At 43.1% G+C, this 144,179-nt stretch overlaps 2 protein-coding genes and 1 pseudogene across 2 annotated transcripts; all 3 read right to left on the reverse strand.

Moving 5' to 3' along the window:
* Positions 1 to 20,459: 20,459 nt before the first annotated feature.
* MTARC1 (mitochondrial amidoxime reducing component 1) lies at positions 20,460 to 63,181 on the reverse strand. The gene is made up of 7 exons (XM_007988387.3): positions 60,891 to 63,181; positions 56,461 to 56,634; positions 51,617 to 51,779; positions 50,411 to 50,551; positions 42,948 to 43,009; positions 42,787 to 42,858; positions 20,460 to 35,000 (listed from the first exon to the last, which is right to left on the reverse strand). The coding sequence occupies exons 1-7, from the start codon at positions 61,163 to 61,165 to the stop codon at positions 34,874 to 34,876; spliced, it is 1,014 nt and encodes a 337-aa protein (XP_007986578.3). The 5' UTR covers positions 61,166 to 63,181; the 3' UTR covers positions 20,460 to 34,873.
* LOC119619872 (U6atac minor spliceosomal RNA) lies at positions 22,155 to 22,269 on the reverse strand (annotated as a pseudogene).
* Positions 63,182 to 63,266: 85 nt separating the features above from the next.
* Positions 63,267 to 100,192, reverse strand: MTARC2 (mitochondrial amidoxime reducing component 2). Its single transcript, XM_007988391.3, has 8 exons — positions 99,430 to 100,192; positions 93,450 to 93,623; positions 86,710 to 86,872; positions 85,568 to 85,708; positions 67,920 to 67,981; positions 67,760 to 67,831; positions 66,084 to 66,238; positions 63,267 to 64,117 (listed from the first exon to the last, which is right to left on the reverse strand). The coding sequence occupies exons 1-7, from the start codon at positions 99,699 to 99,701 to the stop codon at positions 66,115 to 66,117; spliced, it is 1,008 nt and encodes a 335-aa protein (XP_007986582.1). The 5' UTR covers positions 99,702 to 100,192; the 3' UTR covers positions 63,267 to 64,117; positions 66,084 to 66,114.
* Positions 100,193 to 144,179: the final 43,987 nt, after the last annotated feature.

The following is a 144,179-nucleotide window of genomic DNA, read 5'->3' on the forward strand; positions in this document are numbered from 1 at the left end:
CCAAAACCACAATATGATATCATCTTACCCCAGTTAAAATGGCTTTTTTCAAAAATACAAGGAATAATGAATGCTAGCAAGAACGTGGAGAAATGGGAACTCTCACACACTGTGTTTGGGAATGTAAATTAGTACAGCTAGTATAACAATTGTATGGAGTTTCCTCACAAAACTAAAAATAGAACTACCATATGATACAGCAATTCCACTACTGGGTATATATCTAAAAGAAATGAAATCAGTATATTGAAGAGATGTTTGAACTGTTATGTCTATTGCAGCATTATTCACAATAACCAAAATATGGAATCAACCTAAGTGCCCATCAGTGAATGAATGGATAAAAAAAGTGGTATATATAAACAGTGGAATGCTATTCAGCCATAAAAAGAATGAAATTCTGTCATTTGCAGCAACATGGATGGAACTGAAGGTCATTATGTGAAGTGAAGTGAAGTAAGTCAAGCACAGAAAGACAAATATCACATGTTCTCATTCATATGTGGGAGCCAAAACAGTGAATTTCATGAAGATAGACAGTAAATTGGTGGTTACCAGAGGCTGGGAAAGGTGCTGAGTAGGAGGAGATGAAGAAAGGTTGATTAATGAGTATAAATAAGCAGTTTGATAGAGGAAATAAGACCTAGTGTTTGATAGGTGAGTAGCGTGACTACAGTTTACAGTAACCCATTGTATATTTCAAAGAGCTATAAGAGAATAATCCGAATGTTGTTAGCATAAAGAAAAGACAAATATTTGAGGTGATGGATACCCTAATTACACTGATTTGGTCTTTACAAATTGTATAAAGGTATTACATTACCACATGTACATCCATATGTATATCCATTATGTATCCACAAAAAAATAAAATATTTTAAAAAGAAGGTGGAAGACCTAGATTCCTTTCCACTTAAGTAAGGAAAGATAAACAGCTGACAATGTTTTGCCTGATAAGAGAAGTGAAAACTATGCACATGTTTAATAGCCCATTCTACTTGACCATATATTTGAAAAAATGTCCTGTATGAAAGAGAGTACACCGATTCAGGTTTTGAGATTAGGGGAGTAGAGACAAGGAGTAAGGTAACTATCAATGGAACAAATGAGAGAAAGATAATATGAAAGTAGTTTTTATTCCAGTAAACTTAAAAAAAAATTTTTAACACTAAAGTGAACTTCTGTGATTTTCCTGTCACAAAAAGATATTTAATGGTAAGAATAGCAGCTAAATAGTAATTATTCCAGTACAAGCACTGCATCAAATCCCTTACTTGTGTTGTAATTTAATCCTAGCAATATTTTATGCAAAATACACCAGAAATCATCTTTACTGATACTTTTTTTATTTTTGTTTTTTGAGATGGAGTCTCACTCTGTCGCCCAAGCTGGAGTGCGGTGGTACAATCTCAGCTCACTGCAGCCTCCAACTCCCGGGTTCCAGCGATTCTCCTGCCTCAGCCTCCAGAGTAGCTGGGATTACAGGCATGCACCACCACATCCAGCTAATTTTTGTATTTTTAGCAGAAATGGAGTTTCACCATGTTGGCCAGGCTGGTCTTGAACTCCTGACCTCAGGAGATCCACCCGCCTTGGCCTCCCAAAGTGCTGGGATTACAGGCATGAGCCACCACAACTGGCCAATACTTTATTTAAATAAATATTTGACAACATCTATCCAGTTTAATGTATTCTACAAAAGAAATCCCAAGGACACAAAATATTTTCCTTTTAAAATGGTTTAATATATGCACACATAATGTTTTATGTTTTATTTTCTTTTTTATCTTTAATTTTGTTATTGCTATTATTCCTAAGTTGAATGCTTTCATTATTTTTCAATCTTTTATTTTCTAAGAAAAATGCATTTTAAAACTGCAAAATTTCTTCTGAGTATTGCTTTGACTATGTCCCATTTGTTTTGATAAGAGTCCTCATAATTTATTTCTAAATAGTTTTGCTTTGCATTTATACCAAGAATGTAGAGGGATATTTTACACTTCCAAGTAGACAGATTTACATGTGTGTGTTTATGTGGCTAGCACTTTCGATAATTTCCATTTTTATTGCATTGCACTCGGAGAATGCAACTTGTATGACCCCATTTACTTTGGAATTTGTTGGTATTTTCTCTGTGGCTCAACATATGAACTGATTGTGTAAATTTCGGTATATTTTTTTAAATGTGTTGTCTCTGTTGAATACTAAGTTTTACATATATCTATGAGATATGTGTATGTTATTCAAATGCTATTATTATATAATACCTTCTTTTTGTGATTTAGTCTTAATTTTTATGCATCATGAAGTTCTCCTTATATTTCTATCAGTTTTGTATATTTTGAAGTTGTTAGATTCATGAAGTTAAGTGACTTCTTAGTGAACTCTACTTTTTTTTTTTTTTTGAGATAGAGTTTCACTCTTGTTGACCAGGCTAGAGTTCACTGGTGCCATCTCAGCTCACTGCAACCTCTGCCTCCTGTGTTCAAGCGATTCTCCTGCCTTGGCCTCCCCAGTAGCTGGGATTACAGGCACCCACCATGCCCGGCTAATTTTTGTATTTTTAGTAGAGATGGGGTTTCACCATTTTGGCCAGGCTAGTCTTGAACTCCTGACCTCGTGATCCGCCTGCCTTGGCCTCCCAAAGTGCTAGAATTACAGGCGTGAGCCACCACATCCGGCCATGAACTATACTTTTAATCAATATAAATATGTCTCATTTTTCCTTTTAGGCATTTGGCCTTAAATTCCATTTTATTTTATATTGATACTCTAATACCAGCTTATTTAAACTTAACTTTAAATTTTTGAATAGTGTTATATTCACAGAGTTCAACCTTGAAAATGTACAAAAGCTATCTAAAGAAGTAGACTTTTCATTCTGGTATCCCCCAGGCACAGAATTTCTCTCCCAAGACACAGTGTTATCTGTATGTTGAATATATATCTGGATTGGGGTTTGGGCAGGGAAAGCAGACATGTGCTTGAGCCACCATCTTGATTCAGACTGTGAATATTATTCCAGTGGTGTGAATGCAGCTAGAATACATTCTCTTGCATCAGCCTAGAGTTGCAAATTCACATGTTGGGCCCAAGGAGAATGTCTTGTGGTCTATCTTAGGCCCTGTGGTCTAGGGAAGCCATTCTGTATTCCGCAATGTACGCCATTTTCTAGCTTGGTGATGGGGAAGGGAAGTAGGAAGGCGGGAGTCGGGGTAGAATCAGGGAGGTGTTGACATGGATCTGGGCCCTGAAATTATCCATTTTGAAGAAATTTATTTCTTGAAATACCCACTCATGAGAGACTTTCTGATGTTTCAAGACTATTAGGCTCAACAAAAATCAACCAATCAACAGTTTTGACTGATACTATTGTCTCGATGTGGATAAGCCTTATAGACACAAGCTGGTTTCTCCTCCTGAGGAGCTTAAAATTTAGAGGAGGCTAAAAGTATTCAGAAAACAAGTAACATGAGGAAACATAAAACCAAATGTATGCCTCAGGATGATCCTTTTGGTCTTAGAAAAGCGGTAAATTCACAGAACTCCTATATACATATGTGAGTAATATATATGCCTATATATCTCTCTCGTTAAATGGAGCATCATTTCCTGCTGGCTGTTCTTTGCACATAGCATTTGAAAAACAGCCCCATGATGTTAAAGGGAATCACACCCAAAGTTTGATTTGTATTAGCTGGCCATGGACAGTACCACAGATGAAGAATTAACTCCTCTCTTTCATTTATCATTTTCTTATTTTTTCCCCATTCTTGATCTGATCCAGTCTTCCTTTTATCTCTCTCCCCATCCCTTTTCTTTCTTTCTTCACTATCCTTCTTCCACTACTTCTGATGAAATATTCTCAACAAGCATTCTGAACAAACCCTCCTCTGTGGGCCTCCCCCCTGAGAAATTAGGTGGCTGTGTCAATGCCTCTGATGCCTATTTTTACACTCGTGTTTGTCCGGAGTCTGACGTGGTTTATCACAGTCTCTCCAAAGGCCTATTGTTCAGCACTTCAAGAAGAATGTTGTTATATTGACTGTTAGTGCGTCAGCCCGGCTCTCTCTGGAGGAGCTCTTGGATGAAATTAGATAATTTCCATTAGGAGACCGTGCATTATTAGTCCCCGGTGCCAAACTGGAGAATGAGCCAAGATGACTATTTCTGGCCAGGCTCACCCCAGGAAGGAACCTTCTTGGCTTTAATGGGATTTTGCTATTGTTGGTTGCCTTCTGTTTGACACCAGGCCAGCCCAGGGTTGAAAATTGTTTAGAAAGCTGCATGAAATATAATAGAGCCCCAGCCATTTGCTGAGGCACATTCCTGCACAATGTTTATTTTGAAGAAGGGAAAAAAATATATTGTCCTTGGCAGACAACAATTAAAAAAAAAGAAAGAAAGAAAGCAGTAACTTGAATCTCTGACCATATGCTTCTTGTTGCCAGTTGTGTTTAAAAACTCCCTGCTGGTATCAGAGAATTTCACACTAAAGTGATAAATCTTTTGTAATATTTATAAGCATCTTCACTACAGACCCAGGAAGATATTTGAAGTCATCAGGACTTTCAAGTTTGAGGCTCTTTTAAATGGGTGGATGATGAGGAGGGGAGGACTGAAAGAATATTCCAGGCTCACAGTGGTCCCAGTCTGGGCCCCAGATGTCGAATTTACAAAAATCCTTCTGCCCTTCTCTCTGGTAAAAAAAAACCTTTCTCACCCAATTCTAGGATCTGAGCCTTTGTGAGCTGGTTGTGTTCTGAGCAGAGTTAATCAATAAAGTGGTGGAGGATGGTAGAAATAAAACTCCTATTCAGTATTAATGACATTCTAAGGATCGGATTTTGATCAGAGTTGTGGTGGGAATTTTAGGGCTTTTTGATTCAATAAAAGCTGGCTCATCATGAGAGTTGACTATAGGGCAAAAGTTGTCTCCATTTTGGAACTGCTATGGCAAGAAATGCCTAGGAATATTGAAATGTTGGATACCTTTGAATGAGATTGAAAACTGCTTTCCCTAAATTGCTTTCTTACAATCGTGCTTAGTGTTGCAGGTTTAGCCTTCTTTTATTGTCCAGTCCCTTCGGCGCTAAGTGTGCATGCAAGAAAATGGTAAACAGAACAAGACAAAACAAAACCTAAGGTGGGGTCTCGATAGACAATCCTTGAAAAAGCAATTAAAATGTATTTATAAGAATTCCTTCGCTGAATTAAAATGCTGTTTCCCAAGACTGTTTAAAGATACAATCTTCAAGTCAAGAAGCCAATTCCATCAATTGACATTTAGATGTCTTCTGACTTGTTTCCTCTCAATTATTAGGCTTTAGCCTTGGCCATTTCCTCTTTAGTTCTTTCAATAAATAATATGCACAACTAAGTCTTAACTGTCAACAACAATGGGGGAGAAGGGAAGCAGAGATAATTAAAAGATAATCACCAAAGCTAACCACCAAATCAACTTTAGACATAAATGTCATCCTTTTCCCATGAAATCTTTCATCAGAAATGCTGACCCATGGGCCAAAACTCACTGATGGGTGGTGTGTGACCCCTGCACAAGAGGAAAAGGAGACAGGCAATTCCAAAATGCATGTGGCTCATATATAGACTCTCCTCTGGCTCTGCCTAGATAACTAGGTCCTGTTTTAGCCTAAAGGAGGACCAAAGCATCCATGGTGCTAGGAATGAGTTTCACATGGCAGACAGAATTCTAAGATGATTCTCAAATTCTTGCCCCATGGCAGGTGGAATTCTAAGACGATCCTCAAATTCTTGCTCTATGGTGTACTTGCTATACATAATTCCCTCCCTATGAGTGTGGGTGAGTCCTATGAATAGGGTGGGATATCATTCCTGTGATTAGTCTACATCATACTGCAAAAAATGAAGAGATTTTGCAGATGTAATTGAGGTCCCAAGTCATCTGATTTTGAGTGAACCAAAAACAAGGTTATCTTGCAAGGGTTTGACTTAATCAAATCAAAGTCAAATTAAATTAAAGGAGGCATGTGTCCTTCCTCAGGAAAGAGGCACTGCCTTAGTCCCTTGGAGCTGTTATGGCAAAGTCCCACAGATAGAGTGACTTGTAAACAATAGAAACGTATTTCTCACAGTTCTGGAGGCTGGAAGTCCAAAATCAGAGTGCCAGCATGGTTAGGTTCTGGTGAGGGCTCTCTTCCTGTTTTGTAGACAGCTGCCTTCTCAAATGACAGAAAGAGAGCTAAAGAGCTCTCTGGAGTTCCTTTTATAGAGGCACTAATCCCATTAATGAGGGCTCCATCCTCATGGCCTAATAACCTCTCAAAGGCCCCATCTCCTAATACGATCACATTGCAGGTTAGGATTTCAACATACAGATCTGGGGGAGACCACAAACATTCAGTCCATAACAGATGCTCTCCTGCAGCTCTTAAAAAGCAAACAGCCATGCTGTCAACTGCCTCTGGAGGGAGGCAGGATCTAGGAGTTGAGGACCTTGGTCCTACCCTAGGGAGGAACTGAATTCTGCCAATACCCTACATGAGCTTGGAAGTGGATCCCAAGCTCTAGATGAAAATGTGCCTTGTGAGACTCTGAGCAGAGGACCTAGTTAAGCCATGCCCAGATGCTTGAATGATGAAACCATGAGATGGTAATGTATGTTGTTTTACACCACTAAACTTGCTGTAATTTGTTACACTGCTATAACAGATAACTAATAACAACCACCCTGGGGACAACGTGACCAGTTCCAAAGGTCTGAAAGCTCTGAGTCTGCTGATGCTGCAGGGCCCCAGATGGCAGTTTATCTGTGGGCTTGAACCTACAGGGGGCTGGAGGCTTTTCAGAGACCGTGCCTGAGATCTCTCAATTGCCTTCAGCTGGACATGGCTGGTTGCCTGGGGTTCCTGAGGTCTTGAGGAAGCATTGGCTATTTTCTACCTGAAGCAGCCTTGCAGAGAGTGGAAATGACACACCACGAGGCCACACCAGTCTGGGAAGGAAAGTGCCTTTTGATATTTATTAACCATGTAACTTGGTCAAGTCATTTAAGCTCTTGGAATCTCAGATGTGTCAAAGGGAGATAATATAATTTTTAGAGTTATTTATAGAAGTAAATAAATAATCTATATGAAACACCTAACCCAGAGACTGGAATATAACATGAATTTTCTTTAAACTTAGCTTAAGTGCTGTCAGACAGCCTTAGTTCAATTCTGCCTCTGCTGCTTGCCAGTATGTTACTTAACTGCTCTCTGCTTCCATATGATCGTGAATAAAATGAAAATCACATTTGTACTTATTGTATACAGTTGTAAGTATTAAATAAAATAATTCAAGTAAAGCACTTATCACCTGCATGGCACATAGTAATGTTAATCTGTGTAGTTATTATCCCTTCGCTCCCAACGCCCAAACTGGAATTCTTCACTTCCTCTTCCATAGTCTCATGAACCAAGTGAATTTCTAAGATAGCACTTCTCATATTCTCAGATACCTGTATTGTAAGAAGTTGCATGCATTTCTTTCTCTCCCACTCTACCTTTCACTTTATGAGGCAGGAGCCATAATTGATTTATTTCTGCAATCTACCCAGAGCCTTGTCTATTACCTTCCACGTAGCAGATGATCAAAAGCATTAACTTGACTGAACTTTGAATTAAATTGAACAGAGCTAATGGCAGATAGGTGCTGCTTATGCACCCCAAGAAACGCCAGTGACCTTGCAGAATCATTTGGTCTTTTCTTCTTGGTAGATCATGTTGGACCAGATCAATCTGTCCCTAGCTTTGGTTGAAATATCCCTGCATAAAGAGTTGTTCATATCATTCATCAATGGACCAAATGAGCATTTATTTTCTGGGAGATGTACATCTATAGCATCTAGTACATGCTTTGATGGTACAAACCAAGAGGCAGAGGCCAGATTCCTCTTCTCAGAAACCTCCATGATAAAGCAGGGAACAGTCTCCTAGTCCAGAACTCCTTTTGCTCTAATGTTGCCCCTGCCCCAGCTCTGTTTGTACCTTCTCCTCTGAACTCAGGAGAGACTCCCCAAAACAGCTGCTCGCCATCCTCAGCCACACGACCCTCACATAATTAAGACCCATTACTGAATCACCCTCAGCCCTTGCCTCACTTAGGGTCTGCCTGGAAAACAAGGATATTGATGATGACCTGCCTGGTAGGGTGACTGTGAGAAATAACTCATTAAAATGGCTGCACAGTGCAATGAAAAGGCCAGAGAGTAAGATCAAGCAGCTCTCCCTGGCACTCCATTCATTTTCAAGGGAAAACAATTCCGGATCAGAGCTATAAAAAGAATGCCAAAGATAAAGCGAGCCTCTCTCCCCACCTCGGGTTATTTGTTTTCAGTGAGGACCCAGGCACTTGCCTGCCTCCTTTTCAGCCTTTATCACAGCACATTTCTCATCTGTTCTTTTATTCATGCTGGGTCATTTTTATTGTCTCCTGCTCAGAAATGTTTGATAAGAATCTAGCTGAGTGGCATTAGGAAAATCCGCTGCTCAACAAAGGAACCTGCCATTGTGACCCACGCACTTCAAAGCTCTCACAATATCTTATTTTTATTGTTTCTTTATGTTTTTCAAAAGTACGAACAATGTGGTTTGCGTCCTAGACCATCTGTGAGAAAATATATTTCTCATTAGTTGGATCCTGAACTGCCAATGACTAAAGAAAATGTATAGTAATTCATGTTAAGGTTTGTAAAAGTGCTTAATAAACTTTTTTCTTCAAAGTACAGTAGCACTGATTAGGTACTTGGGTAGAAACCCAAGAGTCAAGATGTCACAACTAGATTGCTCCTGAGTTAATTTAGCATATCTTTATTAATTCAATATAACTGAGAGTGTAACAAATGCAAAGTATTATGATAGGCCTGAGGAGAGCAGGAAGAGCCTATGCTTTTCATAGGAAGGGCCTGACGTGTCTATCAAGTATTACAGAAAAGGACAGTAACAGGGACCAATGAATGGTATGGACAGGCTTCACAATTATGAGGATTACTCTAAACAGTGCACAGGGCTAGTTTAACAGATCAAGTTAGTCAAAACAAAATTGATAATACATTACAGAGAATAGGAATTAAAGGAAATTCTCCAAATAGCAAGGAGGCATAAATTGAAGGGAAATGGTAAAGTAGCTTCCTGTGATTTGTTCATAGAAGTAGAATTAATTGGGCAAACTCAGCAAAAGGTAGTTATTCTGAACTTTCCTCATCTCAAATACCATCCTTGGCCTTCTCCAGTGATATACTAACACTTACTGGGGTTAGTTTCCTGGACTATAAGGTGAGATCAGAGGATGTTCCTAGTTCCTATCTCATTCAAACTATTTTCCCAGCATCTAGCAAGGTGCCTGGTGCACAGGCAAGTATGTGTTTTATGAATGAATCAAATGAAACCCTGAGACTAAATGGCATCTTGAAAGGGACTCCATGTTATGTTTCCTTTCTTCCACCAACTCCTATTTTTGGGACACCAGTGGCAAATATTTAACTTAATCATATTTTTCTGTCCATGTCATATCGTCATCATCATTCCTTGCAAGGCTCCTTTCTTATGTTATTTTCCTTTATTATTTTCTCCTTTTATTCTTCCAGACTGACTTTCATTCATTTCTCTCCCATAAGCCCCCACTCCTGGGTATCTAATTTATGTTCTTAGTTAGATCCATACCTGTAAATATCATGATATTATTGCATATATGTGATTAATGTACACAAATAGTATTTACCTGTGGATCTCATTATATTCATTACTTTTTCATGCAAAAATATATTTTTGAGATTTAGTCATGTTGTCCTTTACAGATAGATAGATCGATTGATAAATAAGATAGATGACAGATAGATAGATAGATAGATAGATAGATACATACATACATACATACATACATACATACATACATACATAAATTTAAAAATTCTGACTCCTGCATTGTATTCCATTATTTGTGCCTGACATCTTATAACTATTCCTTCCTTGGGAAGAGACTTATGGTTGCCTTTAACTACTCACTATTTCAATTGCCTCTACTAACCAATCTTTTCCCCGTGGATTTTGTTGGTAACTTATAATTTTGATACAATTTCAAATTTAAAGAAAAGTTGAAAGAATAGTGCAAGAAATGCCCATATACTCTTTACCTAGATTTATTAATCATTTAATATTTTGCCCCATTTACTTCATTACTTCCATTTCTATCTATTTTTATGTATGCACTTTTAATCATTTGAGAGTAAACTGGATATATCAGCCCCTTTATCCCTAAATATTTCAATGTTTATTTCCTTAAAAACACAAACATTCTTTTATATGTCACAGTTCCATTATCAAAATCTGGATATTTAACACTGACATAATACAATACTATTATGTAATCTACATTGTATATTCAAATGGTAACATGTGTCCAAGTACTGGGCACAGAGCTATTCTGCTCTCCCAAACCAGTATCCAGTCCAGGATTATGCACTGTGCTGGGTTGGCTTATCTCTTTAACCTCCTTTAATTTGGAACAGTTTCTCAGCCTTTTTTCTTCACCTTGACTCTTCTGAAGAGGACAGATCAGTTATTTTGTAGAATATTCTTCAATTTGGGTTTATCTAAAGTTTCTTGATGTAAGGTGACAACTGCCATATTTCTCCACTATCAGGGTAGTATTTTCGCCTTTGTGACTAATAAGTAATATTTTGCAAGATCCTTTGAGACAATGTAAATGTTCTTTTCTTCCCTAAATTTTCACTCTTCAGTTTTAGCATCCGTTGATAATTTTCTAACTCCAACATTCCTTCTGTTGTAAGGAAGAGCTTGTTCTTTACCCATTTTTATTTATTTGTTCATTGACTGATAATATCAATATAGATTGATGGATTTTCATTTTGTTGAATGAGTTTAATTTATTACTATTCAATCATAAAATTATAATAGATTTGGTCAGTGACAGCCACTTCAGGTTAGCTCCAATATGGTTTTAACATATCCTCATTACTGGACAAGCACTTCCTGACTTTTTGGCACAAACAAGATGTTCTAGGCTCATTGTTGACCTCTGCCCCAGTCCTGGAATCAGCCTTTTCCCCAAAGAACTCTGATTTCTTTTAATGGAAGGTGGTATTTAGAAACCAAGATCTGGGCATTAGATAGAATCATTGCCACTGATGTGGCATGGCTTTTAGGTCTTTTCAAGTGATGGTGGCTAGGAAATACATATAATATATAATGTATTTTATTACACTGATGTTCAGACTGATACCACTAATCTCAATTCAACAACACAGGGTACATTCTACTCATCCTTCTTGCTGTGTTTGTAACTCCAACAATGGGAAATCTGGCTCCCATTATCCTCAATCTTTTTGCTCTTTTGCTAACCATTACTACTTCAATAAGCAAACTTCATAAGTTTAATGTTTGCTTACAGTTCTTTTTCATATACAATCTTCAGAAGTGAAACGCACAGATCTTAAGTGTGCAATTTGATGAGTAGTGGCAAATGAAATCACCCATCCAACCACACAGCTATCAAGATATAAGGCATTTCCATGATCCCAGAAAGTTCTTTTGTCAACCACCTTCCCACTAGCAGCCATTTCTTATATTTTATTTTTTTCACCATTGATTTTTGTCTGTTTTCCTGTTCTTGGTCTCATATAAATGGGATCATAAAGTATCTATTCCTTTTTGTTTTGCCTCTTGCTCAGCATGTCTGAGACATTGATCCACGTTGTTGTGTGTGCTAACAGTTCTTTCCTTTGTATTGTTCAGTAGTATACCATTGTATGACCATACCACATTGATCTATCTATTCTTCTATTCATAGACATTGGTTTCCAGTTATTGTCTATTATGAATAAAGTTGCTATAAACATTCTTGTACAGTCTTTTTGTGGACTTACATTTCACTTCATTAATCTTCCAAAATAACCAATTTTTTATTTTGTTAGTTGTCTCTATTATTTTTCTATTTTCTATGTGATTGATTTCTTCTCTTATCCCTAGCATTTCTTTCTTTATATTTACTCTGGGTTTAATTGCTCTTCTTTTTCTAGTTGCATAAGTAGAAACTTGGGTTTTATATGGCCTCCCAAAGGGCTGGGATTACAGGCATGAACCACCGCACCCGAATGACTGATTATTTTTTAGCATTCCATTTTATCTCCTCTACTGGCTACTTAGCTTTGCCTCTTTGCAAAAAAATTTGCTAAACAAATTTTTTGTTTAGCAGTTGTTCTAGGGATTGTATAGGCATCCTTAACTTATTACTTAGGGCTAATATTGCATGAAATATAAGAGCATTGCAACAGTATAATTCCATATGTCCACTTCCAGCCTTTCTGCTATTGTTACATACATATTATATCTCAATACATTATAAACCCCCAAAAAGAGTACTATAAGTTTTGCTTTAAACAGTCATATATTTTAAAGAAATGAAAGGAAGAAAAAATATTTTCATCCTGCTCAACTCTTTATTTCAACTATTATATTTTCTCTACCCTGTATTTCCATTTGGCTCCCATTCATAATTTATATCTGCTTCATGTTTCCAACATCCTTTATTAGAACTTTGAAAATATTTATTACATTTATTTATATTCCTGTTCTTCCCAGACCCTTAATTCTGCTTCCTCTGGTGTATGTCATTCAGTTTTTGGCCTTTCTTTCCTGACGCCTGTGTTCCTCAGAATTCTCTTTTTTTTTTCCTTCTGAAATCCTATCAGTTACCTTTACTGTTAGTATATACCTTGGAGGAGAGTTAAATACCTAGATTGTATAGCCTCCAAGTGAGTTGGGAAAGGGGCACGCCTGTAAGCACTTCAGGGTGATGTTGCATTCCACTGTAATTCCTGGGTATGTAGTCATGCCCAGAACCTCCACTCAGGCACTGCTCTCTTCAGAGGCTGTTTTTCTCGGTGGTAATCTCTAAGCCCAAAGCATCAGCAGGACATTGCTCTCATATGTCATACTGCTCTTATATTTCATGCAATATTAGCTCTAAGTGATAAGTTAAGGATGCATATGCAATCCCTAGAACAACTGCTAAAAAAAAAAAAATATACAAAGAGGTAAGTAAAGGAGGTAGAGGAGGTAAAATGGAATGTTAAAAAGGTTTTGGTAAGGGAATCCTCAGAGTGGCCTGTCCAGCAAACCTCTATTTACTATCCTACTCAGGATCTAGGATCTTATTCTGTTGCCTTTGAGAAGCACAGCTATTTTCCTGTCCTGTAGGGTCAATGTGGTGGGCAGTGATCCACCCAAATAAACATGAAGGAAAGATAGAAACCAACCGGCAAGCACTTTTCAGGCACAACTCTAGTGTGTTAGTCAAGGTTCTCCAGAGAAACAAAACCAACAGGAGACTAACTGGCTCACAGGATTATAGGGGCTGGCCAAGAAGTCTCAAGGTCAGTAGTCAGCAATTGAAGACCCAGGAGAGCTGAAGTGTCATTACAGTCTGAGTTCAAAGACCTGAGAACCAGGAGAGCTGATGGCATAAATTCCAGCCTGAAAACTGGCAGGCTCAAAGCCCAGGAAGAGCCGATGTTTTAGTTCAAATCCAAAGGTAGAAAAAGACTGATGTTCCTGCTCAAATAGTCTGGCAGAAGAATTTTCCCCTTTCTCAGTCTTTTTGTTTTAGCCAAGCCTTCAACTGATTAGATGAGGCCCACCATATTAGGAAAGGCAATCTGCATTACTCAGTCTACTAATTCAAATGCCAACCTTATCCAGAAACATCCTCACAGACAAACCCAGGATAATGTTTGATCAAATGTCAGGGCATCCTTGGTCCAGTCAAGCGGACATAAAATTACTCATCACATCCAAAGTGTGACATTTTGCCCTCCCCCACTCTCACCCTTACCATGTCTCCCACCCTCACCATGAAAATCTCTACAGTTTTTCTCTTTGTTTTCAGGATCTGGCAACTTCCTCTCACTTTAAGATTGGGCTTTGGGAGGAAGCCAATATCCTGTGCTAGTTCACCACCTTTTTTGAAACTAGAAGCTTTCAAAGCATTTAATTTCTACCTGATATAGGAAACTCCTAACTGTAGGATTACTCTAAGACATTTCTTTAAAAGGTACAGAAGACTCATTAGCAGTTTCCCAACCTCTCTGACCTGAAAGAAATATAAGACAAAAGCACTGACTTGTAATTAATCAAGTTGTGTCTGCCTGGTTTTCTGTGGGTGTGTTTTGTTTTTAATAAATGGCTGCTAATAGTTGAAATTCAATATACTAGCCATAAAAGAAATGTGACAGGTCATGGGCCAAAAGAAGTTAACTATAGGAAGTGGAAATTTTGAATAAGACAATGAGATTCAGTGAGTGATAAATATAGTATATCATGTGAGCTTTTAGTCCCAGAAGAAAATCATTTTATAGACTTAAAGTTATTGATGGTGCCAGATTTCCCTTCCCCTGAGGGAGCATTTCCCAGCCTTTCATCCAAACCTTCCCTTGCTCCACACCCTCCACTCCTTTTCCTAGTGGGTTTCTGATGTCCCAGTTAGAGAATGCTGCAGGGTGAACAGAGAGGCGCAGTGTGTCAGCCTAAAAAACAAATCCAGAGAAATCTGCCAAGCATCAAAGTGCTGTTAAAACCTGGAGCTGCACTCTGGTGTGGTCAGTTTGTGTTTTATGTTGCATTTCAAGATGTTTGGAGTAGCCCCTTGGTTCTTGAAGAAGAGGGAAGTAGATGAGATTTCCACTGCACTATTACTCATTCCTTTGTCCTGTGGAGAGCAGAGTTATGGCTACTGTTGCAGAAGGAGGCATGATTATGTTTACTCATATATTTCCTTGTGTTTTTCTTCCTACCAGACCAGGTGGTCTCAGAAGAAGCGACTGGTTGCCAGGATGCACAGTCTGTGAAACCCAGAAGTAACTCTGGAGATCCTCCAATTACCTCTCACTTTACAGTGGAGGAAACCGAGGCCCAGATGGAGTCAGTAGTTTACTTGAGATCTCACAGTTGCAGAAGTGAACTAGAAGCCAGGTGATCTGATTCCTAAACCAATGGATTTTTCATTACGCTGAGACTTCACTTTAAGATTTTCCTTTAAGTCCTTTAAGACTTTCACCTGTTACATGAGAGTATGTTATTCATCTTGATTTGTTTTGGGGTTTTTTTTTTGTTTTTTTTTTTTTTTTTTTTGAGATGGAGTTTTGCTCTTGTTGCCCAGGCTGGAATGTAAATGGCATGATCTCAACATACTGCAACCTCTGCCTCCCAGGTTCAAGCGATTCTCCTGCCTCAGCCTCCCGAGTAGCTGGGATTACAGGTACCCGCCACCACGCCTGACTAATTTTTTTGTATTTTTAGTAGAGACGTGGTTTCACCACGTTGGTCAGGCTGGTCTCAAACTCCTGACCTCAGGTGATCCGCCCTCCTCAGCCTCCCAAAGTGCTGGGATTACAGGCATGAGCCACCATGCCCAGGCTTTGATTTTTTTTTTTTTTTTTTAATGAATTAATGGCCTTGGCTTACAGAGGTAATGCTTTTATTCCTACTTATTTCTACAGTTTCCTCCTTTAAATTATTCCTTTATTGGTGGTGGGGAAGTTACTGGGTAGAAATAAAGTAGCCTAATTTGAAACGACTAGCCTTAGCTTTTATTTTTTGATGCAAGAGTTTATAAAGCCAGAGTTGAGGAAAAGCTAGAGATGGGGCACAGAGACCTGCCTGTGCTTTCCCAACCCTGAACGACACACAGTCAGTGGGCTGTTCACTCAGTTGTCAGCCTATGTGCTTTCCTAGAGCTACTGTGATGTGTTAAGTTGTGTACAATGCTGGGCATATAAAACTAGACTACATGATTTCATTCTTTAGGCAGCTGAGAAGACACAGTCCAAGGCATCAATTTCTTGCCAGCATGTTACATGCCATAATGGAAGTATACACAGGTGCTGTGGAAGCAAAAGAGAGACACCTAGCCCAGGAGACATTGATTATATGACACTATCGTTCTCATTTACACATGTGTTGGGTCTTAGTTATTTATTCTCCCCAGCATCCTACGTAATACCAGCTCATGGTAGTTGACAAATAATTGTTAAATGGAAAGAATGTATAGCTAAGCATTACAGATTTTGTAAATTCAGTCTAGAATCAGAAAGGACCCAGTACTTTGCTTACACCCACAGGTAGCCAACCGGCAGCCACAGGCCTGAATCTGATCCACTGTCTTCTGCTCGTGCCATGGTTTTTGTTTTTGTTTTATAATTGAGTCATCTTTACTTAAAAATGCTAATTTCCAGCTTCTCGTGTAATATCAGAATATCTGAAAACACTTTACACTTATTCCAAAATGACTTCAACTGTTGGAGTTAAGTAGAACTTAGAGCCTATGATGATTAATTTTATGTGTTGATTTGACTGGGCTAAGGGGTGCCCAGATAGCTGGGAAAACAATATTTCTGGGTGTGTCTGTGAGGGCGTTTCTGGAACAGGTGTGAATCAGTAGACTGAGTAAAGAAGATCCACCTTCACCAACGTGAATAGGCATCATCCAGCCCATTGAAGGATCAAATAAAGCAAAAAGGCAGAGGAAGGGTGAATTCTGTCTTCCAGAACTGGGACATCTTCCCTTAGATACCAGAGCTCCTGGTTCTCAAGCCTTTGGACTTTGGGACTTACATCATTGGTTCTCCTTGATCTTATGCCTTTGGATTCAGACTTAATTACGTCACTGGCTTTCCTGTTTCTCCAGCTTGCAGACAGCAGATAGTGGGTCTTCTAGGCCTCCATAATTGCATGAGCCAACTCCCATAATAAATCTTTTTACATATCTATCCAATGGGTTCCATCTCTCTGGAGAATGCTGACTAACACAGATCCCCTTCGATCAAGCACGAGCCCTGAGTTGGCCATTGTCCTACCTGTCATAATGAGATAACTCTTCTCATTTGTGTTATGGGTCCTGGAGGCATTTGATTATTGGTCTGGACATTCACAAGAAACCCATGTAGGAAATGCAAGCATACCTGTGAAAACTAGGAGAGAATTCCTGGAGTTCTAAGGTCTTGTAGAAGTGCAGTGTCAATGAATGCAGAATTGAGCCAAGCTGGAGAGAGGAAGGCTGGCCTGCAGGAGAAGAGATCCTTTACTGGTACCTGAATTGGCTCCTGCCAAGGTTATCTCTTCCAGTGAGGAAGCTATGCCTCTAGTTTCTCTCCTGAAAAGGGAGATTTTCAATCAACCCTGGCTTTTCATAAACGACTTGGGGCTGCTGGCTGAATAGCCTGTTGTTGGGGTTCACCCATGGGGATCTGCAAGGAAGCCTGAATCTTCTGATCCATCCAACCCCTCTTTTTACACTTGAAGAAACTGAGGCTGAGAGAGGGGAAGTGACTTGGCCAAGGCCACACAGCAAGGTCAAGATCCGAGACTAAAACCAATTGTTTCTCTGTTTTGCTTATTACTACAGCACAGAAATAAAGAAAAAGGGAAAGGGAGAGAAGAGGTAGGTGTGGGGAGGCGATATGAAAACATGGAACAAGTGCTCTGCTTTTAGAATAACTAGAACCTTGAGCCCAGAAGATTTATTTTCTTTTAATAAATAAATGTTTTACAGTCTTACTTCTGTGGTTGGTGGGGGGAAAAAGTCCTTCAAGTCCCCAAGGAATGTTAGGAAAACCTCCATTAAATTCTAGTCTTCAAATCTGAGTCATAATAACTATAATAAACTCGAGAGCGTTTCCTTAGAGTTTCTCTTTTAGGGTGGCGAGGAAGCAGCAAAAAGAATAGGCAAGTTTTCACAAGAAAAACTTGTAAATAGGCAAGTATAACAAGAAAATGTATAAACTGGGATGGCTTCACCATTAGGCACAGCCTAATTGTGCGTATGTGTCTAGTCAAGAAACTCTATCTCGAGTTCCAGGGGAAGAAGGTGTTGGGGATGAGGGAGTAGGATTGGGTTGGGGGTAGTAGACTATATAAGGCCTCATGCTCCTTCCCATGGAGGGGATGTATGATGGTTAATATTAGGTGTCCACTTGATTAGATTGAAGGATGCAAACTGTTGTTCCTGGGTGTGTCTGTGAGGGTGTTGCCAAAGGATATTAATTTTGAGTCAGTGGACTAGGAGAGGCAGATCCACCCTCAATTTGGGCGGGCACCATCTAATCAGCTGCCAGCACAGCCAGAATAAAAGCAGGCAGAGGAACATGGAAGGAGTAGATTTGCTGAGTTTTCCGGCTTTCATCGTTCTCTCATGCTAGATGCTTCCTGCTCTCGAACAACAGACTCCAAGTTCTTCAGGTTTTGGACTCCTGGATTTACACTAGCAGTTTGGTGGGGGCTCTGGGGCCTTCAGAAGGGTTCTCCGTCAGTTTCCCTACTTTTGAGGTTTGGGGACTCGGACTGGCTTCCCTGCTCTTCAGCTTGCAGATAGCCTATTGTGGGACTTCACCTTGTGATCATGTAAGTCAATACCACTTAATCAGCTACCCCTCATTTATAATCTGTCCTATTAGTTCTGTCCCTCTAGAGAAACCTGACTAATATAGCATGTATATGTGCTGTTCCCTTTGCTTGGAATGCTTGTCCCCACTCTGACCCTAAGCACCACCACACGCTTCCTTCCCAGAGCTCAGGCGGTTATCCTCCAGGGCTCTGCTGAAATGTTCCTGGGCACCCCGCACTCTACTTCACAGCACTCATCACATTTGTCACTTGTGTAATTTGTTGCTTATCCCAGGCTTCTGTATTATATGATAAGCTCCATTAATGACCGTGGTGTCTGCCTGGTTTTGTTCATGATGAGCACAGTGCCTGGCCCACAGTACCAGTTCACTAAGTATTTAGCAAAGCGCTTTATGAGGTCATCCCTGGCTCCAGCACCTCACAATCTTTATGGTGACTGTTTAGAGGGCAGCTAAGCAGAAAAAAAAGTTTTCAACAAGGCTGTTTCTGGCCTGTTTTCCCTCTCAGTACTACATGGCAAGTCACATCTCCAAACTGAGGAGTGTGCCTGAAGAGTCAGGTCTGACAGAGAGAGGATGTATTGCCCTAGGTTTAAACAAGCAATCTCGACACAACTTCCAAAGGCACTGGCTGCTTGGAAGAAGTGAGTCCCTTGGGTCATTCCCTTCACTATTGTGGACTCATGACTGACCAGGACAGAAATGTTACACAGGTGGACTGAGAACAAAATGATTTCAGATATGGGAGCCCCAAAGTGGCATCCCAAGGACAGGTGCTCAGAATTACATGACTTGGTTTTCTGTTGAGCTGTTTCTGTCTTGGATAATTATAGCGTGAGCTCTTGGCCAGGAGTGGGAATTAATCAATTTTAATTCTCCCATAAAGATTCTGTTAAGTAAAAGAAAACCATTCGCAAACTGGAGTTCTTTGAGTTATCGGTAACAACTTACTTTGCACACACCTCATAGCACACTGGTTAATAGCCCCCATCAAATAACTAATATTTAGGCACCGTGCAAATGTATGCAAAGTGCTTTCACTTATTATGCTATTAAATCTTCACAACATCACAGTTAGGTATTAGCACCATCTTACCTATTTTATGGATATCCAAACAGAGGTCTTCAAAAGTTAGAAAATCTGCACAGTCACAGAGCCAGTGGAGCCACAGCTGAGGCATGGACAGGCTCCTCTCCTACCACCTGCCAGGCCCCTCTTGCCCAGCTCATGAGGTCCAAAGTTTTCTCAACAAACTGCTTGATGTCGATGTTGGAACCTGGAGCATTGCCCTGCAGCAGAAAGGCAGGCCTGGACATTCGCATGTCAGCATGGGGCCAATCTGGTAATTTCCAGTTGGGATCCAAAAAAAAGAAAAGCTCTCCACATGCCAACAACATTGTTATTAAGCTCTCTTGACCCAGCTACCCAACAGTGACCCTAAACATTTGGTCTCTCCAGTGTGTGTATGGGGGTAGGGGACAGCTGGGCATGAAGCCTCGTACACTTTGCACTTGGAGAGGTAGGGACAGGGGTCTAAATTAACGGAAACCTTGCCCAGGGGCTGGCTTTGGGAAGCATGCCCTGCAGCCATGTGGAAGTTCACTGCATTAAGGTGAATTACACCAGGAGGGGTGAGTACAGGACAAGGAAGTACAAGTTGGGCCTGCTTTTCAAAATCACCCTGCAGGCTGTTGTCCCCAGAAGAAGAGATCAGCCTCAGGGGAGACCAGAGTCCTAGACACAAAACAAAAGAGTAATAAGGGAGGAAGCAAATGAAGTTGCTTATCTCATTTATTTATTTTTCTCTCCCATTTCCGCCTATGCTCCTCCAACTGAACTCCCCCTAGTCTCTGGTTTCCTGGCCGCTATCTGGCCAATAACCTCCACATTAGCATCCCCAGCCCCTCTGTGCCCCCTGTAATCTCTTCTCCAGGCTTTGCTGAGGACTGTATTTACCACCACACAGGATTTCCGTAGGTGATAACAGCAGGGCCTGGTTGGCTTTTCCCTCTGTTCAGAGCCAACCCTCGGCTTCTTGTGGTGTCTTCTTACAAGGGAAGAATTTTAATTTCTCCCAAGAATGTGACTCTCTTTAAATGTCTTACCTACGCCCAACAACTAAGCAAGCCTCTTGATGAGCAGCCCCTCACTCTCCCACTCTCAACACTGTGGATTGAGAATTTACATTTTTTTAAAAACGCAGGGCACAGTGGCTCATGCCTATAATCCCAGCACTTTGTGAAGCTGAGATTGGAGAATTGTTTGAGGCCACAAGTTTGAGACCAGCCTGGCCAACACAGGGAGACTCTATCTCCATAAAAAAATTTTAAAAATTAGCCAGGCATGGTGACACGCCCCACGTGCTACTTGGGAGGCTGAGGTGGGAGGATTGCTTAAGCCCAGGAGGTTGAGGCTGCAGTGAGCTTTGGTGACACCACTGCACTGCAGTATCCTGGGCAACAGAGCAGGACCCTGTCTCTAAAAAAATAATAATAATGAAAGATAAATGTAAAACTCTGGTCTGTTCTGCTCTGTGTGTGTATGGTGCCCCACATGGAGAGCCAAGAGACATAAGAGGTGCTGAGGTGAATTTTCCAAGGCGGGTCACTCATTCGCAAACCTCTAGTCTGAGGATCAGTTTGTGGGACAGACCTCCAGAATCGACTCCTCCAGGACTCTAACAGGCATCGTCAATCCAGGTCCCCACAGGTAGGGGACCCTTGATGGCCATTCTCACAGAACGTGTCCTCACCCTACCACATTCGCTCACCCCAGGCTGCTAGCTTTTCACTCAAAAACGTATGTGCCTTACAGGGTGATGTGTTCTGTTTTTCAACTTCCTACTAATGTGTAATGCACATTCATACAAGTACACAAGTCCCCAGCTCAATACATTTCCACAAAGTGAACAAACTTGGGTCATCAGCACCAGATCAATAACAGAGTATTTCCCATGGCCAGAAGCCCTTGTCTGAACCCTGGTCCCATCACTGCCCACCTCCTTCCCACCCAGTGTAACCACTGTCCCGACTTTGAGCACCACACATCAGGCTTGCCTTCTGGGGGTCACTTTTCAGAAACTGATTCCAGAGATGCACAGAAAAGACTTCACTTTTTCTTCATCAACAATGCCTGAGGTTGGGAAGGCTTATGGAGCCTGATCTGGGTGTTCTATGTTACTTTTAACTGTCAAGATCCCTAACTTCTTAACACCACATAAACCGGAGGAATCATAGGGACAGGATTATCTCAGAGAGAAACACAGCGGTGGGCAGCTGGCCAAGTGTGGAGGAAAGTGAGATGAGATCAACAAGGTGAAGGCATTGTCTAGAGGCAGGAGTTGCAAGAGGTCGGGGCCCCCAGGGACAGACTGCAAAGAAGGCAGGAAACTTAAATATATGCTCATATTTTTACCAAAGGGAGACAGAAAAGAATTCCAACCCCTTCCTGCAGTCTTCATCCCATCATTGTCTCTTTCCATTTCTTCCCTATTCTAGAGACACTAGTGTAAGCAAAGCCACACCCATTGCAAAATAGAAATATAATGTGAGACACATGTAATTTTTTATTGCAGTAAAAGATACATAACATAAAATTTACTATTAGTGGCATGTAGTGCATTCACAATATTGTGTAACTGACACCACTATCTAGTTCCAGAACGTTTTAATCATCACAAAGGAAACCCCATACCAATTACACTATCATTTTCCATTCTGAAAACCATGGTTAGATGCCATAAAGAAGGTGGCAATGCCGAAGTTATATGAGTGTACAGGCCTCCTCCATGCTTGTCAAGGGGAATGCTAACCTTCTCTTCTTTATACAACACTCGCATATGTAATTTAAAATTTTTTAGTAACCACATTAATAGGTGAAAAGAGACAGATGAAGTTAATTCTAATGCTTTCTTTAACCCAATATTATACAAGCTATTATCATTTCACATGTAATCATTATAAAAAAAATTACTAAAATAGGTAACGTTTTCACTTGTACTGAGTCTTTGAAATTGGGTGTGTATTTTCCATACACAGTGCATCTTAATTTGTACTGGCCATGTGCCAAACACTCAATGACCACACATGGTTAATAGCTAGCATGTCAGACAGTGCAGCTCTAAACAATTCATAAGATGCTATCAACATCCTAAATCATCTTTTTAAAAAGAGATTCTTACATATGCAAAGATTCTAGGCTACGGTTTCAATATAAATTTTACCAATTTTAATTAATGACATTTTAAATGGAAAAATTAATATTAATTTTAACATAGGCTGGGCACAGTGGTTCAAACCTGTAATCCCACAGCATTTTGGGAGGCCGAGGCAGGTGGATCACTTGAGCCCAGGAGTTCACGAACAGCCTGGGCAACATAAAAAATCCTCATCTCCACAAAAAATACAAAATTTAGCCAGGCAGGGCTGGGTCCTAGCTACTCATGAGGCTGAGGTGGGAGGATGGCTTAAGTTCTGGAGGCGGAGGTTGCAGTGAGCTGATATTGCACCATGGCACTCCAGCCTGGGTGACAGAGTGAGACCCTGTCTCAGAAAAGAAATTTAATATAAATTTAGTTTCTAACTATAAAAAATAAAATATTTGGAAGCTACAGAAATAAAAAGTAGCTGTAAGTCCTAAAACAAGGGCTAATCACTTTTTAGCACCAGGTGTGTTAGGACTTCTTTGTGGTTCTTTGTTCATCATATAGCAAATAAAAACTAAATCCCAACACAGCCACTCACCCAGAGACAAACATGCAGATGTCCAAAGGGTCATGACTGTCAGCACACAAGGCCAGGCAGGGTGACACCTGAGGACAGTGGCAGGTTTGTCCCATGGCCTGACAACCCTCCTATTTCATCAGCAATTTTCTAGCAAACCAGGAGCTTGCACTGGCCAAATCTAGAAACCTGGACTCAGTCCAGCATCATGGGAAGCTGCCCTGGAAGTTTTAGGGGATGTAATTGGTCCCTTCCACCAGGGCCTTGTGGAAGATACATCTAGAATGGTCACACCTTTGCGCCTCTGCAACCATGTGCCTGAGTGTCCCAAATCTGCCACCACCAAAGCTCCCTCCCTTGTGCTGCCTGGTGCTTATCGGGGTGTCCACGAAGACTCCTTTTATCAGGAAGTCTTTAAAAGAAGGGGAAATGTCCCTTTTATTGAGGACTCAGGTGGGAAGAGGAGTGAAGGCAGTGGATGAATTCACTGCCCTTTCAAAACTCCTTCCAACCTCCAGATCTTTCCAGCATCCTCTCTCACACACATTTGGACCTAAGCTTAAAAATATGACCTGGGTAATGAGGAGGTGAGTTAACTAGTTTGTATCTAACAGCCTTTCCAACCCAAACATTCCAGGGTGCTAGGATGCCATTCATTCCTCTACCTAACAGACATACACACATACACACGGAAATCCATACACTTTGCCTGAGTCTCCAGTTCTACCCCATAGAGAAGCACACAAACGAAAGAGAATACGTCTCCTCAGCCCTGCTAACTCACAGGAAACACACAGATGGCTAAAAAGAAGCACTGTTATTTAGCATCCATGCTCAGAAAGAAGGAAATCTAGCAGAAACCAGAGCTGATATCCAAGAATGCAAAAACATTTTTTGGGGGATGCTTCATGCCACAATGCCCCAAGTCGGAAAAAAAAACCGCACCATTTCATGTGTTTATAACAACATCTGATTTAATATTATACAGTTTTGCTTCATCACAAACCAGAACAAATACTGTCAGATTTATTACATCCTTCTATTCTGAGACTTAAGTAATCATAGTTAGTAATGGAGCCATTCCACAGCTTAAGGAAAAGCTTTACAATTCTTTAGGACCTAGGATTCCTGAGAGGCGGGTTATTTTCTAGAAGAATTTACGGTTTTAAAGCTCTCAATGGAGCTTGAAATTCATCCTTTCCATTTCACATGAAAAGAGTTTCCTCTGAAGTTTGGCTGGGAGGGAGGAAAAGAGGAAAATGAGTTGGCACAGACTCCCACTGAGCTCTTAGAGAATGGGGCCATCATTCGTCAACATTCTCAGTCTTTACCTTGCCTTTCTTTAAAAAGAAAGAAAGAAGAGGAAAAGAGGAAGAGAGAAAGAAAGAAGAAAGAAAAGAAGAAGGAAGGAAGGAAGGAGAAAGAGAAAGAAAGAAAGAAAGAAAGAAAGAAAGAAAGAAAGAAAGAAAGAAAGAAAGAAAGAAAGAAAGAAAGAAAGAGAGAGAGAGAAAGAAAGGAAGGAAGGAAGGAAGGAAGGAAGGAAGGAAGGAAGGAAGGAAGGAAGGAAGGAGGAAGGAAGGAAGGAGAAAAAGAAAATACCATTGGTACTCATGCTTTTAAAATTGTTAATGCTGTATTTGGGACCCCCTTATTTGTTGATTCACTAAAAGAAACTAATTGATTTTTATAAGGAGATTAAATTTTCTTACAAAAGATGCTTTCTCATTTACTCCCCCACACATGCATGCACACAAGGTCATTTGTTACATGATTTGTGCACAATTGTTAGGCCCCAAGCATTGCCTCTGCTTGATTGACAAATTCAGGATTTGTTAATGATGTGGTCATTGACTCTGTTGCATGGAGGCTCAGATTGTAGGTTTGGTGCCTTCAGAGATGTGTTCCCTTTCAGGGTATACACCGTCCTCTGCTGTATCCAAAAGTGGGGCTGTGGTCCCCTGAGGGCTGGGAGAGGTGTGTTTGGATCAGTATGACCCTATCACCCAAAATGAGCACATCTATGCTTAGCCATGAAGTATTCTAATGGGTTCCATTTTTCTCAGAAAGCCAGAATTTGTTACTCCAGTATTCCTTTACATACCACTAAGAAGAACGTTAACATTAATGTGGGGTGAGTAGGGGTGATGGAAACTTGGTCTACAGAAAATCAAGTAAAAGTTTAGAACAGCTTAGAGTCTTTATAAAAATGAAAATTTCTAGGTTCCATTGCAGAACTACTAAATCAGGATATCTGAGAATCTACCCATGGTAGATTCTACCCATGGTTCACAGGTGATTTCAAATACACACACCAGTCTTAAAGGTCCTTTCAGTATCTGGGACCCCTTATTTGTTTCAAATGACGCCCCTTGTTTCAAAATAAGATTGTAGGATCAAACTAGTTTCCGGATGAAGGTACTATCACTCTTTGAATTCATTCTTGCCAACTTATTTTGTAGCATTGCCAGAAGGCATGAGCCTTGAGTTCTAATTCAAGCCCATCACCTGTAATGTGGACAAGTTACTTAACCTCCCCAAAGCTCAGTGACATGCGTTATGCATTCAGAAGGAGAGTGATGATACGTAAGGAGCTTACAAAAGACTTTCACATCCATCCTACCTCACTGGGTCATCAGTAAGATCTAATCATGTAGAGTGGATGAAGGTGCACTGCAGGTCATGGCACTTTACAAATGCAAGGTACACTTAGAATATGGTCCTATTGGGTTTTGTTTGTGGGTTTTAGTTTTATTTTGTTTTGTTTTGAGATCAAAATATCTGCTTTATTTCTGATAAAAATTCCATTGCTTTTGTATTCCTAAACTGCATCCTCCAGCCTACGTTTTATCAATAATACTGAATCCCAATACTGAATTTATCTCCCCAGCCTTAGGCAAAACTGGAGAACTACAGGCATCTCCCAACTAGGGAAGGGTCTTTTCTACCAAAATCACCACTTGGACTAAAGAGTCCAGGGTCCTAGCACCTTGAAGGCAGCAAGAGCCCAAGTAGAAAAGAGAAGGAGAAAGAGCAGAGCTCAAACTCACTACTTCCAAATTTACCAATCAGATCTCCCCAAAACAAGAGAGTTTGAGGGGGCAGAGAGGGGCCAAGACTAAGGAATGTCTCTTCATTTGGACATATTAGGGATAAGTGTGATTATAACACATTTGTTATAGCTAAGTTATCTGTATCCCCAGATTCCTCAACTTTTTGTTCTTTGAGCCCATTGTGCTTACACATTATGCCCAGTCATATATATATATATGGATAGCATCTTCAGAGAGGGAATCAACTCCTACCCCCATCTCCAGTGTCACTTTCATGTAGATCTTTCTAGAAAGGTACTGTTTTTGCCCCATAAGGTTCTGAGATGGGCCAGTACAGTACATTATGTTCTTCAAGGCCTTTCTGTAGTCAAGATAAAAATTGTCGATCCTTTTCTATTTTCCATCACAAACTATGTCTAGACATCATACTGACCAACAGAACCTATCAGACTGTGCAGCAAAGTCAAGCTATATCACAAAGGTACCTCAACAATAAAATGACAATAAGATGCTCTAGATCTGAACATAAACCCCCTCAACACCAAATTACCAAGGAGTCTGTAGTACAAAATTAAATTCCAAGTTAAGAGCCAAAGAAGGTAAAATGAGAAATTAAAAATCTGGAGTTAAATTATCTCTCAAGTTCAAAAACATTACATTGCAATTTCTTATTCTTTTTGGTGTCAGCAAGAAGAGTTCTGAATGGGCTACGTGGGGTTGGTGTTCCTTCAGCAGCAGTAGCCTAGTATGACTTTCCAGGAAGGGACTTTAGAGTTGGGATTAATGCAACTCCATGTCTCTGAAGTGTTGCACTCTTTTAAATTATTTTTTAATTGTGGTAAAATATACATAACATAAAATGTACCACCATAACTTCTTTTTTTATTCTTTTCAAGAAAGGGCCTCACACTACCACCCAGGCTGGAGTGCAGTGGTGTGATCATAGCTCACTGTAACCCGTGAACTCCTTGGCTCAAGCTATTCACCCACCTCAGCCTTCCAAGTAGCTAGGGCTAAAGGCATGCACCACCATGCCTGGCTAATACTTTCATTTTTTGTAGACATAGGGTCTCCCTATGTTGCCCAGGCTGGTCTTGAACTCCTGACCTCAAGTGATCCTCTTGCCTTGGCCACCATAACCATTTTTTTTAAGTGTACAGTTCAGGAGTATTAAGCACATTCACTTTGTTTTGCAACCAATCTCTGGAACTCTTTTCATCTTGCAAAACTGAATCTCTATATCCATGAAACAACTACTCCTTATTCTCCATTCCCCCATCCACTGGCAACTAGCATTCTACTTTTTGTTTCTATTTTATATCTAGAACAGTGTGACTGCTCTAGGTACCTTATATTAGTGGAATCATATAGTATTTGTCTTTATATGACTAGCTTATTTCACTTAGCGTAATGTCCTCAGGGTTCATCCATGTTATAGCAGGTGTCAGAATTTTGCTCCTTTTCAAGGCTGAATAATATTCCATTGCATGTATAGGCTACACTTTGTTTATCCATTCATCTGTCAGTGGACCTGGGCTGTTTCTTCTTCTTTTTTTTTTTTTTTTTTTTTTTTTTGCTATTGTAAATAATGCTGCTATGAACATGGGTGCATGTACCTCACTTTTTAAACTGCTCAAGAAGTTCAAACAACACAGGAGATGATCACAGCACAAATTTAGAAAATAATCCAGTCCCCAGTCCCAGATAATTTATTCAGGCAAAACTCATTCCTAAAGCCCAATATTTGGTGTTGTCAAAAACGACAGCAGATTCAGAAGGGAAAATTGCTTTACGAGATTCTTCAAAGGGAAAAAGGGTAAATGGTTTTAATTGAAGTGCTTTTCATTCATTGCCAAGTGACCATAATCCTTGGAGAGGCTAATTATGGCACCATTTTTTTGTTTTATTTGTTTTTTTACCATATCTGGGGGAAATGAACTCATTCCTATAAACAATCTGCTCTGACAGTAGCATTTGAGACATTGCTGCTTTAAATGCATTTTCATGGTTCAAAATAAAAGCACTATTAAAAAGTATTTCTTCGATAAGGATTTATTTTCTCCCTAAGAAGCTTAAAATGTGGACACCACGAATAATGACCAAAGCTGCTGAGTATGGCATAACAAAGAGAAAACAAAGCACTCATCCTGTCCTCCAGATCATGCCCAGAACACTGTCTGCCGACATGTGGCTTGCCAACTGGAATGATGCAAATGTCAGACCCACATCTGTGGAAAGGGGGCTTGTCCCACAGGAAGCAAGCTATTGGGGAATGGGGAGAATGATATAATTAGAAATTTAAGACACAGTATAACTCAGAAAAATGTTGGCTGGGCAACACATTGCTAAGACTTGAAATCTTTATTTTGTTCTCTTTTCAAAAGCCCTGTGAGCATAATGAGAAGAATATGGCTTTAAGAACTGAGATTCACCCCATCAGGCATTAATGGTGTCCAGAAACTATGTGAACAATCTTACTTGACATCCCCAAGACGTTTATATCTGTCCAGTGCAAAATCAGAGGGGGGAACATGTTAATTTTCTCAGCCTTTTGATAGCACATGTACAAGATCTCTTAGCCCCACAAAAAGCTCCAAATATATTCTCTAAGACTTCAACTGCCTTAAAATATAGACTTGCATTTATCTTGGCCACATTAACGAGATCTGTTTGACCAATACATTTATATTTATGATGACTAAGGGCAGATTATGGTTGTTAAAATTTGTCCTTGGGACATGAAAACACTCCTCTGTCATTAATACATTTTGTAATATAAACTATGATGTCAGGTCAACATAAAGGGTAAAAACGTTCCTAAAGTATGCACACATCATTTTTTAAAGCAATTGAGCCTAATGGAATAACAAAGGTCATCATAACAAACCATTACAGCCTTGGTCTTGGCAACTCTGGCCACAGAAGAACCTCCAAGAAACGATCATCATTTCTCCAATGTTATGGCATCCAGACGACAGGAATGGCTCGCAAATGAGTCATACGGGCTCAGATCCGCGGTAGCTATGTGAGCGCTGGACGATCAATTATTCATGTGTTTACAAAGAGCTTTCCTGGTTGATGTTAACCAGAGCTGCCTGCAACGAAGAGCTCTCCAGCTGTCCTCGGCCGTCCTGGGCCTCGGACTAACAAGCAGCTTTAATTGCTGGGCAGGTCATGTGGAAGGTACTCCTCCCCTAGACCCAGTAAATTCAATCTCTCTGAGACTTTATTAGGTGTAAAAATGTTAATCAGAAACAATTATGACAATAATACTTTATTTACAGTACTCCCAGTAAATTCTAAAGAGGGAGACAGAAGTTAGACTTAACTTATTCCCACAGGGATCCACCAGGATTGGAGACTGACCAATACCAGGTCAGGGATTGGTAGAGGGCATAACAAATGCCAGGGAAGAGGAGGGACTAGGGGTTGTGGGTTTCACAAGGAAGGTAAGAGGAAGAGCAGTCTAGAATGCTCTCTGAAGGTAAAGGAGATGACTGAGGACCAGCAAGGGTGAATGCACTAGATTGGCCAACAAATAGTCAAATGTGAGTGAACTTGACCTGCCCATCAAAACTGGCCTTGGAAGAGGTTGAATGGGAAGTCACTTCTCAGTCCTTTTTGTTACTTTACACAACCTACAGCCTGTCCAGGAAGAATAACAATATAATTAAGGCAATTCTTCTCTCTGAGCCAGACTGTAGAGCAGGGGAGCAGGTGCCCCACCGTCCAATTCCTCAGCTGTGTTTGGAGGGACAGCAGGGTTATTGTCAGAGCTGTGGCCCAAGCCTCTTCCTTAGAAGAGAGTGTGGTCAGAGCAGACTAAGGGATGCCTAAGGGACTTTTTTATTATCCCAATTCCAAGAACATTTGTGGTACGGAGCCAGATTCTTCCTCTTGTTTGAAATTAGGTAACTTTAGATATCATCATAATTCATTTATCCATTCAGAGAAAGTGGTTGAAGCAAACAATCTCTGTTCTTGCAGATAGCAAAGCACAGTAGTGCTTTGTGCAGACACAGGTAGAGTCAAGGCCATAGGACCCCTGAGGTAATTCTGCTTTATATGGTGGAAGGCAACACTAGTCGAGAGGAGTTGCAATACAAAGGAAAAGCTAGGGCCAAGTGTGGTGGCTCACACCTGTAATCCCAGCACTTTGGGAGGCCGAGGCAGGCAGATCACAAGATCAAGAGATTGAGACCATCCTGAACAACATGGTGAAACCCTGTCTCTACTAAAAATACAAAAATTAGCTAGGTGTGGTGGTGTGCACCTGTAGTCCCAGTGAGAGGTGAAGCCAGCTGGACTTCCTGGGTCGAGTGGGGACTTGGAAAACTTTTCCGTCTAGCTAGAGGATTGTAAATGCACCAATCAGCACTCTGTAAAATGGACCAATCAGTGCTCTGTAAAATGGACCAATCAGCACTCTGTAAAATGGAACACTCAGCACTCTGTAAAATGGACCAATCAGCGCTCTGTAAAATGGAGCAATCAGCAGGACAAATAAGGGAATAAAAGGTGGCCACCCCAGCCAGCAGCGGCAACCCATTTGGGTCCCCTTCCATGCTGTGGAAACTTTGTTCTTTCGCTCTTCACAATAAATCTTGGTGCTGCTCATTTTGGGTCCATGCCACCTTTAAGAGTTGTAACACTCACTGCGAAGGTCCACAGCTTCATTCTTGAAGTCAGCGAGACCAAGAACCCACCAGAAGGAACCAACTCTGGACACACCAGCTACTTGGGAGGCTGAGGCAGGAGAATTGCTTGAACCTGGGAGGCGGAGGCTGCAGTGAGCTGAGATCACACCACTGCACTCCAGCCTGGCAACAGAGTGAGACACTGTGAAGAGAAGAGAAGAGAAGAGAAGAGAAGAGAAGAGAAGAGAAGAGAAGAGAAGAGAAGAGAAGAGAAGAGAAGAGAAGAGAGAAGGAAGGAAGGAAGGAAGGAAGGAAGGAAGGAAGGAAGGAAGGAAGGAAGGAAGGAAGGAGCTAGCAGAAGAGAAACAGGGCACCCCTCCCTGTGAATGAAGCATCCTGGAGCACTTTCATCACAGGTATTGTTGTAATTTACATCACGGGTATTGCTGTAAGAGCAAGATTAGAGAGAGTCTGTGCTCCCTTCCTTCACCCTGATCCACCCTATCCATCCAAAAATGCACGTTTAGAAAATGAACCCAAAGAAAGAGAGTACTTCCCCCAAGGCCTACAACAGAAGAGCTGGTCTAAGACACTTCTCCACACCTCCTTTAACCTATCAAGTCCCAGTTCCATCCTTTTACCCCAACAAGAGGGACAAGGGAGAGGACAAGGGGCAGTGTCCCAAGAGAGAACTCCTTCACATGGCAGGAACTTTTAACTCCTTCAGTCTTCCCATGAGTGCACCCCTCCTGCTAATTGGGATTCCTTGGCTTGCTGGCATTCTGCCTAGAGATCAGAGGATCATTTCTCAAAAGACAGTCAAAACCACACTTTTGGGAAGGGCAGCATTAAACACAGATGCCTTCACGAAGGTCTCTCCAGAGCCTTCTGCCTCTGAAGAGAAGGGAGGCACAAAGGACTTTCCAAACTTATTGACCCATGGAATTGTTTTTAGGAGCATCCCTAAAGGCAAACTTTCAGAATTCCATGGACCAATAAAACACTGGGAAATGAAGTGTTAGGGTGTGGTAGCAACACTCCGATTATACCCACAAACAAGGTCTGGTCTGAGAGCCACTCTGTCACTTTCAAGGAACTTTAATGTATCTGTTCTCCACCATCATGGGTTGGTTTAATTTGATACACTCTCAGAATGCTGGGAGCACTTGCCTGGAGTTTCAGTCCGCCATCACTGTTGGTGACAGCCTCACAAATGGTTTCCCAAAGTCTCATTTGGCTAATCTAATTTACCTAACCTCCCCCATGCACTCTTACCAAATTGGCAGACCTCCACAAGCTCATCTCCTCACCCTGCCCTGTTATCAGTAACGGGAGAAGGAGAGGATGAGTATTTCTCCCTGTAGGACAACTGCCTAAATTCCATAAGCCCCCCACCAATTTCTTTCTGTCTTCGTGTGTATCAGTTGCTGCTCTGGTCTTTTGGTTGCAAGTTTCTAACATTTTGTGCAGAAGAGTCACAAAAGCAAGCCTTTAGGTAGCCCCTCTCGAGCCTGGCCCACATTGTCCTTTTCAAGACCTCCAGCTCCGAGTCTGTGATTCTCTATTGCGGCTGCAGCATAAGTTGCCACACAGAGAAGACGCCTACCGAGGGTGAATATTTTGGCCTGACCCCAAACGTCTGTCATTCACTATTGTAAGATGTGAAAGTCTGGGATGGCCTACATTCCTGATCCTACATTTCAAGTGGAATAGTGTGCAAATGCTCAGTATCCAAAATAAATGGGACATCAGCTTTGTCTCTGGCATTAACCAACTCATTAAATATAAAATAAACACAAGTAAATGGCCTTTAAATCTCACTGACAGAAAGCTTGGCAACTACTCTGAGATTCTAGAGGTCACTGGAACTTCTCTCTTCAAACACGAATCTTCCTCACACTGTGAGGCACAGAAGGACAGGTCTGCCTCCTGTGGGTTTTGGGGTGCTCCCTTCCATGTGGGAGCTGCCCTGCAGAGCTAGCTACCCCAAGAGCCTGTCCATGGAGAATGATGGTTACTGCCTGAAGTATGGCCTTTGGCGCTGATCGGCCGTGGAGAAATGGCTGTTAGTTCTTACAAGTGATTAGAAATTCAGGACTAAGGCTTTCACTTGCCACTAATTATAAATACCTAGGAAGAGCCACCAAACCTGACCTTGGGTTTCTGATTGCTCCCTACCTATTGGCTATTCCCAGAGAGCCAATATTCACATGGTTTCCTAAATCCTGTGTACACTCACTCTCCCACGGGTCCCCCGGTCCCATTAGTAATGCTACTTGCTGAACACTTTGCTTTGTCTCAACTATCTGTAGTATCAACTGGACTTGTTGGGGAAGGTGATGGCCCAGGTTCTCTGGATAAATGATATAATTATTCACCTCATGCCAAGCATGCACAAAACAAATTGTAATAACTCTCCAACCAGAAAACAAGCACATGCACCTCTTTGCTCAGAACTTTACTTCAGAGCTCAGCTAGATTTCAGCAATTACTGACCTCTTTTATAAAATCAAAGTGAAAAATGCACTGCTTTTGGTAAAAAGTATGTTGACTTGATAGTCCTTCAAAGGTGGGTGCTTGCCTGGGAGGCTATGGGTGAGCAGCTCCATTATGCAGAAGACGCAGCTGTGGTCAGGCATCAGAATTATTGGCTTTGCCCATTCACCTCAGTCAGCTTTCTTTTTTTTCCCCCTTTTTCTTTCTTAGAGATAGGGTCTCACTCTGTCACTCAGGCTGGAGTGTAGTGGTGCAATCATAGCTCACTGCAGCCTCAACCTCCTGCTCCTGGGCTCAACCAATCCTTCTGCCTCATCCTCCCAAGTGGCCATAGCCAGGACTGTAGGCATGCGCCACCACACCCAGTGCATTTTAAAAAATTTTTTGTAGAGACAAGATCCCATTATATTGTCTGGGCTGGTCTCAGACTCCTGGGCTCAAGCCATTCTCTCACCTTGGACTTCCAAAGTGCTGGGATTATAGGCATGAGTCCCTGTGCCCAGCCTCAGTAAGCTTTCACAGTCTAACTTTGTGCCAAGAAGTTAGTAAGATCTGAAACTAGTCAAAGTAGCTTCCATTTATTCACAGTTTTAAAAACATTTTTCAAGTTTAGTCAACTTCCCAATACAATCAAAGGACAAAATGGCAATAAAAAATATACTTCATCAGATCTTAGAGTTATGCAATCAGTTAAAAAAGTAGATATTGGGTTTTAAACAACTGACATATGCTTTCCTTTTCCCCCTTTAAAGGTTTTCAGTATCCATTTGAAATCACTGAATCACTTTTCTTCTCCTCCACAGACTTCAGAACTTTTTCACCCAGAACTGGAGAAGGAGCACTCAGTCACTAGCTGAGGGGAATGGCAAGGATCCAGGGGTCCTCTGTGACTACACAACCACCCTCCTGAGCACCTTTAGGAAATCCAATGCTGTCTGAGAAGCAGCGGGGCCAGATCCAGATCTATGGAAAATTAATATCTGAAGTGCTTCCTGAAGGTCACCTCAGTCTTTATGCCATTTCAAAAGCTAGCCCAGGGCTTAAGAAGAAAAGGGAAGTGACATTCCAGCCATATTTGGGGAGCTATTTAATTTTCATTGCATACCTCATGCACAGGGGTAATAACACATTCTGGGACATTCTTCTGGCCTACCCACTCTTCCTCTTTCTCTTCTTCTCTTTCCCTAATGAGTGGTAGTGACAGGATGGAAGTCTGCAATCTTGGTAGACAAATGGCAAAGCAGGAGAAAGAACTATTCCATCATCAGTTAAACAGGGAGTTTTCAGAATCCTGTCTTGTCACCTAAGTGTCTTACTGAAAGCCTACTAAGTTATCAAGACTATATTTCTTTGCTTTGTGCACTGGGACATTGAAGCATTGAGACACGAGAAGTCCAAAAGAGGAAAAATGTGAAAATCACAAATTTAAAGAAAATATTGAGGTCTCAGTTCTGAAACACCATGCTTCAAGTGTTGTCATTTTTGAGAACATTTTATAAAGGCATCTAATATTCCATGACATACAGTTCCCATTACTGGCCCAGCAGGTACACAGGGTCTCCCACTTTGATGGTCCCTGGATTTTCCAGCACAAAATACTGCCCAAAGAGTGGTGATTTTCCATACAACTTTCGTTCTGAAGGGTCACACTGGCGATAACTGCAATAGGAAAAGATCATGATGAGTCACAGCCAAGCGGACGCAAGAGCTCAACCAGAACGTGGCTTCCATCCCACACAGGGCCTTCACATGCACAGCTTGAGAGGCCACCATCCCGTCAAACTCAACAGAACAACGCCTCCTGGAATGGGGCAGTGAACAGCCTGCCCAGCAAACAACTACAGAAGCATAAGCAATGGCCACATCCCCACATCTTTTCTCTACATTCATGTTCCCCCTTTCAGCATCAAGACATTAGATACTTGGCCGGGCGCAGTGGCTCATGCCTGTAATCCCAGCACTTTGGGAGGCTGAGGCGGGCAGATCACAAGGTCAGGAGATCCTGGCTAACACAGTGAAACCCCGTCTCTACTAAAACTACAAAAAATTAGCCCGGTGTGGTGGCAGGCGCCTGTGATCCCAGCTACTCGGGAGGCTGAGGCAGGAGAATGCCATGAACCCAGGAGGTGGAGCTTGCAGTGAGCCGAGATTGTGCCACTGTGCTCCAACCTGGGCGACAGAGTGAAACTCCATCTCAAAAAACAAACAAACAAAAAAATTAGATACTCAATGTGTCTAGACATACTTTATCATCTTTCTTTGCCCTAGGCATCTTTCCTCCTGTCTCCTCCATGTCTGTCACCTGAACCACTATCCTAGTCATCACTTGGGCTGGGAGCCCATCCTTTACACCACTGTCCTCCCTTCCCACAGCCTGTCCACAGCTGACCAGTTCCAAGGTTCTTCCTGTACAACATTATTTGACTTGGCTTGCTTTTCCTCATTCCTACCATCAAGATCTTGCTTCCAGCATGCTCAGATTATCGTAATAACTTCTTAACCAATCTTTCTTCCTCGTTCTCTACCTGTTTTCAATTCATTGTTGACACTGCACTATATCACTGTTGTAATTGTATTCTGGTCTTATCATTCCTAGGCTCGCAAACCTTCCATGGCTCCCCAATGCCTAAAGAATAACATTCCAACTATTCAGCCTGGTGTGTAGGGTTCTACCTGGCCCCAGCCTGCTTTTTCAAACCTGTTGCCATCTGCTCCTTACTTGCACCTCTGCAGCTCTCTGCTGGATTTCACCTTGCTCTGCATTTTACTGACTCGGTGAGCCCTCTGTGATTCCTGTGGGATGCCCCTCCTCCAGGTCCCCATGCTTTACAATTATACCTGCCTCAAGGCCCAACTCAAACACCACATCTCCCGGGAAGGAAGCCCAGGTTCCCCCAGCCACGAGTAATTCCCCTCCTCAATTCTCTTTGCCCCTCCAACACTCACATGTCTTGTCCTGTAATGTCAGGGCACAAGTTTGACTCTACAAGGCAGAGTCCCTGGAGAACAGGAACTGTGATTAATGCCCTTGTACTGCTCATGCCCAATGCTGGGCCTCCTACGTCACCTGTGACCCACCATTGTTTGCTGGCTGGATTAGCACGCTCACAAGTAAAACCGTCTGTCAGAGACAGTATCAATATGAATATTTTTGTCCAGCAGAAAATGAAAGAAGCTGCAGGGAGAGGGCACATGACCAGATGTGTGCGACTCACATGGCAAGATTCCCCTACCTTCCCCGCTGGGAAGAAGTTAACCTTCAGTTTTTTATTTAATCTAACCCTAATTTTACATCATTTTTATATTTAAAACATTTTTAGATAAATCATTCATTTTATTCTGCCTTGCTTAAAAAAAAAAGTGACTGCAACAACTTGGTTCTAATGTTGTTCTTCAAATCAGAAATGGCAAAGGAGAAAACAGAGAGTCAAATCTAGAACCTCCTTCTGGAGACCCACAGCTCCTTCTCCAGACTGTAAACATCCTGTAGGCAGCATTGTGTCCACTCTGTTCTCTGTTGCATTCTCATGGCCTGGAACAGTGCCTCATACATATGCTGTAACCACTCAAAAAAAATGTTGGTTGAACAATGAATGAACAAATGAATGAATGAATGAAAATGATGAGCTGCTGATGCAGGCTTCCCTGCCTTGCCAAGAGAATTTCCTCTCTCTGTAATCAGGTTTCTGCAATGCCTTTGGACCTGACAAACCAGACATCTCTCCTAGCCTGGCTCTCCTCTGTCAGCATGCGACACCCACGACATTCTGGGATCTATCTGTCAGAGGGTGACCTCTTCAGGAACAGGCAGCACATCAGCTGCTTGTATGGCTTGGGATTTCCGTGGCTGCCAAGCTCTGTAGTCTAGAGTCCAGGCTCTCATTATCTTGGGGAGAAATTGAGAGTTGGAGTTCTGCGCACCACACATGGATAGTCTATAAGGAACTTTACACATGTTATCTCTTTTAATCCTTACAAACTGCCTGTGTGCGAATTTGTCTTTTCTCCATTTTACAGTTAAGTCTCAGGGGAGTAACAGACTTGCCTGAGATCACGGATCTAAGGGATCCAGCTGGGGCCAGAGCCCAGGCCTGGCTGACTTCAGAGTCTGGTGGACTCTTCCCACCCAGGATGTAACCCTGCCTGGTCATCAACATCCTCCTGAGTACAACTGCTGGCCTGAGAAGCACTGAGGGGCCTCACAATTTAGTGATCTACACCAATTTCTAGCCACTTACAGTTTTCACCTATCCCTTCCTGCCAACCACACACATACACACTCACTCCCTCACCAGGTAATGAGGAGCAGAGGACCATAAAGAGCGGCTGCCCCTCCCGGCACAGCCTCCCTAAACTGCACAGGTCGGGGTGAGGGAGTTGCTTTGTCAAAGTGCAGGTGTGGTCACCGGCTCACAGGTGGCGGTCCACTCCACTGTCTAGGAGTAGAAGCGGGAACAGCTATGGGAGTGGAGAAGGGGTTCTCGCCGGGCCGGCCTGCCAGGGCTTTCCTACAGCTGCCTGGTTTTGCTGCAGACTCTCATCGCCCCCTGCACCACCTCCTCCTGCTGCTGCCGCTGCTGCTGCTGCTGAAGCCGGCCTCCAGGCTGTGTGAAGACTCAACGAGGTCACTAGCGGCCCCTGCTGGCACTAAGAGGTATTGCAAGCAGTCTATGGATTCATGTGCACACCAAGTTCAACCGACTGAAAGAAAATAGTGTTGTTTCATACATGGGTCTTCTACGATTTTTTTAATATATGACTTTTCATATATGTATTCCTGTTGGTATTAATAAATTAAAACTCATTTAAAATCTTCCTTAGTGCACTTTCTCCTTAAATGAATACGAAACATAACTATTCTGATGAGCAGGAAGTCCAAGACACTTTATTTAGCTTAAACCGAGGTCTCCATTATTTACAAGGTGCAATGTAAATGGAAACAGTTTGTTACCTTTAAAGTGCTGTGCGCCACAGAGGGCTGCTCCTTGTTTACACTGCCTGATTTACTCATACACTGGTCAACGTCCAGGCCATGACTCCAGGCAGAGTCTCTGGTCACTGCCCAATACCACCACTGGTGTTCATGGGACCATAAGTCACCAGGAGCAGAAGCCATTCCCGAGGCCTCATGACTGCCTAGCTCTATGGCCAGGTTAAGAATTAAACAGCATTGTTAATCCCAACACTTTGGGAAGCCAAGGCAGACACGTCAGCTGAGGTCAGGACTTTGAGACCAGCCTGGTCAACATGGTGAAATCCTGTCTCTACTAAAAATACAAAAATTAGCCAGGCATAGTGGCGCATGCCTGTAATCCCAGCTACTTGGGAGGCCAAGGCATGAGAATTGCTTGAACCCTGGAGGCGGAGGTTGCAGGGAGCCGAGATTACTCCACTGCACTCCAGCCTGGGTGACAGAGTGAGACTCTGTCTCAAAAAATAAGTAAAATAAAATAAAATAAAATAAAATAAAATAAAATAAAAGAATTAGCATCGTGAACGTTCCCAGGAGAGGTGCCACACTGAACTTACAGAGGCTGGCTATTGGGCAAGTTCGTGTTCGGTTTCATTTAAAGCAGCCTCTGAGTATAGGAAGAAGTGTGGTCAAGCTTCTCCTCCTGTCAGAAAGTGTCAAGTTTATAAATGGAGACTCTCAATGAACGCAGCTTACATGGTCACTGTGCACAGTATTTTATCACCTATAATATCTTGCATTATTCCAGTCTACCAGAAGAGGTATTACAAGTCCAGTTTATACCAATAAAGAAACTGTGACTTGAAGAGCCTAAGCAACTTGCCAGTGTCACACAATTAGGAGGTGACAGAGCCAGACAGGTGGAGGGTCTGTCTCCTCCCTTGGAGTTACCACTGCTATATCTTCTGTGTTTTGCTCAGCAGAGCACAGCCTGACACAAGTGGCTGCCGGCAAATGTCATTGCAGTCACAGTATTCGTGCATCCAGCAAAACATTTTTTTTTTTTGAGTCCCCATGCAGTAATTGTGCTATATTCTTTCCAGTAGGGGCAAGATGTCATGGAAGCAACAATGGCAGACTCCAGCCATTCCTTCAACCATGGGGATTAGTGTGTACGTCACTTTCCCTTAAGAAAGAAAAGAAAAATTCCATTTTCCTATTTTCCTGTTAGCAGACAGGCCTCCACTGTGCCGCCCACTGTGAGTATTTTACAGACAAAGGCTCCCCTATGCCTCTGTATTTCTTTTTCTCGCACTGCTGTGCCACCCCGGGCTCTGCCTGTGGGTGACTAACATCAGGAGGCAGGGCTGGGCAGGCAGAGAGGTCTCCCAGCTGAGCGCTTGCATTCCAGAAGCAACCCCAGCCATGGGACCATGAGTGCCCAGAGGCAGAAAGCAGTGTGGCTCTGAGCAACCTGCCCAACAGCGGAGAGGCTGTGGACACCACTGTTTGCTTCCCTTCCCATGATTTATGCGATGTGGCCAGGCCTTTCTCTTCCCGATTTATGACCACCTGTCTTGGGAAGAACATAAATTAAACATCCATGGCAATTTAAATCTCAGTAAGAGATAGGAGAAGACACCTAGGCTGGCCGCACTGTCTCCTGGGGTATTAGAAGCAATTAGGGCTGGATTGTTGGGCTGCACAAAGCCTGCAGAAGATCATGGGGGTGTGCTGGCTCCTTACGCCCCCCGCCTTCCCACCCTCACTCTGTGTTTAGGGTCAATTATCCTCCTTCTATAAACACAGGCTCCCAATGGAGGAAGGGGGGCCCTGAAGATGCAGAGAACGAGCCCAAACACGTGAAGTGCTTTGCGGAGGCCGTTTCTGCAAGAGCATAAACCTTCTAAATCCAGAGGGAAGGATGCCCCACACCGAGCAACTGGGGGGAGAGAGAGAACAAGATGGACAAAAAAGGATGACAGCCAATTCCCCAAACCACTTGGCTGATTTACACAGAACCATCTATTTCTGTCTTGCCTCCCTTATTTTATAGGGAAGAGCACTCAGGGCCTGAGTGGCGGTGGGGGCAGGAGCACAGCAGTTGGTGTGCTGCAGATCCTGGTCTCCTGACTCCCAGCCCAGGATCTTCCCTCTGGCCCTCCCTGCTTTCTGCTCCTAGTAGCTCCTCTGTGGCCATGGAAAACAGGAAGACTGAGTTCTGGTTTGTTCTGATGGTGAGTGTGCACATTTCACAGAATAGTTATAACCCTGCTCTTCTCATCAATGTTCTGTCACACATAGTGACATTTCCCCCAAAATGTTACTATGAAAATTCTCAAACAGGCAATTAGTAAAACAATTTTACAGCAAATACCCATTTACTCACTGCTTGAATTCTGAGCTTAACACTTGACTATATATATATATTCTTGACTATATTTATTCTTGACTATATATATATATATATATATATATATATATAAACACACTTGACTATATATATCTGTCATCCAAACTGTAGTGCAGTGGCACAGTCTCAGCTCACTACAACCTCCACCTCTCGGGTTCAAATGATTCTCCTGCCTCAGCCTCCCGAGTAGCTGCAACTACAAGTGACCGCCACCATGACCAGCTAAGTTTTGTATTTTTAGTAGAGACAGGGTTTCACTATGTTGCCCAGGTCTCAAACTCCTGACCTCAAGTCTCAGCCTCCCAAAGTGCTGGGATTACAGGCATGAGCCATCGTGCCTGGCCTTGACTATACTTTCTTTATCACATATGTATCTATTCATCAATCCACTGTATTCTCTCAGGCTGGTCTGTAGCCCTCCTCTTTGAAAGTTGCTGTAAATCACACCCAACGCTGTTGGAGTCAGGGAGAGACCAGCCACTTGCTATCCACCTCAAAGATTCCTTGAGTCCCACAAACTCCCTTCTCCGTAGCTCCCTCCACCCATCCTGTTTAACTTCCCTGCTGACCACTGTCTCCCTGCCAGGTGGCTTAAGCCCTCAAGGCCACCTGCTAACCTTGCTGCAGCCTGGCCCACACCCTGGGACTCATCTCCTATAGGATGACAGGTGCTGGCCAGAGAAGTCAGGCCATAGCCTCATGCTCAGGAGTGAGGTGACAGCAGGAATGACACTCCTACAGCCCAGGGCTTCAGCTTGCCCAGAGAGGGGGTCAGATCTGGGACAGTAGAACTGTCAAGGAGGGATTGGGGCTGATCAAAGAAGACTGAATCATTGGCCCCCAAAAAGGCCATGAGGTTGGTGAAAGGTGGAAGGAAAGGGAGGCAGGGAGCCTCACGTTATGGGGAATGAGTCCTGCTCCACAAAGGCCAGTGCAACCTCTCTGTCACGCGCTCATTCATGATGGTTTTGATACAAGATAGTCACATCTCAACCGCGTTCCTTCTTCAAGGTTCCCAGGGCCCTCCCTTCTACAAGTTATACCTGGGGATGCCAAGTCAGGACCAAAGCCAAGGAAGGCTCTCAGGGACTGAGATGAGGCCTGATACCTGGCCTGTGACTCAGTATTCAGTGTCAAAGGAACCAGTGAAGAGAAGCACCCTTAGTTCATTTTCAGTTTCAGCAATTTCCTGGGTCCCAAATTTGGCAGATAACAGCACTGAAGTGCTTGGATACTAAACCGTTATTGGTGTTGTTTTCACAAAAGTAATGCAGAGTAATTATAGAAAGTTTAGAGACTACATATAAGAATAACCCTTTTCCATCATTCTATCACTGAACCAAAACAGCATCTCCATTTTGCTTCATCTCCTTTCAGCCTTTTATCTACTCATGTGCATTTATGTTTTTTAAAAAGTAAAATCAAATAAAAATAAAAAGTAAATAGTGCTATTTTATAATGAACTTTGTAAAATCAACATGGCATCTTGACTATATATACAATTTAAAATGATTCTCGGTACTGTGCCTTTCACTTACAATTTACCCTTAAGAAATTTTAAAGTAAACATAAAAGTAGAATAGTGCAATAAACCTCCCCATAATTATCACTCAGATTCTATTTATGAAGATTGTGATACATTTTTTAAATGTACTCATCTATCCTTTTTTTCTTTTTGCTAAAATAATGTATAGCATATAGCAAGTTCCAGATGTCACATCACTTCACTCCTACACACATACTTTAAGCAGCGTCTCTAAAATATATTGACATTTCTAATATAACCACAATGCCACTAGGACACCTAGTATATTTTTTTGTTATCATCTAATACTCAGCTCATAATAAAATTTGTCAAAATACATAAGCAATTTTTAAACATTGATTTATTTGAATTATGATTTCTAAATGAAAGATAAAAGTATTTATTTAAGTAGACATGTTGGTGCCCAAAACACCAGGGAATGTTTCCCAAATCATCTCTTTGATGGGACCCCCTTGAGCTTCAAGACTATGTGTGTGGTGTTTTCACTGCTTCTTCTTATAAACATTAAGCAACAAATATTGCTTGTGTTCCAGGCACCTAAACCCGAGCATGAGCCCCGTCTGCCCAGTCCTACCTCTTCAGTGTTTCCAGCGGCTCCTTCCTGCTCATGACGCCGGTGTCTGGGTCCACTGTGGTTAAAATGCATCTGGAGACACACACAGAACATCATAAGGGGGACAGAGCAGAGTGGCCTTATCCCCACCCTCTCCCCACAGGGACAGGAAAGCGCCTTACCTGGAACAAGCCATCAACCTTTTCAGTTCCACGTCACCAATAAGAAGCTCGTCCCAAGAATCCTAGGAAACAAAGCGCAAACTCCCATGAGCACCTCCAGGCCCTGCCCCTGACCTGTGTGTAGAGACTTCCCAGGAGCGCCCGCACCTAATGATGTCACCCACATCAGCGATGGCAGCCTTCTGTTCTCCAGCCCTGCTCTGCCAAGCCATACCCACACACCTTCGCGTTCCCTCTCTCTGGCTTTCATATGCCAGTTCATTCCCCTGAGATGAGATTTCTCTCTCCTCTCACTTGTAACTGTCGTGGAAACTCACCTCCCTCAGGGAGGCTCCCTGATGATCTCACTTGACTCCTGGTGGGGGTTGGGGTGCACAAAGTGGACGGGGTGGGTGAAAGTGGGGAGGGGGACAGAAGGGGACATTACTCATTACTTCAGCTCATATCAGATCCCTTCGTGCCTGCCTGAAGTTATATGGATTAAGAGCCTGAAGTCATTGAGTATGTGCACGTCTCCCCAGACAGATACGGACACATCAGGAGCAGGACCAGCAGCCTCATTCCTCTTTGATTTTTGCTGGAGCATTTACGAAGCACTGAAGCCAGGGGAGCTCTGCAGGCATTGCCTTTGGGCTGGGTCAGTGGAGCCTACTTTCCACGACAACCGCATTAGTGGACCAAGGCCCTCCAATCTAGCAGCCGAGATAGGCCATCCAAACATGGAATTCTAAAGATCAATATTCTGTTTTTAAATGCCAGAAATATTCACAAAAAGCACTCCAAGGCAGCATGTTGTGTGTTGGTTTCACTGCTCAGGCAATACTTACTCTGGGGATTTAGAGGCACAGCTCTCCGGGCTGGTCTGGTGAGAGGAAGTTTTATGGAATAGGTAAGATAAGTGCTGAGTCTAAAAGGGCAGAGAATTTGAGAGGCACAAAAGAAGGGTAAGGGGACTCCAGGCAGAGGGGACAGTAATAAGAAGGAAGGGCGCTGAGGAGGCAAAGTTCATTTGATTATAGTCCTGACCTTCTTACCCTCGGAGAGAATTGCCCACCACACAAGGGCGAAAGGCAAAGACCTGGAGTTAGAAAGCAAACTGCCTTGTCCTTGGTTGATGATGAGCTGAGGGACAGAGTTTCAAGCTCAGAATTTTAACTCCAATAGTGTATGTTATTCTTGATATATATGACACCAGGGTTTTGTTCTGTCATAAATCATAAAATGCGTCTCAGGTGCATATTTTCAACAGTTCGGAAAACTGGGCACAGCGGATTAGCACAGCCACAGCCTGTCCTGTGAACATTTCTCCACAAGGAGGCACTGTGGTCACAAAAAACACATAAAAAGAGTATAAAAGGAGAAAAACAAGGGTCCCACTTAGGAAATTAAGTTCTTATTAATTAAAGAAATATTTCCAGAGCCCCTTCTATGTCCAGTAAAAACTACTGGGGATTGAGTCATAAGCACTGATGAGCCCAGGAAAGTCTTCCTACAGCACCTGGAGGTGACCAGTTCAAACAGGACAAGCATGGCATGGGAGAGGCTCAGAGCACACCATAGCTTCAGAGACGGGAGGGAGCTCTTTGAGGTCCTGCAATCACAGCAGGCTTCCCAGAGGAGAGGGCTTTTAATCCAGGCTTTCAGAGAATGTCAAGAGTTTTAAGTAGGGAAGGGAGTAAGATTCTCAGTGACCAGGAGACACCAGTTTGCAGTTTGGAGCTTTCATTGGTGATATGGTTTGGCTGTGTCCCCATCCAAATCTCATCTTGAATTGTAGCTCCCATAATCTCCACATGTCATGGGAGGGATCCAGTGGGAGATAATTGAATCATGGGGGCAGGTCTTTCCAGTGCTTTTCTTGTGAGAGTGAATAAATCTCACAAGATCTGGTGGTTTTATAAAGGGCAGTTCCCCTGCACGCATTCTCTCGCCTGCCACCATGTGAGACATGCCTTTGCTTCTCCTCTGCCTTTTGCCATGATTGTGAGGCCTCCCCAGCCATGTGGAACTGAGTCCATTAAGCCTCTCTATCTTTATAAATTACCCAGTCTCGGGTATTTCTTCATAGCAGTATGAAAATGAACTAATATAGTTGGTAATAAAGGCTGGAAAAGCGGACTGTGGCAAGGTTACAGAGGAATGTAATGATTGAGTGGGAAGTGTGGACCTTTGTGACATGGAGAGCCACTAAAGGCTTCTGAGTAAGGTAGCAACACTGATGTTTTGTCACAAACTTTTAGAGAGGGAGAGATCATGCTGATCAGCTCTGGGAGGCTTGGCTGTGGCAACATTCAGGAGGGAGTACTTAGTGGTCCAAACTTAAAGTAACAAACGTTGGATCTGGCTGGTGGCTGAGAACAGAAAGGGGAGCTGATGTGGCTGGGGCTGGGAGGAACACAGCAGAGGGAGGAGCCAGGGCTGACTGTCACCCTCCCAGACTGGGTGAAAGAAAAAAACGAGCTGCCTGGATAGAAACAGTAAAGTCAACAGAAGGAGTTTGGGGACCAGGCACAGTGCCTCATGCCTGTAATCCCAGCACTTTGGGAGGCCAAGGCGGGTGGATCACCTGAGGTCAGGAGTTCGAGACCAGCCTGGCCAAAATGGCAAAACTCCTTCTATACTAAAAATACAAAAATTAGCCGGGCGTGGTGGCACATGCCTGTAATCCCAGCTACTCAGGAGGCTGAGGCAGGAGAATCGCTTGAACCCAGGAGACAGACGTTGCAGTGAGCTGAGATCACGCCACTGCACTCCGGCCTGGGTGACAGAGCAAGACTCTGTTTCCAAAAAGAAAGAAAGAATGAGTTTGGGGAGGTGGGGTGAGGGTGTAGGGGCTGGTGTGTGAGCACCTAAGTCTGAGTTTCTCTGTCAACCAACAGAGAGTTGGAACTGTGACACAGCACTCCAGAGGGGGTCCGGGTGGACATTTGAGGGACCTACATCAGGTGACAGAGGGTGATGCTGCAGAGAGTGTGATCACCAAGGAGGGGAGAGAAAAGGGTCAAGGCCAGAACTTTTGGAAGTAAGGAATGAGGACAAACAGCAGAGAAGTAAGGGCAGTGCAGCCAAAGGAGAAACGTTTCAGTAAGCAGTGCCCATGGGTCCTCAGGGCGGGGGTGGCGGCGACTGAAAAAGTCACTGACTGTGGCAGGTGGGGCGGATGTCTCCACTGTGGCTCTGGGGAGAAATGAGGGGTAAGAAATGAGTGTGGGGAGTGCCGATGATGAAGGGAGGCAGAGAAAAGCCACAGTTGCTGAGAAGGTAGGTTCTGAGATGCGGAGTGGGTCTGCTTTCCAGAAACTTCCGTGCAGGTCCTCAGCCTTCCTCCATGCTAGCCTGCTCTCTCAGTTGCACCCTGGCCCCAACTACTCTAATCCTTCTCCAGGCTCCTGGCAGAGGCAAATATGTACCATGCAAATCAGATTCAGTTACTCTCTGGCTAAAAATTCTTCCCAGACTCCCCAAAACCTGACACCAAGTACCTGTGCTCTCAGCTTCCCTCCTCTCCCGAGCCCCAGCGCTGCGAGATGACCATTCTCTCACACCTTCATAGCCCTGTGTATGCACCCCTCCCTCAGTGCTCCCCCTTCTCCTGGACAATACTTATCCGGTCATTCATTTAACAGATAAGTAGTGCACACCTACTGTGTGCCAGGGGCTCTCCTAGGGGCTGGAGATAAAGAGCTTGCATAGGGGAAACAGACAATACACTAATACCTGAGTACACACGGCTTGTTAGGTGGGGTGTGTGCTGTGGGGGGCTGGATGAGTGGGGTCAGTGAAGCCTGCAGCAGGGGACTGAAAGAGGCACTGGAGTGAGCCATGAGGCCTGTGAGGGAAGGTATGCCAGGCAGAGGACCCAGCCAGGACACAGAGAAAAGGCCAGTATGGCTGGGGCAGAATGAGACAGCAGAGGGGAGTGAGAGGAGAAGGGGCTGGGAGCTGGCGGGGTGTCATGTTGTGCCTTCAGGGCCATCCATAAGGATCCCATCTTTTATTTGAAGAAAGGTGGAGAATTTTGAGAGGGCTTTGAGCTGAAGAATCACATGATGTTACTTACATCAACAAGGTTACTTTGACAGATGTGCTGAGAACAGCCCATGGATGGTGGCAGGGCTGGGTCAAGAGTGGGGCAGGAAGACCAGTGAACCCAGGCTGTTGCAGCACCAGTGGTGACTACATCCAGGCAGGGAGGGGAGTGGAGAGAAGGGCCCAGCCATAAAGATTTGTCAACTGTAGGAACTTGGGATATGAGACAAAGAGAAGAACAAAGGGTAGTTCGCAGTTTGGGGCCTGAGCCAGCAGAAGTCAGGGCTGCTGTGTGCTGAGATGGGCGAGACTGGGCACAGCAGGCTTTAGGGTGGAAACCTGATCCTCAATTTCAGACATCCTGACATTGGATTAGACATCCACATGGAGCTATGGAGAAGCAGGGGAAAGCTCTGGCAGAAGGATATAGTTAGGAATCCTCAGGGCAGATGAGGTTTTGAAAACGAAGGAAAGAAAGAAAGAAAGAAAGAAAGAAAGAAAGAAAGAAAGAAAGAAAGAAAGAAAGAAAGAAAGAAAGAAAGAAAGAAAGAAAGAAAGAAAGAAAGAAAGAAAGAAAGAAAGAAAGAAGGAAGGAAGGAAGGAAGGAAGGAAGGAAGGAAGGAAGGAAGGAAGGAAGGAGAGAGAAAGAAAGAGAACGAACGAAAGAAAGAAAGAAAGAAAGAAAGAAAGAAAGAAAGAAAAGAAAGAAAGAAAGAAAGAGAGAAAGAGAGAGAGAGAGAGAAGAAAGAGAGAAAGAGAGAGAGAGAGAGAGAGAGAGGGAGGGAGGGAGGGAGGGAAAGAAAGGAAGGAAAGGAAGGAAAAGAAGGAAAGGAAGGAAGGAAGGAAAGAAGGAAGGAAGGAAGGAAGGAACAGATCAGAAAAGTGAGTGCAGACAAATGAGAAAGGTTCTGAGACCAGAGCCCTGGGTGCCCCACGCTTCAGCTCACCCCACAATGCAGGTGTTAGTCACGTCCCCAGGTCTGGCTGCTCGCCACCCTCCTGGCCATGTCTTACTGGACTGTGACTGCTTGTTCACTATCTGACCACCCTGAGCTCCTCAGGAGAAGCAAATGCATTTCTTCAACCCTTGTTCTCACATGTCTATTCACAGCGCACACCACACAGGGGCAGCAACCCACTAGATGATGGGTGAATTACTAGAAACAAGGCCGGCTCAGCCACCATTGTGTTACCCGCCCAACTTCACATACAGAATGTTCTCAATTAGGAAACATTCAGAGATAGAGAGAGAGATATGGGTTTTTAAAGTAAGATTCAATTGAAAGAAATCTCCGAGATCTGAAGTTCTACTCTGGGCCATCTCCTCCTCTCTTCTCATCCGAATCTTACTGTCACAGAATTTTGGAGTGGAAATGGCTTCAGTATGACCCTCGGTGCACAGATCACACCAGGGGAGAGAAAGCTTAAAGCCAATCATAGGGAGAAAGCTGGGGGTCTGAGCCAAACCCCCAGGAATGAAACTCTTCCTTACCTTTCTGTGGTACTTAATGTCCTAGAACTTTTCCACAAATTGTCATCGACCTTGATTCTCACAGCTCCCATCAGGCGAGGGAGTCATTGGAATTGCCCATGTTTTACAACTGCAAGAAGCAGAGGCCTCGGCAGGTTCGGTGACCTGTTCAGGCTTGTGTGGTCACTTGCTGAAGCAGGCGGAGTGGAATCCAGCTGTCTCAGCCCCACGGATATGCCCTAGAATTTTCAGGGTTCCTCTGGCCTTGTACAATTGGGGTTCAAAACCCAGCCCCTCCTTGCTGTGGTATAGCCTAGGGCAGGCCACCTCACCTCCCCAAGCCTCTCTCTTCTCTCCTGTAAGATAGGAATGATAGCTTTACCCTGCTGGGCTCTGTGAGGCATAAAAGAGACAACATACTTCAGTGAAACACAAGTGTTGATTCAAAACCCTCCCCACTCATTTCTCTTTTCCTGAGAAAGAATGTTCTCAGGAAAAATGACTCTCCTAGCCATAGCTAGTGGAAGATGAATCTCAAGGACACGGTCAAAGGCAACCAAACAGTGATTATTTTCCTGTTGTCTGAGTCAGGCTGGCCCATTGTGCACAGGAGCAGGACAGGCAGCGCTCCCTTGTCACAAAGAAGCCCTGAGAGACGCCCAACCCAGGACCGTGGGGGATATGCACACAGTCCACCTGCCTCACACTAGGAAGTTCTCTGCCATCTTTAGAAGAAACGCTACCCTTGGAAGGTGGGAGCCAAGAGTATTTTATATAAAGCATTAGCAGTGGATTTGGGAGTACTTTTATTATCCTCCATCGATTGATACTGCATTTATACACCTCATAAATTACATTATCCAAATTGATCCTTCAACAGACCTTTAAGGTAGCCCTAGGCAGAAATATGATCATCTCATCGTTCAGGCAAGGTAAGTGGGACATAGCAGTGCTGCTCAAAGTCATGCAGAAGCCAGCACAGAAGCTGAGACCAGCCCTCACATCCTCTTGTTTGAATGTGGGAACCAAATTCTTATATTATTTCTCTTTCAGCACAGCTTTGCCTCCGTACAGCAAAAGTGAAGAACAGAATTGGTTCCTCTGAGTATAAAAGGTTAAAACTCAATTGCTTTGACTCCATTTTTCCCTGTTATGGAGGAAATGGGCAAACGTAAGAACCACTATATTGTCCCTTTTACCTTTCCCTTCTCAACATAAACATGAGGCACAACCAGAGCTCCTGAATTCCTAGCTGGGGGTCAGGGCTTCTGTTGAGTATCGACAGCTGGTGGCCACTCCCCAAGCCTCTAGGCCACCAACCTCCGCCTTCATGGAAGCCCAGGGAGAGAATCAGGTTAAACAGCCAAAGGCTATTTATCACAAAGTAAATTTGCTGCCATAATCCTGCGGAATCCCGGAAACCAAGCCTCAGGGCTATTCAAGCTAAGTCACCACGCAGACATCTGAGGGCAGATGGAAGGTGGCACTGCAGGTGTTTTAGGGCAGTGCCATCAAGCTCAGGGGCAACAACCTCTCCCAACCCTCACCCAGCAGCCTTGCAGTAAATGCCTGTCTTCTCCGAGAGAGCCACCTACTAAACAGGAAGACCATCCTTTGACAAGACAGGAGCACACACTTTCTTTGTTCCACGGCCCACACAGATCATGTAGTCTGTGCAAGAAAATTTGACTCAACAACGAACCTGTCAACTCAGAATTCTCCTTAGAAGCCACAGATACTGAACTGCTTCCTTGATGACAGTCTCTGACCCATCAATATTTGTATCCTCCTCACGGAAGTCTGCACTTATTAGGTGCTGAATAAATCTAAAAATCAAATTGTTATGTATTATAGAGTTGATAAATAATGCACCCTTCAGAATAATCTAATCCAATGTCAAAGACTTTCATACCTTAAAAAAGAAGTCAAATCCAAGGAAAGATGCAAAGGGGCATAGCGTTACCTCTGCATAGACATCGCATCCTGAAATTACAATATTGGGCCTGAAGTTGGTTGCTTTAACTTTCTTCTCTAGCCTGGAGTTGAGATCTGCCAGCGACGCCTCAGAAAGGATCATGAATGGGCTGGTGTCTGAGTAAGCAATCTGATAAGGAAATACACATTGTTATAAAACGTGGCACACCAACTTTTCAGTGGCTAGGTGTGCCTAGCTCCTAGACATACCCTCCGTGCTCCACCCCACCCCACATACAATCTTTCAAAGTAGTTCTCTTGCTCTTTTAATAGAAGTCACAGTGACTCAGAAGCTTTAAATAGCCTTGCAGACAGCAGAAACTGCATGGTGGAATGAAGGGAACAAGGACTCAGAATCAATCCTAAGCTGCCACAGGGCATGTGCCCTTGGGGACATCACTGCACCTTTCTAAGCCTCCAATTTCTCAAATGTTTAATAAGTTGGTTGAGTTTGATGTTTGATTTAAATGCTCACTAATTCCATGAATACTTATTTTTATGTAACTTACAAATTAATATTTATGTTGACCATAATTTATGCATTTGCTTGTTTATTGATTTATATATTTTGAGACAGGGTCTCCTTGTCACCCAGGCTGTAATGCAATGGCGCCACCACAGGTCACTGCAGCCTCAACTCTCTGGGCTCAAGCAATCCTCCCACCTCAGCCTCCTTAGTAGCAAGGACTACAGCATGATTTCCTTTTTATGCGCATGGTAAAAGCAGTATCAACCCTGCTTTTATGATGCTACCAACCCTGCTTTTATGATGAATCCTTAGAGCTTTATGCCATTAAGGCTGATCATTTGAGTCTGTGTATCTCCATACCCATGCCAACTTGCATAGCTGGAATCTGACATACAACTGCAAACTAAAAATTCTGGACTCCATGTGCAATTACAGAATGGAATGAAAAAAAACACTGGTGCAGGACAGTTTTGAAACCCTACTGGCATCAGAATGCTTACACAGATAGGAAGGTAGATGCTCAAGGGCAAAAACTCAAGAGTCCCCCAAATGAAGAAACAAATGACGCTTCCAAGGGAAGGGCTTTATTTCTGCCTACTACTTGTGGTCTAAGCTACCAGAGGGCTGCCCCGAAAACAAGAGAGCCGAGGTCATCAGAGATGCCACCTGAGCCCCCCAGGCTGGGGGTGACTGCTTTCTACCAATAGAGGCAGCAGAACCTCTCACCTGGTCCTTGGGTCGGAACAAGTCTCCTATTTGGTGAGGATGTCTCGGTCGCATGTGAGGCTCGAAGTGCACCAGGCGGTAGGACTGTGACTTCAGGAAGCTGGTTATCCACTGGGCGGCGGCCTCGCCACAGTCTCTGCCCTCAATCTCCAGGCCATGCACTCTGCAGGGGTGGCAGGAACAAAGGGCAGACATGGAAAGTAAACTTAGAATTACTGCAAAATCTAGTTCACTCAGCTGAATAGCGACCAGAAATCTTTATTCACAGGCCTGGCTATACTTTGCCAGTATAGTAACAGCAACAACATGAAAATGTTCTATAAAGTCTAAAACATTACAGATAATAACTTTATATATAACAAATGTTAACAGTAATAGTCTATTTACTTTATAATAACAATAATAATCTACTAGATTTGATTGCAAGTTATAACTTTTTAGGATTTGAAGTTCCTACTCTCCAGCACATAGCCATGTGCAGGGCTGTTCGGTGTTATATGAATTTCACAGCTATAGAGAGGAAAATAAATGCTACGGTGTAGGCCAGCGTTTCACAAAGTGCAGGACCATTACCACTGCTGGCATTCAAGATAACTGTAGATGGCTCCTGGGTATAGCATTAAATAACAGTGAGTTGCACAGAAAGAAATTTCAGTTTAGTGGTAATAAATCTTTACCTTTTAGCAACACTTGATAATCACCTCCTTTAACAAAGAAAGAACACACCTTAGGTCCAGACACCTCTGTAGGCAACAGTTTCTAGCTAGAATTTAGTAATGTTTTAGCATATCGAGCGTTTGTTCATTTCTGGCAAATTATATAGGTAGCAATATAAAATTTGTATACAGGTAGCCATATAAGGTTTATAGGTAACCACATAAATTTATATATAAACCCATATATATAAATTATATAGGTAGCCATATAAAGCCATATACCTGGCAAATGATATAGGTAGCTATATAAAGTTTCTTTTTTAAATAAATGTGTTTAAGATTAGTTTTTAAGCTGAATCAGTTTAAAGAAAAACATTAAATAAATAAGAGTACAGGTGGTTTATGGTTTGGCCTACTGTCATGGTGGTGTCATGCAAATGCTAGAAGTTTGAGAAAGCTTAGTGGATCAAGTAAATCTACTTGGCTGGACATTCCATTTCCACAAATGACTAGCTCCATGACCTTGGTGATAGTTTCTTATTCTGAGACTCAGTTTCTTCATCAATAGAATGGGGTAGGAGCACAACTTTGTTGTGAGGATTAGGAACAATCTGTAAGAAGCCCCCAAACAATTCTTAGGACTGGGATGTGCTCAGTAGGCGGTAACGACCTAGGGTCCTCCAACCAAGTTATTTCAAGCTATCTTTGTATAGTTACTCCACACATCAAACATTTAATCAAACAAAAGCATCCATTCTCTAATAATAATGTACAAATGGATTTTTATATTGTGAAATAATATTGAGTACAGTATCCCATATATTTTTATATAATTTTATTTTATTGCTTTATATCTAAAATGAGAAATCATTACTAACAGTGTCTGGGTTACATAAAGCAGTGAGATTAGTGTATTCAAAGGTTTCATAAATTTTTAAAAACTTTTTATTGAAGTGTAACACTCATGTAGAAAAGTGCACTGCTGTAGTATATGACTTGATACCTTTTCTCACACTGTCACCCCACCCATTCTAAATTAACTTCCTGAGAATCAGAGGGCTGAAATATGCACCCAAGGCCTATGAAGTAATGAGAACATTTACAAAGACCAGGAGTGTTTGTGTTACTCTTTTCTGGATCAAGATAAAAAATAAATAAAATGAATAAAATAAATGTACCCAAATTTATACAGCCAAATGGATATTACCTTTCAGAGCAGTCACCTTGGGAAGTAATCATTCTAACCTATTATTAATCATATCTACTTATTACTACTTTTAAGCCTAACCTCACTTTTTAACCAAAAAAAAAAAAATAGTCCTATCATTTTCTTATTCACAGGGTTTAGCTCCAAATAATTTTTTACTTTTCCCAAAAATCAAATTCACCAGTTCTAGAACTGAGTGTATGTGAGGGGCTTAGCATCTGCGTGTGTGTGTGCAGTTTAACGTCTGAAATGCTTATTTCAGAAGCATCTTGTGAAATGCCAGCATTACCAAATATCTAGGTATGGAGACAGCCTTGAAGGTCATTGCCTTGTTAGATGCCTCTTTGCTGGTGCCTAAGACAAAAAAAAAAAAAAAAAATCACCCTCCTTTCTCCAGAGTCAAACCCTTACAGCTCACCAAGGTACCCTTTCAGTCTCAACTTGCCATTCGGCAGCCCAGGGCTTCCCTTAGTTGCTTTTACAGGAGGGTGTGAGGGCGCACAGCAGAGGATGTAAACAGGAAGACTGCTTTGACTCCTTAGGGCTTCAGTTTCCAATCATTATTTTTACAAAGTCAAAACATTTGCATCTATCTTGGGCCATTTAGACATCTGCCTTGTTAATCTGACACTGATTTCCATTGCAACCTCTATTTCTAGATCCTGGGGTTCAGTTTCATAATCACCCAGAACTTGAGGTCTTTCAGCGAGTAGAATTTGTTTGGCCTTCTTCCTACTCCTCCCATGTTTCTCCTGAGTCCTGACTGGCCTCTGCTGTATCTTGGCCCCAGCACTCCACCTGTACACTGTCCCAAAGGGTGCAAGCAAAGAATTAAAATAAAATTCCAAATGCTTCTATAACCTTTGACCCTTTGATAAAGATAATGTAGGCATGGCTTGAGATGGTTTGAGGTTTGAGGCTGTTTGCCTGAATAATCCACAGCAAAAGTCCCTAATTCTCTGTATCTTATTAGTAGCAGGCAAAGCATGTGAGAAGATCAAGTAACATCTTCAACCATGAAAACAGGTGTACTGCCTGTGATCACGACCTTCTGAAAGTGACCCCAGAGCCCCAAGAACTCATCAGAAATCTTTAAGAAACTGTGGGCTGAGGTTACAACTTCCTCATAAGAGAATAGGTTGGGCTGTCAAAAGAAACCTGAGTCCAGAAGATCCTTGGAATCTTTGGATGAAGAGTCTGTATACTACCGTAGCATGTCTAAGCCTTTTCAGTTCGCAATTTCCAAGCATGCCCTTGTTTAGTCTTTTGGGCATGGACCAAATGCCCATACGGGACTGTGAGAAAAGTTTCAACACAATTTCAAATGAATTGAAAATTAAACAAAAAATTAACTACAAGAAAATATGGGTACATATCTAATCATGGCAATAAACACAAATTAGGACATGGATAAACATGAAATACAAATTGCAATATAAATATTTAAAATCTTACCTCGTTCAGGGAAAAATGCAAATTAAAGTAACAAGAAATTATCGTTTTTGCTCATAAAAATGGCAAAATATTTTTTAATATAATGGTTAAAATGGAATTGGTAAAACCATTCTGCAAACAATTTAGCAAGATGTATCAAAAGCCTGCAGGATCCATATTCTTATTTCAAACAAAACCACTGCTACAATTTTTTCCTAAGAAAACAACAAATGATATAAACAAAGATTTATGCCAAGATATTCATCACATTCTTCTTAATATCTGGAAAAAAATGTTTAATCATGGGTCATGTTAAAATGCATTAGATGACACCCACACAATGAAATATTATGACAACATGAAAAATGGTATCCTTAAAGATTTTTTAACAATATGAAAAAATACTCAACATTATCAGTTTAAGTATATAAACAATATGAAAGGATTTTTTGTATTATTTCAATTTGTTTTCTAAGTAACAGGCATAGAGACAGAAAGAAAATATGCCACAATATTAATTACAGTTATCACAGATTTTGTTTCCTTTTTTTTTTGTATTTCCCAATTTTTCAACAATGAATATGTACCACTTTTTTAATCTGAAAAACCACCAATTTCAATAAAAGTATATTATCATATTTAAAACTAAAATGTAGAAATTATATCAGTATTGCATTTTGTGAACTTTTCTGGGTCTTTAGACATTTTTCAGATAACTACATTTTTTGAGGTGATACTATTTTTTTATGATAGGCTATAAACTACATGTAACATTCACAGTGCATTTTTATTCCAAATGCAGAAACTATAACAAGAATATAACTAGACCGACTTTAATTTTGCCGTAATGAGATAAGAAATCAACTCTAGACATGACTTCTTAGAGGCAAAGCTAGTTTTCCTGGAAGAATTGCTTCGCTGCAGCCCTTCTGATGTTGAGGGAAGGGCTTCTGTACAGAACACCCTCCTGGGCTGCATCCCCAGCCTCATTCTGACACTGACCGCTGAGCAGCCACTGGCTGGATCACTCTTCTAGCTAGAGCTGTTCTTTTCTATTTTGGAGCTTTCTTTCATTAGAACTAAATCTTATGGGTCACATAGCCATTTGCAACTCCTTTCCTAACTCCATTTGGAGGTACCCAGTTTTTTCAAGCCAAGTAGAAAAAGTTCTATGAGAATACATAGATTGAATCTCACCTCGGCTAGGACACTCGCCCCCACCACTCCTACCCCATTTTTGTGCTTGATCTTTGGGTGCTATTATTTTTCTCTTGCTGACATGTCAATATGCTTTTGTTCCCATGGGTTTCTATATAGCACTTTCAATGTGTTGTTGTCATCTCAACAACACAAGTTTCTGAAGCTGCTTCCTTCTTTCTCCTTCTTTTAGATCTTCATAATGTTGAAGACTTGGTTCTACATACGGTACACAGGCAATCAACAGTTCATTATTGATATGTTTCTCAGGATTCCCTCTAGAGTTTACGCTTTCTCAAAATTGCATGACTATTCATTCATGCAAGGGCTACGACCTGCCCTTTCCTTACCTGCACTTGCGCACTGCATTTGTGGTGGGCGTTTTGATGGGCAGTAGTAGATCCTTTGTGTAGGCTGCACTGAGAGTCAGGGTGTCACCATCACAGGTCAGGGAAATCAGGACCAGGCGAGGTTCCTGGCGAGCAGTAACCATGTTTCCCTCCTGGTTGATCACAAGCCAAAACCTGCCATTTTCAAAACACAGGATATATGTGAAGCATTATGACAGGAAGCCAGACTCTGGAGGAGCTCCAATTAGACACTGTTGTCATCTTTGACTTCTTCCCCATAAGCCTGGTGTGTGTGAGTTTGACAGTGTGTGTCTGTCTGTCCTAAACATCAGCACACAGGACTGAGTCTGTCACTTAATTTCAAAGGATTTAATAACCACTCAAGCATCCAACATATCTAAGAATAGTTTGGGCTCTTTGATGGCACAGAAATCAAAGATGTTAATTATATTTTCATCTCAATCTCTAGAAAGCCTGAACGCTTTCATTAAACATGCTCCAAGCAGATGACAAGAATCTATTTTACAGAAAGACTTACAGGGCAGGAGGAAACACAGTGCCTGGCACCCGGTAGGCAATGGGCTCTCATCGGCGGAAATAGCAGGGCTGTTGCTCACATTGTTCACAGAGCATGGAGTTTAGCTGAGCAACATGCAGTGCCACTTATACTCTGCCAGTTCCAGCCCCCCACCTTTAAAAACTTTTTATGTTCCAATGTTCAGTGCTGTCCATTCTGCAATTTGCTAAACTAGACAGTATTTTTTTCTCTGGCCCAGTATTCCTGGTCTACAGGTACTTCCTAGAAAAAAAAGATAAATGGAGAAATAAGGGCAATAGAAAGAGCCATTTCCAGAACAGGAACAATACGTTTTTGTAGGTTATCTCTCAGCTACCAAAGAAACAAAACATATTGGCATTTCAATCCTTTCAGTACATGCTAATCAAATGATTACAGTTATAGAAGTGAGCATGTGCTTTTGAGATTTCCAGACATAAGAAAAAAATATGGCCGGTACTTTAGGTCGTTCAATATATTTCTTGCATCACTTCCAGCAGATTATCATGGCTGAGCTGTTCAGCTACACTAGAAAAATATGCTCAGTATAAGCCCTTTCCCTAACTGCCCTTTTATCAGACTTTGTTTCTGCACAGACAGAGGCCTGCCCTGCCCCAAATCCTTGGGACCAGCAGGTGAATATTCTCCCTAATATTCTTCCTGGTAATGGCAGTTTAGATCTTTCTAAAATGCAAATCTAACTTTAAGACCCCCTCATTCAAAATCCCTCCACGGTTCCTGCTTTCAGGATAAAACCAACTCCTAAGCAAGGGCATGCACAGCCCTTCATGATCCAGCTGCTGCTCCAGCCACTCTTACCTCCCGAGGTCTTCACACAGGCCAGTCTTTTATACATTTTTTTTTAATTGCAGTAAAATAGATATAAAACATAAAATGCATACTCCTATGTACAGACCCAAAAGAAATGAAAACAGGAACTCAAACAGGTATTTGTGTATCAATGTTTATTGCAGCTTTATTCAAAATGCTAAAAAAGTAGTAACAGCCCAAGTGTCCATCAACAGACGATGGAATTTTTTAAATGTGATTTTAACCATTTTGAAGTATGCGATTCAGTGGCAGGAAGTACATTCACAGTGTTGTGCAACCATCAGCACTATTTGCAAAACCTTTTCATCACCCCAAACAGAAACTCTGTACCAGTTAAGCAATAACTCCTCATTTTCCCCTTCCCTCTGCCCCCAGTAACATCTAATCCACTTTGTCTCTATAAATTTATCTACTAGACATTTCATATAATCAGAATCATGCAATATTTGTCCTTTTGTGTCTAGTTTATTTCAATTAGCGTTATGTTTTCCAGGGCCATCCATGTTGTAGCACATATCAGAACTTCATTCCTTTTCATGGCTGAATAGTATTCCATTGTGTGTATATACCACATTTTGCTTATCCACTCATCCATCAATGGACACTTAGTTGTTTCCACCTTTTGACTACTGTGAATAACATCATAATGAAGGTTCAACGCTCAATGCTGCAAAGAACATTCATCCTATTTATGTCCCAGTTCCTTTTGGTAAATACCTTAGAGTAAGCTTGTCCAACCCATGGCCCATGGGCCACATGTGGCCCAAGACGCTTTGAATGCAGCCCAACACAAATTGATAAACTTTCTTAAAACATTATGAGATTTTTTTGTGATTTTTTTTTTTTTTTTTTTTAGCTCATCAGCTATTGTTAGTGTTAGTGTATTTTGTGTGTGGCCCAAGAGAATTCTTCTTCCGATGTGGCCCGGGGAAGCTTAAAGATTGGACAACCCGGCACAGACTATGCCAGCCTTTCCCCAGCATACACCATTCTCTCAAGCCGAGTGTCTTTGCCCAGCTTATTCTCTCTCTGGAAAGTTCTTCTCTCAACTTACTCGCCCAGCAAGTTCTGAATTATTTTCCAGTTTTCGCCTCAAGCTGTTCCTTCCTCTCTGAAGTTGTCCCTGATGGCCCCAGCAAGCTTCCAGCACTGCGACCTCTATGCTGGCATGCTGGCACATGTCACAACCTCTGTTTAGTTGGTTATCACCTAGGACTGTAAGCCAGTGTTGGTTTCTCTTGATCACACTTTCTGGGAGTGTGTGATGAACGAAAATAAAGAATTTATCATAGTGTCTGGTACAAAGGTCAGCTCTTCTTATCATCTATTGTAATATGAGCTCAAAAACTGCTTTTTGAATCTACGTAGTAAAATTCCAGGGCCCTTTGCCTCTCAGGCCTACAAAAACTAATTCAGTAAATTCTATCACATTTCAGAGCCTACTATACAAAACATGGATTTTTTTTTTTTTTTTTTTTTTTTTTTTTAGACGGAGTCTTTCTGTTGCCCAGGCTGGAGTGCAGTGGTGTGATCTCGACTCACTGCAAGCTCCTCCTCCCAGATTCACACCATTCTCCTGTTTCAGCCTCCCGAGTAGCTGGGACTACAGGTGCCTGCCACCAAGCCCGGCTAATTTTTTGTATTTTTTAGTAGAGATGGGGATTCACCGTGTTAGCCAGGATGGTCTCGATCTCCCGACCTCGTGATCCGCCCACCTCGGCCTCCCAAAGTGCTAGGATTACTGGCCTGAGCCACTGCGCCTGGCCCAAAACATGGAATATTTAGGATCCTTCGTTTTCTTCCTGAAGCAAAGATGCATGTATCACTAACGTTTCAACTATGTCATGAATTGCCCTCTGCCTTGGGAGCTGGTAGGAGAAAGGTTACAGCTCCCATGAGTCCTGTGTTACTTGCTGAGCTGCGAGGGCTTCTCTGGAAAGGAGTTTCAAGTGCAGCCTCACAATGAGACCCGGGGCTGGCCTGAAGCCAGACCCTAAAGAGGACAAAGCCGCCGGCTCCGGGGTTTTGCAGCCTTCGCTGAACCCCAGGAATCCACGCAACTCTCAGAACCCAGAGAGAACATTAACAAGATCACTCTTTACAAAGCCCCAGTGTGCTAAAGAAAATAAGAGTTCTGGTTCCGCTGCTGTGTGGCTCTGAACTCAGCTTCTTTATCCACAAGAGTTCTTGAGAGAATTGGGGAAAATAGCATCTGCAATGCCACTCCCTACTTTTTTTTTTTTTTTTTTTTTTTGACTTAGTCTCCCTCTGTCACCCAGGCTGGAGTGCAGTGGCATAATCTTGGCTCACTGCAACTTCTACCTCCCGGGTTCAAGCGATTCTCCTGCCTCAGCCTCCTGAGTAGCTGGAATTACAGGTGCGCGCCACCACGCCCGGCTAATTTTTTTTTTTTTTTTTTTTTTTTTTTCCTTAGTAGAGATGGGGGTTTCACCATTTTGGTCAGGCTGGTCTCGAACTCCTGACCTCAGGTGATCCACCCGCCTCGGCCTCCCAAAGTGCTGGGATTACAGGCGTGAGCCACCGCGCCTGAAGGTATTCGTTGAACTGCAGTCATTACTATTATGAGCCCCGCCTTGGTGCGCTCTTGGAGGGCTGGACTCTACAGTTCCAGCTTTCCCCAAGATCTCAAGAAAGTCACTCAAAGTAAAGCTCCTGGGAACCAATCTCTTTAAGCTAGCCGCCTCCACTAAATGGAGATTAAGAAGTTTGCTCACTGGCGGACACCTGGGAGCGATACCACACCTCAGCAGGAGCACATGACGCCAAGGAGCCAGTGGGAGGTGGAAATCCGCCCACCCCGGGAAAACGGGTCCACGCGCTCAGAGTCCCAGAGCCCCGGGATCTGATGCTGGGGGCTGAGGGTTCCTTTTACTCTTTGGCCTTGTCTCATCCAACTCCCAGTTTCTTTGTAATAGGAAGAAGGACCTGTTAGCAGACTCTGCAGACCTCCCCTGCACTCCTCCCTCCTCAGCCCCTTGCCCGAGCCGGATCAGCGCTGCCCCGCGCCCGCGCTCGGCCGTACCTGTCCCGCAGGTTGCCGCTGCGCAGCCCCATAGCCGTGCACTCAGCCTCGCTCACTGGCACCCCCTTGCAGGATTTCACAGGGTAGATCCAGAGTTGCGCCACTGTGCCCACCTGCTGCAGCAGCCGCCGGCGCCGCGTGGGCCATGCGCGGCGCCAGGCGACAGCCCCCAGCGCCACCGCGGTCAGTCCCAGCACCGCGACCCCGAGCCACCCGGGCCGGGGCTGCGCGAGGAGGACAAAGCGGGCCAGCGCGGAGGAACCGGCTGCGCCCATGGCTGGCTTCTCCGCGAGGTGGCGGAGGCAAGGCCGGAGCGCGCTGGTAGCCCGGGGCCGCTGGGGGAAGGTGCGGCCTTTGGCCCTGAGCCCAAAGGGTGGGCAGCTCCCGAACCCTTCCGGGCCAATCAGAGCAGTGCGTCCTTCTGGGGGGCGGCGCGGGGAGTGGGAGGTGGCGGCTCAGCTTCCACTTGGTCTGCGCCCCACCGCCTCTGCAACCTTACGTCGCCTGCAGCTGCAGGGCGCTGTGCCCTCCCCCACGATCGCTGCAAGAGATCAGTTTATTTACTTACGTATTTATGGGGTTATTTGACCTAAAATAAACAATATACAACATTGCAGGACAAAGCGTGATTTTGAAATTAAAAATCAGACAGCGGGCAGCAGCCTCTCCTAGGAATAGTAGAGAGCGGGTCGGCCCTGCCTGGCCTGCGCAGTGTCCAGCTCTCTGCTGCGGCTGCCCTCCCCGCAGGCTGCCCAGGGTCTAGGGAGCTTCCAAAGAGTAGGGGTCTGGTGGAGGAGGATGCTACCAGGCCCTCTGCTCCAGCGAGACCAGGCCAGAGTTCTCCCGGCGGCAGCTCTGAGCAGCAATGGGCGTCTGAGAGCGCCTTCTACGCTCCCGGCGGGGAGCCTCGAGCTGCAGCTGCTTTGGCAACGCCTTGGCTCAGAAGTTTAGCACTGCACAAGGTCCCCAGGCTGCTTCTGGCGGGAGGGAATGTCACCTGGTCCTGCAGGCACTCACCTCAGTCACTTGTCACTTCCAAATCAGGTTATATTCCAGTCAACAATATCAGCATACCCGAACAGCAGGGTTTAGGAGTCAGGCTCCTGTTTGATGTACCAAGCTATCAAAGGAAAAAATTACTCAAACGCTTATTAAAAAGGTAAGGAAGACTATTCACGGCTATTGTAACAGGGGCATCACAATAGGGGAAAGAGATTAGGCTCAGCTCTGTATTACAGCGAAGACTGCTGGGGGTTTATAGCCAAAGAGCAGAGTTCTTCAGGTCAGTGAATGGAAAATCACTAAGAGGTGACATCAGGTATAGAGGATTACTGATAAACCCACTTAACAGGATTCTACTGAACTAGGCAAGGACTTATACACTGAGGGTGACAGATGAGGAATCTGAGCAGATATCAAGGGTGATCAGATATCAAGGATGGGAAAATACTCTGGAAACTGACTAAGCAGGATTCTTGCTAAACTGGGCTCTGCAGGGAGTAGGGTGGCAAAGTCAAGGCCTCATGAAGAAAAGGGGTCAGAGGAGACCGAAGTTTGGTCGAGAGCCTGTGTCATCCCCAGCTCAGCCATGGTCCCCTGAGCCAGGAGTGTACATTTCAAGACTCAGCCAGAATTGTCCATGCAGGGCAAGGGTGCCTTGGATGAGAGAAGCGGGAGTTCGCCAAGAGAAAAGAACAACCCTCTCCTCCAGATGGCAGCTCACTGCAGAGCAGTTCCGTGCTCAGGGAGGCTCTGTCTTTACTGGCCTGAACACTTATCTGTCCTGTGTTTCTGCTCTCTTCTCTTCTCTTCCAACCCCAGGTCACACCCTGTCTGTAAAGGACACAGCTCAGCAGGATGCACCACTTGATCCTCCTCGGAAAGGCAGCTCCAGGGCACCAAATATGTGTTTCTGTTTATCTCCCTCCTGAATTCCTCTTTGAAAATTTAAGAGGAAAAAATGGCTCCCCTATTTTAATGGATGACTTTAAAGTTCTGATTTTTCCATTTCATCACTTCCAGAATTTACCCAGGGCTACAGCTCGCTTATCACTTTTACCTCACAGGGTGCGGGGGATGGTGGTGAATTTCAGTCCCAGAACCCAGCAAAGGAAAATAGAGGAGGAGGGAACAACCACTCCTCACTGACCACTAGGAAGGCCCCTTGCAGACACTGGCCATCCTGCCACAGACAGGACACCGGTGTGCCTGCAGCTCACAATGCCCTCGCCCCCTGCCAATGACAGAAGCCAGTGTTTGTGGAGTCAGATTGTGTCTCTGGAGGCAATCAGAAAGGGTAAGGAAAAATAAATTGCAGTGACTCAAATTCTAATATAAAGAGAGAAGCCCAGGAAGAAGACTCATAAATACCACAGATAAAGCAGGATTGAGATTCATGTTTATTAGTTACAAAGAAACCGTAAAATTGTAAGTAGGTGAAATCATCCATATACTATTTCAGTGAGTATTTTTGCTTAAGATCATACCAAAGTAGTTTGGTTTTTTTGTTACAAAAAAATTATTTGCATTGAAAAAAATACGTTCATGCTGTCTTCCTTGCAATCCTACTCTTAAAATTCCATCCTCTTTTAAATGTCATCCTCTTCTTTATCTTACTTGGAATTCCAGGTGGTGTATCTAGCAGTTACACACAAACAGATGACTTTTATATGGCTTAATAAAGGTGTAATAGAATATTAAAACTAAGTCTATAAGAGAATTTCCATACTCAAGTACAGCCCAGATTCCATAATGCTAGAGCACATGAGTGAAAAGTCAACAGGACTCAATGGCCACGTAAAGACCAACATTAGGCATTTGTGAGTGTGGTAACATGTGTCCTGCACATCAGGTAATCCTGATAGTTAATAAAAGGAACACATTTTAAAAACATTTTTGCAGCTTTTTAGTTGATTCATTAAACTTGCTTTATTCATCAAAAAGTCAGGAAGTAAAAGCATAATAGCCATGATAACATTCAAAATAGCATTTTTGATGATGTTAATTATTTTTAAAGCCTTCAGTACCTAAAATCTGTACATATACCTTCATATTCCCACCTCTAATACTTTCCTTGCATTAACCTGGAGCATACACAACTTTGAAAAGTCAAAAATCGAGATTGTTTTCCAGGGTAAAGATAGTTGAAGGCTGGATAATAAGGATTTGCTGAGGTATTGCTGCCGCTGTTGTTAAGATCTCAGTCAATCCCTCCTGGTTGCTGAAGCCTGAACAAATAATAAGAATCTCTGGTTATTTGGTTATTTATCCTACTGTTCATAAATAATTCAAACTCCCACAAAACAGTCACTTATTGAGGTTATACATATAAATGTATGGTGCAGTGCTGTGCAGAAAGCATGGCCTATTAGCTCTAATTCACATCAGCTCCCAGACCATACATCAGCTGACCTAGCTGAGCCTTTGTTTCTCATTCATAAAATGCCTATTATCATATCTATCTCACAGAGATCCTCTCACAGATAAAGATTACACAAGGCCTTCTGGGGAGCAGAGACAATTGGAAATTGAGGCTGAATAAACCACAGATGTTCATTGCCTCCATCCACTGCAAAACAGGATCTGGTTAGACGAGTTTGTGACCAAGTGACATGGAAAACCCTCAGTTGTTAAGGTATCTCACAGCCACTGGGCTCCCTCAGATGCAGAGAACATGTGAAAGCCCTTGGCTCACACATTGATCCAGGTCCAGCCAATCATGACTGGAACAGCAGGACACAGGATCAGTTTCACTCAAGCTAGATGGCTCAGGCTTGGGTCCACTCTCCCCACATGGGGCTTTTAGAAATGCCAGGCACTTAGGAGCTTCACAGTTTCCTCTCTAGTATTAATACTTATTATATTTCATCAAATCCAAGATATACCAATTGTAAAATGCACCATTATTTTATGCATCACTGATAATTTTATGCACCACTGATATTTTTCAAAAGGCACCCTGAATGTTATAAGAAGCTGACTGATATCAGAGATGTTAGAATAGGATCTCAGAACTGATGAAATATGGTAATGGTTATGCAAATACCTAGTCATAATAGTAGTCAATAGAGGTGTAGTTCCTTTTTGCCCACTTCAAGGGAAAAGCCGGTGTCATGTTTATATCCACTATGGAACCTAAGACTAGATCATGATGGAATGATGGCAATAAAAAACATAACTAATATTTACTGAGCACTTTATTTGTGTTGCAATGCTGAAACTTTATATGAATTAATACTCAAGATAACTTGTGTTGGTTGTTTTGGTAAGTGCTATTATTCCCACTTTGCAGATAAGGGTACTGAGACTTAAAGAGAAGTTAAACATCTCATTCAACTTAGGAAGATGCTTGGATTACCAACCCAAGTCTATCTAATGCTAGATCTAGACCTTCTAAGCTACTATGTTACCCTGTCCTTAAGGACGGTCAGGTTGTGGATGTCAGGACTGCAAGGGCAAGTAACACACGTGAGAAGCTCAGGCCAGAAACAGAGAGAAGGATGGTCAAGAGTTTTGGAGATGAGGTGACCTTAAGAACTGGGTCATGGATTTTATGAGAGAACTTGCTTAAAATCTCCAACTTGAGGTCTTCTGACCAACTTTCTCATTCCTTTAATTTGGGAGTTAGGCTTTTGCCTCCAGGAGTCAGGGCTGTATTGGACACGATGAAATCAATGTGAGAACATTATTGTCTAACTCATGATTCAGGACCCAGTCACCCTGATGCACTGATTTTTTTTTTCAAACTTCAATTATACTTTAAAAATACATTTGATAAAAAGCATCCAACTTAAACATTTTCCCAAGTTGATGTTGAATAATTTAAACATTTCCTCTTCTATCTGAGACAGAAAAAATAAATACAAAACTCTTGAAAATCAGTCACCTTTATTTCCCTATTCCTTAATGATGTTCTGTAATAAGCTGTGAACATATACCTGTCTTTCTGCTGAGCCTCTTCCATCAGCATTTTACCATTAAATGGGAAATAAGGGTGGAGAAGGTTGAGGTAGGAGTACACAGATTACTGCAGGGAACAGAAATTAAGGGCATTGTCCAACTCCAAAGATCAGAATACAAAACTGCTTATTCTCTCAAGAATTAAAGCAGCATAACATTAAAAAAACACACACACACACACATAAGAAAATGCAGCAATGGCTCCAAGACAGTGTATTCAGAAGCAAAGCTGACCTTTTACCATATTACCCTAGTGGATCCGTCACTACACCATCCGATACACGGGGTCACCAACTCTCAGGCTTCCAATTTTTTCCACTGAATAATAGATTCCAAAAAGCGGAGACGACTTGTATAATTCCCTCTCAGAAGGATCACACAGGCGGTAGCTGAAATAAGCAAAAATTCAATCATCAGACACAAGAAGGAAATAATAATCGAAATATTCTCAACAGAACTCAAGTTTGCCTTCCAACTTATTTATAAATACACAGCAAACCTTTTCTAAAATGTTGACAGAGAAGTCTGTGGACAATTAGTCAAACTGCAAATAATTCTAGCTTTTCTAGAAGTATCCTGAAAGTCTATGCAATTTCTCCATGGCTTCAGTTTCAGGCCGAAAAGAAAAAATGTATGTGTACGTATAAAATAAATACTTCGTCTATATGGGTACCTTCGACTTCACAACTCATTGAAACAAATGCCCCTGAAAACACAAAATGGAATGGCCCTGAACTCTACAAATCTTCTGTTTAGTGCATTTAAGCACCATGCGTTCAACCCCCTCCCGGTTTATAAGCCCAAAGCTGGGGTTCGCTGGTGAGCAAAAATTCAGACAGACATGCAGTTGTCAGGTGGGTCTGGACTACTGCAGAAGTTAGTCTTTTCCCACTGTCCTGTCTAAAAAAAGTAATAAATTTCACAGCATCTTAAATAATTATCACTACATCTAATAGAATTGTAAATCTGAAAGCATCATGAAATAACCTCTTCTCTAAGCTAAACCCATTGGAAACAATCCACAAAACAAAGGAAAGAGAAACAAAATAGAATATAGCTCCAAAGAATGTTAAGCCTAAATTACTATCTTCATTGGGAACTAAAGTCAGCCAAACTTCTTTAAATAACAAAACAAGAGAAATCCTTAGCATAAAAAAAGCTCCTCAATAAAAAATCTCTGACAATTCATGACATTCATTTTTTTCTAATATTTCATTATGCAGTTTCAATTATTCTCATATTCCTTGATATTGATTCTAATGAAGGAATCTGAGTTGCAATAAACATTATTAAATAAAGTGTTTGAGGCCTAAATTTGGAAAGGCACATATAAATATTATTAAAAATTGATATGAGAGATATTAAAATTTTAAAATGTAGTATTATACAATTAAAAGTTTATCAAAGCTGGGCACGGTGGTTCATGCCTGTAATCCCAGCATGTTGGGAGGCAGGCGAATCACTGAGGCAAGGAGTTTGAGACTAGCCTGGCCAACATGGTGAAACCCTGTCTCTACTAAAAATACAATAATCACCCAGGCATGGTGGCACACACCTGTCGTCCCAGCTACTCAGGAGGCTGAGGTTGGAGAATCATTTGAACCCAGAAAGCAGAGGCTGCAGTGAGCTAAAACCACGCCACTGCACTCCAGCCTGGGGGAAAGAATGAGATTCCTCTCAAAAAAAAAAAAAAAGAGTTTATCCAAAGCACTAGAGGATCCATCCAGGAAAAGAGAGAAAGCAACAGTGCTCTCATTAACCAATAGACACAAATCAGTCAGAAGGTAGAGTGGAAGGTGCTCCAGAGAGAAAGGTCATATCTTCCCTAAAGCAGACATAGCACCTAAACCCATAGGTAGTTCTGGGGTGGAGATAATTTTTAAAATACACTGGCCGTGGTGGTATTCTACCTCTTCAGGGTGTCCAGTGGCTCTTTCCTGTCTATGACTCCAGTGTCTGGGTCCACCGTGGTCAAAATACATCTGTCATGGAATAACCAAGGGTTAGGTGATGGTTAGGAACCAATGGGTGGGCCACACCACAGTCCTGGGGTCTAGCAAGGCTCATTACCTGGGGCATGCCATTATCTTTTTCACTTCTACACTGCCAATTAGGAGTTCATCCCAGGTATCCTAAAAGAGAAAGTTATCTTTTAAATGGAGGCTTCATTAGTCTCTGAGTCTGTTTATTCTTTGGCTCATATTAAGTATGAAACTATTATAGTAGAAGAAAGCAGCACAAGGTGACACCAAGAAATATCTCCCAGAAGACTCAAAGGGAGGCAGCATACTGGCAAACTCAGGTCCACCTCTTGACTCCCAGTCTCAAAATCCTGATTCCATCATCACAGGGATGACAGATCTTCTATACGGTGCAGTTTGCCATGAGAGTCATAAATTAACAGAAAAGTCAATGTGTGGATATACAATGAGAAATGTATAACTTGCAAGACACACTTTCCTTATAGCTAAGCTGCAGTGGAACCCAAGTTACAATCTGAAGGTTCTTTGAAGAGTGGGGACATCACCCAAGAGAAGGCAGTCATGATTCACACATTCAATGCTGCCACCTCCACAGACAGGCAGCCTGCTAATGGGGTCTTGATCTCACTGCCACTGACTGTGCCTTGCCTTCCCACCCTTGAACGTGGGCACCGCCAACACTTGCCTCAGGGATGAACTCAATCCTCACAACTTTGAGGGAGGCGCTATCATGAGCCCCATTTTACCCAAAGAAATGGAGAACTAGAGAGAGACAAAATTATCTCAAGGTCACACCAGAGGATGTAAAGCAGCTGGGTTTGAAATCTTTCTGATTCTGAAGGTAGGACTTTGAACCACCTAGCTTTTAACCATATATATTTTTATATGTGCACACACACATATACAGAAATATATATGAGGGATACAGAGATTGTATTATATATATAATATGATTTCTTTTTATACACACACACACACACATACATATACATATATAAGGTGGTTATGTGGATTATATTGTAGGGAGGCAAAATAGCACCTCTACCCTCTTAGGGTTTTTCGGCTGGGCCTGATAATTGAATTGGCATAAGACAGATCAACAGGAGAAATGTACACATATTTGTTGAATATAACCTTTATGTGGCACAGGAACCTTCGTGACAAAATGAAGATGCAATTAGAGTTGAACACTTATATACAGAACTGGGCAAAGATGTGGTAGGACTAGGGTACTTAACCGAGTAGAGAGGGACAGGGAAGATGAGGATTGGTTTGACAGAGTTTGTACAGATTTCCCTCGGCCTCAACTTTCTGTCCTTGATAATAAGCATGACATTTTCCTTCTGGTACTGGGAGACATCTTGTACACAGGAATTTCGTCTCCTGCTTGTAAGAAACAGAAGGAAGGGCAGAGTGATCCTCTTGCGCCTCTGTTTTTCAAGTGTCCTTAACTCAAAAAAGTCAATATGCTGGAGCGGCATGTTTGGGGGTCATGTGATCTCAACTCCTTCAATATTACATATACATATATAATATGATACATGATATGGTTTGGGTCTGTGTCCCCACCAAATCTCATGTCGGATTGTAATCCCTATTGTTGGAGGTGGGACCTGGCGGGACGGAATTCAGTCATGGGGGTGGATCTTTCATGAATGGTTTAGCACCATCGCCTTGGTGCTGTTCGTTCTTGCGAGATCCGGTTGCTTAAAAGTGTCTGGCACTTCCCCTTAGCTCTCTTGCTCCTGCTTCTGCCATGTAGGAAGCTGGACCTCCTTTGTTTTCCACCATGATTGGAAGCTTCCTGAGGCCTCCCCAGAAGCAGAAGCCTCTATGTATCCTGTACAGACTGCAGAACCATGAACCGCTTTTCTTTTCTTTTTTTTTTTTTGAGGCAGAGTCTCACTCTGTTGACCAGGCTGGAGTTCAGTGATTCAATCTCGGCTTACTGCAATCGCAACCTCCGCCTCCCAGATTCAAGCGATTCTCGTGCCTCAGTCTCCTGAGTAGCTGGGATTACAGGCACGTGCCACCACATCCGGCTAATTTTTATATTTTTAGTACAGATGGGGTTTCGTCATGTTGGCCAGGCTGGTCTCGAACTCCTAACCTCAGGTGATCTGCTCCCCTCGGCCTCCCAAACTGCTGGGATTACAGGGTGTAAACTACCGCGCCCAGCCTAAACCTCTTTTCTTCATAAATTATCCAGTCTCAGGTATTTTTTTAGAGCAATGTGAGAACAGACTAATACATATATCCAGGCAGATTACAACTTTTTGACTTTACGATGCGTTTATTGAGAGGTAACCCCATGGTAAGTCGAGAAGCATCTGCACACACGGGAGCGGGTGTATGTAGAGCTATATAAAGGTTGCAGGCCCCTCCGTGAATAGGGAGGCCATCTGTATTCTTGATCTGTAAGGCACCATGCCCGTCTCTGCTGATACCTACTGATTTAAGGTTTGAATTTCACAGGGCAATCCTCTGTCCAGGTCTCAAGGTAGGAGGCATCGGGATACGGGGCCTCACTACTGCCTCCGTAAATCAACAGCATAGACTGTGAGTCTAAGGAATTTGGAGAAAAAATCGTCTCAAGTTAGGAACCAAAGAAACCTATTCCTACTTACCTGGCTGCTTCCCTTGTGCAGGAGGCATAAGAAGTCTGAAGTCTCTGCAGGAGGCAGAGCAGGGCAGCGGGTAAGGACTAACCCCATAACTTTTCCCCCTATGCCGCTGATGACTAGGCCATGTCTGGTCCTCCTTCAGCGGTAAGCCAGCCCTTCCAACCCCTTCCCGCGCCTACAGTGGTGCTTTAGCAATGCAAATGGTTCTCCAGTACATACCGGGTCTTCAAAACTCAGAAATCTCCTACAGGGCATGACCACAGCTACAGACTGAAGTAAGGAGGTCTCCATGGATGCACTGGGTTCTAAATCGTCCTTTAGAAAACTGCTGCTTTGTGGAAATAAACGCCACGTTCCAACTAACCAGTTGAGGATAACTGTGTGTACACATCGTGGGTAAGGAATGGAATCGCCATGTCCTACTCAGGACTTATTACAAGTACTCCTAGCCAGTAACTTATTGCGCAAAACTACAAGACAACCACAGCGGGTGGCTAACCTCCTGGCAGATTGTGACCTCCGATGGAGTGTGACCCAGGAAGGCAGCTACTGTACTGGGAAGTGAGGACCGATGGGTACACTGGCCTAAAAGGCGGCCAGGAAGCCTGGACACCTTTCACCACACGAGGGCGCTGCGGACACAGGAATGGGAGCCGACCCAGCCGCCTTGTGCTGAAAGCACCCAGGCTCTCCAAGTATCTTCGGTTCACTTTTTGTTTTTTTCTTTCATGAGTGCTGATGAATTTAAGATTTCCAAGCCACATAACGGTGGCAATTCTGCGTCGTTATTATGATAGAAAGCAGGCACAAATTCAGTTAGTCATCTATTCTCACTGTTAGACAACCGCAAGGCCCCGTTTAGAAGAGCAAATTGTCTGGGTTCGTTAAGAATCGTCTGCAGCACCCACAGATGCCAGCTCTAGTTACTTCCTAAAATAGTAATCACCACATACAATCATATATATTCTAACCCTAATCTGATCATTGTCAGCATTTTGGTGTAAAGCATTATTTGCAGTTTTAAAAAAAAACCTATGCTAATTAAGTTTAAATGCAATTATTAATTCAGTTATTAAAAATGATACATTTTATACTATTAAAATAAATTTAATAACGCATGGAATTAAAATTTCCATTACATTCTACTAGACATACATAACAGTAAAATAAGCTATTTGGTAAGTTCCAGTGTCTCCTCAAAGGAAGACACACACGTGACCAACAAGCATATGAAAAAATGCTCAATATCACTGATCACTAGGGAAATGCAAATCAAAACCACAATAAGCTACCATCTCACACCAGTCAGAATGGCTATTACTAAAAAATCAAAAAATAACAGTGCTGGCGAGGCTGTGGAGAAAAGGGAAGGTTTACATACTGTTGGTGGGAATGTAAACTGCTTCAACCACCGTGGAAAGGAATCTGGGGATTTCTCAAAGAACTTAAAATAGAACCGTCATTCAACCTAGCAATCCCATTATTGGGTATACACCCAAAGCAATATAAAGCATTCTACCACAAAGACACATGCACACGTATATTCATCACAGCACTGTTCACAACAGCAAACACATGGAATCAACCTATCAACAGTGGACTGGATAAAGAAAATGTGGTATACATACACTATGGAATACTATGCAGCCATTAAAAAAACCCACGAGATTATGTCCTTTGCAGCAACATAGATAGAGCTGGAGGCCATTATTCTGAAAGAATTACTGCAGGAACAGAAAACCAAATGGAGGCTAAATATTGAATACACATGGATACAAAGAAAGGAACAACAGACACGCGGGCCTACTCGAAGGTGGAGGGTAGGAAGAGGGTGAGATTGAAACACTATCGGGTACTATGCTTATTACCTGGCTGACAAAACAGCCTGTACACCAAACCCCCAGCAACACACAATTTCCCTATATAAAAAACCTGCACCCGTACCCCTGCACCTAAAACAAATGTTGGAAAGAAAAAAATAAATAAGTAAATAGGTAAAGAAAAAGATTCCAGGGTCTTCCCTAAACACAAAATCGGCTCGAGACGCTTAGTGCGCCCCCTGCTGGTAACCAACCTTTCTGCAGTCTGCCGAAATCCAGGTCCCAATGACATTTACTTAGAGTGACGGGATAAAACCATGGAGTTTCCCAGATGAAAGAAGCAAGGAAAGGAAGAGGAAAATGCAAGGAGGAGGGGGAGTACTATACATAAGGGGCTCAGCCCTGAGGAAATAATCCTGAGAATTTGCTATGAATGAATGTGTGCACATCTTGTAAATACTAAATTAAGACTAGAGGGTTTTCCATCACAAGCAGCACCCAGAGAGAGAAGTGAAACAAGGGTGGGGCGGGTGGGTGTTGTGGAACACACAAATGAGGGTGTTTGTTTGAAACCTTCATTAGAATCCATATAGGCATTTGCCAAGCAAAAAATTAGATGTAAGAAACTTAAAAGGTGACTACTAACGGAGAGTCTCCCTTCCTCTTTTCCTGTCTCTCTCTCCATAGATGCATATGAATGTGTATACACACACACACACACACACACACACACACGGGTCTATATAGACACACAGATGCATGGCTATATCCATAGAGAGGAAGTAGATACAGATGTAGAGAATATATATCTCTACCTATATAGTCCATCTCTCTCTGTATAGCCAGAGAGAGAGAGAGTGCAGAGTCAGGTGAAAATAGACGCCAAGGCAAGTTCTCAAATACCTGGCACAGAAGGACAAGACCTCTGAGAGTGAGGTGGAAAAAGCCTGCATGGTCTGCCATGGCAGTGGGCTATGAAAGAAATCACTTGGAAGAGCACAGATCAGAGCAGCAGTTCAAATTAGATCCACGGCCACCAAGCCTCTGGGAGCCTGTTCCTGGAGCCTCCTGCCACCCCCGTCCAGGCCCCTTCATCTGCTTCATCTCAGTCGCAGGATTGGTGCCTCCCTTTCGCTGCTCTTGGTTTTCTATGCATGTGTTTATGATACTGTGTTGTACACACAATTGTTAGAAGCAACTTTAAACTATTTTGTGATAAATCGAGGGTATAATAAACAAGACTGTTCTGTTTCTAAATCCATAGCAATTTTTCTGACTTGGTATCAGTGACTCTACATGATTATAGAAAGCTTAAAGTCACCTACTGGAGAGTCGCTAAATATACATGGGACACATGTGCAATAATCATTATTCAAGTATTTCAAAAGGGTGTGCCCAGTCTAGACAACACGATATAACCTCGTCTCTACCGAAATTACAAAAACTAGCCAGGTGTGGTGGTGTGTGCCTGTGGTCCTAGCTACTCAGGAGACTTGAGGCAGGAGGATGGCTTCAGCCTGGGAGGCAGAGGTTGTAGTGAGCCGAGATCACGTCACTGCACTCCAGCGACAGGGTGAGACTGAAACTGGGCAACAGGGTGAGACCCTGTCTGGAAAAAAAAGAGGATGTGAGTCTATATCTATTAACACTGAATACTTTTCAAGGTGTCACTGAGTGAAAAAAGCACAAGGCACATTTTAGGTGTGTGTGTTTATGTGTAATAGAGAACGATTCCATTCACATAAAAAATCTGTATACATAGCTATGTGTACACATTTACAGCAATAAATCTGGAAGTCTCCTCAGCAACATTTAAACATTGTTTTTCATAACAAATCTTGAGTTTCTTCTTTTGCCTTTTTTGCTTTATTTTTTATAAGAGGTATAAACCCAACAGCACATCTTAAAAATAACTTTTGTCTAGATAGTTTATCAGATTCTCTCTGACATCAAATACATGATGTCTTTTCCAACACCAATTCTGCAATTCTCTGACACCAACTGGGTGTCCAACAATCCAACCCAATTCTGACACTCACTACTAGAAGCAAGTAGAGATCCCTTAGGTAAGTCCTACAAGACTGCCCCCCACCCCAGATGCCAGCCAAGTGCAGGCCAACCATGCTTCTCACCAACCGGCTATAAATTGAGGGTTCCCACAACCCCCTCCTAAGGTTTGACAAGTTTCTAGAATGACTCCTAGAACTCAAAAAACGCTTTACTGTTCTCAACTTATTTTAAAGGATGCAACTCAGGAACAGCCCAGTGGAAATGCTGTCTAGGGCAAGGGATGGGGCGGGGGCTCTCTTGAGTTTTCATGCCCTCTCTGGGTGCACCACCCTCCCAGAACTTCAATGTGTTTTCCAACTCGGAAGCTCTCCAAACCCCATCTTTCAGGGGTTTTTGGAAGTTTTATTTCATGTAAATGATTGGTAAAATCATTAGCCGTTGGTAACCGAACTCAACCTCCAGCCCCTCTCCCTTCGCCTGAGGTTAGGGCTGGGTAGGACTGAAAGTCCCAACCCTCTAATCATGGCTTAGTCTTTCTAAGAACCAGCTCCCATACCAAAGCTGTCTAGGGACACCCCTCTTTCCCTAAGAGTCATCTCACTAGCATAAAGTCAGGTATGATTGAAAGGGGCTTGCTATGAATGACCAAAGAAACTCCTCTCACCCCTGTCACTCAGGAAATTCCAAGGGCTTAGGAGCTCCTGCCAGGAACCAGAGACAAAGACCAAATATATACTTCCTATTACACCAGAGTTAAATGATCTCAAACCGAAAGCTATTTTTTTCTGTTCTTAAGACATACAAGCTAATGAATATTCCTTAATGTCATATTTCAAAATTTAATCACTCTTCTTACAAAGAAAGACCATGCCATGGTTCCTGCATTTGGATCCAGTTCATATCAAGCAAGTCTTCAGCATCCACTGCCCCCAAACACACACACACACACACACACACACACACACACACACACACGCCCTATCCAGAGTGCCTCTTTCTCACTGGGATCCTGCAAGTCTGATGTCCTGACCTCAGCTGCAGCCCTCTACCTACTGAAGCCTTGATCCCACTTGGCCCTGAGACCCTTGGAGGCAGACACAGTGAGGTCGTCTCTGTTATCTGAGCATCTATCTCAGAGATTAGCACTAAGGAAACAACATTTGCTGCAAATATGAATATTTCAGAATTTGGGGACTAAGACAGGATGCCATACACTAAGAATTACCAACTTAAGTAAGACATTACTTTTCACTTAACAAATTAGTAAAAATTATAGCGATGCCGGCAAGAGGCCAATGAAAAGGGCACATTTATGCTCACCTTGAGGGAATATAAATTGGTACAAGGTTTCTGGAAAGCAATTTGGCAATATATACAGAGAGCCTTTAAAATGCTGCATTAAAAGGCCGGGCGCGGTGGCTCAAGCCTGTAATCCCAGCACTTTGGGAGGCCGAGACGGGTGGATCACGAGGTCAGGAGATCGAGACCATCCTGGCTAACACGGTGAAACCCCGTCTCTACTAAAAAATACAAAAAAACTAGCCGGGCGAGGTGGCGGGTGCCTGTATTCCCAGCTACTCGGGAGGCTGAGGCAGGAGAATGGCGTAAACCCGGGAGGCGGAGCTTGCAGTGAGCTGAGATCCGGCCACTGCACTCCAGCCCGGGCAATAGAGCGAGACTCTGTCTCAAAAATAAATAAATAAATAAATAAATAAAATAAAATAAAATAAAATGCTGCATTAGCATTTCCTAAGAATACTTTTGGAAATGTAGATACCGACCATTTTACAAAGCTGCTCATTATTTGTGTAAGAGAAAATGGAAAACAACCTAAATGCTCAATCCTAAGGGAGTGGTTAAACAAGTTATTGCAGAGTCAGTCACAGAATGGACTCATATGGAACCACTGGAACCACGCGAATGAAGGGTTTCCAAAGACAGAGCTGGTTGTCATACGCCATTAAATGCAAATGGTGGAATTTAATACTATTTATACGATATCACATAAACCATACTGGAAACACAACAAAATGTTACCACAGACTACATTTTAATAGTATGATGTTGAAGAATTTTTAAATTTCACTTTAAGCTCTGGGATACGTGTGCAGAATGCACAGGTTTGTTACATAGGTGAACCCGTGCCACGGTGGTCTGCTGCACCTGTCAACCCATCATCTAGGTTTTAAGCCCCGCATGCATTCTGTATTTGTCCTAATGCTCTCCCACCCCTTACCCCCCACCCCCCGAGAGGCCCTGGTGTGTGTTGTTCCCCAGTGAGGAATTTTTATGTGTTTCTTCCATCTCTACTGTGTTTTTCAAGCTGTGCAAAGAAGATGAATTACTTTTAAAAATGTCTTTTGTAATCAGAAAAAAATTAACTATCTGAAAAGTTTCTTGAAATTCGTCATTAAAATGTTTTCCACAGCCCTGGTTCCAGACTCCCTGGGCTTTCTCATGACCCCATGTTTGAACGGCACTGTGTGGAGACCCAGTGTGCTTTATCCTTCAAGGATAAATATCCTCACATTACACAATAGCTGGTGTATGCTCCTATGGAATCGCATGAGACACATTTCTGTAAACCAATAATGTGCCTGGACTGCTTTTCAGCACGCTTAGGCATATTAAATGTGCCTGGAGGCATCTGCTGTTTGGGACACTTGGACCTGGAAAATCCTAGCAGAAGAGAAAGACAGAAGTCTAAGGCTTTTTTTTTTTTTCTTTGAGACAGAGTCTCACTCTGTCGTCCAGGCTAAAGTGCAGTGGCACGATCTTGGCTCACTGCAACCTCTGCCTCCCAGGTTCAAGCAATTCTCCTGCCTCAGCCTCCCAAGTAGCAGGGATTACAGGCATCCACCACCACGCCCAGCTAATTTTTGTATTTTTAATAGAGATGGGGTTTCACCATAGTTGTCAGGCTAGTCTCGAACTCCTGACCTCAGGTGATCTGATTGCCTTGGCCTCCCAAAGTGCTGGGATTATAGGCGTGAGCCACGGTGACTGGACTGCCTAAGGCTGTTTTAGAAGCTGGCTTCTGTTCTCTGGAAACGACCTACTCTTAAAAACACCAGCAACAGGCTACAAAAAGGGAAGCAGAGCTCTTGAGATGCGGCTGTGTTGCTCTGAAGTGTATTCACTGGTTGGGACATTCTACAGGGCTGAGGTGGGTCTGTGTGTTCCACCCACATAGCAGTTTCCTCTCAGGAGAGGTTATGGCCACGAGAATTTTAGTGGCTAATGGACATCAGATATCCTAGTCTCCCACTCCGGGCTTGACTGGGTGTCCCACATGACCAACAGCAGAGGTTGGGAGGGGCAGCTACCAATTGAATTTCCAAAGGCAGTAGCCTAGGCTGTGCTGGATTGCTTTTTAGCACACTAAGTCCATGCAGTGACTCACAGTCTTCCAGAGGACAGCGAGAGAAAGGTATGGGGGGTCATGGTCTCTGAGATCACTCCTGCCTACCTCCACTCTGCCATGTCTACTCCAACATCTGTATTTGAAGGGCTTGTCTCTGGGGTAGCATTGTAAAGTGAATGACCACTCCTTACAAGTGATTGATAAGCGTGCGTTCATGTGTCACACTCACTCGAGGGGAATACCATGAACTACCATCACTAAAGACACACTTCCTCCTTGGTCTGAAATATAACATATTTAGAGTAGATGAGACCTGATAAACACAATTCAATGGCCAAATCCTTGCGTCGAATTCAGTTCAACAAGGTCTCACACAAAGCCTTATTCACTCAGGACTAAACTAGAAAAAGCATGGTGAAGGAAATCTCGAGAAATAGACTTTAAGAGACTGTTAAGATTAAACAAGCTCACTTACAAAAAAGTTAGAACACAGCATGTGCAATATGAGTTTTTTGTTTGTTTGTTTTGTTTTTGTTTTTGTTTTTGTGAGACGAAATCTTGATCTGTCACCCAGGCTGGAGTGCAGTGGCGCGATCTCGGCTCACTGCAAGCTCTGCCTCCCGGGTTCATGCCATTCTCCTGCCTCACCTTCCCGAGTAGCTGAGACTACAGGCGCCCGCCACTATGCCCAGCTAATTTTTTTTTTTTTTTTGTATTTTTAGTAAAGATGGAGTTTCACTGTGTTGGTCAAGATGGTCTCGATCTCCTGACCTCATGATCCGCCCGCCCAAAAAAAAAAAAAAAAAAAAAAAAAAAAAAAGCCAATGCAGTGGTTCTATCAGAGAGGGGGTTCTGAGAGACATTTGTGATAAAGTGCCTTTACTGACCACACACACATACACACACACACGCACACACAGAGAGAGAGAGAGAGAGAGAGAGAGAAGAAAGTGCCCAGGGAATTAAACAACTTGAGGGCTGCAAAGAGCCTTTAAAGTCCCTTGGTAGAACCTATTAACTTTAAGATCAGAAAATCATGCTCAGGGAGGTTAAGGCCAAGCTCATGATGATTTAAGGGCCACCCTGGTCTCCAGGCACATCTGTAACTCCTGCCAGTTACGACTTTGTTCCCCAGGAAGACCCTAGCCCAGAGGTTCCCACCACTGGCTGCACACTAGAAACCCCAGGGGAGCTTCAAAAGCTCCCTCTGCCCAAGCTGCACCTGAGATGGAGCCACCAGTGCTGTTTAAGGTTGTCTGGTGGCCCGATGTGCAGCCAGAGGGAGACCCAGGGGCCCAGGCAGATCTCACTGCAGATCTGCTCTTAATCTGTCTTCCACTGACTGCCTTAGCTGCGGACTTTCCAGTGGTGTCTCGCTTACTCACTGGGTGTAGTGATGAAGAAAGCTGTGTGAGGCTGTGTGGAAGGTACCCCCAGAAGCATCTCCTCCTTCTCCTTGATGAGAAAGAGGCGAAAGCCCTGTAGTACTTGGCTGTGCCGTCTTCCACTCCCTCTTGCCCAACCCCTAAAAGCCCCTCTGGAAAATATTTCAAATGACTCAGGTGTAATCAAAAAAGCAAATGTAGAAGGAGATCTCCTTAAGTAAAGGAGTTCTGTTGGCAAATTCTTCAGAAATGTGAATGTATTCCTACTCCATCCACTCCTGATCTCTATCCTCCTGTTTTAATCATTGGTGCTGGCCGGGCGCGGTGGCTCAAGCCTGTAATCCCAGCACTTTGGGAGGCTGAGACGGGTGGATCACGAGGTCAGGAGATCGAGACCATCCTGGCTAACACGGTGAAACCCCGTCTCTACTAAAAATTACAAAAAACTAGCCGGGCGAGGTGGCGGGTGCCTGTAGTCCCAGCTACTCGGGAGGCTGAGGCAGAAGAATGGCGTGAACCCGGGAGGCGGAGCTTGCAGTGAGCCGAGATCTGGCCACTGCACTCCAGCCTGGGTGACAGAGCAAGACTCTGTCTCAAAAAAAAAAAAAAAAAAATCATTGGTGCTTTTCCTAATCAAGGCAAACCTATCCAAGACTCCTGCTGGATATGCATGTCAGAAGCTCCCCAGATGAGGACATGGAAGTTTTACCTTGAAAGGCATGCCACAAACGTCCGCAGGGAGGTGACACCTGCACTCCCCAGGCCCCTGCTTGGTTCTTTTCATTAAGAAAGAAAAATGACTTTCAGACGCTTTCAGCTTGCTTCTAACAGAGATCATGAACATGAAATTTAGGCTAATCTTCATTATGCCAAAGCTGATACCTGTTCTTCTTCTCCGTTTTTTCTACTGAGCACAATTGTCCTGCTTCTTTCAGAGGGCAGCCCATGACACCCATGACCCCAGCCCACCCACAGGGACTGGGGCCCAATACAGGTTTGCCAAATGACTTGAAAATGACTTTAAAAAGGTTGCAGAGCTGATATTCATGGACTTTTGATAGCCAGCCAGAGTGCAAGTCCTCACTTGGCCACACACTGGCTATGCGACCTCAAGAGCAAGTGACTCAACTTCTCTGAGGCTCAGTTTCCTCATCTGAAAAAGAAGGATCAAAACATGACCCGCCTCAATGGCTATCAAACATTTTCCACCATGGCCCACAGTAAAAATTACATTTCACATTGTTTCCTAATACTCTCTCATGTGTACACACGAGAGAGTTTTGCAAGACAATTCTTAACCCTTCTATATATAGTTTATGCTGATATCTTTTATTCCATTCTATTCTTCTTTTAAAAGTGTTAGTCAGGACCCACTACACTGATATTAGAACCCAATAATGGGTTGTGACCCACAGTCTGGAAAGGGAACTAGAATTAAATGCGATAATGCATGTAAAGGGTTTGGCACGGTGCCTGCGACCTAGTAAGTGTTCAATAGCAATGAGTCATGATTCTTGCTGTTATTTTTGTATATTGTTATCATTACTGCTACTTCAAGAAATCCCTGAAGCCTGGTAGAGACTGCTGTTCTTATGCCAGAAAAGAGACTTGTTATCTCAAATCCTAACCCATCCAAACTCAAGTTCTGTGGACTGAAAAGTCTAATGATCATGATTTACAGTGTTTACAAAAACTGTGTTTACAAAAACTGTGTTTACAAAAACAGCTGGAAAGGATAAGATTGGGAGGACCCAAGCCACACAGCCAGTAAGCAGTGAGGCTCAGAGTCCAACCACAGCTGTCCAGCTTCAAAATCTCCCTCTCTGGAAGTTTCCTGGAGAAGCACTTCCTGAGTGAAAGATAACACACCAAGAGTTTTCTGCAAGCTTCTCCACAATTCTTTCATAATGTGGAGTGAGGACTGATACAAACAAGACATTCCATTAAAAATATCAAGTTTAGCTCATCAGGACAGTGAGCAAAGTTCAGTAAACACAGACCCCACAATGGCCAACTACAGAGATAGGAAGCATTGGTCGATTTTATTATTTCTAAACTTCATTGTGCTGCATTCCCAGAACTCAAGCACACCACACTGACCCAAGGAAGCAGCCTTCCAAAAATTGCTTAAGATTCTCCGCTACATGGACAAAGTACAGAGTACTTTAGGCCACAAACAGTAAATGTTACACAATACATTCTCCTATTACTCTGTGTTTTTGCAGTAAATGGTGGCCTGAATTTCATGATGAGGTTTGCTAATTTTTAATGATGAATTGGCCTATGAAATATGTACAGGTTCTATCATTTTACATGAATATTTAACAGAGTCCTACTCATTGAAAGAGTTACAGTTTTGTGAGGTACCAGGTAGACAGGTTAATAATGCCTTGAGCCTTTAACTAATGGGCTTCCTAATTTAAGGAAGAATACATCAGCAACATTAGCATCATTTAATAAGAAGGATTTTTTTAATGCACATGGCCAGAGGACCGTTTCAGAAAAATCAGAGTATTCTACCTTATTTGCTATTTCTGTAAGCCCATCATAGTGCAGGAATAAAATGACAAATGGACTTGGAGGCACAAATTCATTTAAGAGTTTATTTTTCTCACTTTTAATTAATTATTTTTTTGTAAAGGTGGGGTTTCACCATGTTGCCCAGGCTGGTCTCGAACTCCTGGACTCTCACACAACCTGCCCGCCTTGGCCTCCCAAAGTTCTAGGCCACGCCTGGCCTGTTTTTGTTTGTACTTTTATTTTCAGTTTATTATTAAAAAAGAAGAAGAAGAAGAAGAAGACTCCACTCTGCCTAAGAAAGCAGGATTAGGTTTTCATTGGCCTTAGGTTAAGTTTTACAAGTTATAGGAGAACAAAAATTAGAGGTTGGCAAGGTACAGGAAAGCTAAAACGCTTCAGCCAAGGACAAGAGTGTCTTTTTTTCTTATTTCCTTGGCTCAAGATCTTAAACTAAAATTAATACCAAAATAATCTGTTCTTTAGTGGAAACAAATCAAGAAACATTTTATTCCCTAAAAGAAAGTTTCTCAGAAAATAATGGAAGAATTACAGGATTCTTGTGGAAGAACTGTTGCTTCACGGACTAATTTCTATTCCCCGAACTATTTCCATTCTAATCTTCAGTAACATACATTCTTAAAACAGAGCATGAATTTCATTTGTTGTTTACCAAGCATTTAATGAATCTGATTGTATGTACATCCTACTAGACAATGTGGGAAACTAGAACTGGGAGGGGCAGGTGAGTGTACTAGGAAACCAGTGAGGCTTGAGCCTCAGGCCCCTTATTTGCACAGAACCTCTCAAGGCCTTGAACCTAATTTTATTTTTGTTAATTTTATATATTTTTGTTAATAATTTTATTTTTTCTTAAAGGGACCCCCAAATTGTATAAACTTCAGGTCCCACCAAGTCTAGATTCATTAGTTCCTTCCATCAAGAAACCAGTCTCCTGAGTATATCAGGGGCCTCTTCCTCTCTGGCATTCTCCATTGCCCTCCCAGCCCCGATCCCATATCATCTCTGACCCCCATGGTCCCTGCACTCTCTTAACTCCGTGCTTCTCCAGACACTGTGGGCATGAGATTCACCTGGGATGAGATTCACAAGGTGCAGAGGTGCAGGCCTTGTCACAATGCTCATGTAGATTTCAGGTAATGCCTACTAATCTGCACTTTAGAAAAAAGACTCTTAGTCAGGTGAGGTGGCTTATGACTATAATCCCAGCCCTTTGGGAAGCCAAAGTAGGCAGATTGCTTGAGTCCAGGAGTTCAAGACCAGCCTGGGCAACATAGGGAGACCTTGTCTCTACAAAAAAATACAAAAATTAGCCAGGCATGATGGCATATGCCTGTAGTCCCAGCTAGCTGGGAAGCTGGAAGGCTAAGGTGGGAGGATCACCTGAGCTGGGGAGTTTGAGGCTGCAGTGAGCCGTATTCGCACCACTGTCCTCCAGTCTGGGTGACAGAGACCTTGTCTCAAAAAAGAAAAAAAAAAAAAAAGACTCTCTAGTGATTGGACCTGGCCTTGGTATTTCTGTCTCAGGTTTTCCTGCCTTTCAATGAGCATTCAAGAGAGTTGCCAGAATAATATGCGCCTGGCACACTGTACAGGCATTCAGCAGATATTTGTTGGAAGAATGCAAATCATAATTACTCCCTTGCTCAGAATCATTGCCAGCTCCTCAATATCCACAGTATAAAATCCAAACTCCTTGGTGTGGTGGCCTCCAGCCAGCTCCAGTCCAGCCGCCCTGACATTTCTCCTTTACCCCCATGCTCCTGTGATGCTAAAACGCTCCCAAGCACCCCTTTATTCATGGCCTCTCATGCTTCTAGGCCTCCCAACCACCTGTCGCCTTTACCCATAAAGACTCTCCTCTGACCCCGGCCTGCACACAGTCCACACAAGTACCAGGTGAACAGCATTGCTTCCGGGGAGCTGGACCTGACCCCTCCCCATGCCCAGGCCTCCCTTCTCCAGGCAGAGTTAGCCAGTTCTACTTCTATACATCTCTGGTAGCTTCTAAGTATGTACACAAAAGCACTTTTGACACTGGGCTGTCATTGTGTCCTGGCCATGCCCCTCATATTGGGACATTCTGAAGAGCAAGATCCATATCTTTTCATCTGTATCTGGGCTCCTACAAACCATGCCTGACCCATAATAGATTATTGAATTTTTAAAATTAACAAAGGCACAGAGGAATTCAACTAGATAACAAATGACAAGACAACATCATCAAGTAGACAACTTCTGTATACATTGCTATTGCTCTTTCCCTTTTTCTTTTTTCTTTTTTAATAGACAGGTTCTCGTTCTGTCACCCAGACTAGAGTGTAGTGGCACAATCTCCGACCCCGGGCTCAAGCCATACTCCCACCTCAGCCTCCCAAGTAGCTGGAACTACAGGCACGCACCACCATACCTGGCTAATTTTTGTATTCTTTTAGTAGAGATGGGGTTTTGCCATGTTATCCAAGCTGGTCTCAAACTCCTAGGCTCAAGTAATCCTCCTGCCTTGGCCCAAAGTGCTGGGACTATAGGCATGAGCGCCTACAGCGCCTGGCAGCTATTTTTCAAATTATCAGATAATACGGAGTGCCTACATGTATGATGATTTATACTAGGTTCAGCGCAAAGGTTTATCCTAAAGAACAATGTTTATCAACAAATTAAGGGCTGGGCACAGTGACTTATGCCTGTAATCCAAGCACTTTGGGAGGCTGAGGCGGGTGGATCACCTGAGGTCAGGAGTTCAAGACTGGCCTGGCCAACATGGAGAAATCCCATCTCTACTAAAAGTACAAAAATTAGCCAAGTGTGGTGACATGTGCCTGTAGTCTCAGCTACCCTAGAGGCTGAGGCAGGAGAATCACACAAACCTGGGAGGTGGAGGTTGCAGTAAGCCGAGATTGTGCCACTGAACACCAACCTGGGTGACACAGTGAGACTCTGTCTCAACAAAAAAAAAAAAAAAAAAAAAAGGCACATTTTACTCACACAAAAGGAAGTAAGGTCATTCAGGGGAGCAAAGAATTGAGAGGGTGTTTAAGAGCCTTTCCTCTCAGAGTTAACTACTTGGGATCTCTAAATTAGAATTGTCACCCCAGCTCTACAGATGCTGGAGTTACAAGTTTTGTGTTCTAATGCCAGCCACCATTTATCTGCTAGGCAAAGTGTATAACACCTCTGAGCTTCATTTTCCTTATAAAAAGGAGACAGTAACACAAATTTCACAGGGTTATTGTAAAGATCAAATAAAGTAATTTATCTCAGATATTTATTTAGCTTAATGCCTAGCACCCAGTAAACACCCAATAAATGGTATTTGTCACTGTTACTTCCACTACTTGGAAAGTTTAGCTTACCCCTCAGGCTTAATATGATGGCTAATGCTTCTTATTATAAAGCAACACCCAGCTATATGTATATTACATACAAAGTTCAAGGTTTCTACTGGGTTCTGATGCAGTTTTCCCTTAAGACCACAAAAGTGTGTCCTTGAAAAGGGTGGAAATTTCTGGCTCCAACCCCATAAAAGAGCATGTGCATGCCCTGGGAGAGAACTCGGGCCACAGCATGGTATGTCTCCAGGGGCAGATTGCCTGTGTCCTCTTGGTCTGCACTTTGGGGCATGGGGCTTCTAAAAGTCTCAAATCTTTGAGAGCACTGCTGAGTGATAGAGAAGTGGAAAATGGCTTTATCTTTCTCCTTTATCTTTGCTTCCCTCAGTTATCTCTGTGCTATGATTACATATTCCAACCTCAGACTTGCTACAATTTTGAGTTTTGACTGTTTGCTTTGGGGCCCAAGCATTAATGGGTGAGAGCAACGTGCCCCCCCAAGGCCGAGGCCAGCGCGTTGATGGCACAAGCAATGAGTGATGGCAGCAGCAATGAATGAACGACTCGACCTTGGCAGATCTGAGTTGGCTCTGGCTACAGCAGAGTTACCTTAGCACCACGAGCAGCAAATCTGAGCACGATGCACAAAAGCAATGGGTCACTTACCTCCTCAAAAGCATCACAGCCGGTCACCACGATATTTGGCCTGAAATTCTCCATTTTCATTTTCTTCTCTATCCTGGTATTCAGATCTACCAGGGAGGCATCTGTCATGATCAGGAGCGGGCTGCAGTCTGGGTAGGCCACCTTGCCAAGAACACAGGATAGTCAGGCCCCACCACTCCACAAAATGGCCTAGACCAACTGCAAAGCTAAGTAATGTCCAGAAGCAAAGTCACTTCAGTGCAGAAGAGGGGAGCGGTGTTCAGGAAGGAGAGAGACGTGACTTTGGGCTTGCAAGTGGCCAGGAACTGGAGCAGTCCGTGTCCATACACAGGAACAGGGCTGCAGCCAGGGCCAGCTCTGGGCCAATGTCACCCACCACGCTTCCTCTTCCTGGGTTCCCACTCCCACTCCAGCAGCAACCCCCTTCCCACATCATCCTCAAACAGCGAGGACCTACTGCCAATCAGCTATACTCCAGTAATAATTTCCTAAACAGCACCATTCACTCACTAGGCATTTACTGAGCACCTACCAGGCACTGTTCTAGTGGGGAAACAGCAGTAAAGAAAGCAGATAAAAACCCCTGTCCTCAAGGAACTTGTAGTTTAGAGGCTACTGAGAGAAACTCCCTGAGGTCCTTGTATTTTAAACCTTAGCTCATGGCAGAATCAGAGGCTTTGGTCTTTGGCTCAGGGGACAGTTTTGCTTACGGGGAGGCGCCTTGCCAGCACCTGAAATAAGCACACCTCACACATTGTGAGGGGCAAGTCAGAACAAAGCCTGCTTCTGTAATTCCAGGAAACTTGGATTTAGTCCCGAACAAACTTCTCACTTTTGTTTCTCCAGCCAGTTTTCTCTTGCATCTCCATCTACCTGGGAGTCACCCCGGCTCCCCGCTCCACACCTCCCATATTCAATCCTCCATATACCCTAGAGATCCCACTTTTGAGATATCTCTCATATCTACCTTCTTTTCCATCCCTCGGTACCTCTGCCCAGGCTGTGCCCTCATTATCACTCACCAAGGCCATTATCATATTTTCTTAACTGAGGTCCCAAGAGAGGCTCTTTGCTGACCATGAAGGAAGTCAGAAAGAGAAGGGTGACTAGTAGGAGTGAAGGTAAACTCTCTGTAAGCTCACCTGGTAATTCTGATCAAGAGTAGGGAGAAGTTTTCTTGATGTTCTTCCCTTCATGTTTGTCTCAAATTGAACCAATCTATACACTTCTGTTTTCAAGAAGTTGGTGAACCACTGAGCTGCCTCATTGCCACAGTCTCTGCCTTTAATGTCAAGGCCAAATACCCTGGAAAGGTCACAAAAAAACACCAGGTGACTTACTTATTTTCAATACACTGAGGGATGGTGTCAAAAATGAACGGCTGGACTGTTGGGACTTGACCAGCCCAGAGGGCTGTTAAGCGGTCCTGGGGTCAAAGCTGGGCAGAAGCACAGGAGAAAGGAGTAGAATGTGCTCTGGGGAAGAGCTACCCAAACCTTAATGTATGTGCAAAGCCTCCAGGATCTTGTTTGGATGCAGATTCTGGTTCAGTAAGTCTGGGTTGGAGTCTGAGATTCTACATTCCCAACAAGCTTCTGGATGCCTAAGCTGCAGTGTCCATGAACACAAGGATTTAGGACACTTTCACAAGAGGAGAGGGGCTGTCCTGTGGCAGATGCACCCTGAGCTTAGAATCCAACAGACCTGGGTCAAATTGGAACTCGGCCATTCTCTAGTTCTGTGACCATAAGCAAATCATTTAACTCTTCTGACCTGTCTCCAGTTGTAAATTGGAGATAATTATATGGTACCTACCTATGCCACTTGGTGGCAACAGATAACTTTACATAACACAGTGGCCCTCAAGGTTTTCTTGCTTAAATTCCCCAAAGGAGTTTAAAAAAGCTATGGACCCTTCACAGAACTATAAGTTGACAGGTAAACTTTTTCATCATAAGTTTAATTTGTTCTGAACGGTATCATTTCCACTGAATTTTAAACATTGACATTTAAAATAAAATGATTACAGTATGCTTTTAAAGGTATGTAATGAGATCTAAAGGCCATGTTGGTTTGATATCCACCATTGTCCATTTAAACATTTTTGTGTTATTCCTCTTTTTATTCATGAACACATATGCATATTATTTTACTTATGTAACTTTATCCTAATATATTTTTATGGCTATCGATCACTTACTGTATTTCTTTTGAACCAATTAAATTTGCTTTGTTTCTTAAGCTTACAAGTACGAAGAAATGTTTTCAGGATTGAGTTATCATTATAATTATGATTTATATATCATAACAAAATAGATATGCTATATATTTTGATAATTACTGAACATTAAAAATCAGATTTTATTGGAAATTAAATGCTTAATGAACCCTATAGAGCATCCATAAAAAACTCTGAATGAATCTCACATATTGCTAGAATAAGACAAGGTTCAGTATTAATTTTAAATCTTTCTTTTAAATAAGCCCTGAGGAATTTTTCACACAAATAAAGAGACAGAAATGGGAGTTATAGTAATTTCACTTATTCCTTGAACCTCTAGGCAATATATGTCACATAGCAATTTGTCATCAACAAGTATTTTTCATGATTTATCAGCAACAATTTGATTGGAGGCCTCTTCATTTTAAGGTAAGACAAAGAGTTGGAACCAGTGATTTGTACAACAATTTTACCCTGTCATTAACATCACCCTCTTTATCAACACCAGAATTTTTCATTGTTTGGGACCCTGTATGATTTTCCCTCCACGGGCAATGCCCCTAGTAAGATGTGGGGTGGACAGACAAAAGCCTTTCCTCTGTACAAAGAGGAAAGGTTTATGGTGAGGCAGAAGAACTTGCCGACTGTAGATATGATTCACAGGATCTGGAAATGGATTCCCCTACCCTTATCTACCATGGGAAGGGCTTGCCCCTCCCCGTGGGAAGGCTCACACCAGTGTGAGGACCCCTGAGGCAATTGCACATGAAGGAATTCAATGTGGACACCTGAGGTGCTCCCAGTTAGATGAACCCCTGTGTACCCTGCAACTCACAATCCTGGTCTGAGGGTAGAGACTTCCTACCCTCTTACCTCCTCTCCCATCTACTGTCAAATCTCAATGCTGCTCCTTTCACATTGCTTGGGCCTAGTCCTTCTCTCTAAACTCCCTTCTTGAAGCCACTGTTTCACCTCTGATTAATTCTTGGCTCTACGGACATCTCATGATCCTCTCCTGGCCTTCTGTCTTTCCCCTAAAACTGATTCCATCCCACTGTTCAGCAGTTCCCTAAGTATATGTTCCTCAATGGAGCTCTTCCCTTATCCCCTCAGAACAGCACTTGTACGTAAGTGCACACGTATTACCCACAGCATCCACCCACCTGGGGAAGCTTACGGGTGGCACTTTGAAAAGTAGAAAAGCTGCCAACAGGGCAAAGGAATATTGATCAACCAGGATCCCTTCCCCCCCATGGAAGGCATCCCTCTACCGGCCCTGTCTCCCATCCCTGCACCGGATGGTATCGCTTTCTCTGCTGTGCCATCTTCTCCAATTCTTGCAGAATTTTCTGCAGAATACATTCTCTTCTACATTTTGACACAAAATGTCTCATCAGCAACATTCCATAGAAAAAACTGACCCTTGCTCTGTGGGTTCAATAAAACTTCATGAATAAGCAATCTCTTAACTCACCAAAACTCATCAAAAGCAACTCACTAAAAATTATGTAAGAGGGCATAAAAACTTGAATAGACTCTTACAAAGAAAATCCAGGTATTTTACTGGCAGGTTCTACTAATAATTAAAGAATAAATAATACCAATCTTACACAGCAAACAAAAAATGTGTTTTTAAGACTTGCCATGTAAAAGTGGAAGAAAGGAGTATGTGTTTAGTACTAAATCTAACATGGGATTTTACTAAATGTAAAATTCCATTACAGATAAAATTATAAAACTTTATTAAAGAGATAAAATAAGACATAAAGAAGTGAAGAAAAATAATATTTCTAGATAAGGTGGATTAATACAATAAAGATAATAGCTATTTAAGAGCTAATATCTAGTTAAGTGCTTGCTACGTACCAGGTCCTCTTGCAGGTGCTTTAATACACACACACACACCCAGACACACACACATATTTTCACATCAATTTTCTCTAAATTGAGCCAAAAATTCAATATAGGGTTGAAATCATGTCTTACCTCCCCCTACTTAAAAGGAAACATTAGCCTCACCTTTTAAGACAATAATCAGGCTGGGGATGGTGGCTCACGCCTGTAATCCCAGCATTTTGGGAGGCCAAGGCAGGTGGATCCCTTGAGGTCAGGAGTTCAAGAACAGCCTGGCCAACATGGTAAAACCCCACTTCTACTAAAATACAAAAATTATCCCGGTGTGGTGGTGCCTGCCTGTAGTCCCAGCTACTCAGGAGGCTGAGGCAGGAGAATCACTTGAGCCCAGGAGTTGGAGGTTGCAGTGAGCCGAGATCGTGCCATCACACTCTAGCCTGGGCAACAAGAGTGAAACTCCATTTCAAAAAAAAAAAGACACTAATTATTCATAAATCCTTGTGATAATCAAGAAGCCATACTGGTCTATAATTAGTCTAAAAAAGCTTAACACCACACAAGGTGAACAGGGAAAGCTGATTCAAAACACTAACAGTGAAAGTTTAAAATAAAATAAGTGGTGAGGCGCAGTGGCTCACGCCTGTAATCCCAGCACTTTGGGAAGCTGAGGGTCGTGGATAACGAGGTAAGGATATCGAGACCATCATAGCCAACATGGTGAAACTCTGTCTCTGCTAAAAATACAAAAATTAGCTGGCGTGGTGGTAGGCACCTGTAGTCCCAGCTACCCAGGAGGCTGAGACAGGAGAATTGCTTGAATCTGGGAGGCAGAGGTTGCAGTGAGTTGAGATGGCACCACTTCACTCCAGCCTGGGTGACAGAGCAAGACTCCGTCTCAAAAAAAAAATAATAATAATAATAATACAATAAAATAAGTGTAGAATAATATAAAATTCATGACACTTCAGCCTTGTCCAAATGGCTGTGAAGGGACTTCCTTTTCTTTTTACTAACTTGAGGTTGTTGGTTTATGTTATTTGATTCTGAGCTCTGGTGGGCTGGCTGTGGTAATCACTCTGTCACTTACCACCTGTTAGGGGTCAAATGTTTGTGTCTCCCCAAAGTTCCTTCATTGACACCCTCAGCCCCAGTGTGGGGCCTATGGGAGGTAATTGGGTTAGATAAGGTGGAGCCCTCATGCTGGGATTTGTACCCTTATAAGAAGAGGAAGAAACACAAGAATGCTCTCTCTCTTCATGCAGGCACCAGGAAAGGTCATGTGAGGACATAACGAGAAGTGACCATCTACAACCCTGAAAAGCTACCTCACCAATCTACCAGCACCTCGACCTTGGACTTCCCATCTTCCCAAACTATGAGAAATTAATGTCTGTTGTTTAAGCCACCCAGACTATGGTATTTTGTCATAGCAGCTGGCACTAACTAAGCACACTATCTATGTTATTTCTTCAGTTTTTAGCAGTTCCCTTGGCAACCAATCCATTACAAATAGCTTATAAATACAGGCTGAACTAGTTACAGTATGTCTAACCAGCTAGAGAGAGCAGTACACTGATTACACCTCTGTGTCAATCCAAATGCACAGCTCTCAATCATTTTCACCAAACTGCCAGGGTTCCAGGCTCTCTATTCCCACCTCATCCAGATCTACAATTGATGCATGGAACAGAATGACATAAGAATAGGCTGCAGGCCGGGCATGGTGGCTCATGCCTGTAATCCCAGCAGTTTGGGAGGCCAAGGCGGGTGGAGCACCTGAGGTCAGGAGTTCGAAAGGCAGCCTGGCCAACATGGTGAAACCCCATCTCTACTAAAAAAAAAAAAAAATTAGCCAGGTGTGGTGGCATATGCCTCTCATCCCAGCTACTCAGGAGGCTGGGGCAGGAGAATCATTTGAACCTGGGAGATGGAGATTGCAGTGAGCCAAGATCGTGCCATTGCACTCCAGCCTTAGCAACAAGAGCAAAACTCCATCTCAAAAAATAAACAAATAAAAAAGAACAGGCTGCAATTGGTGTCTTTTTCAGACCAGGCAACTCACCTACAAGGTCTTGCTCTTTCCCTCTTTCCATCCAGGAAGCTGTGCGTGTCCCTAGATTTCTGCCTATATAGCTGGTAAAGAGCCTTGGGGGAAAAACTTGCTCACTGTCAGCGACATAGTGAGTCTACAGAGCAACACCCATATTACTCATGTGACACATGTCAGCCACATATTTACCCATCGCCTTCACATGTCTTCCAATTAAGTCGAGATGGCTATACTCTTCCTCTTCAATAAATTGATGGGCTCAAAACCTGTCATTTATGGAAAAGCACTTCTTCTCCCTACACATACACATTAAAGGCAAAAGCCTTAGGAGGCAAGTGGGTTCAAATCCCAGCTCTGTGTTTTCATGGCAGTGATCTAAGGCTTGGTTTCCTCATTTGTAAAGTGGAATTAAGGACCCCCCCCATCACGGGCTTGCTAAGATAATTACCTGAAGTACTGAATTCAGTGAATTATTGCTTCAGACTTTCGAAAATTGGGAACCATGGGTGGTGGATTTCAGCTTAGACACTTTGCTTGAAAAAACATAAGATGAGAGTTCAGGGAGTGATCTGAGGCTCTCCTCTGAGCCCTGGGACCTTGGACAAAACCAACTTCCATACACTTAAAAAGCTCAGTTGGTGACAAGAGATCCAGATCATCTCATGACAAGCATCTAAGTCTTCTTAATGAGGAAGGACAAGATCCCAGCAAACCACGGAACTTGACAACCCAACAGAAGTCCCACAGGCCAAAAGGAAGCCAAGGCCTAAGGTATGCCTTTGGCCAGAAGTGGAAATCCCTTACACCCAAGGAATGTGCCTTCATCTCAACCACACACTTCAGAGGCTGCAGAGTCCATTTGAAAAGCTCTGGAAACTCTAGCATCCTTCTCACCCAGCCCTGAGATACAGCTGTTAAGTCTCCACTAACTCCCTTGTCTGCCTGGTTGGAGAGTTGACAATTCTGAATGAAGATTTGAACGAAAGAAGAAAAGCCCTAAAGATGAGCACATTGTACCACCTTTATACTTGTGGGAATCTTGCTTTTAATTTTCTGCATGTTTTATGCTTTGACATCTTTGAGTCTTGTTGACACTGAAGAAACTACTTCTCCCAGGGCTGACCAATTCCTAGAAATAATAGACTGATGACCTGCAAGTGTGCCTGTAATAGGAATACCAACCCATCCAGAGTCTGCACTCCCAGTCACCTCCTTTATTTGGTGCTTACATGCCGGGCCACTAGTCCCCTGCCCTAGTCAACCCCAGAGCCAAGTACCAGACAACCTGTGTCCCAGAGCCTGCTGAAGTTATTCAAACTAGCCAACCCTAAGCCTGCCACCCCTGCCTTGCTTCTCCTTTCCTGTGGAAACCACGATAAAAGCTCTTGCCCCCATGTTCCCCCTGCTCCCTCTGCCTCCTGAACCACCCTGGTGCTTCTCCACTCGGCCTTGTGTGGTGTGGCGTGCCTCCAATTTCTAAGGAATCTGTAGGTATAAACATCTTCTTTTTTCAGGACAGTCATTTCTATGTCTGCGTGTCTAACCATACCTGATTAAAACAAATCCTAGGTACCCTTAAAACAATACCCTGCATCATCCACTCACGCCCAATCCCAACCCAAACTGCACTTCTATTAAATATTTCTTTTACTGATGTCATCCTCGACTGTAGAAACTATAGCAAGACAGAATGCAGTGAGAAGCCTGAAGGGAAATCAAGCCTGTTGCAGTTCCCCAGATGCCCCCAGGCAGAACACCTGCAGTTGTGGAGTTTGTTTGAGGAAGGCTGCTTGCTAGGCAAAACCAGCTGGCCCATATCTGGAGCCTTGAAGATCAGGCAGTTGTTCTCATAAGTGATGGAGACCAGCACCAGGCGAGGCTCCTGCCGGGCAGTGACCATGTGTCCATCTTCCTTAATCACCAGCCAAAACCTGCAGAGAAACAAACCAGGGCACACTCAGAAAATCCTCCTCCACCTCCCAACAGCTTCCCTCCAGCTTTCTACTTCCTCAAAACTCTCCACCCGCCCCGACTTGGGACCTAACATCATTTTCCAGACAATTATCCAGGTCTGGCCAAACGATTTGAGTCTAAAAGTTGGTGACCCCAAAAAGAGCTTATTTGGCAGAAACAGCTCTGGGAGAGCTTCTGGCTGATGTTTGGCAATCTCCAGTTTCAAAAACGAGAACAGGAGGCTAGCTCAGACACTTTCCCCTCACTGCTTAGGCAACCCTGCTGCCTGTGTGGGGGCTCTGCTGTGGTTAGAAGCTTCTGTAGGTCTGCTATATATGTCTCTGTGGCCCTGGGAGAAGTAAAATAGCTTTCAGGGCCTTTTGTTGTAGAACAAGATGAGGCTGGCCAAGTGAATTGGAGTCTGAGACAAAGGTCTTGCAATGTTGCTGCCTCCAAGAAGAACCAGGCCGGCCTCCGCTCTGTTTAACTTGCTGTGGCATGTGGGGGTCCTACATCAGGAAACCTCCCAAACAGCCTTTCTTTTTCATGCACACATTCTGACATAGAGAACAAAGACTCACAGAAGTACACATTAGATAAGAATCCCACTTCTTTCCTAGAGAGCCCACTGTGCTGGCCTTGGTTTTCATACTTTGTATTTCTACGGGATGAGCTGAAGAGTGACGGAAAGCTGGCCAGGCCCAGTTTGTTAGACTTTTACCTACCGCCTAGCATATAGGTTGGGCCTACACCACACAAAACACTGTGTTGCCAAAAAGAAAAAATCTTCCACTCCTAGGAAAAATAAATGTCAATATCACAGTTTGGTTCCTTTAGTTTAGTTGTTTTGTTTCATTTTCTTCATTTTGAGACAGTCTCACTCTGTCAGCCCGGCTGGAGTGCAGTGGCACAATCTTAGCTCACTGCAACCTCCGCCTCCTTGGTTCATGTGATTCTCTTGCCTTAGCCTCTCAGGTAGCTGGGATTACAGGCGTGCACCACCATGCCCAGCTATTTTTGTATTTTTAGTAGAGACGGGGTTTCGCTATGTTGACTGGGCTGGTCTCAAACTCCTGGCCTCAAGTGATCTGCCGCCTCGGCCTCCCAAAGTACTGGGATTACAGGTATGAGCCACTGTGCCCAGCCCAGTATCACTATTTTAGAAAGAAGATAGAATCTGCAAACAAGCGGGTGGGGAAAATGTGGGCACTGGTGAGTAAAAAGTGCCTGAAAGCCAGAGCCTTTCAAATGTGAGGAGGATAAAAAGCACAGCCCCTTCCAGAAGCAGGGATGGCTCCTCCCAGGAAGACATTCCAAAATATGACCAGAGTCATCAGGGAAAGCCTGAGGAGACCTCAGGAGGACATCCGATATCAGAGCACAGGGAGATCCGTCTCTGCCCTGTCCTGACCCTGACAGTCTTGTATCCGCAACTGCCTCATCAGTAGAGTCCTTTCCAGGTGCTGGCTAACCTGTCCCTTCCCTGCAACCACACCGGAAGACAATGGCTGGCAGCCTGTGCCCTGCTAGCTGGCATGATGATGGCGTGGCAGTGTAAAGGCATTCCCGTAACTGTCTTGGCTACCCCCTTCCAAAAAGCTGGCGACACTGGGTAGCAGCAAGTCCCCACCCCTTTGAGGAGACCACCTTTTCCTTTCTAAGTGTATAAATGCATATGTGTATTATTTATTCATATATATATTTATATTTAATTAATTTCGAGAGAGGAGACAGGGTCTCACTCTATCACCCAGGCTCTAGAGTGCAGAAGCATGATCTTAGCTCATGGCAGCCTTGAACTGCTGGGCTTAAGCGATCCTCCTGCCTCAGTCTCCTGAGTAGCTGGGACTACAGGCACACATCACCACGCCCAACTGATTTTTTTATTTTTTGTAGAGATGGGATCCCACTGTGGTCTGGACCTCCTGGCTGGCCTGGAACTCCTGGCTCAATTAATCCTCCCTCCTTGGCCTCCCAAAGTGCTGAGATTATAGATGCGAGCTATCCTGCCTGGTCAAAGATGTCTTTAGATCCCACAGTTCTCTGGTTCACTCAGCCTGGGGCTAGGTTCTGTAAATCAGAGGATGTCTGCCCAGAGAACGGGGCTACAATGAAATAGGCAGGCATCCTCTGATTTAGATGCCTAATAGGGCTGGGCCCTATTGCCTATCTCCAGCCTTGTCCCTTGGTGCACAGTTCTTTGGTTAACTTCACCAAAGCCTTCACCCTTAACTTCCAACATGCCCCATCCCCAGACAAGACTCACTTTGAGATCTGCACACAGCCAGAGCCATGTTCAAACAGGAGTGGCAAATCTGTTTGCACGTGATTTCTGACATTATTTCTCCATGGGCTGAATCTTCTCATCTCCCATTCATCCCTTACTAATATTGCCCTTCACCGTGGCTCACAGCCTGGCCCGTGGCTTCAGCGTATTGTATAATAACACAGGCATTAACTGCTGGGGTTAACAGTGGGAAGTAGTCGCTAGAGGTTTCCCACTCATCACTGTCACTGAAAAAGCAAGTAGCAACTTGCCGGGAGTCCAATTTTGGGTCGGGACAATGACAGTAATCATAGGTTAAAAGGTTGCCATTTGTAACATACCCCAACCATCTCATTTCCCTGTCAACCTGGGCAATATTATTTTTCACCTCTTGTGCACAAAATGATGCCCAGCGAACGAATAACTAGTTCTATTCTGCCAGATCTGAAAGAATAGTTAAGTCTGGAGTATGGATTTCATCATGACCAAGTTACTCCAACCTAGTCTGCAACATAAAAGCCGGTGCCTTGAATTTACAGGTAAAACATGAGTATGTGGTAGAGGGATCAGTGTAGAAGCCTGGAGCCCCGATTCCCCAAAAGAGCTACAGTGCCCTGACCAACAGCAACGAGTAAGTGGAGTCCAAAACAATGGGAAAAAATCTCATTTCTCAATTACAAACTGGCCTGGGGAGCAGGAAGGACTGAAAAGTGAGGGAAAGCAGGAACCCCCTACCACTGAGTATGGGATGAGAAAGACAGCAGGAATTGGGCAGGGAACAACATCCTGGATAATAACCTCAAGGGATTCCTTTCTCCAACAGTTAATCATTTGCGCAGAAGAAATAAAAAGCTGGCTTCAGTAAGGGTTTGGACAGGTAAAACTGATCAACTCACATATGGCTGCTAAGGACAGCAGAGATTTCCAAGGTCAGGGAGAACAAGCACGACCTCCCAGCGACTGCACCAGGCAGCCAATGCCAGCATTCTGCTAGGTGGACTTTAACCACTCAATGCTTAGCGTGCTCAAGCCAAGTGTTCACAAGTACACTAAGAGCTTTGAATAAAATACCTTCAGAAATTTGAGACCCAGAGCACTTCCAGAGGAAAATCCCAGCTCCTTCAAACAGTTAGTTCCAAAGACACAGTTTCAGAATGGAATTCATTAAATGAGGCCTTTCCCTGAATTCTAGGAACAGTTGTAGTAGTGTTATTAAATTGTCAGGTGGAGAGAAGAGCAGTCATTGAACAGAGTTCTCTCCAGCCAGCCTGCTTTCAAATTGTTAATTATCCTTTGATAAACAAAATGTAGTTAAAATGGGGCTTTAGAGACCATGAAGTTCAACCTCATTCTTTTGCAAATAAGAAAATTTTGTAAAAGTTCGTCTCAAGTCTCCTGATCCTCAGTGCAATCCTTATACTTTTATATCATGCACTGGTTTCATACAAACAGCGTAAGTACTGTACTCACACAGATCTGAGTTCAAATCCCCACAGCATACACTGATTTTCTGGACTTGGATGAGATACTCATTCTTTCTGATACTGTTTCCTTATTTGCATGGCGATAATAATATCCAGCCCACAAGATTGTTATGAGGCTTAAATATGCTAATCTATGCAACAGGATTTAGCTCAGTGTCTGCTGCATTTTACCACTGAATTAACATTAATTTCATTGCCTTTCCCTCCACCCCAGGCTTCACTTCACCCCACCCCATCCTAAGCGTTTATTGTTTAAAACAAGGGAAAGGTAATATAGTTGTATTTATGTTAGGATGCCAGTGGGAGCAAAAAGCACAGGCAAAGGACACATATTTTTTCTATGGTTGCAGTAGTCAGGGCAAAGCAGTGACAAAGAGAAGTGGGAAAGAAACAGTTCTTCAGGTGATCAGAGGAAACGCAGATTAGAACTGGAAACTGTCTGTGAAACCAATCCTTCAAGTGAGGAAGGAAGTAGTGCAACCTACTCTGCAACAGTAATTTTCTCTGGACATGCATCGTGAGAACTTGGTTCTCCCAGTTTTTTGGAAGGTGTCCAGTCCCACAGAGCCTGAAGTCTCTCCAGCAATAGGAAGGCTTTTCTTATCCTTCATATTTGAATAAGCTCTAAACATCCTCTTCTTCTTCATGGTCTCAGATAAAACCCTTTAATTATAGCATCAAAATCACCAGGGGGAGATTTAAACATTCTACACGAGTTGGCCCCACTCTTGGTGATTCTGCCTTAGTAGTCCTGGGATGGGAATCTCAAGAAATTATAGTTGAAAAAACTCTCCAGGATAAGAAATTTCGGGTGGTGGTGGGAGAATGAAAATCCTCCCATGATTCATATGGTCTGTGTACACAACACTTCTCTAAGACTCACTGAAGTTTTCCAATACCATGGAAGCCCACATTTCTTTAAGAAGGCAGCAGTCTTCAGAAAACAGTGCATTTGTGTGTGCTGCAGTGAACACAGGGATGCAGATGGCTCTCTGCTAGAGGAATCCTTGAATGATCAACTTGCAAACCTCCCTCCCCTTGGACACAGGGCCACAGCTAAACCATCTCAGCCAGATAAGAAGGCATCTTGGCTGGGCGCAGTGGCTCACACCTGTAATCCCAGCATTTTAGGAGGCCAAGGCAGGTGGATTACCTGAGGTCAGGAGTTTGAGACCAGCCTGGTCAACATGGTGAAACCCCGTTTCTACTAAAAATACAAAAATTAGCCAGGTGTGGTGGTGTACACCTGTAATCCCAGCTACTCGGGAGGCAGAGGCAGGAGAATTGCCTGAACCTGGGAGGTGGAGGTTGCAGTGAGCTGAGATAGCACGACTGAACTCCAGCCTGAGTCACAAAGTGAGATTCTGTCTCAAAAAAAAAAAAAAAAAAAAAAAAAAAAAAAAAAAAAAAAAGAAGGCATCTTAATCCTAAGTATGAAATGTCTATGTGTCAGACCCAAAAGTCCCAAAGTTCCAGGCTGTGAACAACTCTGCCTATGGGAGAAGGGGGGACACTATTCCCTTAATGGCAAGTAAAGGACCCCTGCCCCAGAGTCCCCATGCCACTTGCTCATCCTTAGTCAAAGTGTATCAGGCCCCCCTGGCACCCCCAGGATTGGAGAAATGTGAGGAACAAGGCCCAGCCACGCCTAAGCCAATGTCCTTGAACAACACTTGGTTTCTTTCTTGCTGCTTTCTAGTGCCAATAGCTTTATTTTTCTACTTTGGTATAATAAGATAGAATCACAAACTTTAGAGCTAAGGAGGCTTAGAGATACAGGTCAGACTCCCTCCTGTTACAGAGGAGGACTCTCTCGTCTAGGGAAGGGCAAGGGATTGCCCCTACATATTTTACCAAAAATAAATCTGACATGAACTTGGCTTTCCCAGCTAAACGACCAACGACTCAACAGTCAGCCCAGAAACTCAGGTGGCAAACCTCTATAGTCCTTCCCAGATAGGTCGGGCCCCACCTGCCTCCCCCTCCTCATCCCAGGCAGGCTCCGCGCTGCCCCGCGCCCGCGCTCGGCCGTACCTGTCCCGCAGGTTGCCACTGCGCAGCCCCATGGCCGTGCACTCCGCCTCGCTCACCGGCACCCCCTTGCAGGATTTCACAGGGTAGATCCAGAGCTTCGCCACGGTGCCCACCTGCTGCAGCCGCCGGCGCCGCCTGGGCCATGCTCGGCGCCAGGCGACAGCCCCCAGCGCCACCGCGGCCAGTCCCAGCACGGCCACCCCAAGCCACCTGGGCCGGGCCTGGGCTGGGAGGCCGAGGCGGGCCAGTGCGGAGGAACTGGAGGCGCCCATGGCAGAACCAGGGCGGGCGCGGACCTGTGCACAGACCCGGCAGCAACCGGAGCCCGGCAGGACTAGGAGGCCCTTAACGATCCGGGAGAACGAGGAGGCCCTTAAGGATCCAGGCGGGTGGGAGGAGTCAAAGCTGACCCAAACACTGGCCCTCTCACCCTTTCACCGCCGAGATGGCAGAGCGGTTCCGCGGAGAGCGGGAATGCCTTAATGCGGTGACAAAGCCTGCGCGGTAATGGGGGAAGACAGGAAGAGAATCACTGGGATACCCTGGGCGCCGTGGGAACGACGACGTCCAAAGCAAGCGAGCTCCGGGGTGGTCAGTGTCTCCTCCCTCTTCCCCGCCCCTACACCACGACAGTTACCCGTGCAGCGTGACCTTTAGCGCCAGCACTCTGCCACCCCCTTCTCTGCTAATATTGCGCGTTTTCTCGCACGACAAGATCACCGCAGAACGTGAAGGCGGGTTGCAGAACGGAGGATTTACAAACATTTGGGAACGACTTTTTCTGGCAGGTCGCTGTGAGAACTGCAGGACTTTCTGCACACAAAGACAGTCTAAAACTCTGCACTCAAAGACGAGGAACTCTAGCGTGGCTTATAGGAGTATGACTCAAGGTCCTCCACTCTTCCGCTGCCCTCTAACCTCGACCCCAGTAAAATGTCTTCCCGAGAAAACTCAAGGCAGCCAGGAGAATTTTCCGTTTATTCTAGCCAACACCCGATGGTGAGGCCTCTGACCTCCCTTTTTTAGTGTATTTTCTTAAAAGGGCTTACAACTGTGAATCCTTTCTCTGTTGTTTTGAGATGTGTATGTATCGCCTACACCGCAGAAGTGTCTTTCTCAAGGAGCTGAAAGCCATTGCTTTGAAATGCAATCATGGGGAGGATAGGCCTCTGTCCCCCAGTCTCTGTGGGATGATAGAGTCCCAGCTTCATAACTGCCAGCTCCAGGCACAGCTGTCCGGTCATTGATACTGACCACCCCTTCGTGATTTTTCACTTGAGCCCCTGCTAGCTTCCCCCGCCCTACTCTCTCCTTCACCCTTTAAAACGCCCAATCTCCTCTGCACAAATGAGAATGAGCAGCTTTTTCTCCTACTGTAAGTAGTTACTGAGTAAAATCTGTTTTCATGCTTTAACTAATGTCCGGCTTTTGTTAATCTTTAACAACTCCATTCAAGCAAGCTGTTGGGTTAACAGTGGATTTTCTTAGACAAATTAAGTTTTGAAGTCTTTCAAGTTTTTTGTGGTTGTTTTTGCTTTTCAAAAGTTTGTCCCTTAAACTGTGGCACAGTTCTAGGAAAGCTTAAGGAGGCCAACCAGTGGGCCACCTACCAAATCTGGGCTGGCCACCCCCTGGGAAAGGGGTGCCCTCTGGAGTGTGGGAAGAGACTCTGGGAGGGATGGAGAACCAGGGGAGCCAGGCTCCCTTTACTGTTCCTTGTGAAAAGTGAAAGACAAAAAGGGCCTGAATCTCTCCCCACCCAGGGAAAAGCCTCAGGCCAGCAGAATTAGTCCCTCAATCCCCATATATTTACATCACGCTTGGCAGCTGAGACTTACAGATTTGTTTTTTAAGCAAGGTGTGGTGAATGCGCTGTGTGTACACTTGGAGCTGACCCCCTTTGCCTCTCCCAGCTCCTGAGGAGGGTCAGAGCCCTCGCTGCCCACAAGCCTGCTGTCAGAGTGAGGGGCTTACAAAGCCATCGCCTCGCTGTATGTCAGCTCCCAGACAGGGCAAATGTCTTATTGATTAATCGTCTGTTTCTTTCACCACATAGGTATTGATCATTCACCAGGCTTTGTCCTAGATTGGCACTGGGGATTTAAAGTTTAGAAGAAGCTGCCCCTCCATCCAGTTCACTGACTCCCTGGAAGACTGACACGTCCCCCTGCAGGTCTAGAGGATAATGGCAGAAGAGAAGCAAGGTCAAGATACAGAGGAAGCAGAGGCAAAAGAGCAGCTGAATCTCAGCACAGTGCTGTTTTCAGAGCAGAGAGCTTTGGAGCTGAGACTTGAACATGAGGAGGGGCTTGGAGATGGGTAGAGGAGAGGATTCTGGGTAAAAGAAGCAGCATGTGCAATAGCCTAAAAAAAATAGAAAGAACAAGACAGTGTGGCATGTTTGGGCAACCACCAGCAATCCAGCTGTATTAGGATGTACCTGTACATGCAGCAGGTGGCGGAAGCTGAGGCAGGACAGGTGTGCAGAAATCAGATCAACGTGCATCTTATCTCTTCTTAATGCGGAGACACCTCAGAATTCTGAACAGCAGTCTGGCATGATAAGACTTGGGTGCTAGGAAGGCCACTCTGGCTGCTCTGAGAAAGAATAACACCACAGATGGTAAGATGAGTTGCAAATGCCCTAGTTCAGGCTGATGTAATTCCAAATCAAGGAAAAATAACAGTGGGGCTGGAGATAGACATGTGGTTAGGAGAGATGGTCAGGGGACAGAATTAACAAGAGATAGTGATGACAGAACACAGAGCCAGAGAGAGAGGAAGAGCCCACAGGGTCTCCCAGCTCTGTGGCATAAAAGTCTGGGGTGGGGTGGGGGTACCGTTCTCAGAGATTAAGAATTCAAGAGAAAAGATAGTCTGGGAAAAAAGATGGAGAGCCTGTTGTAGACAGTGAGTGGGAGGTATCTATGGGGCATCAAAGAGAAAATAGTTACCTAGATAGATGGGTAACTTGTCCTTTCCATGCTTCCACCTCCTCATGCGCAAAATGATGGGGATAGATAGCAAGTGAGGAACTTTGCCATGGTGAGTGCTGCCGAGTCTTTGCTGTCTTCACCAGCCATTACCTATCACAGCCTGCCCTGTTTGAAGATTCACCAATGCTGGGGTTGGGGGTGCCTTCAAGGAAGCAGGGAAATTCCTTATCAATAATGTGTGCATTTGCAGCCCAGCATCTTCATTTGTAGAATTAGTGAGGGGTGATGAGAGGCTGTATTAGTCCATTCTCGTACTGCTATAATGAAATACTCGAAACTGGGTCATTTATAAAGAAAAAAGGTTTAATTGGCTCATGGCTCTGCAGGCTGTATAGGAAGAATGGCGGCGTCTGCTTCTGGGAGACCTCAGGGAGCTTTTACTCACGGTGGAAGGCAAAGCAGCAGTGGATGTCTTACATGGTAGGAGCAGGACCCAGAGAGAGGGAGAGGTTCCACATGCTTTTAAATAGCCAGATCTCAGGAGAACTCACTCTCAGGATGACAGCCCCAAGGGGAATGGTATTAAACCATGAGAAACCACCCCCATGATCCAATCACCTCCCACCAGGCCTCAACTCCAACACTGAGGTTACAATTGAACATGAGATTTGGGTGGGGACACAGATCCAAACCATATCAAAGATTGAGGATTCATTAGTCTAATTGGCTATTTGCATATCTTTTTTTCCCTTCTGATTTGAATCACCTTATCTATTTTTTTGGTTAATTTATAAGATCCTTTTGTAAATTAAGAAAATTACCCTTTAGCCATGCCTTCCCGAGTCATAACTTTTTTCCCTAGTTTGTCATATTTTGGCAACTTCTGCTTAGGTAGAATCTCTCTTTCTAGTGAATAAGACATCAGTGTCTGCCTAGAGGCACTGATATAGATAAAGAAAATTCTGTCAATTAAAATATAAACCAAGAAACCAGAGAAAAAAAGAAGCCTAAAACCCAAATATTGCCTTGCCCAGCCAGGCCATCTTCAGGAAGGTGAGTACCCAGCAGCCAATGGAAGTGTTCATTAGGGTCATGCAGCAGTTTGTCTTTCCTGAGGAGATGAGCACATCAGATTATCAGGCTGTGAGGATAGTCAACCTTCAACTCATATAAAAAATCTCATGACTCAGGCTAAGCTAAAATATTGTAATAACCTCAACATCTCAATGCTCTTACAAAATAAAAGTTTATTTCTCACTTACATCCTAGTTTGATGCAGGCCAAACATTAATCAAAGGTCCCCTTAGGCCAGGCTCAGTGGTACACACCTATAATCCTAGTGCTTTAGGCAACTGAGGCAGGAAGATCACTTGAGCCCAGGAGTTCAAGACCAGCCTGGGCAACACAATGAGACCCTGTTTCTACAAAAAATTAAAACAAAACAAAAGAGAGAACGAGTCAGGCATGGTAGTGCATGCTTATAATACTAGCTACTCTGGACACTGAGGCAGAAGAGCCACTTAAACTCAGGAGTTTGAATGGATATTAAGCATATACATAGTGGAAGAAGAACCATGGCTAGGAAGTCAAAGTGCCTGAATGACTATGAAAATCCAGCCACATGACCAGGGTTCAAAGCACCAGATTACAAACTCAAGCTTGATAGTCAGTACGTTCAGCTTTGAAAGGAAGATGGCATTGGATCTCTCACCTACTGTCCCTTCAACGCATAAACCAAGTGGTAGGGACAGAGCAAGATGGCTGATTAGAGGCCTCCACTGATCATCCTCCATGCAGGGACACCAATTTAACGACTATCTATATTACAAAGTATCTTCCTAAGAACAAAAATCAGGTGAGCAATCAAAGTACCTGATTTTAACTTCATATCACTGAAAGAGGCACTGAAGAGGGTCGGAAAGATAGCCTTGAATTGCCAATACCACCCTCCCCAATCTCCCAGCAGTGGCCAAGACAGAATCTGTGCTTTGGGGGAGGGAGAGCACAGCAATTGTGGAACTTTGCACTAGGGAGCACACTAATTCTGGTAATTCTGTGCCTCTTGCAGACTTGTAGAGGTACTTCCTTGGTGGTCTTGGATAAGATTTTAAAGAATCCTCTGGTTACCAGGCAGAGATTCTTGTTCTCTTCTCTTATATTCTCCCAAACAAATGGAGTTTCTCTCTCTCTGTGCTGAGCTGCTTGGAGTTGGGGGAGGGGTGATACCATCCCCCCATAGGACTTTGCTGGGCCACACCTGAAGCCAGCGCAGCACTAGGTCTTGCCCTAGGCCTGCTGTGACCACTATCTGGCTCCTGCCTATGTTTACTCAAGGCCTCTACAATCAGCAGGTGGCAAAGCCAGCCAGTCTTACGTCCTTCCCTTCAGGGTTGCGAAAAAGCACTGGAACTCAGTGCTTTCCTATCATAGCAGAAAGCAATACAGGCAGAACTCGGCTGACACCCAGGGAAGGAGCACTTAGAACAGCCCTAACCAGAGGGGAATCACCCATCCCAGCAGTCACAACTTGAGTTTCAGCAAGCCTTGCTTCCCCAGGCTAACAGGCTCTGGGGTACTAAATAAACTCAAAAGGCAGTGAAAGTCACAAAGACTGCAACTTCTGAGCAAGTCCTGGTGCTGTGCTGGGCTCAGATCCAGTGGACTCGGGGGCCACGCAACCTAGTGAGACACCAGCCAGCGCATCTAAGGGAGTTCTTGACCCACCTTTCTCCCAACCCCAGGCAGCACAGATCACAGCTCCGAAAGAGACTTCTTACTTGAGTGGAAAAGGAGAGTAAAGAGGACTTTGTCTTGCTACTTGGATACCAGCTCAGTTACAGGAGAATAGGACACCAGGCAGAGGTATGAAGCCCCCATTCCAGGCCCTACGTCCTAGATGACATTTCCAAATGTACTCTAGGGCAGAAAGGAACCTGCTGCCTTGAAGGGAAGGATTCAGTCCTGGCAGAATTCATCACCTGCTGACTAAAGAGCCCTAGAACCCTGAATAATCAGCAGCGGTACCCAGGTAGTATATGCTGTGGATATACTACACAGCATATACCAGGTTGTAAACCTAGATTACAACACCCAAGTCCCTTTGAATACCTCGAAAGCTTTCCCAAGAAGGAAGAGTACAAACAAGCCCAGACTGTGAAGACTACAATAAATACCTAACTCTTCAATGCCCAGATGCTGACAAGCACCCAAAAGCATCAAGACCATCAAGGAAAATATGACCTCACCAAATGAACTAAATAAGGCACTAAGGACCAAGTCTCAGCTTGGGTGAGACTCTGAAACATGCTAGCTTCAGACGTGACCCAGCACATTCCCAGCAGTGGTGCCTACAAGGGGAGACTCTTTCAAGCAAAGGGAAGAGTAAATAGGATTTTGTCTTGCAGCTTAGGTACCAGCGTGGCCACAGTGGAGTAGCACACCAAGTGGGCTCTTGGGGTCCTTGGTTCCAAGACTGGGCTGTTGGATGGCAGTTCTGGACCTGTCCTGGGCCAGAAGGGAGCCAAATGCCCTGAAGGGTGAGTCCCAGGCCTGGCAGTATTCACCACAAGCTGACTGAACAGCCCTTGAGCCTTAAGCGAACATCAGCAGTAGCTTTGCAATACTCCGGTGGGCCTATGGTGATGGTGGCATGGAAAGAACCTCCTCTGCCTATGGAAAGGGGAGGTAAGAATGGGAAGAACTTTGTCTTGTGATTTGAGTGCCAGCTCAGCTGCAGCAGAATAGAATACCAGGTAGATTTCTAATGTTTCTGACTCCAGGTCCTGGCGCCCTGACGGCATCTCTGAACCCACCTGGGGCCTGGGGGAACTCGCAACCCTGAAGGGAACAACATAAGACTGGCTGGCTTTGCCACCTGCTGATTGTAGAGGCCTTGAGCAAACATAGGCAGGAGCCAGATAGTGGTCACAGCAGGCCTAGGGCAAGACCCAGTGCTGCGCTGGCTTCAAGTGTGGCCCAGCAAAGTCCTATGGAGGGATGGTATCACCCCTCCCCCAACTCCAAGCAGCTCAGCACAGAGAGAGAAACTCCATTTGTTTGGGAGAATATAAGAGAGGAGAACAAGAATCTCTGCCTGCTAACCAGAGGGTTCTTTAAAATCTTATCTGAGACCACAAAGGAAGTATCTCTACAAGTCTGCAAGAGGCACAGAATTACCAGAATTAGTGTGCCCCCTAGTGCAGATACAGCTGCAGGGACCAAAACCTAGATTACAACACCCAAGTCCCTTTGAATACCTGGAAAGCTTGCCCAAGAAGGATAGGTGCAAACAAGCTCAGACTGTGAAGACTACAATGAAAACCTAAATCTTCAATTCCCAGATACTGACAAACATCCTTGAGCATCAGGACTCTCCAGGAAAACATGACCTCACCAGATGAACTAAATAAGGCACAAGGGATCAATCCTGGAGAGAGAAAGATATGTGACTTTTCAGACGATAATTCAAAATAGCTGTTTTGAGGAAATTCAATGAAATTCAAGATTACTAAGAGAAAGAATTCAATATCCAATCAGATAAATTTAACAAAGAGATTGAAATAATTAAAAATTCAAGCGGAAATTCCAGAGTTGAAAAATGTAACTGACATACCGAAGAATGCATCAGAGTCTCTTAACAGCAGAATTGAGCAAGCAGAAGAAAGAATTAGTGACTTCAAGACAGGCTATTTGAAAATACACAGAGGAAACAAAAGAAAAGAGATTAAAAAGGAATGAAGCACACCTACGAGATTTAGAAAACAGCCTTGAAACGGCAAATATAAGTTATTGGCCTTAAAGAGGAGGTAGAGAGAAAGATAGGAATAGAAAGTTTGTTCAAAGGAATAATAACAGAATTTCCCAATCCTAGAGAAATATATCAATATTCATGTACAAGAAGGTTATAAAGAACACCAAAGAGATTTAACTGAAAGAAGATTACCTTGAGGCATTTAATAATCCAACTCCTATGAAGAAAGGATCCTAAAAGCAGCAAGAAAAAAGAAACAAATAAGGCATAGTGGTACTCCAATACATCCAGCAGCAGCCTTTCAGTGGAAACCTCACAGACCAGGACAGAGGGGCATAACATATTTAAAGTGCTGAAGGACCCTAGAATAGTACATCCAGTGAAAATATCCTTTCAACATGAAAGAGAAATAAGGACTTTCAAACAAAAGCTGAGGGATTTCATCAACACCAGACCTGTCCTACAGGAAATGCTGAAGTAAGTTCTTCAGTCTGAAAGAAAAAGACATTAATGAGTAATAATAAATTATCTCAAAGTGCAAATTCAGAGTTAATAGTAAGTACACAGAAAAACACAGACTATCATACCACTATTATTGTGGTGTATAAACTACTTATATTTTAAATTTCTACTTAAACATGACAAGACTGAAAAGTGAACTGATCAAAAATAATAACTACAACAACTTTTAGATATAATAGAAACAACAAAAAGTTAAAAAAACAAGGGTACTAAGTTAAAGTGTAGAGTTTTTTTTTTTTCTTTTGCTTGTTACTTTGTTTAATCAGTGTTGTCATCAGTTTAAAATAATGGGTTATGAAATAATACTTGCAACCCTCATGGTATCCTCAAATCAAAAAACATATAATGGATACACAAAAAATAAAAAATGAGAAATTAAAACATACAATCAGAGAAAATCTTCACTAAAAGAAAAACAGGAAGAGGAGAGCACAAAACAGTCAGAAAACAAACAACAAAATGACAGGAGTAATTCCTTGCTTATCAGTAATAACACTGAAATTAAATGGACTAAACTCTCCAATCAAAAGACACAAAGTGACTGAATGGATTTAAAAAAAAAAAAAAAAAAAAAAAAAAGACGCAACAATCTCTTGCCTACAAGAAGTACACTTTACCTATAAAGACACAAATGGACTGAAAATAAAGGGATGGGAAAAGATATTCCATGCAAATGGAAACCAACAAAGAGCAGGATTAACTATACTTACATCAGACAAAATAGATTTCAAGACAAAAACTATAAAAAGAGACAAAGAAGATCATAATGATAAAGAAGGGGTCAATTCAGCAAGAGGATATGAAAATATAAATGTGTATCCACCCAACACTGGAGTGTCAAGGTGTATAAAACAAATATTATTTGAACTAAAGGGAGGGATAGACCCCAATACAGTAATAGCTGGACTTCAACACCCTGCTTTTAGCATCGGACAGATCTCCCAGGCAGAAATATCAACAAAGAAATGTCAAACTTCATATGCACTACAGACCAAATGGATCTAATAGATACTTACAGAACATTTTATCCATTTGCTGCAGAATACACATTCTTATCGGCAGCACATGGAATTTTCTCAAGGATAGACCATATATTAGACCACAAAACAAGTCTTAAAACATTCAAAGAATTGAAATAATGTAAAATATCTTTTCTGACCACGATAGAATAAAACTAGAAACCAATAACAAGAGGAATTTTGGAAACTATACAAATACATAGAAATTGAACAATATGCTTCTGAATGGCCAGCAGGTCAATGAAGAAATTAAGGAATCTGAGTAATTTATTAAATGATAAGGGAAACACTGTATGCCAAAACCTATGGGATACAACAAAAGTAGTACTAAGAGGGAATTTTATAGCTATACGTATAAAAAAGTATAAAAGTAAGCCAGGCGCAGTGGCTCACGCCTGTAATCCCAGCACTTTGGGAGGCTGATGTGGACGGATCACGAGGTCAGGAGATTGAGACCATCCTGGCTAACACAGTGAAACCCTGTGTCTACTGAAAAATACAAAAAAATTAGCTAAGCATGGTGGTGGGCACCTGTAGTCCCAGCTACTTGGGAGGCTGAGGCAGGAGAATGGCGTGAACCTGGGAGGCGAAGCTTGCAGTAAACCAAGATCGCACCACTGCACTCCAGCCTGGGTGATAGAGCTAGACTCCATCTCACCAAAAAAAAAAAAAAAAAAAAAAAGTGTGAAAGTATAGAAGTAAAAAAAATTATAAAACTGCAAATAAACTATATAACACTACATCTTAAAGAACTAGAAACATGAGAGCAAAGCAAACCTCAAATTAGTAGAAGAAAAGAAACAATAAAGATCAGAGCAGAATAAATGAGTTTGAAATGAAGAAAACAATACAAAAGATCAACAAAATGAAAAATTGGTTTTTTGAAAAGATAACACAATTGACAAGCATTTAGTTACACTAATTAAGAAAAAAAGACAGAAGACTTGCCATGATGTGATTACTACACATTGCATGCCTGTATCACATTTCATGGATCCCATAAATATATACACCTACTATGTACCCACAAAAATTAAAAATAAGAATTATAAAAGACAAGATCCAAATGAATAAAATCAGAGAAGAAAAGGAGATATTACAACTGACACCACAGAAATTCAAAGGATAAGTAAAGCTACTATGAGTAAGTATATGCCAATAAATTGGAAAACCTAGAAGAAATAGATAAATTTCTAGACACATATAACCTACCAAGATTAAACCATGAAGAAATTCAAAATTTGAACAGACCAATAACAAGTAATGCAATCAAACCTGTAATAAAAAGTTTCTCAGCAAAGAAAAGCCTGGGATCTGATGGCTTCACCGCTAAATTTTACCAAACTTTTAATAAAGAAGTAATACTAATCCTAGTCAAACTATTTTAGAAAATAGATGAGGAGGGAATACTTCCAAATTGATTCTACAAAACCGGTATTACCCTGATACCTAAACCAGAAAGACACATCAGAAAAAGAAAACTATAGACCAATATCCCCAATGAACATTGACATAAAAATCCTCAACAAAATACTAGCAAACCAAATTCAATAACATGTTAAAAAGACCATTCATCATGACCAAGTGCAATTTATCCCAGGGATACAAGTATGGTTCAACATATGCAAATCAATCAATGTGATGCATCATATCAACAGAATGAAGGGCAAAAAGCATATGATCATTTCATTTGATGCAGAAAAGACATTTGATAAAATTCAATATCCCTTCATGATAAAAACTCTCAAAAACTGAAAATAGAAGGCACGTACCTCAAGAAAATAAAAGCCATATATGACAGACGCACAGTTAATATACTGAATGGGGGAAAACTGAAAGCCTTTCCTCCAAGATCTGGGACACAACAAGGATGACCAATACTGTGTTATTCAACACAGTATTGGAAGGCTGAGCTAAAGCAATCAGACAAGAGAAAGAAATAAAGGGCATCCAAATTGGAAAGAAGTCAAATTATCCTTGTTTGCAGATAATATAATCTTATATTTCAAAACACCTAAGGACACAACCAATAAAACTCCTTGAACTGATCAACAAATTTAGTAAAGTTGCAGGATAGCAAAAATAAAAAATCAGTAGCATATCTACATGCCAACAGCAAACAACCTTAAAAGGAAATCAAAAAAAGTAATTCCCTTTACAACAGCTACAAGTAAAATTAAATACCTAGGAATTAACCAAAGAAATGAAAGATCTCTGCAATGAAAACTATAGAACATTAATGAAAGAAACTGAAGAAGACACAAAAAAGTGGCATGATATTCCATGTTCATGGATTGGAAGAATCAATGTTGTTAAAATGTCCATACTACCCAAAGCAATCTGCAGATTCAATGCAATCTCTATCAAAATATCAATGACATTCTTCCCAGAAATAGAAGAAACAATCCTAAAATTTATATGGACCCACAAAATACCCAGAATACCCAAAGCTATCCTCAGCAAAAAAATAAAACTGAAGGAATCACTTTACCTCATCTCAAATTATACTACAAAGCTATAGTAACCAATTCAGCATGGTACTGGCATAGAAATGGACACATAGACTAATGGAACAGAATAGAGAACCCACAAATAAATTTATATATCCATGGTGAGCTTATTTTCACAAAGGCACCAAGAATATACATTGGGGAAAGAACAATCTCTTCAATAAGTGGTACTGGGAAAACTGGATATCTATATGCAGAAGAAAAAAACTAGACCCCTACCTCTCACCATATACAAAAATCAAATCAAAATGGACTAAAGACTTCAATATAAGACCTCAAACTATGAAACGACTAAACCAAAACTTTGAGGAAACTATCCAGGACATTGGTCTGGGCAAAGATTTCTTGAGTAACACCCCACAAGCACAGGCAACCAAAGCAAAAATGGACAAATGGGATCACATCCAGTTAAAAAGCTTCTGGACAGCAAAGGAAACAATCAACAACGTGAAGAGATAACCCACAAAATGGGAGAAAACATTTGCAAACTACTTGTCTGACAAGGGATTAATAACAAGAATGTATAAGGAGCTCAAACAACTCTGTAGGAAAAAAATCTAATCTGATTTTAAAATGGGTAAAAAATCTGGTCAGACATTTCTCAAAAGAAGACATACAAATGGCAAACAGGCATATGAAAAGGTAATTGACATCACTGATCATCAAAGACATGCAAATCAATACTATAATAAGATATTGCCTCACCTCAGTTAAGATGGCTTTTATCCAAAAGATAGGCAGTAACAAATGCTAGTAAGGATGTGGAGAAAAGGCAACCCTGGCACACTGTTGGTGGGAATATAAATTGGTACAGCCACAATGGAGAACAGTTTGGAGGTTCTTCAAAAAACTAAAAATAGAGCAACCATAAGATCCAGCAATCTCACTGGTGGGTACATACCCCAAAGAAAGGAAATCAGTATATGAAAGAGATATCTACACTCCCATGTTTATTACAGCACTATTCACAATAACCAAGATTTGAAAGAAACCTACTACATGTCCATCAACAGATTAATGGATAAAGAAAATGCGGCACATATACACAATGCAGTACTATTCAGCCATAGAAAAGAATGAGATCCTGTCATTTGCAACAACATAGATGGTACCAGAGGTCACTGCATTAAGTGAAATAAGTCAGGCACAGAAATACAAACTTCACAGGTTCTTACTTATTTCTGAGATCTAAAAATCAAAACAATTGAACTCATAGTTATAGAGAGTAGAAATATTGTTATTGGAGGCTAGGAAGAGTTGGGAGTTGGGGTAGTGGGGATGGTTAATGGGTACAAAAATTAGAAAGAATGAATAAGGTCAACTATTTGATAGCGCAACTGGGTGACTATAATCAATACTAATTTAATTGCACACTTCGACTAAAAGAGTATAACTGGATTTTTTTGTAACACAAAGGATAAATGCTTGATGTGATGGATACCCCATTTACCCTGATGTAATTTTTTTTTTTTTTTTTTTTTTTGAGATGGAGTCTCCCTCTGCTGCCCAGGCTGGAGTGCAATGGCGCGATCTCGGCTCACTGTAACCTCCACCTACCGGGTTGAAGCAATTCTCCCAACTCAGCTTCCCGAGTAGCTGGGACTACAGGAGCCCGCCACCACGCCTGGCTAATTTTTGTATTTTTAATAGAGGAGGAGTTTCACCGCGTTGGCCAGACTGCTCCGAACTCCTGACCCCAAGTGATCCACCCATCTCGGCCTCCCAAAGTGTTGGGATTACAGGCATGAGCCACTACACTCGGCCTTTTTTTTGAGACAGAGCGTTACTCTGTCACCAGGCTGGAGTGCAGTGGCACAATCTCGGCACACTGCAACCTCCACTTCCCGGGTTCAAGCGATTCTCCTGCCTCAGTCTCCTGAGTAGCTGGGACTACAGGCGCGTGCCACCATGCCCAGCTAATTTTTGTATTTTTAGTAGAGACGGGGTTTCACCATGTTGGCCAGGATGGTCTGGATCTCTTGACTTCGTGATCCACCCACCTCGGCCACCCAAAGTACTGGGATTACAGGTGTGAGCCACAGCACCCGGCCCCTGAAGATTATTAAGCATTGCATGCCTGTATCAAAATATCTCTTGTATCCCATAAAAATGCACACCTACTGTGTACCCACAAAAATTAAAAATTAAAATAAAAACAGGAGTTTGAGGCTTTAGTGAAGGATGATCATGCCACTGCACTCCAGCCTGGGTGACAAAGCAAGACCGTGTCTCTAAAAAAAAACCCAAAAATCCCCTTAAAAAAGTGATTGAAAACAAGAAAGGAAGGAAGGAAGGGGGAGAATGAAATGATAAGCTATGTATAGTGATCTTCAAAGTTAAAGAATATTTTTTAACTTGAAACATTAGTAAGTAAAATGTTAATTTTTAAAAATCAATATAGCCTTTTGTAGGGCCTTTAGGGCCTTGTACCAAAAATATATATATACACATACACACATATATATTTATGTACAATACTTATATTAATATATTATATATAATACATATGTATAATATCTATAAGATATATATTTATATTTATATATTATGTAAGATAAAATTTGTAGAATGTAAATATATACCATAAATTATGTATATTCTAAATATATTTTATAAATAATTAATAATTAATTAGCCATATTATATAGCAATGTAATTATATAATATATTTATATAATTTTATAGATATTTTATGAATATTTATATTGTTTATATTTATTTAATATAAATATATGATTACATAGTTATAGTTAATTAATTAGTAATTAATTATAAATGTATATTTAGAATATACATAATTTACAGTATACATTTACCTACTATAAATTATATCTTACATATTATATAAATATAAATATATATAATACATATTATACAAATATAAATATATATAATACATATTATACAAATATAAATATATATAATACATATTATACATATGTATATATATATTATATTAATTACATATACTATAAATTATATCTTACATATTATATAAATATAAATATATATCTTATACATATTATACATATGTATAATATGTATCCCTGTGCCATTTTATCCATTCATAGCAACAAACATCTCTGCATGCCCACAAGTTTCTCTTCCTCCCTGTGAGGATTTGAACGGGGAGAACAAACCAGCTCAGCTCAAGGAGTTACTTGTGTGTTAGGCACCTCCTTCAGATTGCAAGGAGACACACATTCAGATTAGGTTAGGGTTGGGGATTGTCATCAGGATACCCAAAGAAGTAATGCCTCAACGGCCAAACGTGTGTCCCAGAACATCTGAGGCTAAGAGCTCAGAAGGGTTCCAGGAGAACAAGCACAGGGCCAGTTGTTGTTCAAGTGTAAGCAACTTTCATTCACGCCCTGCTATATGCCAGATGCTAGTATGTAGTCTTAAATAATGATAGAGGAAGATAGAGGTCTGATCTCAAGAAGCCAGTAAATTGCTAAGGTCACATATCAGGAAACAGCCACTTCAGTCCTGGCTGGAAAGTAGAGAGCAAAAGCCAGGAGAGAGGAGCGTACTGGGAAGGTAAACAAGCACAGATGGTAGAAAAAAAATTATACTGCATGCAGAGGAATGTGGACTTCATTCCACGTAAGTGAGTAACATTATGTACCAATAAGAGAAACTAGGTGGCTGGAAACATGGACGTAATGGAAACTTTTCACTTGTATACTTACACTTTTTGAATTTTGAACTGTAAAAAGTATTACTTATTCAAAAAATTCAAAAATAAAATTATTTTAAAATATGATGCATTGAGTCTAGTGGTGTACTAGGCTCTGGGAGAGCAAAACAGCAAATATTCCTTATCAGCCTACAATCTACTAGATAATTTTAAAGTTTTATGGCTCATCGGTGACACAACACAGCTTTGGGTAGATTCTCAATGTCAAAACGTGTGTAAACAAATAATTATAAGAAAATAATTATAAGAAAAATAGTAATTGTTTTCCTAAAGATACGGGCTAAGAGCTTTGAAAGTGCACGTTGGGGACTGGGCAGCTTATTCTGCTTGAAGGTTAGTGGGAGGTAACATGTAAACTGGGATATGAAGAACGCATAGGAGTTTCAAAAATGGAAAAGAGAGTAAAAGCAATTAATCAACGAGAAATACACTTTTCTGAAAAAAAAAAAAATGAAATGTTCGTGCAGGAAAATAGTTTGGTATGATGATCGGAGCAGCAAAGGGAATGACAGGAGGTGAGGCTAAGAGTCGGGATGAAGCCAAATTGTGCAGGCTTTGCCTGTTGTCTTAAGAACTATGAATTTCTACCCCAGAAAGTTCAAAAAACCCTTCATGGACATTGGTATTCTGGAAGTTGGTAAATATGTACCTTTAGGAGAATGGATTTTATCTCCAAATAGTGGGGAAAAAAATTAATGGGAATTTCTTTTTCTATTTTGAGTTTTTTTCCCCATAATTTTTACTGAAACCTTCTGGTTTTATTCTAGTTAATATAGGAAGTTAAGAAAATCAGTATATAGTCAGCAAATATAGATGGGAAAACTCAGAAGCAAGTATGTTAAGTATGTTTGTTCTTTTTTTCTCCTTGTCAAATATGTTCACAGTTGTGATTTTTATATATCATATAAGATATATTCTGTTACCAGGATCGCTCCTTGTCAATGTGTTGGGATTAACTATCATCAGTGTTTCATCTTTTCCACAAGAAATCAAAGCTTCCTGACAGTTTGCAGCCCCCCACAGCCTGGCCCATAGCTTGTTTTATTTGGCTTACACAGTTGTTTTAATCGGGAAGTGTCTAGCTTGTCTTTTAAAATCAAAATATCTGGCAATATAAGGTCTATATGCAGTATAACTAGAAACAAACGGACCTGACTGGAGCATGAGCCCTGTAGGCATCGCTGCCCTGCATGAGCCCCAGTTCCCGCCCACCCAGAGTTCAACCGGACCCCCTCCTTCAGCCTTTGACTTTGGCCAGGGTTAGGCGGGGGATTTCCCGGGCAGTTGTCCGGATTTACACGAGGGGGCGCTGTGATCAGGGTTTTGGACGGAAGGGTGGGGAGGAAATGCTTGGAGCTGGTTCTACCGGGAAGTGAAAGGAAACCCTCCTTTCCTTTCTAGTGAGTAAGTCCTAAGGAACAACTTCCTGTGACCTAACTCAGTTAACAGTCGGGACTAAGAGTATTTTGAAATAGGAGGAATACTATATTTGAAATGTCAGAAGTCATAGAAAAGTGTGAGAGAAACAATGCCACACTTTTCTATTTCCCCTGCCATTTGAATAATACTTTGCAGTCAATAAAACTGTCGGAAGCAGAAAGCTGTTTGGTCCTCACAGCAATCCCATGTCTGAAGTAGGATAAGGTACCTGCTCCTGCAGTAGCCGAGCCACTCAGAGTTCCTCGTCTCACCTAGGAGCGCCTACCCAGCCAGAAAGGGGCAGGTCCCATGGCTGCTTCCTCACACTTTACTTTTTAGGTGAGGAGAAGGAGGGGGAAAGACCCTGGAGAAGGACAGGGTGCCAAGAATATGTGGCGAGAAGAAGGGACAGGCCAGAAGAAAGAAGTTGAGAGATCAGTCCCAGGAAACTTCCTAACTGGAAGATGCCCTTCCTTGGCTAGGACTTGTGCCTCTCCCTGTGTATCTCAGGCACAGTAAATCTCGGTTTATATTTGTTAAATAAATAAATTGTCCAAGGCATCTGTTGGGCTTTAACCCGTATATGGGAAGGACCCTGTTATTCCATCAATATTAGTTACAAAATTATGGGGCTTGGGCTGATGACACTGAGGGTCCAGGGACCTTCTCAACTCTGGTTAAACCCTGCCCTAGATGTCCCCTAAGCTCCATCAGTGGCCATGACTGTGTGTCTTTGTGGCTTTGATTTTGACGATGTTATCAGGCAGGATGCAGAATCCTGCTTGCTCTCCCAGTTTTCAGTTGCTCTTTTTCTGTGTTTGTTTTCTTTGGCTGCTACAGGGAGATTTGCTTTTCATCTTGGCAGCACGTGCCCCACTCAGAGTGGAAGAAGGCTATGGCAGGATACAGTGTTTTGGGAAGAGAAGAGAATCTCCTTGCTTGGGGACATCCTTTCCAAAACAAGGTCCCTGTAAAGTCAAGTCCTGCTAATGTTTCCCTCCAACTTCTCCGTTTTCTACTACTCACCCCCAAAAAAAGAAAAAAAAAAATTGTACGAAGTGTCTCCTCTCCCAGAGGAGGTCACAAAAGATCTGTTTCCCAGGCTCCCTTTCATTCTACTTATTCATCAGTTCATCAACTGATTCATTCATTAATTCTGTGACAGTCTTTACTCTTTTCTAAGTATGACCAGAAAATAATGATGTAAGTATGATCTACTCTATAGCATGTAGGTTGTAAGCATTGTTATGGTCTTTTTTTTAAATTAAGATACAACTCATAAAAGATAAAATGTACCACTTTAAAATGTATAATTGTATTTGTCCATTTTCATGCTGCTGATAAAAACATACCCTAGACTGGGTAATTTATAAAGAAGAAGAGGATTGATGGACTCACAGTTCCATGTGGCTGGAGAGGCCTCACAAACATGGTGGAAGGTGAAAGGCATGTTTTACATGGCAGCAGGCAAGAAAGAATGAGAGCCAAGCAAAAGGGAAAACCCCTTATAAAACCATCATATCTTGTGAGACTTATTCACTACCACAAGAACAGTATGGGGGAAACTGCCCCCATGATTCGATTATCTCCCACTGAGTCCCTCCCACAACAGGTGGGAATTATGGAAGCTACAATTCAAGATGAGATTTGGGTGAGGACACAACAAAACCATATCAACCATCCATTGGTTTGTAGTATATTCACCCTATTATGCAGCCATCACTTCTCATTCCAGAACATTTCTATCACCACAGAAAGAAACCTCATACCTATTAGCAGTCAGTCCCAGCTCTCCTCCCCTTATCCCCTGGCAACCACTAATTTGCTTTCTGTCTCTGAGGATTTGCCTATTCTGGACATTTCATATAAATGGAATGATACAATATGTGGCTTTCTGTGTTTGGCTTATTTTATTTAGCAAAATGTTTCCATGTTTCATCCCTGAACATACAACATATAACAGTGCATTCCTTTTTATAGCTGAATAATATTTCATTGTATGGATAGGCCACATTTTGTTTATCTAGTCATCAGTCGATGAACTTTGTTCTGGCTATTGTTAATAATATTACTATGAATACTCATGTACATATTTTCTTTTTTTTTTTTTTTTTTTTTTTTTTTTTTGAGTAGGCCTTGTTCTGTTGCCCAAGTTGGAGTGCAGTGGTGCAATCACAGTTCACTGCAGCCATGACCTCCTGGTCTAAGCATTCCTTCCACCTCAGCCTCCTGAGTAGCTGGGTCTACAGGCACACACCACCACACCTGGCTAATTCTTGTAAGATAACATATTTTCAATACTCATGGGTTTATATTGGAGTGGATTCATTGGGTCCTGTGCTGATTCTGTGTTTAACTTTTCGAAGAACTACCAAATTATTTTTTACAGTGACTGTACCATTTTAAATTCCCTCCAGCAATGTTGAAGTTCCCTTTCTTTCTTAACACAAGCAATTTAAGGGATTGCTTAAATGGTCTTAGATGAATCTGTCATCAAGGAGGGGGAGGGCATGAATTGATATTTGCACAGTGCCTGTGCAGAGACACCTGACAGTAGCCCTCAGGATGCTGGATAATTTATCCCAAGCCATGGTGAGGAAAATGGGAAGGAATAGAGCAGTCAGTAACATGGAGCAGATTTGCCAATCTCTTACCCTTGTCAATTTAGGGATTGTGTTGGTCTTTAACAGATGAAGAAGAGGTCTGAGAATGTTTAATACATGTCTACTGTTGAAGGGGCAAAAGACTGTAGGCCTGCATTTTGCCTCTCTCCTGTAAGATTTCTGAGGTGCCTTTGAACCCAAGCCTCAGAGAATGAACAGCAGTGGCAAAGACAATGCCTTTTATAAGTGTATAGTGGGGGTTGAGGAAATGGTTGGAGGGGAGGCTTTTCTGTAGAACTGCTCTCTTTTCATGTTCCCTTCAAAGGGTACAGTGAAACAGAATACTGTATTGTCAACTAATTTATAAAAAAGTGGCCTCAATACATCCTGCTATAGAAATTCCATCAATGTACTAGAAAACTTACATTTACCAGAGTTCATCTATTGAACAGCAGCTGGAGTTGTGTGTGTTCATGGATGTGGAATGAGAATACAGAAGTTCAATCTTTATAAGCACAGAGCAGAAACACTGTAGGTAGAGGGGTCAATTTGAGACCATCCCAGCCCATCTTTGATTGGCCTGTGAAACACAACAGGAAACTAATTCATCTGAAAGATGTGCTAAAAACACTTGTTGGCTTTAACAAAAGGAAACTTGGCTGATTTTACATTAAAACTTCTAACAAAGGAAAATAAATGCTCTTGGGTGGAGAACATGTCTTTATAACCAAACTCCACAACTGTTACCATATAAATAATTTTTCTTTATAAAAGAATAAAAATATATATGTACCCACATATATGTGTGTGTATATGTAAAAGACAAATACAAAACTTCAAATAAATTATTTTGTTTTGGATACGTCACTTGAGCCTTTGACAGTGTGAGAATGTTTTTTTTGGCCGGGCGTGGTGGCTCACGCCTGTAATCTCAGCACTTTGGGAAGCCAAGGTGGGTGGATCACTTGAGACCAGGAATTTGAGACCAGCCTGGCCAACATGGTGAAACCCGTCTCTACTAAAAATACAAAACTTAGCTGGGTGTAGTGGCAAGCATCTGCAATCCCAGCTACTAGGGAAGCTGAGACCAGAGAATCGTTTGAACCTGAGACGCGGAGGTTGCAGGGAACCAAGATGACACCACTGCACTCCAGCTTGGGTGACAGAGCAAGACCCTCTCTCAAAAAAATAAGAAGAAGAAGGAGGAGGAGAAGGAGAGAAAATGTCTTTCTTTGTCTCTCAGTAATTAAAATGGGGAACCAGTAGATGTAGTAACGCTTACCCCTCCAGGCCTTATCAGCATCTTCCCTACGATTATCTCTTCTAGTGTTGTTTGCTCATCACAAGCTGTAATATTGATACATATGAATTATGATTGAGCATCTATTACATGCAAGACTCTTACGTTTGCAAAACAAATTTGGGAGCATTCTTCTCCCTACAATCTTAGAATCAAGTGTATAAAATATACATATACATAAATGTATAAATAAATAAATATAAGGTGGAAAGCGATGAAGGTCATGTGGGAGATTGGAACCTAGTGATATAGAAATTCAAAGGGAGGAAAAATAACTTTTGGTGTGGAATCAAGAGAAATATTCTATTCTTGTTGAGAAAGGCTGAAAAGCATATTTTGAATGGGGAGCTCACTCTGGTACCAGGGCAGCTATTAAGAGAAGTTTTAAAAGGAAATGCCCAATTAGACTGGGGGTGATTATGCTGGATACTCAGTTAAAAGAAGAGAGAATTTGTAAATGTGCTTCATTTAGGCCTTTTTCCCTTCCTTTTGCTGTATGAATAATTAGTTTTTGAGATAAATTAGTTAGAAAAAAAGTGCATCTTCCACCCAATTAGTTCCTCTAATTAAAAGCCATCATGATGATAAATGTTTTCTCTCACATCCTGCATTTTTTCAAATCTAAATGCACAGCTTCTAGAGGTTCTCTTCCAGTTCAAAGTTTTTACAATTTGTTTTAATATTTGAGAATAATGAAAAAAGGACCAGCTTTCCCTAATCACATATATAGGAAAGTGTGTACCTTAGGATTTTGATACTCTTTGAGGAAGGCTATGTGGATTTCAAGTGTCATACAGAAAGCCCAAGTCTACAGTTTGGAATGTTCCTAGTCATTATTAGTATGACTAATAAAAAAATTCCAAAAGCCCATGTGGACTCAGATTAGAAGCATCAAAAACTCCTAACTCTGGCTCACTTTATCGTGACCCTGCTGAGCATGTGGTATAATAAAGACAGTGGGTTAATTAGGAGAGACTATTATAGTAAGGAAATATAGGTCTCACCTACAGAAACTTCAGGAAAGGTTTACTGTTTTCTCGTGGCTTGATATGGTACAAAGCCCACTTCCATAATTCACTCATGGAACAAACTATGTCTGGTAGGTACTGAGGATCTAATGGTAAACAAGACAAAAACAATCTTGCCTTCAAAGCCGCCACAATGAAATCATTAATGTTTCCCAGATTTCTTTGGACCAAGCTGACTGCTTTCTTTTGCAATATCCAAAGCCCTGAGGAAGCAATGACTAAAAGGAGGAGCCTTTGGCAATGATAACAGCAATCATTATAAAAACAGAGGCCGGATTTCCAGTAATATTAAATAGTAGACTAGAAAACTGAGACACGTACAAGAATGTTTTGGGCAGCATTATGGGTAATAGACAAAACCAACGCAAATGTCCATCAACAGCACGATAGATAAGTTGTGGTGTATTTATACAGAAAATCAATGTACAGCAAATAAAAATGAACAAACTATAGCTACACACAGACACACACACACACACACACACACGAGTTAACCTTTTTAAAAACATAAGCCAAAGAATCCAGACAAAAAATAATACATACTGTGTGATTCCATCCCTATAAAGTTCAAAACCATGAAAAACTAAAACACGATATCAAGGGATACACAAGAAGGTGGTAAAACCACAAAAAAGACGCAATCAGGTAATAACCATAAAACCAGGCTGTGGTTTCCTGTAGAAGGGAGAACAGGTGATGTGACTGGGAAGAAGCAGGGGGAAACTTCTGGGGCCTGGAGCATTCTTTTTTGTGGCTTGTTCAGGGGTTACAGAGGTGTTCACTTTATAATGATCTGTCCACTATTACATTATGTTTCCTGCACTCTCAACATGTGTACTGTTGGGAGAATGACAAATTAAGGAGAATGACAAGCCAATACCCACGTCAGGACAGCAGAAGGGGGTCCCACCATCCATCGTGTTCTGGGGCAATGCACAGTGATCTAACAGAGTGGAAAACAGACACCTAGAGTGGGACTTTGGTCCTTGGGCTCTGGGGCTTTTAGACTGCATGAATGGGAGAAGAACCAGCTCCTCTCTGTCATGATCAATAGCTGAGAGTCAATTATAAGATGAAAAGAGAGCCCCTGGGTTTCCAGTCCAATTCTAGCACCTCAGTGTTTATGGCTGGGGGAGCACTAGCTCCCTACCTGCATAACCAGGAACTACAGGCAAATCCTTGCAGTTGCAGCTCTGCATCTATCAGGTAGCGAGTTCTACCAGGATTGAGTGCCTTCATTCAGCCTACCCTACAGCCGGTGTTCTTGGAGGTCTGCAGAAGACCAGTGCTTTCTCTGGGAGAGCTGTCTGCAGGGATCAGCCTCAGCTCTCGTGTGTTATATTTCACAGTAAAGAAGGAAAAGAAGATAGGGTAGGCAGAAGTATAACTGATCAAAGATGTCCACATCATAATTCTCAGAACGTGTGAATATGTTACCTTACATGGCAAAAGAGACTTCACAGATGTGATTAAGTAAAAGATTTTGAGATGGGAAAATTGTTCTGGATTATCCCGGTTGGCCCAATGTAATCGTGTCTCCTTATGAGGGAGACTAAGGGGCAAGAGAGTCAGAGAAGGAGATGTAATGATAGCAGAAGTTGGAGTGACGTAGATGGGAGAGGGCATGAGCCCAAGAATGTGGCAGCCTCTGGAAGCTGGAAAGACAATACCAGAAAGAAATTTACAACATTCGCAAATGTGTGAAAATCAAACATACTCCTAAATCATCAAGGGGCAAACAAGAAATCACAAGGGAAATTAGAAAATACCTTCAGATGAATGAAAATGGAACCACAACATACCAAAACTTTAGGAGATAAAGCTAAAGCAGTGTTTAGCAGGAAGCTTAGATGTAAATGCCCCAAAATCCCAACTCAGTAGACTAATGTTCTACCTTAACAAAAAGCAAGAAGAGCAAACTAAACCTAAAAGAAGGAGAAGGCGTTAATAAAGATTAGAGCAGAAATAAATAATACAGAGAATAGAAAGGCAACAGAGAAAAACGATGAAACCCAAAAAAAGCTTTTTCTTTGAAAAGATCAGCACAATCAACAAACCTTTAGCTAGACTAACAAGAGAAAAAGAGAGAAGACTCCAATTTATAAAATCAGGAATGAAAGATGGGAAATCACTAAAGGTTATTAGGGAGTATTATGAAAACTGTGTCCCAACAAGTTAGATAAACTAGTTTAAACTGACTGATTCCTAGAAAGATACCAATTATCAAAACTAACTCAGACCTGGCAACATGGCAAGACCTTGTCTCTACTAAAAATTGAAAAATTAGCTGGGCATGGTGGCATACACCTGTGGTCCTAGCTACTTGGGAGTCCAGGAGGTTGAGGATGCTGTGAGCCATGTTTGTGCCACGGCATTCCAGACTGGAATACAGAGCAAGACTGTCTCACTATATTTCAAAAAAAAGAGTGACCTGTAACAAGATATTAAATTAGTAATTAACTACTTCCCACAAAGAAAAACCCGGGCTGGCCGGGTGAGGTGGCTCACACCTATAATCCTAGCACTTTGGAAGGCCAAGGTGGGTGGATTACTTGAGGCCAGGTGTTTGAGACTAGCCTGGCCAACATGGTGAAACCCCATTTCTACTAAAAATACAAAAAGCTGGGTGTGGTGGCACGCACCTGTAATCCCAGCTACTTGGGAGGCTGAGGCAGGAGAATCACTTGAACCTGGCAGATGGAAGTTGCAGTAAGCTGAGATCACGCCACTGCACTCCAACCTGGGAGTGTGACCTGGGACTGTGACTCAGAAAGAAAGAAAAGGAAGGAAGGAAGAAGGAAGGAAGGAAGGAAGGAAGGAAGGAAGGAAGGAAGGAAGGAAGGAAGGAAGGAAGGAAGGAAGAAAGGAAGGAAGGAAGGAAGGAAGGAGAGAGAGAGAGAAAGAGAGAGAGAGGGAGAAAGAGAGAGAGAGAAAGAAGGGAATGAAGGAAGGAAGGTGTCAGGCCTCTGAGCCCAAGCTAAGCCATCATATCCCCAGTAACCTGCACATATACATCCAGATGGCCTGAAGCAACTGAAGATCCACAGAAGTGAAAATAGCTTAACTGATGACATTCCACCATTGTGATTTGTTTCTACCCCACCCTAACTGATCAATGTTCTTTATAATCTCCCCCACCCTTAAGAAGGTTCTTTGTAATTCTCCCCACCCTTGAGAATGTACTTTGTGAGATCCATCCCCTGCCCCCAAAACTCCACCACCTATCCCAAAACCTATAAGAGCTAATGATAATCCCACCACCCTTTACTGACTCCTTTTTCGGACTCAGCCCGCCTGCACGCAGGTGAAATAAACAGCCATGTTGCTCACACAAAGCCTGTTTGGTGATCTCTTCACACAGACATGTGGAACAGAAGTGAGGGAGGGAGGGAAGACCCAAACTCAGAGAGCTTCAAAAAAGAAAGAAAAACCCAGGCCCAAAGAGCTTCACTGCTGAATTCTGTTACACACTTAAAGAAGATCTAAAACCAATTTTGACAAGCTCTTTGAAAAATTGAAAAGGCTGAAACACTTCTCAACTGATTCTATGGGGCCAGTGTTACCCTGATACCAAAACCAGACAAAGACACCACCAGAAAAGAAAACTGTTTTTAAAAAGATAAAGAAAACTATAGACCACTATATCTTATGAATGTAGGTGCAAAAATCTTCAATAAAATACTAACAAACTAAGTTAAGCAACATATGGCCAAGTGGGTCTATCCCAGGAATGCAGTTGGTTTAAAATCCAAAAACCAATGAATGTTGAGAGAAGAGAGACAGACCCTTTCATATTGTTTTATATTGTTTTATACTCAGAAAAGAAAAGAAGAGCATAACAAAAGGCAGGTAGCCCAGTGCCTAGGAACCAGATCCAAAACCAGGCCTGGGCCTGCCTGATCTAAGCCTGGTAGTTAAAGATCGACCCCTGACCTAACCAGTTATGTTATCTATAGATTCCAGATATTGTATAGAAGAACATTGTGAAACTTCCCAGCCTGTTCTGTTTCACTCTGACCACCGGTGCATGCAGCCCTGTCATGTACCCCCTGCTTGCTCAATCGATCACGACCCTCTCATGCGGACCCCCTTACAGTTGTGAGCCCTTAAAAAGGACAGGAATTGCTGACTTGGGGAGCTCAGCTCTTGAGACAGGAGTGTTGCCTGATGCTACCGGCCAAATAAACCACTTCTTTCTTTAACTCGGTGTCTGAAGAGTTTTGTCTGAAGCTCGTCCTGCTACAATGTAATATACAATATCAATAGAAAAACCACAAGAAGACATAAAAACCCACATGATTATCTTAGTAGATATAGAAAATGCATTGGACAAAACCCGTAGCATCTTTCCATGGTAAATATACTGAACAAATTAGAAACAGAAGGGAACTTCCCTAATCTGAAAAAGACTATCTAAGAAAAACTCGCATCATACCTAATGGTGCAAGACAGAATGGAGTATTTCCTCCTAAAATCAAGAGCAAGGAAAGGATGTCTGCTTTCACTCCTTCGATTCAACATTGTATTGGAGTCTCTTGCCAGAGCAACCAGACAAGACAAAGAAGAAACAGGATCTATATCGAAAAAGAAGTAACACCATCTCTACTCATCGATATCATAGTCTTGTATACAGAAAATCCTAAGTAATCACTAAAAAAAACTATTAAGTCCAGTAAATAAATTTAGCAAGAGAGCAGAATACAAGATCAATATCCAAAAATCGATTGTACTTCTATACACTAGCAAATGAACAATCTGAAAAGGAAATTTAAAAAATAATTCTACTTACAGTAGCATCAAAAAGAATAAAATACTTAAAAATAAATTTAACAAAAGAAATGCAAAACTCATATTCTGAACACTACACAACATTGTTAAAAGAAATTAAAGAATATTTAAATAAATGGAAAGACATCTCATCTTCATGGATTGAATGACAATATTAACATGACAGCATTCCCCAAATCTATAGGTTCAATGCAGTCCTGTCAAAAATTTCATCTGGCTTTTCTTTTCATGAAAATCGATGAGTTAATAATAAAATTTATATAGAAATGCAAGGAACCAGAAAGAGTAAAACAATTTTTTAAAAAACCCACAAAGGTAGAGAACTCACACTTTCAAAACTTACTACAAAACTAGAAATATTAGGACATGTTTTATACTGTCACACAGTCAGGCATGTAGCTCATTGGAACAGAATTAAAAGCCCAGAAACAAACTCTTATATGTATGTTTAATTGATTTTTTTTTTTTTTTGAGACAGGGTCTCACTATGTTGCCCAGGTTGGACTTGAACTCCTGGGCTAAAGTGATCCTCCAGTCTTGGGCTCCCAAAGTGCTGGGATTACAGGCATGAGTCAGCACGCCCAGCCTTCAATTTATTTTTCACACAAATCCCAAAACAATTCAATGTGGGGAAGGAATTTTCCTTCCTTCCTTCCTTCCTTCCTTCCTTCCTTCCTTCCTCCCTCCCTCCCTCCCTCCCTCCCTTCCTTCCTTCCTTTTTCTTTTTTTGAGAGACAGTCTCCCTGTCTGTCACCCAGGCTGGAGTTCAGTGGCAGGATCTCAGCTCACTGGGACCTCTGTCTCCCAAGTTCAAGTAATTCTCATGCCTCAGCCTCTCGAGTAGCTGGAATTACAGGCATGCACTGCCACATCCAGCTAATTTTTTTATTTTTCATAGAGATGGGGTTTAACCATGTTGGCCAGGCTGCTCTCAAACTCTTGACCTCAGATGATTCACCTGCCTCAGCCTCTCAAAGTGCTGAGATTACAGGAGTGATTGTCTTTTCAATAATGAATTGTCTTTTCAGTAATGGTGCTGTAACAACAGAATATGCACATTCAAGGTGCACCATACAGAAATTTAACTCCAAATAGATCATAGACCTAAATATATGAGTTAAAACTATGTTTTTATATAGTTTTATAGGAACTAAAACTCTTAGGAAAAAATAAAAGTGTAAATCTTCATAATCTTGGATTAGGCTAAGCCTTCCTAGCCAGCACCAAAAGCACAAGAGACAAAAGAAAAAAAATAGTTACAGTGGAATTCATCTGTAAAAGGAAAATTTTGTGGCCCCAAATTACTAAGCTAAAGGCAAAAGTCAAGCTGGAAACTGCTCAGGGCAAACCTGCCTCCCATTCTATTCACAGTCATCCCTCTACTCACTGAGATAGATGCATATCTGATTGCCTCCTTTGGAAAGGCTTATCAGAAACTCAGAAGAATGCAACCCTTTGTCTCCCACTTCCCTGTGACCTGGAAGCCCCTTCCCTGCTTTGAGTTGTCTCCATCTTTCTGGATGGAACCAATGTACTTCTTACATATATTGATTGATGTTTCAGGTCTCCCTAAAATGTATAAAAACCAAGCTGTGCCCCGACCACCTTGGGCACATGTCATTAGGACTTACTGAGGCTGTGTCACGGGCATGTGTCCTCAACCTTGGCAAAGTAAACTTTCTTTTTTTCTTTTTGAGACGGAGTCTGGCTCTGTTGCCCAGGCTGGAGTGCAGTGGCGCGATCTCGGCTCGCTGCAAGCTCCGCCTCCCGGGTTCACGCCATTCTCCTGCCTCAGCCTCCCCAGCAGCTGGGACTATAGGCGCCCACCACCACGCCTGGCTAATTGTTTTGTATTTTTAATAGAGACAGGGTTTCACCATGTTAGCCAGGATGGTCTCGATCTCCTGACCTCGTGATCCGCCCGCCTCGCCTCCCAAAGTGCTGAGCCTCCACGCCCGGCCAGCAAAGTAAACTTTCTAAATTAACTAAGACCTGTCTCAGATTTTGAAAGGACACAAATACACAAAGACTTACCTACCCCCTTGCTCCCTATGGTTACACCCTTTGTTCTGCTTCTGCTTTCTTATCTCTGCACGTACCAGAGGTTTTGAAAGTTCTGTAAGTACCTGTTTTCTTCCCGGGGATTAAGTCACAAGACATGTTTAAGTAAGATAAACCCCTGCTGCCATAAACTGGTTGTGCAACCTGACGCAATACGATTAACTGCCTTTGTGTAGAAACTGCTCTTCCATCTCAAATGTTGAACTGAAATACCCAAAATGGCGGGAACCAATCATAACTAGCCAAATCGCCTTGTTTAAATACCAGTCAATCATACATCTGATCTGTATAGTGATTCAATGACCACTTTTCTTAGACTATATAATACTGTGTAAAACTCTGGGAGGGAACTCTCTCTCTCTCTGGACCCTCTCATGCCGAGAGTGAGTGGGAGTTCCGGGTTCGAACCTGTAATAAAGATCCTTGCTGCTTAGCTTTGACTCTGGACTCTGGTGGTCTTCTTCGGGGAATAAACAGTCTGGGCATAACAAATGGGGGCTCGTCCGGGATTTCCCCCAAGCCCACCAGACCCCCAAGTCAATGGATCTTAATCTGTAGGTAAGCTGGTTTTGTCACTGTCTCTGTCTCTGTCTCTGTCTGTCTCCCTGAAATTTCGCAAAATCCGTAATCTGTAATCTGTATTGGTCTGTTCTGTAAGTGGCACGGTCTTGGCGGACGCGCTAAAAGACAGCCACTCGGGACTGGTGGGAGACGTCCCCCAGTGCCCATCTGGGGGCCTCCATCCTTGGTTGCCCCGTCTGACTCAGGTCGGAAGTCCAACACGCGCCCGCGAAGGCTCATCGTTTATCAATGTCTGTCCGTTATTGTTAAGTGTTAAGTGTAAGTCCAAAACGAAATATAAAACCTTTTCTTCCCCTTCCAGGACCGGACCTGTTGCATACTCCCCTCTGCTTCACACTTATTTTTGTCCCTCCTTCTCTTTGTAGGAACAGTCCAAACAAAAAATGGGCAACAACCAGAGCACGCCGCTCTCACTCCTTGTCGCCAATTTCAAAGATGTGAAGGCTCGGGGGCATAACTTAAGTGTAGAACTAAAGAAAGGAAAGCTAGTTACTTTCTGCCGTTCGGAGTGGCCCTCTTTCGGCGTCGGGTGGCCCTCCGAAGGAACTTTCTGTCTCTCTATTATTACTAAGGTAAAAACTAAGATTTTCCTGCCAGGGCAGTCAGGACATCCTGATTAAATTCTTTATATTATAGTGTGGCAAGATCTCGTGGAAAACCCACCGCCCTGGATAACTCCATTCATCCCTGAGCCCTGCAAGGTTCTAGTAACGCGACCTACAAGACAAAGGACTCCCTCTGCTCCCCCGGCCCCTGTGCTGCTGGACAGCCAGGATCCCCTAACATTAGAACCCACTCTCCCCCGACCGTATCCGCACCTAGTCCCGCAGGACCCAGTCCCCCAGGGTGGTGCTTCCATAGAGGGGAACTGAGAAGCAGAGGCAGCCGAGAGTGAAAGTAACCCGGGGGGGCTGGCCGGCCGAATGCGAGGCCGCGTACAGCGGGATCAAGCTTCCCGACTCCCTGACTCTACTGTAGCCCTGCCTTTCAGAGAAATAGGATCGCTTGATGATACCGGACTCTCCCTTCTCACATATTGGCCTTTTTCCACTAGTGATCTATACAATTGGAAGTCCCAAAATGCTCGGTTCTCAGATAATCCCAAAGATCTAACCTCGTTGTTAGACAGTGTCATGTTTACTCACCAGCCGACCTGGGATGACTGTCAACAGCTCCTCTGAATCCTGTTCACAACGGAGAAGCGGGAAAGAATCCAAGTTGAGGCCAGAAAGTTGGTTCCAGGAGATGACGGCCAGCCAACTGCGAATCCTGACCTCATTAACGCGGCTTTTCCCTTGACCCGACCCAGATGGGACTACAACACGGCAGAAGGTAGGGGACGACTGCTCGTTTATCGCCAGACTCTAATGGCGGGTCTCCGGGCTGCAGCTCGCAAGCCCACCAATTTGGCTAAAGTATATTCTGTGTTACAAGGTAAGACAGAAAGCCCCATTGTGTATTTAGAGAGGTTAATGGAAGCCTTCAGACAGTTTACCCCTATGGACCCGGAAGCACCGGAAAATCAGGCAGCGGTAGTAATGTCCTTTGTAAACCAGGCAGCACCAGATATTAAAAGAAAACTCCAGAAATTAGAGGGTTTAGAGGGAAAGCAGATTCAGGACCTCTTTCAGATAGCCCAGTGAGTTTATAATAATAGGGATACTCCAGAAGAAAAACAGTTCAAGGCAACCAAAGAAATGACTAAAGTCTTAGTAGCAGCTTTCCCCCAGGCAGGGAATTGCCAAAGCAGGAAGCAGAAAAAGCAAGGCTCTAGGCAAGGATTAGAAAAGGATCAGTGTGCTTATTGCAAGGAACGTGGTCACTGGATTAAAGACTGCCCAAAGAAATGGGGACCAGCTAACCCCACCTCCGTACTCGTTACCCAGGACTCTGACTAGGGAGGACGGGGTTCGGACCCCCTCCCCGAACCCAGGGTAACTTTGCAAGTGGAGGGGTCCCCAGTTCGCTTCTTGATTGATACTGGGGTGGAACGCTCAGTCCTAACCAAACCAATTGGAAAAATGTCTAAGAAAACATCCTGGGTGCACGGGGCCACAGGCATCAAAAAATACCCCTAGACAACCCAGAGGACTGTAGACTTAGGAACGGGAAAAGTCTCCCATTCCTTCCTAGTCATCCCAGAGAGACTTGCTGACAAAGATGGGGGCCCAAATCCACTTTGAGCCAGAAGGGCCCAAGATAACTGATTCCCAAAATAGGCCAATATCTATCCTGACTGTCACCTTAGAAGATGAGTACAGACTCCATCAAGAGCAGAAGCCCCCCGATCAGGAAATTGACTCTTGGCTCCAGCGTTTCCCTGAAGCGTGGGCAGAAACTGGGGGCTTGGGGCTAGCTAAACATCGACCTGCCATATATGTGGAAGTTAAGCCAGGGACGGACCCGGTTCGGGTTCGGCAATATCCTATGCCCCTGGAGGCAAGAGAAGGAATTGCGCCCCATATCCGCCGACTCCTAGACCAGGGAGTCCTACGGGCTTGCCACTCATCCTGGAATACTCCACTGTTACCTGTCCGTAAACCCAACAGTACGGACTACAGGCCAGTACAGGATTTAAGAGAAGTTAATAAAAGGGTCATAGACATACATCCCACTGTGCCCAATCCATACACCCTCTGAGTGCCTTACATCCCGAAAAACAGTGGTATACCGTTCTTGATCTAAAAGATGCTTTCTTCAGCCTTCCTCTGGCTCCCAAAAGTCAAGAACTCTTTGCATTTCAATGGACAGATCCTGAGAGGGGCATCAACGGTCAGCTAACATGGACCAGGCTGCCACAAGGGTTCAAGAACTCGCCAACCCTGTTCAATGAAGCCCTTCATGAAGATCTGGGTGAGTACCAGCGGCAACACCCTGAAATAACTCTTTTGCAATATGTTGATGATCTCTTAATAGCAGCCAGGTCCCCGGAAACTTGTGTTCAAGGGACTGAGGACCTCTTGAAGACTCTGGGGGAGCTAGGCTACCGAGCCTCAGCAACAAAGGCTCAGATCTGCAAGTCGGAGGTAACTTATCTAGGGTACCTATTAAAAGGGGGGCAATGCTGGCTAACCAAAGCCCGAAAGGAAACAGTCCTACGCATCCCTAGACCCCAGTCGACACGGCAAGTGAGAGAATTCCTGGGGTCGGCAGGGTTCTGTAGGTTATGGATACCCGGATTTGCTGAGTTTGCCAAGCCCCTATACCAGGCAACAAAGGAACGACAGCCCTTCAATTGGACAGAGGAGGCTGAGCTGGCCTTTCAACCAATCAAAACTGCCTTGTTATCAGCCCCCACACTGGGGCTCCCTGATGTCTCCAAGCCCTTCCACTTACACGTGGATGAAAGTAAGGGTGTTGCAAAAGCCGTGTTAACACAGTACCTAGGCCCCTGGCAGAGGCCAGTTGCCTATTTGTCAAAAAAATTAGATTCAGTGGCTGCTGGCTGGCCACCCTGCCTCCGGATAATCGCGGCGACCGCCCTAATGGTCCGAGACGCTGATAAACTTATCATGGGGCAAGAGTTGCATGCTATAACCCCACATGCCATTGAAGGCGTCCTCCAGCAGCTGCCGGACCGATGGATGAGTAACGCCCGGCTCACCCACTATCAAGGACTGCTGTTAAACCCCCTCAGAATAACTTTTCTGCCCCCAACCTCTTTAAACCCTGCTTCACTGCTGCCAAATCCAGACTTGGACGCCCCGTCCCATGAGTGCACTGAGATACTGGCTCAGGTGCATGGGGTGCGAGAGGACCTGCAAGATCGTCCGCTCCCCGACACAGAACTCATCTGGTTCACTGATGGCAGCAGCTACGTCCACCAAGGCCAGCAGTATGCAGGAGCGGCTGTAACGTCAGAGACTGAGGTAATCTGGGTGGAACCCTTGCCTCCAGGGACATCGGCCCAAAAAGCCGAACTGATAGCACTCACACAGGCCCTCACCCTAGGGGCAGAGAAAAAACTAACAGTATACACGGATAGCCGCTATGCTTTCGCTACTGCGCACATACATGGGGCCATCTACAGAGAGAGGGGACTATTAACAGCTGAAGGCAAAGAAATAAAAAACAAGCAAGAGATCCTAGCTCTATTAACTGCTTTGTGGAAACCAAAGAAATTGGCTATCGTACATTGCCCTGGGCATCAGAAACCAACTACGCCAATTGCTCGAGGCAATTTCTTAGCCGACCAAACTGCAAGGAGCATAGCAAAAGCTCCCAGTCAGCTCCTTGCGCTCCAGCTCCCTGATCCTGTCCCACAAAATTTGCCATGTTTTCCCGACTATACCGAACAGGATCGCGAATGGAAGGACACGCTTCCCCTAAAACAGGTTCAAAATGGGTGGTGGACTGATGTAAATGACCAAACCATCCTACCAGAAAAATTAGGACGGCAGGTGTTGGAACATATCCACCGGACAACCCACCTGGGTGCCTGGCGAATGATAGACTTAATCAGGCACGCCAAGTTCAGAATCAGGCACATAGCTGAACTGGCCAGTGATGTCACAACAAATTGCAAAGCCTGCCAACTGAACAACGCTTGCCCCCAAACCCAGACCGCCGCAGGAATTAGGTGTAGAGGAACTAGGCCTGGCATCTATTGGGAAATAGACTTTACTGAAATAAAGCCTGGAAAATATGGGTATCAGTACTTACTTGTCTTTGTAGATACTTTTTCAGGATGGACAGAAGCGTTCCCAACTAAGAGAGAAACTGCTCAGGTTGTAGCAAAGAAAATTTTGGAAGAAATCCTCCCCAGGTATGGCTTTCCCGTCCAGATAGGGTCAGACAATGGACCAGCCTTCGTTGCTAAGGTAAGTCAGGATTTGGCTTCCATTCTTGGGGCAAATTGGAAATTACATTGTGCTTATAGGCCCCAAAGCTCAGGACAGGTAGAAAAGATGAATCGGACTCTAAAGGAGACCTTAACTAAATTGACCATGGAGACTGGCGCTAATTGGGTAGTACTTCTCCCCTACACTCTGTTTCGGGCCCGAAATACCCCTTACAGACTGGGCCTCACACCATATGAAATCATGTATAGCAGACCCCCACCCCTGGTCCCCAGTCTAAAAGATGACTTACTCAAACCTGAAACTGAAAATGTCTCTGAGCTCTTGTTCTCCTTACAAGCCTTACAGAAAATTCACCAGGAAATTTGGCCCAGACTACGAGAACTGCACGAAGCAGGACCTCCGCCGACGCCCCATCCGTACCAGCCAGGAGACTGGGTCCTAGTCAAGCGCCACCGGCAAGAAACTCTTCAACCCAGCTGGAAAGGACCACTGCAAGTACTCCTGACTACTCCCACTGCTCTCAAGGTAGAAGGCATCGCTTCGTGGATCCACTACACACATGTCAAACCAGTAGACCCAACATCCGACCTTCTCGGGTCATCTGGAGCACCGGTTACATGGACTGTAGACAAAGCTAAGAACAATCCCTTAAAGCTAACCCTGCGCCGTCATCCCCATAGCTGTAACCATGTCTAGCTTACCTATGCTTTTATGCCTTATGCACCTGACTCTCCTCACTACTGCGCTGTCTAATCCCTATGTCTGGAGGTTCTGGCTCTATGAGAACAAAACTCACCCCGGGGAAACCCCCCAGGCAGGTAAACTGCTAGCTAGTGCAGACTGCCCCCCCGCTCTGGGTGCAATACTCCAATTTACCATCCAACTAATGGTCCTCCGTAGCCATCACCAGCCTCTCCTGCACCCAGAATGTGAGACTACGTTATAAAACTCTGAAAATCCAAGATTGGACATCCAGTTACTTATGAGAGGGGGAAATGAAAGGACACAAACACACAAAGACTTACCTACCCCCTTGCTCCCTATGGTTACACCCTTTGTTCTGCTTCTGCTTTCTTATCTCTGCACGTACCAGAGGTTTTGAAAGTTCTGTAAGTACCTGTTTTCTTCCCGGGGGTTAAGTCACAAGACATGTTTAAGTAAGATAAACCCCTGCTGCCATAAACTGGTTGTGCAACCTGACACAATATGATTAACTGCCTTTGTGTAGAAACTGCTCTTCCATCTCAAATGTTGAACTGAAATACCCAAAATGGCGGGAACCAATCATAACTAGCCAAATCGCCTTGTTTAAATACCAGCCAATCATACATCTGATCTGTATAGTGATTCAATGACCACTTTTCTTAGACTATATAATACTGTGTAAAACTCTGGGAGGGAACTCTCTCTCTCTCTGGACCCTCTCATGCCGAGAGTGAGTGGGAGTTCCGGGTTCGAACCTGTAATAAAGATCCTTGCTGCTTAGCTTTGACTCTGGACTCTGGTGGTCTTCTTCGGGGAATAAACGGTCTGGGCATAACAATTTTTGGGGTTCACATTTTGGCAATTGCAAGGGATTCTGAGTGGAAGTGCTCCTGACCTTTGACAAATCTCCTATAGGTGCTTGGTACCAGCGTGAGCTATGTTTATGGCTCAAGCCAATAGGACAATTTGCTGAGGTCTGGGAACACCCCCTCCAGAAATCCCTGATCTCACAAAATTTGGTTGAGATCTAAAGTTTGTTTTGCTGTACAACTCCCTTTTGTTGAAGTTTTACTTGCTTCTAACAAGGAAGGCAAGACTTCCTACTTCCATGACTATGGAGTTTGAGCTCACTTCAACAAGGAAGATGAGTTTTTTCCTGCTTCTAGGATGGTAGAGAGCAGTTCAGCCTGCAACCCATCCCTAGGTAAGTAGCTGACTTCGGTTTTGTCTTGGTTAACCAGCTGGCCTTAATTTCTCCTTACCATTAGAGTGCTCAGTAATCACGTAAGTTTTGCAATCATTTGTTTTGCTTAACTTGTTGTTGTTGTTGTTTGTTTATTATATTTTTGCTGTTGTTTTGGTCTTTTTCCCATTGGGTTTGACCAACTTTATCCGACTTGATCAAATCCGAAGGAATGTTCCAAATTATGGGGAACAAGGCCTCCAAAGTGGCTAAATTCCCCCCAACACACACAAAAAGGTGGTGTAGTGGGGGGAGAAAAATGGCCAGCAAAAGAAAAACAAAAAGGAAAGATTTTTTATTTTGACTATCTAAGGGGCTTTATTTACATGAGAAAGCCACCTTTTTGCTAGCCAGGCCACACTGAAAGAGCAATGGCTGTCGCCCCTACAGTTTCATAGCTAAGGTCTTGCCTTTTTTTTCACCATGACAGCCCGGGCTTAGTTTCTAAATCAAACCCTTTTTGGTTTGATACTTGGTAGTTCTGAAACAGCAGCAATGTATCCAAGCTAAAATATGGTAATGAGGTTTAGAAGAATTTTTTTTTAAGGAGCTCAATGGTTATGAGGGGAGAGAGAGAGACCCTCTCATATTGTTTTGCATTATTTTATACTCAGAAAAGGAAAGAGAAGCGAAACTAAAGGCAGGTAGCCTGGCACCTAGGAACCAGACCCGAAGCCAGGCCTGGGCCTGCCTGACCTAAGGCTGGTAGTTAAAGATCGACCCCTGACCTAGCAACTGTTGTTATCTATAGATTCCAGACATTGTATGGAAGGACATTGTGAAACCTCCCTTTCTGTTCTGTTTCACTCTGACCACCAGTGCTTGCAGTCCGTGTCAGGCAACCCCTGGCTTGCTCAATCAATCACGACCCTCTCACGCAGACCCCTTTAGAGTTGTGAGCCCTTAAAAGGGACAGAGTTGAGCACCTGAAGAGCTCGGATTTTAAGACGCTAGCCTGCCCATGCTCCCAGCTGATTAAAGCCACTTCCTTCACTATCTCGGTGTCTGAGAAGTTTTTGTCTGAGGCTCGTCCTGCTACAGTTAAAAGCCAGCTTAATTAAAAGGCTAACATCCAAGATGTGTGTGTGTGTGTGTGTGTTTGTGTGTGTACATATGTGCATGTTTGTTTTTAAAAGGTCTTCATGGATTTTTTTGTTTTGTTTTGTTTTTTAAGATGGAGTCTCACTCTGTCACCAGGCTGGAGTGCAGTGGTGCGATCTCGGCTCACTGCGATTCTCCTGCCTCAGCATCTCAGATTGCTGGAACTATAGGCACGTGCTACCACGCCCAGCTAATTTTTATATTTTTAGTAGAGACGGGGTTTCACTATGTCGGCCCAAGATGGTCTGGGTCCTCCTAACCTCATGATCCGCCCGCCTCGGCCTCCCAAAGTGCTGGGATTACAGGCCTGAGCCACCCCGCCGGCCTTCATGTTTTTGTTTTTTGTTTTTCTCTCCTAGGACCTTGCCTTTTTTTTTTTAAGCAAAAGTGTGTTTTTTTTTTTTCCTTCAGTTGACTGATTTCTGTTTTCAGCTGATGTTTTGACTAAAATAGTTATAGCAACAGAGTCTCCTCTTGGGTTTTTAGGGGAGAGTGTAGTTTAGACACTTAGAAATATCTTTGTTTAAGAAACAAAGAGATTGCAAGGGCCAACTTTGAAAGATAAAATAAGTTCAATTTCTCTATAGATTAATCATTAATGTCAAAGGCACACTGATGCAAGACCAGCATGTGGTCCCCTGTGTCAGATTACCAAGGGTTTCTCAAAGCATTATAAAAGGCTTATGGAAGTTATATCTTATGGTCAAGATTAAAATTTTACAGGTTGTTGATAAAATTTTGAAAAACAAATTTAATTGGCTTCATTCTGTTTTTGTTAGGGCTTATTGTTTGGAAAATTAAGTTTCTTGCGCGTCTGTGTGAAGAGACCACCAAATAGGTTTTGTATGAGCAACAAGGCTGTTCATTTCACCTGGGTGGCCGAGTCCAAAAAGAGAGTCAGCGAAGGGAGATAGGGGTGGGCCGTTTTATAGGATTTGGGTAGGTAAAGGAAAATCACAGTCAAAGAGGGTTGTTCTCTGGTGGGCAGGGGTGGAGGTCACAAGGTGCTCAAAGGGGGAACTTTTGAGCCAGGATGAGCCAGGAAAAGGAATTTCACAAGGTAATGTCATCAGTTAAGGCAGGAACAGGCCATTTTCACTCCTTTTGTGGTGGAATGTCATCACTTAAGGCAGGAACCGGCCATCTGGATGTGTACATGCAGGTCACAGGGCATGTGATGGCTTAGCTTTGGCTCAGAGGCCTGACACTAAGTTTCCTCTCTCAAAGAATGAACGTTTCCCCCCCTTTTTTTTTTTTTTTTTTAAATCCTTGAGTTATTATTTTGGTTAAATGAATGACTTATTTTACAATGACCTGTGATCCTATTTTGTGATAACAAGTGTTTTAAACCTTTGATGCTTGACAGGCTTTCCAAACTCAAATGATAAATGACATCTATTTCTGACCAAATTAATTCTTTAAGATATTAGGTTCTCTAAAATCCAAAAATGACATAATTTGGCTTATTTGGTGCAAAAATTATACAGGAAGCAATGTGAAATACGAAATGGTGCTTGGTTTTCTTTGGGCTGTATTTGTGTAAATATATTATTTGTATGTGCTCCAAAATTATGGGCAACTCCTGTAATTCTGATATGACTAAGCGTACATTATCAGTAATAATCATAATTGTCATGTTAAAATTATTGTGTGCCACAAAGGTAACACATTTTCTCGCGGATTGTGTCTTTGACTATGGCTGCCCTAAAACTTTTTGTCATCCACAGACAATTGTTGTCTTGTTTTGGTACTCTTCAGATGGTTGTTTTATAATCAGCTATAACTGGTGTCCTTGAATGCAGATTTCTGATAACTTTGGAGATTGTGACATCAGAATAGAAGAAAAAGGGGCACACCTTGGTTTTATACATTTTAGGGAGATACAAGGTGTCATGCGTGTCCATGTGAAGAGACCACCAAAAAGGCTTTGTGTGAGCAATAAAGCTTTTTAATAACCTGGGTGCAGGCGGACTGAGTCCGAAAAGAGAGTCAGCAAAGGCAGATAAGGGTGGGGTTGTTTTATAGGATTTGGGCAGGGAGAGCACGTGTGTTTTTATGAAGAATCATGCCAAGGTAGGTAACGGATGGAGAAGAAATTTGAGCTTTGGAGGGGAATACCCGATATCCTTTGGAGAATAAATGCTGAAGGAGAAGAAGGGTATCTTGTTGAGAAGATTCAGAGGGGATACAAAGAAGAAAGTCATCAATATATTGAATAAGGTGAGGAGCGGAGGGGTGGAAAGAAAGTAAATCATGAGAAAGAGCTTGGCTTAAGTAATGACAGCTGTCCCTGAAACCTTGCAGCAGCACAGCCCAGGTAAGCTGCTGGGACAGATGGGTGTCAGGGTCAGTCCAGGTGAAAGCAAAGAGGCTGGGATGAGGGTTGCAGGGGAATAGTGAAAAAAGCATCTTTAAGATTAAGAACAGAATAGTGAGTTGTGGAGGAAGGTATTGAGGACAAAAGAGTGTACGGGTTGGGCACCACAGGGTGGATAGGCAAAACTATTTGGTTGATAAAGCACAGATCCTAAACTAATCTGTAAGACTTGTCCAGTTTTTGGACAGGTAAAATGGGGGAATTGTAAGGAGAGTTTATAGGTTTTAGAAGCCCATGCTGTAGCAGGAGAGTGATAACAGGCTTTAATCCTTTTAAAGTGTGCTGTGGGATGGGATACTGGTGTTGAGTGGGGTAAGGGTGATTAGGTTTTAATGGGATGGTAATGGGCATGTGATCAGTTGCCAGGGAAGGAGTAGAGATGTCCCATACTTGTGGGTTAAGGTGGGGGGATACGAGAGGAAGATGCAAAGGAGGCTTTGGGTTGGGGAGAAGGGTGGCAATGAGATGTGGCTGTAGTCCAGGAATAGTCAGGGAAGCGGGCAGTTTGGTTAACATGTCTCGGCCTAATAAGGGAACTGGGCAGATGGGGATAACTGAAAAAGAGTGCATAAAAGAATGTTGTCCAAGTTGGCACCAGAGTGGGGGAGTTTTCAGGGGTTTTGAAGCTTGGCCGTCAATACCCACAACAGTTATGGAGGCAAGGGAAACAGGCCTTTGAAAAGAAGGTAATGTGGAGTGGGTAGTCATCTCCGTATTGATTAAGAAGGGGATAGACTTACCTTCCACTGTGAGAGTTACCTAGAGTGTCTGTGATGGTCCTGTAGGCTTCTGAGGCGATCGGGCAGTGTCAGTCTTCAGCTGCTAAGCCGAGAAGATCTGGGAGGGAGTCAGTCAGAGAGCCTTGGACCAGAGTTCCAGGGGTTTGGGAAGTGGCTGCCAGATGAGTTGAACAGTCTGATTTTCAGTGAGGTCCTGCACAGATGGGACACAGCTTAGGAGGAATCTTGGGCTGCAGGCATTCCTTGGCCCAGTGGCCAGATTTCCAGCACTTGTAGCAAGCTCCTGGGGGAGGAGGTTCTGGAGGAACCTCTGTCAGCTGTAGTTCAGGCGTTTGGAGTTCTTGTGTGCTGGAGATGTGGCTGGGGTTTCTCTCACAGTGGAGGCAAGGAATTGCAACTCAGAAATACATTGCTACTTGGCTGCCTCTACTTTGTTATTGTACACCTTGAAGGCAAGGTTAATTAAGTCCTGTTGTGGGGTTTGAGGGCTGGAATTCAATTTTTGAAGTTTTTTCCTAATGTCAGGAGTGGATTGAGTGATAAAATGCATATTAAGAATAAGGCGACCTTCTGGCCCTTCTGGGTCTAGGGCAGTAAAGTGTCTAAGGGTTGCTGCTAAGTGGACCATGAACTGGGCTGGGTTTTCATCTTTACCTTGGGTAGTTTCTTTAAGTTTGTCATAATTAACAGCTTTGTAAGCTGCCTTTTAAAGCCCTTCAAATAGGCAGGAAATCATGTAATCTCGCCTAGCTATACCTGGGGAATTTGCCTGATAGTTCCATTGGGGATCTTCTTGGGGAACTGCTCTAATGCCTTCCTGGAGGTCTGGCTCATGAAGCCAGCAGTTATCAGCATGAGATTGGGTGAGAGAAAAAACTCTTTCCTGTTCATCTGGGGTAAAGGGTAGAAGTCAGGATGACATTTAAGTCACTCCAGGTTAAATTGCATGACAGAGTTAGATATTGTATGTAGGACAGAGTTAGATATTCCTGTATATATTTAGTGGGGTCTGATGAGAAGGAGTCTAAATGCTGACTGATCTGAGAAAGGTCTGATAGAGAAAAAGGTACATGTACCCTGACTATGCCTTCAGCTCCAGCCACTTCTCTAAGAGGAAATTTTTGGGCAGGTGGGGAAGAGCTAGTCGTGAAACTAAACTCTAAGCTGGACCGGGTATGAGGAGGGGAGGTGATAGAAAGATTATAGGGTGGAGGAGCGGAGGCTGAGGAGGAATTGGGACTTAGCTCAGCCTGGTGACGAGCAGCCTGGGGAGGAGGGAAAAGGTCAGATGGGTCTGTAGGAAAGGAAGACTGGAAAGACTGAGCGACGCTTGGAGTTGGGACTGAGGGGACAGGCGGGAGGAAAAGAAGGAGGATTTGGGAGGAATCACATTGGGAATAGAGACTAGGGAGGGAACGAAGTGTGAAAAATGCCTGTATAAGCCACCTCAGACCGTTTGCCCATTTTTTCACAAAAATGATTTAGGTCTTGTAGGATGGATAAATCGAAAGTGCAGTTTTCTGACCATTTAGAGCCATTGTCAAGTTTGTATTGGGGCCAAGCAGTGTTGCAGAAGAAAATAAGGCATTTAGGTTTTAGGTCAGGTGTGAGTTGAAGAGGTTTTAAGTTCTTGAGAACACAGGCTAAGGGAGAAGAAGGAGGAATGGAAGGTGGAAGGTTGCCCATAGTGAAGGAGGCAAGCCCAGAGAAAAGAGAGAGTAGAGACACGGAGAGAAGGGGTTGGGGGGTTCTTACCCTCCAGAAAAGCAGGAAAGGGGTCGGGATGTGGAGATAAAGGGTTGGGGTGCAGAAATAAGGGGTCAGGGTGTGGAGATAAGGGGTCAGGATGTTCTTGCCCCCCAGAAAAGTGGAGAAGGGGTCAGGGGTTCTTGCCCCCCTCAGAAAAGCAGAGAAGGGGTAGAGACAGGGAGAGAAGGGGCTGTGGGTGCTTGTCCCGCCCCCCCCAGAAAAGTAGTACTTGCCGCTAAGGGTGAAGGACCAAGGCAGGCGTCCCTGCATGGTCAGACACCTCTGAAACGTGGATGAATAATCAGGCAGGCATCCCCGCGTGATTAAACCCCAAGGGAAGACTGTCTTCCCGAGTCCATGACCAGCGCCAGAGTTTTGGGTCCATGAATAAAACATGTCTCCTTTGTCTCTACCAAAAAAGGAAAGCAACTGAAATTAAGAGAAGAGAAAGATTGAAGTGTGGCATCAAGACTGAAAGGAGAAAGAGCTTGAGGGATAGTGAGAGAGGTTGGAGAAGAGAGTAAAAAGAGGTCGCTTACCCAATTTAAAATTGCTGAGATGTTCCTTGGGCTAGTCGGTCTGAGGACCTGAGGTCGTAGGTGGATCTTTCTCATGGAGCAAAGAGCAGGAGGACAGGGGATTGATCTCCCAAGGGAGGTCCCCTGATCCGAGTCACGGCACCAAAATGTCATGCGTGTCTGTGTGAAGAGACCACCAAACAGGCTTTGTTTGAGCAATAAAGCTTTTTAATTACCTGGGTGCAGGCGGGCTGAGTCCGAAAGGAGAGTCAGCAAAGGCAGATAAGGGTGGGACCGTTTTATAGGATTTGGGTAGGTAAAGGAAAATTACAGTCAAAGGGGGGTTGTTCTCTGGTGGGCAGGAATGGGGGTCACAAGGTGCTCAGTGGGGGAGCTTTTTGAGCCAGGATGAGCCAGGAAAAGGAATTTCACAAGGTAATGTCATCACTTAAGGCAAGGACCGGCCATTTTCACTTCTTTTGAGTTGGAATGTCATCAGTTAAGGCAGGGGCAGGGCATTTTCACTTCTTTTGTGATTCTTCAATTACTTCAGGCCATCTGGGCATATATGTGCGAGTCACAGGAGATGTGATGGCTTGGCTTGGGCTCAGAGGCCTGACACAAGGCATCAAAATCAATATATATAAAAAGTGTATTGGTTCCATCCAGAAAGACGGAGACAACTCAAAGCAGGGAACGGGCATCCAGGTCACAGGTTGGTGGGAGACAAAGGGTTACGCCCTTTTGAGTTTCTGATAAGCCTTTCCAAAGGAGACAATTAGATATGCATATTTCAGTGAGCAGAGGAATGACTTTGAATAGAATGGGAAGCAGGTTTGTCCTGAGCAGTTCCCAGCTTGACTTTTACCTTTAGCTTCGTAATTTGGGGGCCCCAAGATTTTCTTTTCACATTTCCCCCCTTTTCTTTTTTAAAATCTTTTGGAGAAAGCATTTTAGAAGAAAATGAGTCTCTGATTTCAAGTTTCATCTGATCTCTCATGGCAAGGACGGTTTATTCCTAAACAGGTAGGTCCCAAAACTTCGTTTTTAGCAGGTTATGAAGTCTCATTTCCTATGACGAGAAAATAAGGGGAGGAAGGGAGAAAAACAACAGCAAACAGAAGAATGATCCTGGAAAGTGGCTTGTGTATGTAAATGGGTTGCTGTTGTTTTCTTCTGAAGTTTAAGTTGTCTAGCTTCAGTTTGCAGGGCTTTAAGAAAGCACTGCTTAGTTTTCAGTGATTTCAAATTAGGAAAAAATTGGGGAAAAAAAGAAAAGAAAGAAGAAAAATATTGAAAATGTTATTTTGTAGACTTGTAGCCAGGAAAAATTATAGTTCAGCCCAAACTGTAGAAAATAATAAAAATTGAAAAACATTAAGCAAGACTAGAATCTAACAAGTGTGCTATAGTTTTTGAAACATATTTTTTTCCCATTTTCACTAAAGACAAATCATGGTAGGACCAACTTGCTTTATTTTACCTGGCCAGATTGTTTGTATAAAGTACAGCAAGAATAATTATTTTTCACATAGGCTTTTGAAAACTGGTGTTGATGAAACTTTGTTCCACAGAAGAAATTTCAAGACATTTTTAAAGCTGAGCCTCACCATGGATTTGTACCATCAAATACCTATGAACTGGGTGAATTACCTCTCCTTTTGAGGTTCCAAGATAAACCTAGGGCTCCTGGGCCTGTCAGAAGGTGACATTCTTTACTAACGACAGGTCAGAAACCCTGTACAGGGACTCTGTAGACAAAGTATGAGGCCGCTTTTCCCAAGGGCTTTTATTGGCTGCATAAGTCAAATTTTATTCTTTAAGGAAAGCATGCCATTCCAGTCAAAGTCTTGGTAAAGTAACCAGTTTCTCCAATTGTGTCCTCTTACAAATGAGTACAGATTCTTATTGCACTTACGCAAATAACTATATTGTCATAAGTTAAGAATACTCACCAGTAGTTTCCAAATTCTGGAGAAATCAGGTAGAGAGAAACAAATATGCTCCAAATTTTATTCATAGGAGTGTACTCAATTGTTAAAAGCTGTCAATAGCTCAAAGGAAAACTTTCAAGACTCTGAAAAGCAAAACAAAGGATCAGCAATGTTTTAAGCAATAAGTCAAAAAGATTACTTCAGTCCATGCAGTTAATTCTTGTTTTGCTTGATATTAGGGACATTTTAGCTCTCCTTGAGTCCACCTTGGGCACATGTCATCAGGACTTTGTGTGGCTGTCATGGGCGTGCATCCTCAACACTGGCAAAATAAACTTTGTAAATAAACTTTCTAAATTAACT

Source organism: Chlorocebus sabaeus, chromosome 25, assembly GCF_047675955.1.
Source record: "Chlorocebus sabaeus isolate Y175 chromosome 25, mChlSab1.0.hap1, whole genome shotgun sequence".
NCBI lineage: Eukaryota > Metazoa > Chordata > Mammalia > Primates > Cercopithecidae > Chlorocebus > Chlorocebus sabaeus.

What these genes read in the sequence shown, in the direction of transcription:
- MTARC1 (XM_007988387.3), bottom strand. Translation starts at nt 61,165, where the DNA reads ATGGGCGCAGCCGGTTCCTCCGCGCTGGCCCGCTTTGTCCTCCTCGCG. An exon ending in TGTTCCGACCCAAGGACCAG is followed by an intron (nt 50,552 to 51,616) that starts GTGAGAGGTTCT and finishes TTTCCTTATCAG; the next exon opens with ATTGCTTACTCAGACACCAG. An exon ending in GATGCGATGTCTATGCAGAG is followed by an intron (nt 43,010 to 50,410) that starts GTAACGCTATGC and finishes TTTGTTTCCTAG; the next exon opens with GATTCTTGGGACGAGCTTCT.
- MTARC2 (XM_007988391.3), bottom strand. Translation starts at nt 99,701, where the DNA reads ATGGGCGCCTCCAGTTCCTCCGCACTGGCCCGCCTCGGCCTCCCAGCC. An exon ending in CTCTTGATCAGAATTACCAG is followed by an intron (nt 85,709 to 86,709) that starts GTGAGCTTACAG and finishes GTTCTTGGCAAG; the next exon opens with GTGGCCTACCCAGACTGCAG. An exon ending in AAGATAATGGCATGCCCCAG is followed by an intron (nt 67,832 to 67,919) that starts GTAATGAGCCTT and finishes ATTCCATGACAG; the next exon opens with ATGTATTTTGACCACGGTGG.